At 37.4% G+C, this 142,989-nt stretch overlaps 5 protein-coding genes and 1 long non-coding RNA gene across 11 annotated transcripts in view; 4 read left to right on the top strand and 2 right to left on the bottom strand.

The window, feature by feature from the left end:
* LOC121369135 (RNA-binding protein 25-like) overlaps positions 1–573 on the top strand; it is a 5,603-nt gene extending 5,030 nt beyond the window's left edge. The window contains exon 3 of the mRNA XM_041494048.1: positions 7–573. Coding sequence (XP_041349982.1) covers positions 7–573 — 567 coding nt within the window. The remainder of the gene's footprint in view (positions 1–6) is intronic.
* Positions 574–2,519: 1,946 nt separating this feature from the next.
* LOC121390452 (centromere protein I-like) lies at positions 2,520–7,021 on the bottom strand. The gene is made up of 3 exons (XM_041522310.1): positions 6,884–7,021; positions 3,411–3,551; positions 2,520–2,916 (listed from the first exon to the last, which is right to left on the bottom strand). Exons 1-3 carry the CDS (start codon positions 6,945–6,947, stop codon positions 2,720–2,722), a joined length of 402 nt encoding a protein of 133 aa, XP_041378244.1. The 5' UTR covers positions 6,948–7,021; the 3' UTR covers positions 2,520–2,719.
* A 10,102-nt stretch (positions 7,022–17,123) lies between these two features.
* LOC121390398 lies at positions 17,124–23,432 on the top strand. Its single transcript, XR_005960209.1, has 4 exons — positions 17,124–17,228; positions 19,789–19,899; positions 22,373–22,539; positions 23,288–23,432. It is a non-coding gene; the product is annotated as an uncharacterized LOC121390398 (long non-coding RNA).
* A 3,606-nt stretch (positions 23,433–27,038) lies between these two features.
* LOC121369059 (amine oxidase [flavin-containing] B-like) lies at positions 27,039–49,490 on the top strand. The gene is made up of 13 exons (XM_041493926.1): positions 27,039–27,087; positions 31,087–31,181; positions 33,955–34,092; positions 34,847–34,951; positions 36,550–36,641; positions 37,854–37,995; positions 38,628–38,777; positions 40,037–40,196; positions 41,030–41,174; positions 43,277–43,334; positions 44,112–44,209; positions 45,211–45,322; positions 48,438–49,490. The coding sequence occupies exons 1-13, from the start codon at positions 27,039–27,041 to the stop codon at positions 48,621–48,623; spliced, it is 1,530 nt and encodes a 509-aa protein (XP_041349860.1). The 3' UTR covers positions 48,624–49,490.
* Positions 49,491–51,898: 2,408 nt separating this feature from the next.
* Positions 51,899–89,524, bottom strand: LOC121371105 (amine oxidase [flavin-containing] B-like). The gene is made up of 13 exons (XM_041496760.1): positions 89,414–89,524; positions 86,952–87,046; positions 84,271–84,408; positions 81,033–81,137; positions 73,965–74,056; positions 72,075–72,216; positions 68,429–68,578; positions 67,106–67,265; positions 62,125–62,269; positions 61,299–61,356; positions 58,122–58,219; positions 57,216–57,327; positions 51,899–55,780 (listed from the first exon to the last, which is right to left on the bottom strand). Exons 1-13 carry the CDS (start codon positions 89,460–89,462, stop codon positions 55,568–55,570), a joined length of 1,557 nt encoding a protein of 518 aa, XP_041352694.1. The 5' UTR covers positions 89,463–89,524; the 3' UTR covers positions 51,899–55,567.
* Positions 89,525–95,816: 6,292 nt separating this feature from the next.
* On the top strand, positions 95,817–132,370 carry LOC121371072 (ATP-dependent RNA helicase DDX3X-like). Of its 6 annotated transcripts, none has more exons than XM_041496739.1 (16): positions 95,817–95,935; positions 101,578–101,662; positions 102,105–102,215; positions 107,416–107,493; positions 109,384–109,525; positions 110,243–110,488; positions 110,829–110,928; positions 112,869–113,087; positions 114,037–114,141; positions 117,933–118,093; positions 119,726–119,870; positions 120,926–121,070; positions 122,173–122,354; positions 125,267–125,384; positions 129,372–129,528; positions 130,069–132,370. In XM_041496739.1, the coding sequence occupies exons 1-16, from the start codon at positions 95,888–95,890 to the stop codon at positions 130,256–130,258; spliced, it is 2,232 nt and encodes a 743-aa protein (XP_041352673.1). In that variant the 5' UTR covers positions 95,817–95,887; the 3' UTR covers positions 130,259–132,370. The 6 variants fall into 6 exon arrangements, with proteins under 6 accessions (XP_041352673.1, XP_041352648.1, XP_041352656.1 ...); XM_041496714.1 differs by having other exon boundaries at positions 102,105–102,290; XM_041496722.1 differs by having other exon boundaries at positions 102,090–102,215.
* Positions 132,371–142,989: the final 10,619 nt, after the last annotated feature.

The following is a 142,989-nucleotide window of genomic DNA, read 5'->3' as shown; positions in this document are numbered from 1 at the left end:
ACAAAGTCAAAAGAGCATCCAGTATCGGTGTCACGAAGTCAAAATCTTCCTGATAATGTGGATTACTGTGATGACTCTGATTCTGATATGATTGAGATAGTAGTTGACACTGTGAAGTCTGTTACCGATGACACTTCTGCTGTTGGTTCTGAATCTATTGGAAATGGGTCGGCTACACAAGAGGTTCAGGGTGACGACTCGGATGCTCTTGTGGTAGAGGATGAAGCTCCAGGTGGTGACGACCACGTGTCAGGACATTCAGATATGTCTGACACTGAGGTACATCCAATTCAAGTAGAAATGGTTGAATTGGGTCAACCGTCGGATGGAAGTCGTACTTCTAAGTCTGAAGATTTGTCACGTATAGAACCAAGACGTTCTACGAGAGTTGGAAAAAAACCTGCTTGGATGAAGTCGGATGAGTATGTTATGAGTCATGTCATTAATGATTCAGAGTTACGCCAGCGACTTAAATTTATTAAAGAGCTTGCTTCTCAAAATGTGTTCGATCAAGTTAACGGTTCAGTACTCGGGTGTATCCTTTCTCTGGTTGACGCGCCGCCATCTAAATGACGAGGACGTCATTTAAAGTTGGGGGGTAGTATGTGACAGTGTTTGTATATAGTTTTAATTGTTTTGACATGTAGTAAGTCTAGGTATTGTCATCTATAATAATTATTTTGACATGTAGTAACTCTAGATATTATTATCGATTACTCAGGTATTGAGATACAGATGTGCATTTCTTGCATGTGCGACTGTAGGCACATGCGTTGCGCCTTCTATTGTTCTCTTGGCTATATAAACTCTGGTTTGTAGGATGTTTGACTACGATATAATGCTCGGTTGGATTCGCTGCTGGAAGAGGGGAAATATTCGGTTCTTGTAAGTTTGCATTTAACTTTAATGTGATTTATGAAGTACTTGTAGAATATTGTAGAGGTCTTTACAGATGTCTTTATATTAAATTGTGAAGTTTATACTAATACATACGCTCAGGTAAGGGAGTGTGAATATATTGGACGGGTTGGAATGTCTATATGCTCATGTAGACATGTATTGAAGAATATTATATTTATTACATGTATTTGAAACTGTGGTCAGTTTATACCTGATTATTAATAGTTATAATTGCATAGTTGTACGATGAGTTATTTCTAATTCAGATTCGTCGTTTGTGCACGTGATGACGTGACGGATTACTTCGTTACTGGACCAGCTTGGTCCACATACTTGGTATGTTTATGAATAAATTGTATCTGCTATAATTAAGAAATGGTTTATGTGTAGATTATGAAGGTACAATAGTTCATATTATGTGGGTAGATATTTTGTATATTATGATTTTATATTTGACGTTTGTTACGAGGTTATTGTTGACTATTATATGTATTATATGTAATATTAGGATTATAATGATTTAATATTGTGTAATGTATGTTTTGGCATGTATATGAAGTAATTTGTATGTGTATTATATCATACCATTGGATGATTAACATTATATTTTATTATTGGTGTATTTACAGTGATGTTGGTCATAATAATTAATGAATGAAATTATTTGTAATATTTTCAGAGCTGTAAAGAAATAAAGAATGAGAAAATATGAATAAACCTGAGTAACATTCCACCTCGCTGTCATCTGTCGTCTATTTGAACCCATTATGATGCTGCTTAAATATTATGCACTGTACATTCTGTTGATTATATTATGCACTGTACATTCTGTTTATTTTATTATGCACTGTAAATTATCATTATTATATTATGCATGTACTGTATATATCCCTGTGTATTAGCCGATGTTTCAAGCCTCTAAATACCATCATGAGAAGAGGGGTTGGTCAATACACAAATTCAACAATAAATGTCTAACAAAATACAACAAAAGATCAGCGTGTACGGAAATATGATACTAACAAAAACGCATTGGTCAATCTCGGCTTCTAAACCTTACCATTCCGTTATTTAATCAGTATTTTTAACAACCTGTAATAAGTCCCATACAAGTGTCCATTTGATTGTTTGATACACACAATAAACAAAATATTTTATTTGAGAAATTAATTTTTTTTTTAAATTATTTATTGTCTCAACCATTTCTGGTAAAAGCCACTAACAAATAGCACCAGTATTTGATGCCAAATGTGTCACGTGATGACCACTGATATGTTGTCCTCAATTGCAGATTTAATTTGTCAGAACTGATGATTTTTACTTACCGTCATTGTTGCTTCTGCAATTCCTACTACATTATTAGAAACTATGTTTTATTAGAGATATTACAACTTATAAAAAGAATGGAATATGTTGTGCTCATCATTGCAATTATCTGTTATGGGTGTTAAATAATATTACACTGCTGTATAAAAGTGAAACTACATTTATCAGTTAGCGATGTCCATATGATTGATTCAATCGAGAAATAAAAATAACAGAACAAAGTTATCCCACATGAGGGGATTTTTTTTATAAACCTTTATTTTTTTCAGCTATTGTAAAATCTTTAAAATAAAATAGTTTTTGTACATTGTACTTTGATCGGTTCACCAAAACAAATTCCTGCGATTCACTGTTGTCCGAGATCGACAATATCTCAATCGGATATATCTATATTTTTGCCTGTTTTAACTGCATAAAAGTTGAGTCAGCTTATACATCATGCCAACCATTATGATTTTGTATCAGATATTCTGGGGAAATCTAAGTGGTCGGCTTATCCACAGAGTCGGCTAGTAAACAGGTGATATATGGTTTGTAAATGATTGAGGAACATTAACAAAATGAAACCAACCTGTACAGCAATTGGAGGTTTGTTTGTACACATCCATGAAACGGCCTTCATTACGGCACTCTCAGGAACCGTGGTCTTGGGAATCAAGGCCTTCACCAAGCGGAGACTCCATTTTTGAGCTTCATGTACAAACAATAAAAGATATACATAAATATAATTGTAAATCAACACATATTAACTATAGATGCTTCTATGTTGATGCCTGTTCTTGTCATGTATGCTAATTATGTATTTGAAAATGTCCTCTTGTTACACATTGTAATGTGTCTGAGTGTTGTTTAATAAATCGTGAAAAGATCTTGGTAACAACTAATCGTAAATTATAAAAACCAAGCTGATATCCCATTTTTGAGTTACATGTATATATACAATATACATATAAAATTCTAAATCAACACATGGGTAACAACAAATCTTAAGTTCTAACTTATTCACCCAGAAACCCCCCCCAAAAATAGAAAAAAACTGGATCAAAATTATCTCCATGACAATTTAAAGTTAAAAAAAATATATATAATAATAATAATAATAAAATTCACCCAGTACATGTAAAGTTTAGATTAGTAATTCTAATAAAAGTTTGAAAACCAATATATATATTTTGTTATCTCACCAAGATGTCCACAGGCTGCCACATCAACCAACGTTGGCAGGTAATCAGCCTCAAGTCCACAGCTAACGGATTTTTCTTCTATAGTCGCTAGATGTAATTGTACCTCAACCGTATTAGACAGCTTAGGCTTGCAATTAATGACTGAAATAAAAGCAATTAACCATCCGAATTATCTGATAACATCACTTTCGAACAAAATGCCGACTTATTCATGTGCGTTACGCTGCGACATTTGTTCATGATGGCAACACCACACCTGTAATACTGTTGAGTATATATTATTGATATTATTATTATTATTATTATATATTTATATATACTGATGTAACATTTGAAGCAACACCTGTATGTAATTTCTGTTCTTCCACTTTGCTTTTCATGAATTTTATTTGTTTTATATTGTAATTATTATCTTTAAATGTATTTTGTCTATGTATATTAGCTAGCCAACTCATCTTGTATATATATGTTATATTGCTTGCTATAAGTGATATTTGTAGTACTTTATGCCAATAAACTACTACAACACCTGAGGCAGGACAACACCACGAAGCAAGTTCCACTTGCCTTTGTGTTCATGTTGCGGCGAAAGAGTAGAGACTACAGTGCCGTAAGTTGTAATACGTAACTAATGCAATGCTGTACTTCTGCACTTCATGTATTTTGATGAAAAAACTTATGACTTGCATTTAATAATGATATATACACTCGGTGGTGATTCTCTATAATAATGTGTGTTGTGTTTCCAGGTCTTCCGTGCCATCTGTGTCTGTACTTGAATTTGTAGCAGACTTTGAGACAGGTATTTATATTTTAGGGGATTAAACATTTAAAATACATTTCTATTGTAATGTAGGTGTGAAATATTCTTGCTGCGACTTAAAGTATTCTATAGACACGTGACTATGCAAATATGTGGATCTTTAAACTTATGTTTATATTTGTGTTTGACAGGGATGAGTAAGGGGCTCCGTGAAGTGTATCAAGGGGTACTGCTTCCACTGGAACCAGGCTGTCTGGAGGAAGGTACAGGAGCTCGGTCTGGCGCAGCAATACATCAATGATGACGGCACCTGAAAGTTCGTCAAGAAGGTCTTCGCCCTCCCATTCCTTCCTTCAGAGCACGTGGAAGCAGCCTTCGACGGTCTCAGAAGAGGAACACAAGTGTCACAGCATGCCCCCGTCTATCAGTCTAATAACTCGGCCCAGAGTTGTCTGGGTCGAGTTGTCCCCCGGGCCGAGTTGTCTGGTCCTCACAGTCACAGTCGTGACAGTGCATAAATCTAATTGATAAAATAATATCCGTTTGTATTTTCTTTTGATGTTTCATAAACTCTAAAATCTGTTCTGGTCCGCATTTTACCAACACGGGGGAAACTGACAGATGCGCATGTTTAGGGCCCGACAACATTATTCATTGTTACGACTATATTTGTGCTTGGTTCAACTTGGTGTAAATCAGGGTCACCCGAAATATGCCAAAAACCAGTTTTTTGGCATATTTACAATCAAAAAACCATTTCGCAATCAAAAAACCTCACAAAATCCATAATTCTGCCAAAATCGTATCCAATAAGGTTTTTTTTATATACTTTATTGACAGTTTATCAGTATTATATGATTTACAATTTATATGAAGCACAAATATTGTTGTCAGTCCTAAACATATGCATACGTCCGTTTCAGCCTTGTTTGTAAAATGCGGAACAGGACTGATTTTAGGGTCCGACTATTTACCCCCAAGATACCCCCAAAATACACCCAAGACACGTATTGGATGAGCAGCTTTCGGGATTGTACTATACGAAATAATGAACAGGTGTGTTTCGAACAATAGCTATTGCTTTAGTGATGTTTTTTGGAGTGTAAATATACCAAAAACCCGCTTTACAATATTTACAATAAAAAACCCATTTCCCAATCAAAAAACCTCATAAAAGCAGGACAGAACAGATTTTAGAGTTTATGAAGCTCCAATCACAATTAACATGTGTGTTTCGAACAATAGGTATTGCTTTACTGACGTTTTTTATTTGGGAAAAAGTTTTTTGAGTGTAAATTAGCCCGAGTACTCTGACTGTAAGAGAGCTAGACGGACATTTGGACATAAACACGCTCTCATTACAGTCAGAGACCAGCCTATGTCTTTTTTTGGCAATTCCTGACTACCAAACGGTAGGCAACGAGTCCCGCTCTAATACCACAACAATCCTATGTTTGACGTCAAATACCTTTACATCAATCATTTTCGAGTTAAGTGATACAAAAAAATCCACATATTAATCACTAATACACTTACTACAGAAAGAAACCCGACAGCACCCACATTTAGCTACGCTTCGTGACACTCCGTAGCAACAATTGCAAAGCTCGGCGATCTATTTCGAGACGTAGACCACGTGATCGCGCACTGGGCGATTCCGCCTTGTGCAGCAGTTACAGGGGCCGTCTCATATCAAGCGAAGTTACAACATGGAAGAGTTGGCTAATGCCGTTTTGGATGAATTTGGATTTCATTACGTCATTAAACCAAAACAATTACACATTATTGATTCCATTTTGAATTTGAAGGATACATTTGGGGTGTTATCGACAGGATACGGCAAAAGTATGTGCTACGTACTGCCTCCTCTTATGAGACGACCCCTGTAACTGCTGCACAAGGCGGAATCGCCCAGTCTCGAAATAGATCGCAGAGCTTTGTAATTGTTGCGACGGAGTGTCACGAAGCGTAGCTGAATGTGGGTGCTGTCGGGTTTCTTTCTGTAGTATGTGTATTAGTGATTAATATGTGGATTTTTTTGTATCACTTAACTCGAAAATGATTGATGTAAAGGTATTTGACGTCAAACATAGGATTGCTGTGGTATTAGAGCGGGATTCGTTGCCTACCGTTTGGTAGTCAGGAATTGCCAAAAAAAGACATAGGCTGGTCTCTGACTGTAATGAGAGCGTGTTTATGTCCAAATGTCCGTCCTGCTCTCTTACAGTCAGAGTACTCGGGCTAAGTGTAAATATACCAAAAACCCGCTTTACAATATTTACAATAAAAAAAAACATTTCCCAATCAAAAAACCTCACAAAAGCAGGACAGAACAGATTTTAGAGTTTATGAAGCTCCAATCACAATTAACATGTGTGTTTCGAAGGAAAAATATCCGCCCGGTCCCCCCCTCCCCTAACCCCAACCTTAACCCCAACCCTTAACCCCTAAAACTAAAAATAATAATGGAGGGGACCGGGCGGATATTATACCCCCGCTTTACAATATTTACAATAAAAAACCCATTTCCCAATCAAAAAACTTCACAAATGCGGGACAGAACAGATTTTAGAGTTTATGAGATTTTTTGATTGGGAAAGTTTTTTTATTGTAAATATGCACAAAAAAACGGTTTTTGCCATATTTCGGGTGACCCTTTAAAAGTGAATTGTAGTCAGAAAACTTTGTTCTTTAACAAACTGCAACTTACATTTACTAAAAAAGTTTACTGCTTCTCCTAACTTATCTTTATGTCGGGATGAAATGGCTGACATGATTCATAAATAAAGTAAAATGCAACATTAATGATTAAACCATTGCAAACAGATTCAAAACAAAATTTCAAGACTTCCGCCAAAATATTATCTTAATGGCAATATTACTCATATGACTGGGTTTATATATCGAAAAGGTGAAAACGGTTTTAAGGACAGCTGACAGAATTGAAGTATTTTTCAATGAATTTCATATATATTTTACCCTTTTAATTTGATTATTATTGTTTTATGTTTGAAGGACGGATTAAAACATTATTCTTAAAAGCAAATAAGATGAATTAATATACAAGAATTGAAGAAACATGAACTTATTAGTACTAATTGAGCTGGTCTTATTTCAGGAACAATTCTCGGAACATTTAGGCCATTCATATTGAGTCTCGATCAATTTACATCACCTCTAGCCTCAAAGGCGTTGTACACAGTAAACGTTTGTTTTGTTTAGCGACACATTCATTTATTAATAATCGGCTTTTGGATGTCAAACATTTGGTGATTTTGACATATAGGCTAGTCTTAGCGAGGTACATTTTTTCATTAGTCTCAAAGGATCTTTTATTTACATCATTCCACAAACAAATGAATGGGTGGGACGTAGCCCAGTAGTAAAGCGCTCACTCGATGCGCGGTTGGTCTGGGATCGATCCCCGTCGGTGGGCCCATTGGGCTATTTCTCGTTCCAGCCAGTGCACGACTGGTATATCAAAGGCTGTGGTATGTACTACCCTGTCTGTGGGATGGTGCGAAGTGGCGACAGCGGGTTTTCTCTTTCAATATCTGTGTGGTCCTTAACCATATGTCTGATGCCATATAACTAAATAAAATATGTTGAGTGCATCATTAAATAAAACATTTTCTTTCATTCCATGAACAGGATAGCACATACCACGACCTTTGATATACTAGTCATGGTGATAATGCACTGATTGGAACAAGAAATAGCCCAATGGACCCACCATCGTGAATCAATGTATCAGTCGAGCACTTTACCACAGGGCTACATCCTGCCCATCTCAATAATTTATTCAAGGGTCTCTTGTTTTTTCCTTTTTGGATGGGGGTCTTCTGAAAAACTGTTATTTGGGTTGCAAGGCTCTTTTTAAAAGTTGGGCAATGTTTCTTTTGACAGATTATGTTATAGTATGGGGTGGGACGTAGCCCAGTGGTACAGCGCTCACTCGATGTGCAGTTGGTCTGGGATCGATCCCCATTGGTGGGCCCATTGGGCTATTTCTCGTTCCAGCCAGTGCACCACGACTGGTATATCAAAGGCCATGGTATGTACTACCCTGTCTGTGGGATGATGGTGCATATAAAAGATTCCTTGCTGCTAATTGAAAAGAGTAGCCCATGAAGTGGCGACAGTGGGTTTCCTCTCTCAATATCTGTGTGGTCCTTAACCATATGTCTGACGCTAAAACATTCCTTCCTTCCTTCCTTCTTTTGTTATGGTATGGAATTGTTCCTCCGTCAATACAACTGTCCATAAATCTTTTGTTTCTAGACCATATCTTTCTTATCAATTCATATAGGATCATCAAATATTGCATGCATGTACAACTTGGGATGGCTGTGTGTTGCGTACCATAACTGGGTCATTGCGACCTACTTTTCACTCATTACTGTACATTAAAGGAAGTCCTTGCCCGGGCTATATACATATGAATCGTATCAATTCATATAGGATCATCAAATATTGCATGCATGTACAACTTGAGATGGTTGTGTTGCATACCATAACTGGGTCACTGCAACCAACTTTTTATGTACCTCTTGTCCCATTTAGTCCATCCCCTCTTCCCCCACCCAAAAAAAAAGAAAGAAAAAAGTTCTGGATACATGTACCTTTGCTTATTATTAATATAGCTAAGTTTCTTTGATGACTATGTGTCAGAATGACTAAATGTTTGACATCCAATAGCTGATAATTAATTCGTCTAATGCTCTAATGTTGTCGATAAACAAAAAACACTTTAAACCTTATTTTATATTTCTAGGATGTAATGGTTTGGAATTGGTGAATGTTTTCATGTCTTGAATGCCTAGACACGTGCTAAAAGCTGATCCATGCCAGAAGCAGGCTTGTGACATACAGAAATGTTTACAAGGTCAGACACATATACATGTATAGTTAGGGGAGGGGTTGGGGGGGGGGATATATAGTTCACTGGTTAGAGTACTCACCTGGAGTGTTGTGGATCTGGCTTAGTTGGTAAGGTGCTTGCCTGAGGTTCTATGTTTGTAGGTTCAAACCCAAACAACAGACCTATTGGGATTTTCCCCACCGAAACCAGTGCTCCACAACTGGTATATTAAAGGTAATAATATGGAAGGTAATAAAAAATGGGTTACATGCGTAATCTGGTTTGCATGTCAACAATAATTATATGTTTAAGTCTGATGTGACGCTAGCACACCGGAAAACTTGGTGACTTTTGATATATGTTATTACTAATGATGTTCTGCATCTATCCTGAAAAAATCAGTTCTGTATACTATTTATTTCAAGGTTAAACACTAATGTGCCTGGGCTAAGTCATATTTTGTTTCACGAAAGCCCAATACAAGGCCAGCACACCCTATCTAAACATTCTGACTATAGTTCAGTTTATATGTACTTCTAAATATTCTGAAAAGCATGGATAATACACCAGTAATTTTTTTTATTTTGATATTAGTTTTCAATAGTTAAAGCTTGAAACATTAAACAAATTACTTAGTCAACATCTTAGCGTAACATTATAGTGGCAAAATGATTTTTAAACAAAGTTTATCTTGAAGAATAAAAAAAACATTAGTTTGTTCATTTCAAAATAACTTGCTTTGTTCCTCTACTGCATTGTTAGTGCTGCTCGTTCCAGCCACTGCACCACAACTGGTATATCAAAGGCTGTGGTATGTGCTATCCTGTCTGTTGGATGGTGCATATAATTATATGATATATAAAAGATCCTTTGCTACTAATGGACAAATGTAGCGGGTTTCCTCTCTAAGACTATGTCATAATAACCAAATGTTTGATATCAAATAGCTGATGATTAGTATATCAATGTGCTCTAGTGGTGTCATTAAACAAAACAAACTTTTTTTTGTTAATGCTGTTCAGTATATGTTATTTGACCTTTTAAAAACTTTTTTATTGTTATTATTTTTTAATATTCCAGTGTTTATATCTGTTGTCCTATTGGTAAGCTGCTACCCAGTATTATTTTTATCTTCCAAACTAGTCTTCTCAATTTTACCCACCAGTTTATTTGTTTATTCTCCTGATGATGTTAGTTTTACACACTGACAAAACATCAAATATTTTATATATTTTTTATGTACATATAATTTTAAGGTAGCTTCAGCAACCCGTGCAATTGCCCACGGCAATCGGCAATGCCGTGGAGATTGATGTGGGGCTTTTAGTTCTTCACAGCACTTTTTTCCTTTGGACTATATTCAGGTGGGTTTTTTTCAATGTCATGTTTTTCTTAATTGCAGTGCTTGACTTCAGCGTTCGTTGATGCGTGGTCGGTCTAAGATCAATCCCCGTTGGTGGACCCATTGGGCTATGTCTCATTCTAGCCAGTGCTCCACAACTGATGTAACAAAGGCCGTGGTATATACTGTCTGTGGGATGGTGCATATAAAAGATCCCTTGCTGCTAATCGAAAAGAGTAGCCCATGAAGTGGTGACAGCAGATTTTCTCTCTCAATATCTGTTAAAATGTTTTGAGTGCATCGTTAAATAAAACATTTCCTTCCTTCCTTTTCAGAAAATCACTACCAGGAATCTGCCTGTGAGTCTGTTATTGCTGTGATGAGAAAATGCTGTGATAGGTTCGGGCCGGAAGAATCCGTTTGCTGCTCCGGGTTTAGAAAAACTGATAAAAAAAAGTCAGGATCCTGAGCCTGTGTTCTGATGAATGATTTACATTTTGGGTAAGACGTTATACCAGTAAAATCAGTGTTAAAAACACTGTTCTAAGTTTGCTGTCATTCTAAAGCTGTTTCTGTCTACCAGAGCCCTTTAAACAACTAATATTATATATTAAATATATATGTAGGGGGTGGGGGATGTCACCTCTATAAACTCCTGTCTCTGGCATCTCTGCCCTTGAGGGGTGGGATGTAACGGTCACTAACCCCAGGGGTAAAACGCTTGCCATATGCACAGTCAGTTCAAGATCGATCCCTATCGGGCTATTACTCGCTCCAGCCTACATACCATGACTGGTATATCAAAGGCCGTGGTATGTGCTTTCCAGTCTGCTAGTGGAAAACATAGCAGATTTTCCTTTCTAAGATTGTATGTCAAAATTACCAAATCATCCAATAGCTGATGATTAATAAATCAGTGTGCTCTAGTGGTGTCGTTAAACAAAACAAACTTTAAATTTAGCATCTATGCCCACATATATAAAACTTTTTTACTTGCAGGAGAGAAGCTTCAATCAACAAGGCTGAACAAATGGCAATAGATTTTCATCAAATGGTGACTTCCACTTACATTTTGAAACTACGAGAGTGATCTTTTGTTATTTTGCTGTTACAGACATCCATGGCTTTTGATACCTTGTAAATATTTACTTATAATAAATTATTTTACTTTCAAAATAAAAGAGTCTTATTTCATGCACTTGTTTCATGCAAGAGTTTATAGCACAAGTAATGGCAACAACAGAAAAGCACTTGTTGTCACTGAAGACAAGGACTGGATGTAGAGGTAGATGGCAAAATAAACTGAAAGTGAAAGTAACAGAAAGATGGGCTGGTGTTAAAATCTGAAAATCAGGTCTTAATGAAAGAAAGAAAGAAATGTTTTATTTAACAACGCACTCAACACATTTTATTTACGGTTATATGGCATCAGACATATAGTTAAGGACCACACAGATATTGAGAGGAAACCCGCTGTCGCCATTACATGAGCTACTCTTCCGATTAGCAGCAAGGGATCTTTTATTTGTGCTTCCCACAGGATAGCACAAACCATGGCCTTTGTTGAACCAGTTATGGATCACTGGTCGGTGCAAGTGGTTTACACCTACCCATTGAGCCTTGCGGAGTACTCACTCAGGGTTTGGAGTCGGTATCTGGATTAAAAATCCCATGCCTCGACTGGGATCCGAACCCAGTACCTACCAGCCTGTAGACCGATGGCCTACCACGACGCCACCGAGGCCGGTCAGGTCTTAATGTGTCACTGCCTTTGTTAGTACATTTGACACAAACTAATGCCTACATATATACTGAAAATCACCGGTCTTGGTTGAAGACAAGGACTGAATGTAGAGGTAGATGGCAAAAAAGACTGAAACTGAAAGATAGTACCTATGTTACTAAAATCAAGGGATTAAATCACAAAGCTCTCTATAGTAGCTATGTTACTAAAATCAGGGGCTTAATTCACAAAGCTCTCTATAGTAGCTATGTTACTAAAATCAGGGGCTTAATTCACAAAGCTCTCTAGTTCATAAGATAAATGTCTCCGGCACGATATTTATTATTGTGATGTTTATCGGTGGTCCAATAGATGTCAAAATGGTTTTTAAAAAGCCCGGACCGTAGATGTTTACCTTGGTGAACAAAATGCTCTCATAAGCAATATCCACCGTCCTTACAAGTCTTTTCGGTGGCGTAGCGATGGGGGAGCGGGCCTTGGGGCAATACCGATTCGATTTTTTTGTTTTGTTTTAACACCACTAGAGCACATTGATTTATTAATCATCGTTAGTGGATGTCAAACATTTAGTAATTTTAAAACTTCATCCTTCCTGAACCCCTGCGCGTGCTGTAACCTCACCGTGGTGTGGGTGTAACATTTTCTTTGGGAATGGTCAATTTAGCACAAAATTGAAGTTTTGAGTAAAATTCAATATCTATCTGTGATATTTGTGTTTTTGCAGTTCTTTACACTTTTTGTTTATATCTTCAATTTTTATATTGATGTTGATCATCACTTTATTTATTTGCATTACCATAGTTTGACACCCAATAGCCGATGTATTTTTCGTGCTTGGGTGTCGTTAAACATTCATTCATTCATTCATTCATTCCTGAACCGCCTGTATCATACACGGTTCGTGTGCATCAACGTACACGCTCTCCACAGGAAATGTTTTGAAAGCACCAAGACAAAGCCTAGAAGTGTCTGGTTGTGTATAGGATCTAGCATCTGCAAGTAAGACTTACGTGCCGACCCATACACAATGCATCCATAGTCACGTTTTGATCTCATCAGAGATCTATATAAGCGGAGCATAACCTTTAATTCGATCTGCTCCCGATTCAGTCTTGCCAATAACTTTTAAAATACTAAGAGCTTTTAAACTCTTCTGTTTAACATATTGTAAACGAGGAAGAAATGATAGCCTATCAACAATAACCCCCAGAAATGTTGTCTCCATTCCACAACTGGAATAGGAATTTTGTCCAAAAACGGCTGAGGATCTTTTCTGGCAGATGTGCATACAAGACAGTCTTTAACTTTAAGTATTGAAATCCATTGTTAGTTGCCTATTGCTAAAAGTTTATTCAAACAAAGCTGCAACTGACGTTCAATGATATTCTTATTGGACGACCTGTAGCAAATCTCAAAAATCATATAACATATAACGAGTTATCAACACCATGTTGTGTTGTTAATTTTCACAGAAAATAAAGTTACTGACAGGATGCTACCTCGAGGCGGACTGATCTGTTGCAAGTCAGAATTGGATAACCTAGATCCCATTCGTACCTTGAAAGAGTTATTAAAAAAAAAAACAGAAAAAAAGAGAAATAAAGTCGGGCATACACATCTTAGGCCCATGCCATGCAGGTCTTTCAAAATTCCATACTTCCACGTGGTATCATAAGACTTCTCCAGGTAAAACAAAAGACCGATACCAAAGAAAGAAAAAAGAAAGAAATGTTTTATTTAACGACGCACTCTCAACACATTGTATTTACGGTTATATGGCGTCAGACATATGGTTAAGGACCACACAGATATTGAGAGAGGAAACCCGCTGTCGCCACTTCATGGGCTACTCTTTCCGATTAGCAGCAAGGGATCTTTTATATGCACCATCCCACAGACAGGGTAGTACATATCTCGGCCTTTGATATGCCAGTCGTCGTGCACTGGCTGTAACGAGAAATAGCCCAATGGGCTCACCGACGGGGATCGATCCCAGACCGACCGCGCATCGAGCGAGCGTTTTACCACTGGGCTACAAGACAGATACCAAATGCTGCTTATGGATGAAAGCATCCATAGGCTACAAATAAGATCGACCGTGCTACGTCTAGACCTGAACCCACATTGCATGTTAGTAAGCAATTTGTGGGATTCAAGATACCAGACAAGTCTACGGTTAATTATTCGTTCCATGGTTTTACAGATGCATCTGGTCAAAGCGATAGGGCGATAATTGGTAGGATTGTTGGATCCTTACCAGGCTTAGGAATAGGAATGATAAGTGCTTGACCCCAATCAGAAGGAAAGTCACCAGAAATCCAGATTTTGTTAAATAGAAGAGAATAGAATAGATGTTTAACGACATCCCAGCATGAAAAATACATCGGCTATTGGGTAATTTTGTTAAATATATTTAATAGAACCACCAAGGATGATTTTATTAGTTGATAGTGTATTTCATCTGTCTACTGAAGTATCATGGCCCCTACGAAGAGCATCCTGCAACTCCTCCAAAGAGAAGTGTCAGTTGTATACTTCAGCATTTTCAGATCAAAAGTCAATAGATTGTTTTTCAGCTTTATTTTTAATAAATGTAAAAGCATATGTACTGAAAGAAGAAGAGTTGTGATATAAATTATCTGCCAATGCATTGGCAATGTCACGGTGAGACGTCACATCCGTGTTATTGACAGAGAAATGACGAACTGTATTAATGGATTCTTTTTCCTTGATTTTATGTATCGGTATCCCATTCCAGACATAATTTCTCCAAGATGATTTCTTACTCTGATAGCTTTACGAGCCTTTGCCCAAGCAAAGCGATAAGTATTCAGGTTATCCCCCGTCTTGTGATGAGGCCAATTTTAAGTTAATGAACACACGCTACTTGTATTATTCAGTGTTGTTGGATAAGGGATATATATATATATATATATATATATATATACTACCGACAAAAAATAAGGGAACGACTGATGTGAATGTAACTATCGTTGACATGCACTGTTACAATACAGTGGCGTTGCATCTGAACGCTTCATCTGATCAAAATGAAATTGCACATCATGCATGAACAGCATGTGATGCACGTGCATACAGAAGATCACGTGTATGTGCTTATCGTGGAACTCACAATCACCGATGCAAGTGAGGTAATCATATGCGTGAAAATGGTCCCAAGAGAATACCTTAATGAAGAGACGAAATGGCGAATTGTCGGTATGATAGAGGGAGGTACGTCAATATGCCAAGTTGTCCGAATGTTTGGTAAATCAAAAAGTGTAATTTCTAGATTGTGGGATAAGTACCGTCAAACTGGCGGGGTTGCAACGAGACCTGGGCGTGGCAGGCCTAAAAAGACAGCACCTCGACAAAATCGTACGATAACATTAATTGCTCTACGCAATAGATTCAAATCAGCTGCTGCTAACAACAGTGAATTCTGTACAATAACAGGAAGGCGAATTTCAACATCAACCGTCAAGAATAGACTACAAAGCCCGCCTGAAAGCGAGGCGTCCTCTGAAGGGTGTGACCCTAACAGCTCACCATAGGCGGCAACGATTACGTTGGGCTAGGCAACACCAGGGACGGACTGTGCGACAATGGGGTTATACCATGTTTACAGACGAATCGAGGTTCTGCCTCAGATTCACAGATGGCAGAAAACGTTGTTGGTGACGTAGCGGCGAGAGATATGCCCAGGCTACAGTTCTAGACCATTATCGGTATGGGGGGTGGTAGTGTCATGGTGTGGGGAGGGATCACACATGACAGGCAAACAGATTTGATTATTGTCAATGGAAATTTGACTGGCCAGAGATATCTGAACCAAATTTTGCGTCCTGTCGTTGTTCCAGTGGCGATAAATATTGGCAGAAATTTTGAATTTCAAGACGACAATGCCAGACCACATCGCGCTCGGATAGTCACCGATTACCTACGACAAGGCATACCGACAATCGACTGGCCCGCTAAGTCCACCGATATGTCCCCTATAGATCACCTGTGGGACGTTCTCGGGCGGAGTGTACGCCAGGGACCCAGCACCCGTCAACGTGGCCCAGCTTGCGGTAGCCCTTCAGAATGAATGGCGGGCAATACCCAGGGCAAGCATACGTACATTAATCAACAGTATGCCATCAACGTGTCGAGCATGCATCACCCAAAATGGTGGACACACCAGATATTGATATACACGCCCCAAATTGGGTTTTCCAGACGTTAATCGAAATAAAACATTCACTATCATTTCACCCGTTCCCTTATTTTTTGTCGGTAGTATATATATATATATAGATAGATAGATAGATAGATAGATAGATAGATAGATAGATAGATAGACAGATAGATATAGATGGCCGTCAGTGATCAAACGTTGTCCATTTCACAATTTTTGTTTTTCATACACAGTCAAAAATGGACACACCAAACCCCAAGTCACTTGGCAAGTGAGGCCGAACAGCATTTTCTTTTGTAGGGGCGAACAGGCTTGGGGCGAAACTCAGGCATTTGGTCTCAGCGTTGTTTTTCAAATTAAATTGTAGTAAAAAAACCCCATAAAAAACCCACCCCTGATTCTTTAACAAACTGCAACTAAACAAGTTTACTGCTTCTCCTCATTTATCTTTATATTGGAAAGAAATGGCAGACATGATTCATAAATAAAGTAAAATGCAACAAATTCAAAACAAAATTCCCGCCAAAATATCTTGATGGCAATATCACTCAAATGACTGAGTTTATATGTCGAAAAGGTGGATACGGTTTTAAGGCCAGCTAAAAACAAATTAAGTCTTTTTCATATATTTTACCCTTTCAATTTGACTATTATTGTTTTAAATTTGAAGGACGGATTAAAACATTATTCTTAAAAGCAAATGATATGAATTAATATACAAGAATTAAACAAACATGAACTTATTAGTACTAATTGAGCTGGTCTTATGTCAGTAACAATTATAACATTTCGGTCATATCATATTGAGTCTCGATCAATTTACATAACCTCTAGCCTCAAAGGTGTTGAACACCATACACGTTTGTTTAACGACACCCCTAGAGCACACTGATTTATTAATCATTGGATTTTGGATGTCAAAGATTTGGTAATTTTGACATTTTATATAGTCTTAGTTAGGAAACAATTTTCCCATTAGTATTGGGCGCGGATACAGGATTTCTGAAAAGGTGGGTGGGTCCAAATGTGATGACTGATCTCTTCTTTTACACATTTAATTTAATCACGTTTCCCCTTAAAGGTTATGGTCGGTTTTCAAAAGGGGGGGGGGGGGGAGGGGTCCGGACCCCTGGAACCGCTACTGGGATGCCTTTTCCCCCATAATATGGAATTTACTACACATTATTTATTTCTGAGCCGATTGATTATTAAGGTTATTTCCAAAACACTTTTACTTTTCTTCTTACGTGAAACCAAACTGAAATTATTTGCAAAAACCCCCCAACATTTTTATAGAATGATGGGATGGACTATATGGATCTCATAACACCATCCCATAGACAGAATAGCACATACCATGGCCTTTTATATACCAATCAAGGTGCACTGGCTGGATCAAGAAAAAGCTCAATGGGCTCACAGATGGGCATAAATCCTATGAGGCGAGCATTTTACCACAGGGCTACACCTTGCCCGCTCATTCATTTATTCAAATGTCTCTCTTCTTTTCTGGGGCTGGGCGTAGTCTAGTGGTAAAGCGCCCGCTAGATGCGCGGTCGATCTGGGATCGATCCCCGTCGGTGGGTCCAGTGGGCTATTTCTCGTTCCAGCCAGTGCACCACGACTGGTATATCAAAGGCCGTGGTATATACTACCCTCTCTGTGGGATGGTGCATATAAAAGATATAAAAGATCCCTTGCTGCTAATCGAAAAGAGTAGCCAAATATCTGTGGTCTTTAACCATTTGTCTGACGCCATATAATCGTAAATAAAATGTACCGAGTGCGTCGTTAAATAAATCATTTCTTTCTTTCTCTTCTTTTTTTTTTTTTTTTTGCGAGGTAGGGGGTTGAAACATTTTCCATTGGGTTGCAATCCCCTTTTCACAAGTTGGTCAATGCGTCCTTTTATTGGTCGTATTATGGTATGATATTGTCCGTCCATTCGTATATCCTCGCGGTATGGGTTTTGGCGCGGATAAGCAACGATCTCGCGTAGTATAGAAATAACTATGTTTTTCTTGTTATGATAGACAGAGACATAACCTAATGTGTATATATCATTTAAATATAAACATTAAATTCAATATATAGTGAGAATTTTAGTTTTTGTTTTAGTTTACTTGTGTATACTGTAATATTCTAACCTTTTTGCTGCGGTACCGTATATATTTTGAAGCGGAACATCCAGATAACTTCTGAATGACCAATATATACGAAAAATAGCTCCAAACAACTGATAACGAAATGTGGTGGTCCATAAATTCCATATTAATAATACACGAGAAAAATAACACTATTAAAATACATTTTAACCCTATTATCACATGTAAACTATAGCCCAGTGCAAACATAGTCACTATTTGTACATTGATAGGGTGGGGGTAAATTTGACAGCCCTTTGAGGGCTTTTTTGTTTGTTTGTTTATTATTACTATTATTCAAAACAATGTCCACTACACATTTCATGTGAAATGTATATTATTTTAAGATGTAATATGCACTTGAACGTTATTTAAGTCTGACCCAATATATAATCATATGCAATACATGTAAAATAAGGACAGGGAACTCATTCGGACGTCCATAGAAGTAGATTGAGGTAGGGGTGGTCTAATTGTTTTGTGTTTATCCTAGAGTAGCAGACGACAATGTCTCGTGCAGCAGGTGAGTAAAATTCAGTGTTAAAATTTGGAGATACAGGGATGTTTATGTATGTTTAAAATTTTCCTTACGGAAAATAGTACTTTGATGACGCACAATTGCTATTTCAAGATACCGCGCCAAAATACATTCCGCGTCATAATATATACCGAGACGATACATGTCCGTCCATGCATCCACACGTAAATGTTTCATTTTCGGAGTATATACAATGGCGTAGCCATCATGAGGCAGACGAGGCGCTTGCCTTTTCTGGAATTTCCCCAGATTTATTTATTTTTCCCATGACACTGATATTTATTTTACAGGTCTGGGTTTTCCTCAGCGTTTTTTGCTCTCTGGCTACGTCCCATCAAATCTTGTATGCAAGTTATCTTGGAATGGCGGTGTGTCACGTACGGTACCATAACTAGGCCACTGCGACCTACTTTTCACGCATCACCACACATTAAAGGAAATACTTGTCCAGGCCGTATCAGTTCATATAGGATCATCAAATCTTACATGCAAGTACAATTTGGGATGATTGTGTGTTGCATACCATAACTATGTCACCATGACCTACATTTAACGGGCATACCATGTACACCCGTATTCTTGTTCCTTTGGTCCAACCCCTCCCCCGTAATTTTTTTTTTTTTTTAAATTAATTTTTTAAAACAAAATCCTGGATACATCCTTTGCTTGGCTTGCTATGAATATATAGTAAATTTTCTTTGATGACTATGTGTCAGAATGTCCAAATGTTTGAAATCCAACAGCTGATAATTAATTAATCAATGTATAATCGATAATTAATTAATTTATTTATTTTATATTTCCAGGATGTAATGGTTTGGAATTGGTGACTGTTTTCATGTCTTGAATGCCTAGATATGTGCTAAAAGCTGATCCGTGCCAGAAGCAGGCTTGTAACATAACGAAATGTTTACAAGGTCAGACACGTATACATGTGTAGTTAGGGGAGGGGTGGGGAGGGGGGATATATAGTTAACTGGTTAGAGTGTTCGCCTGAGGTATTGTGGATCTGGCTCAGTTGGTAATTAAGTGCTTGCCTGAGGTTCTTTGTTCGTAGGTTGGAACGAAAAAAACCCAAATCAGTTGAATGAATCCTCCGCGGTGGTTCGATCCTGCAATGCAAGCATCTCGAGTAAGCATTCAATCGACTGAGCTAAATCCTGCCCGAAAATGGGTTACATGACGATAATTATATGTTTACGTCTGATTTGATGTTAGCACACCAGGGAAACGTGGTGACTTTTGATATGTTATTACTAATGATGTTTTGCATCTATCCTGAAAGACCGGCCTCGGTGGCGTCGTGGCAGGCCATCGGTCTACAGGCTGGTAGGTACTGGGTTCGGATCCCAGTCGAGGCATGGGATTTTTAATCCAGATACCGACTCCAAACCCTGAGTGAGTGCTCCGCAAGGCTCAATGGGTAGGTGTAAACCACTTGCACCGACCAGTGATCCATAACTGGTTCAACAAATTCCATGGTTTGTGCTATCCTGCCTGTGGGAAGCGCAAATAAAAGATCCCTTGCTGCCTGTCGTAAAAAAAAGTAGCCTATGTGGCGACAGCGGGTTTCCTCTTAAAAACAGTGTCAGAATGACCATATGTTTGACGTCCAATAGCCGATGATAAGATAAAAAATCAATGTGCTCTAGTGGCGTCGTTAAATAAAACACACTTTACTATCCTGAAAAAACAAATCAGCTCTGTATACTATTTATTTCAGGTTTAAATACTACGGCCAAACAAATAAAATTCTTGTTAACTTTGTGGTCGGCGTGCGCGTCGATTTTGACCTCCCGCGGTATGATGTCGATTTTTGCAGTAGTAGCCTGTGGGTTGTACAGAACTCCCCATGCTACTGTTTAGAAAAAATATTTAAGGTACCAAGGCAAAGGAGGGGGCACCACATCTTCATAAATCAAGGCTAATATTCGTTCCTCGTATTCAGCCTTGATACATGTAGTCAAGATTACTGATATCCACTACTAGCGCCCTTTATTGGAAGAAAATTTGTAACACCGATTATGTCCCTTACACGATGACATCGCTGACCAATCACAGCATCGGTAACATGTGACAATCTTGAAAGCAATATCAAAAATTAACCGCCGAAACCTTTTTTTTTTAACATATCGTGACAAACACGATACGTTTCCACGAACGCTGACGCTGCCATCTTTGTTTACAATAACAAGGGAATCTATAAGGAGCGTTGCGATTTGTTGCAATCAGATCTCATCGCATCCAATGAAATTTAAGCATTTTGTGGCACGATTTCTTGACGACATGTATCAAGGCTGAATATGAGGAACGAATATTAGCCTTGATTTATGAAGATGGGGGTTTACCATGGCCATTGATGATGGACTAAGGCAGATGAGGAAGACGTAAAAAAAAACCCCTAAATATACCTTCCTTTTCTGTGCATTCCATGCTTTTCAATTCTGGAACTTAGGACTGACTAGAGACTGACTTTTTTTTTTCGGCCTAATGTGTCTGGACTAAATCATAAATGTTTTAGGAAAGCCCAATAACTAATCATATTTTTTTTAGGAAAGCCCAGGCAACTAAGGCCACCACACCCCGTCTAAACATTCTGACGATTGTTCAGTTTATATGTATTTGCAAATATTCTGAAAAGCGTTGTTGGGGGGGGGGGGGGGGGGGGGGGGACATCAGTAAAATGCTTCCCTTTTGATATTAGTTTTCAATAGCTAAAACTTGCTTCTACCCAGTATTGTTTTTAACTTCCAAGTTAGCCTTCTGTATTTTATCCACCATTTTATTCGTTTCTCATAAAAATGTTAGTTTTACACTAACGAAACGTGCCATATTTTAAATATCTTTGTTATCCTATTGGTCAGCTCCTGATTCTAACCCGTATAGGGGCGGGACGTAGCCCAGCTCGCTGTGCGGTCGGTCTGGGCTCGATCCCCGTCGGTGGGCCCATTGGGCTATTTCTCGTTCCAGCCAATGCACCACGACTGGCATATTAAAGGCCGTGGTATGTACTACCCTGTCTGTGGGATGGTGCATATAAAAGATCTCTTGCTGCTAATCGAAAAGAGTACCCCATGAAGTGGCGACAGCAGGTTCCCTCTCTCAATATCTGTGTTGTCCTTAACCATATGTCTGACGCCATATAACCGTAAATAAAATGTGTTGAGTGCGTCGTTAAATAAAAACATTTTCTTCCTTCCATCCTTCTACCCAGTATTGTTTTTAACTTCCAAGCTAGCCTTCTGTATTTTACCTACCATTTTATTTGATTCTTATAAAAATGTTAGTAAAAAAACGAGTAATATTTTAAATATTTGTTTATGTACATTTAATTTTAAGGTGACTTCATAATAACCATAAATTTAGAGTTTTGTTATTTGACTTTTTTAGAACATAACTACCAGGAAGCTGCCTGTGAGTCTGTTGTTGCTATGATGAGAAAATGCTGTGATAGGGTTGGGGCGGAAGAATCCGTTTGCTGCTCTGGATTTAGAAAAACTGATAAAAAGTCCGCATCCTGATGAGCACTGTGTTCTGATGAATGATTTAACTTTCGGGTAAGAAGCTTTACGAGTAAAATCAGTATGAAAGAGTCTGTTCTCTGAGTTTTCTGCTATTGTATTTGTAAAGATATTTCAGACTAACAGACCCTTTTAACAACTAAAATTACATATTAAATATATTTTCTTGTTTTGAATATGCATTTGAGCGTGTGTGTGTTTGTGTCTGTGTGTGTGTGTGTCTCTCTCTCTCTCTCTCTCTCTCTCTCTCTCTCTCTCTCTCTCTCTCTCTATATATATATATATATATATATATATATATATATATATATATATATATATCTGTGTGTGCGTGTGCGCGCGTGAGGCGCGGGTGGCTGTCACCTCCATATGCTCCCGTCTCTGACATCATCTGACCGGCCTCGGTGGCGTCGTGGCAGGCCATCGGTCTACATGCTGGTAGGTACTGGGTTCGGATCCCAGTCGAGGCATGGGTTTTTTAATCCAGATACCGACTCCAAACCCTGAGTGAGTGCTCCCCAAGGCTCAATGGGTAGGTGTAAACCACTTGCACCGACCAGTGATCCATAACTGGTTCAACAAAGGCCATGGTTTGTGCTATCCTGCCTGTGGGAAGCGCAAATAAAAGATCCCTTGCTGCCTGTCGTAAAAGAGTAGCCTGTGTGGCGACAGCGGCTTTCCTCTAAAAATTTGTGTTGAGTGCGTCGTTAAATAAAACATTTCTTTCTTTCTTTCTGACATCTGTGCCCATATGTCTAATATTCATTTATTTCCGTACTTGCAGGAGAGGCAGAAACTGACGAGGATGAACAAATGGAAGTTGATTTTCATCAAATGTTGACTTCTACTCACATTCTGAAACCATGGGAGTGATCGTAGTTTGTTACCTTTTACATATTTATTACTAATAAATTATTTTACTTCCGAAATAAGAGTTCAGTTCTGTATTTCATGCACTTCTTTTAAAGAGGAGTTTTGTTTTTAGCACGGATAATGACAGAAACAAAAAAGCATCCGTTGTGTTTGAAAACAAAGACTGAATGTAGAGGTAAATGGTAAAATAAACTGCACATGTTTATGAAGGCGAAAGAAAGCTACAAATACTGTACTTGAGACTTCGATTAGGAATAAGTGATATAAATGGCCACAAATTTACACGCTTCGTTGGAGAACAACCATATGGTACCTGTGGTCATCACGTTGAAGATTTAGAACATTTCCTGTTATTTTGCCCTCTATACAATAGAGAGCGCCAGACCTACATATCCAGGTTAAATCATTTAAATTTAAATATCAACACATTAATATATGGCGATCCCAAATTAACACTACACAAAAATAGTCTCATCTTCAAAGCAATACACAATTTCATTGCTGAAAGCAAACGTTTTGACTGATAAAACTGTCCGCCTTCTCCTTTATTCTTCTTCTTTCTTTCTTCTAATCTCTATACAAATATTTGTATTTTGACAGGTTAAAAATACAATAGTTTTACGTTCTTCATCACTAAACGCACATTTTGTATTTTTCTCAACATGTCCATGTTGGCCAGTTAATACTTCAATTGCATAATGTAGGCAAAGGTCTTTATATAGGCTATACCTGTTGACCAATCCCATCTGTTAATATATAACCAGAAATAAATATTGTTTCAAGGGACACTCCTGAGTTTGCTGCAAGTTTTAAGGTGTTATCGACTAACAGACATTTTAACGATTGTAATTACATATTAAATATATTTTTCTGTATAACATATTAGTGGCTGTATATTAAACGTGTTTCTGATCTTTCTAAAATTTGTACTAGGTTGAATTTAATTTTATTTCCCAAAATATAATGTTTTCGTACGTACGAAATTATTTTAAGACAAAATTCAGTTTGGGCTTCTGACAAATTGAATATACAGACGCTGATATTCTAAACAAGAAAATATATGTAATATGTAAGTTTAATCGTAGACCTATTTTATTAGTCGGGAACATCTTACAATGCAGCAAACTCGGGAATATCCCTTTAAACCATAATAAACAGAAAGTGAAAGTAACAGAAAGACAGGAGCAGTGTTATAATCCGAAATCAGATCTTACTGTGTGACTGCCTTTGTTAGTACGTTTGACACGAACCGATGCCTACTGAAAAGCATCCGTGTTGGTTCTGGACAAGGACTGGATGTAGAGTCTGATGTCAGAAGAAACTGAAAGATAGTAGTGCTACTTAATCAGAGGCTTGGTTCACAAAGCTGTCATAAGCAATAATCCATCAACCTTGAAAGTCTTTTTGCATTCATTCATTGGGTTGTGGAGGCGGGTCGTAGCCCAGTGGTAAAGCGTTTGCCTGATGCGCGGTCAGTCTGGGATCGATCTCTGTCGGTGGGCCCATTGGGCTATTTATTGTTCCAGTCTATACACCACGACTGGTTTATCAAAGGCCGTGGTAAGTGTTGTCCTATCTGTGGGATGGTGCATGTAAAAGATCCCTTGCTACTAATGGAAAAATGTAGCGGGTTTCTCTCTAAGACTATTTGTCATCCACTAGTCGATTATTAATAAAACAATGTGCTCTAATGGTGTCGTTAAACAATACAGACATTTTTTTTTTGTTGGGTTGTGGAGCAAAGGTGGTGTATTTTCATCCCATAGACCATCAAACTGTCGGTGACCCTCACACTTTAAAATACACTCTGCAGGCCCTGCTGCTAGATGGCAAAGTTGAGAGAATTTGACGAATTAGGTCCATGGATCTTAATGTGACCCTCTGCCTTGAATGTTTCGTACAGCTAGCACGAGCTAGTATCATTTATTGTGACCATTTGGGAGGCGATGATAAAATATATTGAACTCAGCTGAAAATGCCCGAATCTGGATAACAACATTTATTCATTCATATTAGCATTACTACCAAACAGTTAGCCTATATAGGGTTGAAAACGAATCACTACGCATTTTTACATGGACTACAACTAATTTTGTGGGTAAAATGATGGAAATATGGTGAACACGTCTTAGATTAGCACATTTTCCCCGAATATCTATATTTGTTTGTCCGAATTTGAGGTTTTGCTCTAGCGCTAGAGTTACCCATGCCCTTGCCCCCTTTCTAGTGCGCTTATGTGTACATCAAAGACCCAGGTATCTAGTATACAATCTATATAGGAAAGTGCATATAAAACATCCATTTTGCTTTATCGGTAGTACTTAGATGAAAATGCTTTTACCCCATAATTTTAGAGGGGGTGTGCCAGTATTTCTGCCAGAAAGAAATGTTTGGGTATGGCGGTATGGAATTGAATGCAACCATAGTCAACAGGGTGTGTGGGGGGAGCTCCCTCAAAAAGAAAATGGGTTAAGTTTAGGCTTAGGGTTAAAAAAATCATACTGTAATGATAAGAGTAATTAATTTTGTCAAAAGGTTAACTTAAAAAAAAAACAATCTGCCAAAAAATATGGGTGCGGCGCCATACCCGTGTTACCCTCTGGGAGAAACCCTCGGTGGGGACCTGCCCCTTGCCGCTTGCCCCTTGCTAGTCCCCAACCTAATATTTATCTCACCTATCCTTCTCCAGTTCAGAATATCACCTATGAATATGAATAATGTTATTTAAACAGCTTTCAAGAAATCTTTGTAATTTCAGTTTGTGTATCAGTATTATTCTGTACTGAAAATAGGGGGCGGGACGTAGCCCAGTGGTAAAGCGTCCACTCGATGCGCGGTCGTTCTGGGATCGATCCCCGTCAGTGGACCCATTAGGCTATTTCTCGATCCAGCCAGTGCACCATGATTGGTATATCAAAGGTCGTGGTATGTACTACCCTGTCTGGGATGGTGCATATAAAAGATCCTTTGCTGCTAATCAAAAAGAGTAGCCCATGAAGTGGCGACAGCGGGTTTCCTCTCAATATTTGTGTGGTCCTTAAAGGGACATACCCTAGTTTTAGCCCATGAAAATGCACACTAAGTTTAGTAAATATACAAACCTGCAACACATTTGGATAAAGTTACAACTGAGTGAAATATGAGTTTGTGACTTTAAAATGGTGAAACACCCTCTAAAAATAGACTAAAACTCGACTCCGTAATAGTTACTTCTCAGACGCACGTGCGTTTTTAAACATATGAGAAATGCATTTTGCGATATTAAAAACACCAGAATCACCAAAAACATTTCGAATGTATGGAAATGCATAATATAAACAATAAAATCTAAGTAAAGTATGATTTCAGTAACGGCTCTAATAGTCAAAAATATGCCTTAGTGTTTAAAAACTAGAGTATGTCCCTTTAACCATATGTCCGACGCCATATAACCGTAAATAAGTGCGAGTGAGTGCATCGTTAAATAAAACATTTCCTTCCCTGTACTGATAACGGTTACGCAACAATAACAAAACAATGATTATTCTCCGATAACAAATCATAGTTTTATCTTTTTATCATATCATTGCACCAAACTTTGACTTGTGTACCCGATCTTTCCATCTATAATTATGATTGTGTCTTAGTCAAACGAGGCGGATTTGTATTTTAGCAAAAGCAATATGGCATCATTATCCACCAAAGTTGTGGTCATCGGCGGAGGAATCAGTGGTAATGTACTAAACTAACTATAACAGTAAAATGGGACGGTGTGTGTGTGGGGGGGGGGGGGGGGGGGGGTATTCAGGCATATAAGCGTATGGGCTCCCATTTTTTACCGGGGGGGGGGGCGCGGGGAGGCAGGCTGACTTTTGCCCGAATTAAATAAAATGCCCGAATTTAGATAACATTTATTCATATTAGTATCACTGCTAAACAGCTACACAGGGTTAGAAACGAATAACTACTCATTTTTATATGAATCACAACTAATTTTGCAGGTAGAATGATGGAAATACATGGTAAAAGGGTTTAGGTAAGCACATTTTTCCCAAATAAATATTATCCTTTTTGCCCGAATTTGAGGATTTGCGCCCCCCCCCCCCGTCTCGTACGCTTGTGGTACTAAACTAAATATAACTGCAGGCCCGTACGCGGGGGGGGGGGGGGGTGCGAGGGGTGAGTACGCACCCCCACCCCCCCCCCCCATAGTCTGCCGAGGTCCGTCAAATTTACTTCCCAGAATGCGGGAAAATGCATCTCCTGCATTCTAGATTTTAAAAAAATTGGGGGGGGGGCATGCCCCCAGGCACCCCTAGCAACTAGGTCGATTACGCCCCGCCCCCCTCCCCCCCCCCTATAAATTTTTGCGTACGGGTCTGTAACTGTAAAATGGGCGAGACATGGGAGTATTCAGTTGTGGAAGGAAGATATTTTTTTTGAAGTAATAATTTAGGCTTATACTAGTTATAGGGTTAAGGACTGCACGTGGCCGCCACTCCTTGGGTTGCTATTACGGGATTTATTAGCAGTAACTCGACTTGTATATCAAAGTTCGTGGTATGTGCTATCCTGTCGGTGGGATGGTGCATATAAAAGATCCCTTGCTGCATTACAAAAAAATGTATCGGGTTAATTAATCAATGTGCTCCAGTGGTGTCGTTAAACAAAACAAACTTTATTAGCAGCAAGGGGTCTTTTAGAAGCACTATCCCACAGATGGGATAGTACATACTACGACCCCAATTACACCAGTTGCGGAGCAGTGGCTAGAACGAGAAATAGCCCAATGCTTTTTCCGATCCTAGATCGTTCGCCCATCAGGCTAGCGCGCTACCACTGGGTTAATTTACGCACCGTCTCCGCGTGGAAAGGAAACCTTTGTAGTAGGATTTTGCTTTAAGGACCTGCACGAAGCGATCTTAGTGCCAAAATCACTTTAAGTGCCTATATAACTTATTCTTTTAATACCCAGGGAATAAAACCCTATTTTGTTTTCGAAAAATGGACCCTACGTGCTCTAAAAGGTTTGCAAACCTATATATATATATATATATATATATATATATATATATATATATATATATATATATATATATATATATATGATCACAACATAGGTGGACAACCTTGCCACAAGCAACTGGGAATTTGTAGATCGCTGTTAAATATGATTAATTTCATTTGAACTTTGTCCAAGGAATCCGATGGTGCAAACCGAATATTTTTAAAATGTGCACAACATGACCTCCCCCCCACCCCACACACACACACACACACCGCCCCCGATTATTTGTTAGGGGGTCAGCATAGCACCTCACTTGTATTTAGATTTATACTTCTGATGGTCGATATTTATATTTTCTGTATCGATTTATATCAATTTAAGGATGGCCAAATTCATCAAATAATTTTCAATGAATTTAGAAAATGTTTTTGGTTTTTACCTTCACTTTTTTCTTTCAAACTTGGTAATGGAAAAAAAAGAAGGTTAAACAAGATATACGCTACCACTAGCAGTTGTTTAAGGAACTCCTAAGATCAACTTTACATGCAATGCCCCTAATCCAGCTCCTAATGAATACACACCTTCTTTTTCACCTTGACAACAGACTCGGATTGTTCTAGCAATATGGAAGGTGAGAATGTTTCTCTAGAAATTGTCTTTTAAAGTCTGAACTAGGAACAGGTAGGCGTCAGATAAACTTGATAAAGTAGTATAAACAATGAAGGACTAAAATTGACACCGGCACAGCCTGGAGGAATGGAGGACACATGGATGCACTCATCAATGAAATGAGGATCTCCCAAATATGGTCGGCTTGAAACAGGCAGGATTCCTTGAAACACTTTACCAGATCCTATTATGATTTTGTTTTCTGCCAAAACCTTGATCAAAACATGAGTTACTTTTATGTAGAGATGAGAAATATTCAAAAGCTCTGAATCCCTGCTGTTTATTAATTATTAATGACTTTTGATTCGTTTCAACTCATTTTTGTGCTTATATCCAATTAAGGTTCAAGCACGCTGTCATGGGCACACACCTCAGCTATCTGAGCACAGTGGGCTAGTTGTTAGTTGATTAGTGGTTAGTGAGAGAGAAGAGGATGTAGTAGCTTTACACCTACCTATTGAGCCCTTAAGAACTCGCTCTGGTTTGGAGCCGGTACCGAGCTGCGAACTCTGTACCTACCAGCCTGTAGTCCGATGGCTTAACCACTACGCCACCGATACCAGTATGACTTTTGAATGAAAGGTTCCAATGGGTCTCTGAGTGGTGAAAAGCACACTAAAGTACCAGTGGATCATATCATGGAAGTAGGCTACCCATCAACAGATTCTCCTAGAAGGCCGGTGGTATGTCGAGTTTATGTTACTGTGCTCGGAGAGTGTTAATTTCCAGAAATACTGTATTTCAACACCTGAAATTACAACTTTTTTTTCGTGTGAGCAAAGTTAAAGTTTGTTTTGCTTAACGTAACACTGATTAATTAATCATCGGCTATGGGATGTCAAACATTTGGTAATTCTGATACGTAGTCATCAGTGGAAATCCGCTATATTTTTCCAGTAGCAACAAGGGATCTTTTATAAGCACTTTTCCACAGACAGGATAGCACATACCTCGGCCTTTGACCAGTTGTGGTGTACTGGTTGGAACGGGAAAAAATCTAATCAGCTGATTGAGTCCACCGAGGTGGTTCGATCAAGCGACGCAAGGACCTCAACCTCGATCATTGAACTGACAGTGCACCCCCACCCCCCACCCCCACCCCCCCACGCCCACCCCCCATACACTCACACATACACTTTCAAATACACTCATTTGGGGTCATGTTGGTCAGTATGAAAGATTTATGGTCCTGGGAAGACTCAACGCCAGTGATTGGTGGGAGGATTCATGAGTTTGTTATAACCGTACTTTTGACTTGGATTGTGCAGATATACGGTTTTGAAAGGTTAATGGTTTCGTCTTCCAGATTCCTCTAAGCATTCGCTGCACCAAGTGTTTAAATAACCATGCGTAAGATACGAAATTACCATACTGTCATTTAAAACATTCCTCCGTGTTCCATTGACTGTACCTTCGCCCAGATGGTAAGTTGAGTTAGGTGCAATAGATGTGTATAATTCGACAATTTCCAGGTCTGTCTGTTGACTACACCTTCGCCCGGATGGTAAGTTGAGTCCAGTAGTTGTATATTTTTATAATTTCCAGGTTTGTCTGTTGACTATACCTTAGCCCAGATGGTAAGTTGAGTCCAGTAGTTGTGTATTTGTTAATATCCAGGTTTGTCTGTTGACTATACATTCGCCCGGATGGTAAGTTGAGTCCAGTAGTTGTGTATTTTTGTAATTTCCAGGTATGTCTGTTGACTATACCTTCGCCCGGATGGTAAGTTGAGTCCAATAGTTGTGTATTTGTTAATATCCAGGTTTATCTGTCGACTATACCTTCACCCGGATGGTAAGTTGAGTCCAATAGTTGTGTAGTTTTATAATTTCCAGGTTTGTCTGTTGACTATACCTTCGCCCGGATGGTAAGTCGAGTCCAATAGTTGTGTATTTTTGTCATTTCCAGGTTTGTCTGTTGACTATACCTTCGCCCGGATGGTAAGTCGAGTCCAATAGTTGTGTATTTTTGTCATTTCCAGGTTTGTCTGTTGACTATACCTTCGCCCGGATGGTAAGTTGAGTCCAATAGTTGTGTATTTTTACCATTTCCAGGTTTGTCTGCTGCTCGGGTTCTTCAGGACGCTGGTGTGGATGTTGTTGTTCTCGAGGCCCAGGACAGAGTCGGTGGTCGAACTCACACCATTCAGGTGAGTAATATGTTGAGTCATGGAACTCACACTATTCATGTGAGTAATATGTTGAGTAATGGAGCTCACACCATTCAGGTGAGTAATCTGTTGAGTCATGGAACTCACACCATTCAGATGAGCAATCAATTGAGTCATTGAACTTAAAGCATTCAGGTGAGCAATCTGTTGAGTAATCTAACTCACACCATGCAGGTGAACAATCTGCTGAGTAATAGAACTAACACCATTCGGGTGAGTAATCTGTTGAGTCATCGAACTCGCACCATTCAGGTGAGCAATCTGTAGTCATCGAACTCACATCATTCAGGTGAGTAATCTGTTTTTTCATCAAACTCACGCTATTCAGGTAATATTTGATAGGAATACAGTCGCAGACGATCTGCAAAAGATTTGTTAGCAGACCATCTGCATCCAAGTTCCCATAAAACAGAAAACGAAATTTGGTCTGCGTCTGTCGACGGAAAATTACAGATTTTATGGCACCCTGACTTAAGCTGGTGACCGAGCTAATGCGACGTAGAGTACAATATTTGTTTTATTTGATGAGCACTACGGAGGTTATAGTGTTTAAATGTGTGTGTGTGTGTGTGTGTGTGTGTGTGTGTGTGTGTGTGTGTGTGTGTGTGTGTGTGTGTGTGTATATATATATATATATATATATATATATATATATATATATATATACTTCCGCTAACTTTGCTTGAACATAACTTGATGAAAACAAACCGGGGGAATAATTGTTATATATGCGTTTAAAGAGTGTTCCATGATGCATCGTTTGGTGCAAAAATCATGGACATAGGTTAAGAGAAACTGGGAGAAATTTTGACCAAGTGTGGGAGGGGTTAAAAAGAAAACCACCCACTTAATAACGGGTATGACGACCTCTTGAATTGACGACCACTGCAGTGCATTGCAGGCGCATAGAATTGACTAAAGTGTTGCTTTCTGCCTGTGGAATATTGTTCCATTCCTGAATGAGCGCTTGACGAAGTTCGTTGACGTTAGCAGGTGGGTTGGGACGACGCCTCAGTCGTCTGTCCAGACTATCCCAGACATGCTCGATGGGGTTGAGATCAGGACTTTTAGCGGGCCAGTCATCAATGAAATCAATGTTATTTGTCCTAAGAAAATTTACAGCGTCTCTAGCTGTATGAGAGGTGGCATTATCATTCTGAAAAATCGAGATGTTGGCGTTGTTATGGAACAGAGGAATGACGTGATGAGCGAGAATGTCATCGCGGTAACGTTGAGCATTTAAATTGCCATCAATGACGACTAGTGGTGAACGATAACCATGGGCAATGGCTGCCCAGACCATGACACAACCCCCACCCCCGAAACGATCTCGTTCAAGAACACAAGAGTCAGCATAGCGTTCATTTCACCTACGGTAGACGCGCACCCTGCCATCACCACGTTATAAAGAAAATCTGGATTCATTCGAAAAAAGAACGGTATTCCAGCATCGCCGTATCCAACGAGTGTGTACACGTGCCCAATTAAGACGATTTAGACGAGGACGTTGCGTTAAAACGCATCCGACGGCAGGACGTCGTGCATGTAAACCGTTCTCCCGCAGACGATTACGAACAGTTTGCCCACTGATTCGGTTATTATGAAGCCCAGGTGTGTTAGCAGCAGTAGCAGTGGCAGTTTGGAATCGATTGCGCAAATGCGTGTTCATGATATAGCGGTCTTGACCACGCGTTGTAACACGCGGACGTCCACGACGTGGCAAGTCGTTGGTGCTTCCTGTCGTTCGAAATCTTACGCGAAGATTTCGTATCGCTCGATTAGAACTCCCAACATGCCTTGCAACGTCTTCTGTCGACATGCCAGCATCAAGCATGCCAATCGGCCGTTCGCGTACATTATTGGGTATTCTTGGCATACTAAAAATGCTACAATGTAAAAAAAAACGTTAATTTTTTTTACACATTTTGAAGCGTTTTCGTTCACTTGACAACAATGTCAGTAAGACAAGTAAAACAAATTGACCGAATACTACACGGGACATGTCAAACCATGCATGCACGTGGAAATTGAATTTAACGTTGTCGACGATTAACAGTGCAAAAATAATCGATAAAATTCATGAATCCTGATAATACAGCTCAAGGCTAATACTATCTATATAATTTCATTACACAATGAATTCTTTAACACAACAATACTATATGTACAAATAGGAAGTTTCTTTTTTTGTTCAATATATATATATATATATATATATAGTCTATAGTATAGACGTAGTCCATTATATATATATATATTTCAGAGCATCCACATTTTAGAGGCATTGGAAGATGCCGTCAATACGAGCGGCCACTATTAGTTCGCTTTTCAACTAATAATCAGTGTATGTGTGGGTAGGTTGGGGTGGGGGTGGGGCGATGTAAACCTTCAGGTATTGGGAGACAGTGACCCTGGCCTCCCCTCATCCAACGCGTGTGCATTTTCAGAGATAATCCCCCACCCTCATAATAGACCGACTTCAGAATGAGATCCCTTACGCCTTTATAGACGTAGTATTTTAGCTCGAGTCACCTCCAGCACTGCTCCTTATTGATATTGATCCACATGTCATTATCAGTAAGAGATAGGGCTGGAGGTGACTTGAGCTAGCAATAGGTCTGTGTTTGACATCAAACTGTCTGTAGATTAAACTGTGCGCTGGAATGTCCTGAAACAAATATATCTTTTCTGTCAAATAGTAATAAAGTGCATGTATGTTGTATAAAATTAATCTGTATTATGTTTAATTTAGGATGCATCGCATGGTTCAGTCGATCTTGGTGGGGCCTATTTCGGTTCCGGACAGAATCGCGTGTTTCGACTGGCCAAAGAGCTGGGGCTGGAATTCTACAATGTTAACGAGAAAGAGAAGACGGTGCTTAGTTTACAGGTATGTGGAGTACGTATACTTTAAACCACCCATCCATCCATTCATCCATCCATCCATCCATTATTCATATATCATCCATCCATCCATCCGTCCATCCATCCATCCATCCGTCCATTATTCATATATCATCCATCCATTCATTCATCCATTCATCCTTTATTCATATATCATCCATCCATCCATCCATCCCATCTCATCCCATCCAACCACCCAAAAATCCATCCATCCATTCATCCACCCATCCATCCATCCATCCATCCACCCATACATCCGTCTATCCATCCATCCATCCATCCACCCATACATCCATCTATCCATCCATCCATCCATCCATCCACCCATCCATCCATCCATCCATCCATCCATCCATCCATCCAATGCCAAGTGGGACGTAACACTTTTGACGTCACACGATGACGTCATCAATTTGCACACTACAACCGTACAGGGACGTCAACGAAACGAGATGAGTGATATAAATTAAGATCGATTATGGGTAATAAATAGGATATTAAACTCGCTACCATTCCATATCATGTTTATGTCCCTCGTGAAATAATTTTCATTGTGCTAAAGCTCGTGACAACTGAAAATTATTTCACTCGGGACATAAACATGATACGAAATGGAAGCTCGTTTAATATCCTATAAGTATCAACTGGACTGTACTGGACAATTTGTGATACTCGTACTGGACAATTTGTGATACTCATACTGGACAATCTGTGTCATTTTGTCATGTGTTTTGTTGTAGGGCTCATGGAGTTCCTACTCCGGGTCTGTTCCGCCACTGGGAAACCCTATAGCTCTTCTGGACCTAAACAATGTGATGCGCACATTGGACAAAATGGCATTGCAGGTTAGTGTGTTTCATTGTCTCTGGCGGCGGCGAGATTTAGGCGCCAGTCTGATTAAAATTAGCTCCACTGGTTAATAACTATATATTACCAGTAGACCTAGAGCTGATTTCAGTCAGATTGGAATTAGCGTTTGTCTGAGTGCTTCGGTAGTAGGATCGAATATTCTCGGAGGATCCGTTGGATTTTGCCCAGTTCCAAACAGTGCCCTGCGACTAGTATATCAACGGTTATGGTATGTGCTGTCCTGTCTGTGGGAAAGTGCATATAGATGACCCTTTGCTACTAATGGTATAAAAGTAGTAGGTTTTTTCCTTAAGATTAATGGACGGTTTGCTTTGAAGATTACCAAATGTTTGACATCCAGAAACCCATTGATTAATACATATGCTTTCGTGGTGTCATTAAACAAAACAAACATTAAATTCCTTATCTTTATTAGATACACTCTTGTACTATTATATACTTTATCAAACTAAATAATGTGTACTCTGTATATGAAAATATATTAGCTTGAGTTGCAAATGACGACTTTGACATGTCATTCCAAATGGTACCAAATACTACAAGCAATTGATTTTTAGTTATTAGTGATATTGATTGAATTTTTAAATTATGTAACAAAATCATCCAAGGGCCCGTGTTTATAAAGCTTAAGAGTCAAAACCTAAATATCTAGTGTCGTCACACGCATGGCTAATAATATTATAATACTATAACAGATAATATTATACGAGCGTGTGTGTCGTGCTGATATTACGAAACGAGTGTCAGAGTTTTTGTATTGCCCGAACGGGAGCGAGGGTAATACATAAATCCTGACACACGTTTAGTAAAATCAGTACAACACACACGCGAGTGTAATAATTTATTTATTTTCCATATTATTATTGTTATTTTTAAAAATAAATAACAAGGGCCGTCTCAAAATATTACAACCACAACTAGAAGGAAACTGCATCATAGTTCACCTGCACAGTCTGAGCTAGCATTGGGTAAGCAACGTCTTGTTATGTCATAACACTTGTTATTACACGTCGTGTGCTTCGTATGATGTTTTATTGACTCAGTTATGTTGAACCATGTGGATAATAAAATCTATTAGAGTCTTGAGTCTAGACTCAATGTTTTATAAGCACCAGGCCTGAGTATGAATTTTTTTTTAAATCTTGTACAGGGCAAGCGTCAAAATAACCATTATACATCAAAATAGCTATAGTTAAAAATGTTCTCAAGGCTTGTGCTTAAAAGACCTTAGACTGAAAATACTAATAAAATCTGAGACTGACACCATGGCAGCGCCACATAAATTGTATGCGCTTAGTTTGTTATGTTTTATAAGCACGTTCAGGGGCGTAGCGTGAGCTGGTCCTGGGGAGTGGGTGTTAGAATATGAACCAAGTGGACCTATTCTATTTTGTTTTTGTACCACCAGAAACTCCATATGTATAAACCTGTATGTTTTAGTTCTGAAAGCGGACCCCATTTGCTTCAGCGGGGGAGGGGGGGGGGGGGGTCGTTCGAACCCCCCCCCCCCCCCCCCCCCCCCCCAGCCTACGCCCCTGACGTTAAACAATATTGCTTTCCTTTCCTGTAACAGGTTCCTATAGATTCACCGTGGAAAGCGAAGCAGGCCTTACAGTGGGATTCCATGAGCGTCAAGGAATTTGTTCATTCAATAGCATGGACAAGGTTATAGTTTAACTTTTTAAAGAACAGTATTTTGGTCTTTATGTTATGTGGACTCAAGTTTAAAATTAGAAAATAATAGTATGGTACACGTTATCTCCTTTAATGGTTTTAATTCTAAAGGTTATAACAAATTCAATATACTTTTGATTTGAAGATTCAATATTTTTAATTTGAAGATTCAATGCTATTAATTTGAAGATTCAGTGTTATTGATTTCAAGATTTAATGCTTTAATTTGAAGATTGAATACATTGATTAGAAGATTTAGTATTTTGATTTGAGATACAATATTTTGATTTGAAGATTCAATACTTTGATTTGAAATTTCAATGCTTTTCATTTCAAGATTCGATACTTTGATTTGAAGATTTGATACTTTGATTTGAATATTCAATACTTTGATTTGAGAGAGAGAGAGAGAGAGAGAGAGAGAGAGAGAGAGAGAGAGAGAGAGAGAGAGAGAGAGAGAGAGAGAGAGAGAGAGAGAGAGAGACTTTAAAATGCCTCGATACCACTTTCGGGCATGTCCATCCCGGGCCCGGCCACTGGATAGCCAGTGGTCTGGTCCGGGACCGAGTTTGATTTGAAAATGCAATTGAATCAGGGCAAATTAGGGCTTTGGCCTAAGATCTATTTTCAAAGACTAATACTATGATCACATAAAATGTGACTAAAGCCACGTCTAAAGCCAGTTGTTTAACGTCATCTTAAAAGTAAATTGGTTTATCAGCAACTATTTTTATTTTTAGTTAATTATACTTATATTTTATGAAAAGAACAAAATTGTATTGCTATTATTATTATTATTATTATTATTAAGAGACATTCCTGAGTTTGCTGCAATTTTTAAGATGTCATCGACTAACAGATACTTTTTAACGATTGTAATTACATATCAAATATATTTTTCTGCATAAAATATTAGTGGCTGTATATTAAACGTGTTATTTTATTTCCTAAAATATAATTTCTTTCGTACGTACGAAATTATTTGAAGACAAAATCCAGATTGGGCTTCTTACAAATATTAAGACGACGAGAAACACATTGAATATACAGACACTGATATTCTAAACCAGAAAATATATTTAATATGTAAGTTTAATCGTAGAAATATGTTATTAGTCGGAAACATCTTACAATGCAGCAAACTCAGGAATGCCCCTTTATTATTATTATTATTATTATTATTATTACTATTATTATTATCAGAGAGACAGTGGAGTTGATTCAAGTATATGTGAGAGATATATTTGCAGCAGAAATGCACGAAGTTTCTTTATTGTGTTTTTTGTGGACTATCCATTCTGGTCATGGCATCACTCGACTAACCACAATTACTGATGGAGCTCAGGTACATTAATAGAGATTATTATACAAGCTTTTGTGTTGTACTGATTTTACGAAACGAGTGTCAGGATTTTTTTTATTGCCCGAGCGAGAGCGAGGGTAATACATGAATTCTGACACGAGTTTCGTAAAATCAGTACGACTCGCACGCGAGTGTAATAATTTCTTTATTATCCATATTATTATTGTTGTTTTCTTTATGAATAACATGACCCAACTCAAAATGTTTCAGCCACAACATGACGTCATATTTCAAATGCACAGTCTGAGCTATAGAACTGGGGAAGCAACATCATGTTATGAGGTCGCTTCCCAAAATTACGTCATTACACTTGTTATTACACGTGTGCTTCGTGTGATTATTATTAACTCGGTTATGTTGAACCATATGGATAATAAACATGTTTACACCACAGTCATGACGAATAAAAAACAGTATAATAGTAAGATCCAATCAAATAATCGCTTACAGCCAGGTGGATCATATTCCCTGAATAGTACCAGAAGGTACTGAAAGCCTTCTATGTAATAAATTGCAATCATTATGCGATCTCAATATTATGCTGAATATTTTGTTTGGTTCTTCAAGTTTAAATCTGTACGTATTGAACATTAATACAGTTTATAATGTTCTAGGAGAAGAAAATGTTTGGTGGAAGTCAGCAGATGTCTGAGGGAATGGCGCGTCTCCTTGGTGACGCTGTGCATCTGAACAGTGCCGTTGTGAACGTCACCGAGACAGACACTGGTGTTGTCGTCTCAGACTCTAATAACACAAACTACGAGGTATTACTATACAAAGGCCATTCACTGATAAACTGTCAGGGAATATCGCGCAACCCTAGGTTACACACCAGCAATAATTACTCCATTCCAGTTCAAAACAACTTCTATGTCAGAATACATTCTGTGAAAAATATAACAACACCAAGAGCGTAACGTGCTACTAGTTTTAGGGAGTTCTCTCACTTAAAGGGACATTCCTGAGTTTGCTGCAATTTTTAAGATGTTATCAACTAACAGAGATTTTTAACGACTGTAATTGCATATCAAATATATTTTCCTACATAAAATATTAGTGGCTGTATATTAAACGTATTTCTGATCGTTCTAATATCTGTACTAGTTTAAATTTCATTTTATTTTCTAATATATGTTGTTTTCGTACGTACGAAATTATTTCAAGACAAAATCCGGTTTGGGCTACTTACAAATATTAAGACGACCAGAACCACATTGAACATACAGACACTGATATTCTAAACAAGAAAATATGTTTAATATGTAATTTTAATCGTAGAACTATTTTATTAGTCGGAAACATCTTACAATGCAGTAAACTCAGGAATGTCCCTTTAACAACTACCGTGCAAAAACAAATCAACGTAGGTTGCCTACGAAAAGTTTCAGTTAGCCACCCTCATGCCAGAACACCCCATCATGTTGCTGTGATGCATTTGGCAGAATGCGTCTTGCACAGTTGGTATTAAATATTACAAGTGATTTCAAACCAGTAGAGTATTTAAATACTACTACAGGGGTCAAACTACTTGTAATCATCAAAGAAAGATTTCAAAAGGCTTTTCAGAATTTTGTGTTATTTTTATGAGGCATTATTAGATGGTATTGCGCCTTTGTCTTCCTCCTACATAGCCCCCCGTGTCTCTCTCTCTATCTCTCTCTCTGTTTATATTTCTCTCTCTCTCCCTCTCTCTCTCTCTCTCTCTCTCTCTCTCTCTCTCTCTCTCTCTGTTTATATTTCTCTCTCTCTCTCTCTGTTTATATTTCTCTCTCTCCCTCTCTCTCTTTCTCTCTCTGTTTCTCTCTCTCTCTCTCTCTCTCTCTCTCTCTCTCTCTCTCTGTTTATATTTCTCTCTCCCTCTCTCTCTCTCTGTGTTTATATTTCTCTGTCTCTCCCTCCCTCTCTCTCTCTCTGTTTATATCTTTTCTCTCTCTCTCTCTCTCTCTCTCTCTCTCTCTCTCTCTCTCTCTCTCTCTCTGCTTCTTTCTCTGATTCATCAGTTAATTTCTACAAACTGTTTCAGTGTGACTTCGTGGTGAGTGCTGTCCCGTTGGCTCTTCTCAACAGAATAAGCTTCAAACCTCCAATACCAGGCCTCAAACTACAACTAATTCAAAGAATACCTATGGGATCAGTAATCAAGGCTAACATATATTACGAAACAGCATTTTGGAAAGATCTAGGTAAGAGATATTCAATACACAATCATACACTAACATTAATACACATAAAGCTATACTGTACAGCAAAAGAAATGTGAATAGTTTGGTGTACATATTATATTATTTTTCATGATACAATTAAATTGGTATGTAGACTGTTAAAATGAGCCAAAAATGCTCAATAGATACTGAACATTTTAAAATACATGATACGCCATCAACAAATTTAATGGCCTGCAAATTCCATTCCAGTTCAACAAACAAACAAACAAACACTCCCCAAAACAAAATCCCCAAAACAACAACAAAACAAAACAATAAAAAAGACAAAAAAAAGACACAAAATTGATTGACTGATTGATTGATTGATTGATTGGTTGGTTGGTTGACGGGCAAGCTTGCTGGATAACTGGCTGGCTGGCTGGTTGCTTGGTAGGTTGGCTGGTTGGCTGGCTGACGGGCAAGCTTGCTGGATAACTGGTTGGCTGGCTGGCTGGTTGCTTGGTAGGTTGGCTGGTTGGTTGGTTGGTTGGCTGGCTGGCGGGTAAGCTTGCTGAATAACCGGCTGGCTGGCTGGCTGGCTGGTTGCTTGGTAGGTTGGCTGGTTGGTTGGTTGGTTGGTTGGTTGGCTGGCTGGCGTGCAAGCTTGCTGGATAACTGGCTGGTTGGCTGGTTGCTTGGTAGGTTGGCTGATTGGTTGGTTGGTTGGCTGGCTGGCGGGCAAGCTTGCTGGATAACTGGCTAGCTGGTTGTTTGGTAGGTTGGTTGGTTGGTTGGTTGGTTGATTGATTGATTGATTGATTGATTGATTGATTGATTAAAGTTGTAGGTGTAAACTCTCACCCTGCTTGCAGGTTTCTGTGGCAGTGTTATATCTGACAACGGGCCTGTGGGTTACTGCGTGGACGACACGAAACCGGACGGGTCACACCCATCACTGATGACTTTCATACTGGCAGACAAGAGTAGAGACATGGCGAGCCTCACACCTGAACAACGGTACGTGTGAGTTAACAGGGACATACCTACCGGTAGTCTGAAATAAGGGGCGGGGCAGTGAAAAACAACCTGGGTGTATAACAGTTCTATAAACTAATTAATTAATGGCAGACAAGAGTAAAGACATGGCTAACCTCACCTCTGAACAATGGTACGTGTGAGGGTCATTTTCCCGGTGTGAAATTGTTTACTTGTTATTGGGTTGGGGTTTTGGATTTTTTTTTTTTTTTTTTTGGGGGGGGGGGGGGGGGGTCTTCTTCTTTTTTTTAGGGGAGGGGGTGTTGTGTTTTGGATTTTTTTTTTTTTTTTTGATGGGTATTTTTTTTGGGGGGGGGGTTCCTTTGGTGGATTTTCACTCCAGTAATCCAGTAAGTAGACATTTGAAAAAAAAATCTATTCTATGATTATCAATAACTGTGTTTCCATATGATCGGTATGATGTGTGGTAACCGCGCAGTTAAAATCAGTCTGCTCTGCGCACACTGAAATGAGGTGATAGTGATAATGATGGCAAAGTATCAGGGCATAGTAATATATGATTTTCTCCAGCTAGACAAAAAGTAGCTCGAGTCACACACACATACACACACACACACACACACACAGAGAGAGAGAGAGAGAGAGAGAGAGAGAGAGAGAGAGAGAGAGAGAGAGAGAGAGAGAGAGAGAGAGAGAGAGACAGCTCTCCCCTTATTGATACTGATATTTAAAGGAAGACTAGAGATATCTTTATGTACTGCTTTGGCAGTCGTCAATAACCAAATGGTCGCAACCTACTGTGTCTAAAATACACAGTTTTCCCCTAAATCTGATGCCACAGACCTTTAGTTTGATTATTCTCGAGTCCAGTCATGACATTAAACCGAGTGTTTTATTAGAACTTCTTCTTTTTCTTCTTCTTCTTCTTCTTCGTCGTCGTCTTCTTCTTCTCTTTCCCAAACTGCACCAATAGTCCAGTCTGTAGTATGTAATGAGCTGTCTTTTCCAGTTATCCTCTGTCACCATAGAACTTGGTGTGTAAGGAAGTCTCTTTCCCAAACTACACCTGTAGTCCAGTCTGTAGGATGAAATGAGCTGTCTTTTCCAGTTCTTCTCTGTCACCATAGAACTTGGTAGGGAAGTCTCTTTCCCAAACTACACCTGTAGTCCAGTATATAGTATGAAATGAGCTGTCTTTTCCAGTTCTCTGTCACAATAGAGCTTGGTGTTTAACGATGTATCTTTCCCAAACTACACCTGTAGTCCAGTATGTAGTATGAAATGAGCTGTCTTTTCCAATTCTGTCACAATAGAGCTTGCTGTGTAGGGAAGTCTCTTTCCAAAAACTACACCAATAATCTAGTCTGTAGGATGAAATCAGCTATCTTTTCCAGTTCTCCTCTGTCACAATAGAGCTTGGTGTGTAGGGAAGTCTCTTTCCCAAACTACACCAATAGTCCAGTATGTAGTATGAAATGAGCTGTCTTTTCCAGTTCTCTGTCACAATAGAGATTGGTGTGTTAGGACGTCTCTTTCCCAAACTACACCTGTAGTCCAGTCTGTAGTATGAAATGAGCTGTCTTTTCCAGTTCTCTGTCACAATAGAGATTGGTGTGTTAGGACGTCTCTTTCCCAAACTACACCTGTAGTCCAGTCTGTAGTATGAAATGAGCTGTCTGTTCCAGTTCTCTGTCACAATAGAGCTTGCTGTGTAGGGAAGTCTCTTTCCCAACCTACACCAATAGTCCGGTCTGTCGTATGAAATGAGCCGTCTTTCCCAAACTGCACTACTTTTTATAAAGAAATGAAACACTATACAAATTAAACCCAGAGATGTGTATGCTATTTTTTGGAGCAAAAAAAAAAGTGAGATTCTCGGGGGTAGGAGGGGGCAACGGATTGTTCTTTTTAGCTTGAGCACCTCTGTAGGCTGTGCTCCGATGTTTGGTCTTTCAGACCTTAGCTGCAAATTGGTGAAAGTGTTAGATTGGACTTTATTTTAACATGTATTTGAGGGTTCCTGGGTTTTTTATTGTATGTTTGGCCGTGCAAAACTGAACTGAATATTACTGTACACGAAAATTGCTTATCATATGCACACATTTTTACTTACTTTCTTACAGAAAACAAGCATTGTGTCAACACTTTACTACACTTTTCAAGAGTGAGAAGTTTCTAGAGGTAACGTTCTTTATAGTTGAGCTACCCTAATGGTTTTGAAAAATTTTGTGATGTAGGTCTAAGAACAATGAAGTCACAGTAGCTCCTATTAAGAATTAATAAATGGATAAGTATTTCGATATTCTATCCAAGATCAGAAGCGATATCTTCTCCAGAATTTGTAACATTAATATGATATATCCCATCCAGGAAATTGATACTATATATCCTATTAACAAAGTCCAAAATTAAAGTAGCCCAATTCCTGTGTCTATACACAAACTTCAAAGTTCTATATCTGTGCGCCGTATGGTTTCTTGATAGTATATGTAATTCCGAATTTAACTACAGACTCCTTGTAATAGCTATTTCTCGCTCCAGCCAGTGCACCACTACTGGTATATCAAAGGTCGTGGTCAATGATATCCAGTCTATGGGATGGTGCATATAAAAGATCCCTTGCTGCTAATCGAAAAGAGTAGCCCATGAAGCGGTGGCAGCCGGTTTCCTCCCTCAATATCTGTGTGATCCTTAACCATATGTCCGACGCCATATAACCGTAAATAAAATGTGTTGAGTGCGTCATTAAATAAAACAGTTCCTTCCTTACAACAAGATGTACATAGAATATAAATATATACTGATAGCAGTGTTCACAGAGTAGCCTAGATTATTATGAGAAATAAATGCGCAGAGTCATCAATACATGTGTCCATTGTTGTTTAAATCTATAACCTTAGGAATAGTTTATATTTGTCTTTCGGATTTGTTTGTTTCCATTTTGCTTTTTTATTTCAGCCTATTGGTTACATTGAGAAGAACTGGATGAATGACGAATTTTCCGGTGGATGTTATGTCAGTAATTTCCCACCTGGAGTCTTGACCAAATATGGCAGGTCCGTCTTGTTACCGTCTACTTCAACTGACGCATGCATTGTGCCATTGTTTTTCTTGATCTGAACATTATATGTCGAAGTTTCAAAAAGTATACCTAAACTTACATATGGAGCTAATTTTTCGTACAGAAGCTCACGAACGTTAACACTCGAATTTGGCTTTCATCTTGCGTTCTCACATAGCTGTATCAGACGTAGATTAGGTGGGGAAAGGGAGGGCCAGGCGTGATATTAATGTTATGTAGATCAGGGGTGTTGATTAACAAGACTCCTCACTTTATACAAAGAAAAATGTATAATACCTGCCTTGGAGCCGGTGCTGTGATGCGAACCCAGAACTACTCCCTTAAGGCCAATATTGTAACTACAAAACTTCATTTTTTGTTTTTAAACAACATTTATTCAAATAAATGAAGTGGATCGGCAAACAGGCGATAAGCCTATATAAATGCCTCTCCACTACAATACTTGATAGCGAAGGACCTGCCTCAGGTATAACAGCCAGTACGACCAATCAGTAATTTGTTGGAACAATAATTATCTTTCAATCAAATACTGCAACTTCTTAATACGATGTCCTGCGTCTTTGTAGTATCAAAAATATAACGTCACACGGTCACATGACAATGTGTGCACATATTATATAACTATGTTCCTGATTAAATTTGTGTTTATCTAGATATTTTTATATGCACATGCACATAGTATACCACAACCGTTGATGTATCAAGCATGAGGTACTGGTTTGAAAGAAAAACAACCGAGGACGATGGATCCAGGTCAGGTCAGGTGAAAGGGTTTAACATGCACATTCAGAGCAAGCTGTTGTAGTGTATGCCTGCCATGGATGCAGGTGTCAAATTAGCCATCGGGCATGGCAATAGTAGTTATTTACTAGCCCAACATTGAATACCAGTAGCCATTGGAGTGGAGTTACCATAATCTAGAAGCCCTATGTACGGTAATATTTACACGGTTAACTGGAGATTTCGTTTATCCAGAGAGCTTCGTAAACCCGCTGGTCGGACACACTTCGCGGGAACCGAGACTGCTTCAGAGTGGATGGGGTACATGGAAGGAGCCATTCAAGCTGGGGAGAGAGCGGCAAGAGAAGTGAGACACATTTAACTTTTAATGTATTTTTTTAATCGGAGTTTTACACAAGCTGCCCTGGGCACAAACATTGGCTACCTGGTTTCTCTGTTCAGAACAGGATTTAATGACAGATCTCACTCCCGGCTGACGGCACGTTGGAGGGGAGTGGGGGTGGGGGTGAAGGTGGTGGTGGAGGTTGGGGGGGGGGGGGGAGACAATAAATGGTTACGTCGGGCCATACTTAATTAAAGCTACAGTGTCTGGAATATTTTTATTATTTAAGCATTTAGAATAGAAAGAAAGAAGTGTTTTATTTAACGACGCACTCAACACATTTTATTTACGGTTATATGGCGTTCAGACATATGGTTAAGGACCACACAGATTTTGAGAGGAAACCCGCTGTCGCCACTACATGGGCTACTCTTCCGATTGGCAGCAAGGGATCTTTTATTTGCGCTTCCCACAGGCAGGATAGCACAAACCATGGTCTTTGTTGAACCAGTTATGGATCACTGGTCGGTGTAAGTGGTTTACACCTACCCATTGAGCCTTGCGGAGCACTCACTCAGGGTTTGGAGTCGGTATCTGGATTAAAAAATCCCATGCCTCGACTGGGATCCGAACCCAGTACCTACCAGCCTGTAGACCGATGGCCTGCCACGACGCCACCGAGGCCGGCCATTTAGAATAGATGATCCAGTTCTATTTGGTACATAAAAGGCCCACCACATCGCTATAGTTTCGCAATGCTCGCTTATCTACATTATCTAGGTCAACTGCAAACCCAATGGCCAGCTTGTTTTTCTTCAATTAGCGGGACGCCAGTAGAACTGGGAATTTACGCGATTTGTGCAGGCGCTGAGCTTCTCACGTGATTTTGAACAAATTTAACTGTCTTGATTGAGGGGTCGTCTCACATCTCCAAAATATATTTATATCCATAGAGGTATGGTACAATACCTTTCCAGGGGTCGGTGGGGGATTTGCCTTGAAACGCTCTAGGGGTAGAGGAAGAGAGCGGTATGTTCGATATACGTAACATTTATGGAGACTATATGTTATTTCTATTCATTACTTAGACCTAAAAATGTGGTGTGTTTTTTTAATGCGCGGTCGGTCTAGGGTCGATCCCCATCTTCGGGATTGTTCCAGCCAGTGCGCCATGACTGGTATATAAAAGGCCATGGTATGTGATATCCTGTCTGTGGGATGGTGCATATAAATGATCCCTTGTTAAAAAAAATTAAAAAATTAAAATGTAGCGAGTTTCCAAGGCGCGTGTGCAGGGATTTCAGCGGGGTTGGGGATTTTAGACTGCGTTGAGCGAAGTTTATATGGGGCCATGTTTCCCCAGAAAATATATTTCAATTTTTTTTAATCTTGGTCAGGGAAGAGTTTCGACCCCCAATACCCTCCCCCCTGCACATGCGCCCGTTTCCTCTCTTAGCCTATATGTCAAAATTACCAAACATTTGACATCCAAAAGCAGATGATTATTAAATCAATATGCTCTAACACTGATGTCGTTAAACAAACCAAACTAACTTTACCCTTTCCAAACGAAATAATATTTATTTGAATTTGTCTATTTTACCACACGTAAAATTTAAAAGTGAAAACGGTCATTTTCTACTTTAGTATATTTTATTAAAAATATATACCAGGGCCGTACCCTGACCAAAATCCATGGGGGGGGGGGGGGGGGGGGGCACTAAATTTTATAAATAATTTTTAACATACTATAAAGATTAAACATTTCTATGCTATTACTGGAGATATATAAAAAAAAAAAAAGGACAAGATTCTCGGGGGGGGGGGCAGCTGCCCCCCTCCCCCCCCCCCCCCGAGGGTACGGCCCTGTATACATGATCAATGTGTTATACAAACTAAACTTTGAAAGTTCTACTAACACTTTATAAAATATTAATTCTTAAATAGGAAGGTACGATTGTCGATAGTACGTTGTCAAGATCAAAACCGGTTTTAACGAAAGAATAGTACGTATCCTCAACCAAACGTTCTTTGTACAGTGCAAGAATTCTCATTTCATTTTTTGAGACGAACCCTACAATTTCAAATCCGCAAACGCACCTGTTAACTGAAATTGACAACAGGCTGTCGTTTGTGATTTACCGAGCAATGGCCGCACAGGCGACGAATCGGGCGTATGCTTTTGACGTTCTCCGTTTATAGCGAACACACACGAATTTTTTTAAAGTGCAGTTGAACTTTTATTTCATATTTGTGCATGATATTATATGGTAACCAGACACTGTAACTTTAAGACACGCACACAATAATTAACGTCCTGCAGATTCTAAGCAAGGACTATCGCTTTTTAGTTGGCCAACACTCCCATCATGCCACTCCTTTGACTACGGGCCTGGTTAATGGTTTGTGAGTTTGGTTTATTTAACGACACCACTGGAGCACATTGATTAATTAATCATCGGCTAATGGATGTCAAACATTTGGCAATTCTGACTCGTAGTAATCAGAGGAAACCCGCTAAATGTTTTTCTAATGCAGCAAGGGATCTTTTATATGCACTTTCCCACACACAGGAAAGCACATACCACGGCCTTTTTCCAGTTGTGGTGCACTGGTTGGAATGAGAAAAAAAAACAATCAGCTGAATGGATCGACTGAGGTGGTTTGTATCCTGTGACGCAAGCACCTCGAGCGAGCACTCAACCCACTGAGCTAAATCCCGACCCTTGGCCCTGGTTTGCGAGATTGAGATGTTGGTCTAGTACGGTTTGCATTTCCTTGCTGAGCTGTTAAAATTTACTGAGAACCCAGTGCCTTCCAGTCTAGACGTACTATCAATCCACTGCTCCACGGAGGCTGGAGTGAGCGAGTACCTGAACAGAGTTAGCAATTATACGAAAAAAATGTATATCACGAATTAAAGTAAAAACTGAGTGCTACAAACATTAGTGTACGACCGCAAACACATTCAATATACAGACACTGGTATTCTAAACAAGAAAATGTATTTAGTATAAAATAGTAGTCGCCAACAAAGCTCTATTATCTCAAACATCTTACAATGGCTGCAAACTCGAGACAGTCCCTTTAAGAAAAACAGGCTTCGTAAATCCAGCCCTATATTTTACATACATTTCAGGTGTTGTACAGACTTGGTCTGATCGAAGAGACGGAGATTTGGCGGAGTGAACCAGACTGTGATGACTATCCAATGGTGAACAGCTGGATAGAAAACAGCCTGCCATCCGTAACCACGTTCTTCACCACTCTGGGCTTCGTGGCAGCTTCGGCAGCAGTGGGACTTCTTGTATACCAACATTTTTAATGAGGAACCAACACTTTTAATAAGGAAACAATATTTTTAATGAGGAAGCAATGGAGGTATTCAGGACGTTTTGTATATCAAATTTTTTTTAATGAGAAAACAATGGAGGTGTTCAGACTTCTTGTATACGAACATTTTTAATGAGGAAACAATGGAGGTGTTCTAAACCCACTGGTGTGGAGGCTACCAGGCTAAGATGGTTCGACAAAAAATATTCCAAGAATGCATACGACATGTCATTCCACCATCGGCTTACATTTTAGTCCCATACTGGTCGGTCCAACCGGATTTTAGGTATTGTCTCCGTCCTCCTGTCCGTCTGTCCCACATAAGTTTTTTTTAACTCTTGTTGGCACTGCCTCAAGATATTGCGATGAAATTTTGTATGTAGTTTTATGATGTAGAGTTACAGATCACGTTTGACTTTCATGGGGATTTACCCATTTTTGACAGAGTTAAGATCTGGGGTCTAATTCACAAAGGTCTCTTAGGCTCTGTTAGACAACAACGCATCCTCTTTTCAAGTATTTTTGCATTGCAATGCGAGATCGCAAAGTTGCGAGAGTTTAGTGAATTAGGCCCCAGATAAAATTTGACTTTCATAGGAATTTATTCAAGGGCAGTAACTCTGTCAAACGTGGAATGTATCTGACATAGTTATGGCCCTTGATCAATCGGAGATATGGACATGCTTGTTTTTAATACGATAGATGACGACACCATCTGCACATCGAATGAAGACCGTCTGCAATTTTTTCAACACTCTACAGCAATTTTAAATGATAAAATGCCCGCAGGAACCATATAAAGGAAGGAAATGATTTATTTAACGACGCACTCAACACATTTTATGTATGGTTATATGGCGTCGGACAAATGGTTAAGGACCACACAGATATTGAGACAGGAAACCCGCTGTCACCACTTCGTGGGCTACTCTTTTCGATTAACAGCAAGGGATCTTTTATATGCACAATCCCACAGACAGGATAACACATACCACGGCCTTTGATATACCAGTCGTGAACCAGGTAAAGGGGCATGTGTCCCCAACTGGAAAATCACATTTACTTGTTTGAAAACAAATGTAACAGTTCAAACTGGACATTTATTACCCAAAACATTGCTATTTTGTTTGTTTAATGGTTGTAAATTGTATTGAGCCAAACTTTATTTAACAATTTAGAATAAATCTCCATAGAACCGTATGAATGATGCTGAGAGGATGGGTCAAGGCAAATTTGGTTTACAGTATTTCCTCTAATAAGCGCCAGCCTCCAATAAGCGCAGGATCTGCGGGCGCTTATTTTAGAGGAAATACAGTAAACCAACTTTGCATTGACCCATCCTCTCAAAGAAAGAAAGAAATGTTTTATTTAACGACGCACTCAACACATTTTATTTACGGTTATATGGCGTCAGACATATGGTTAAGGACCACACAGATTTTGAGAGGAAACCCGCTGTCGCCACATAGGCTACTCTTTTACGACAGGCAGCAAGGGATCTTTTATTTGCGCTTCCCACAGGAAGGATAGCACAAACCATGGCCTTTGTTGAACCAGTTATGGATCACTGGTCGGTGCAAGTGGTTTACACCTACCCATTGAGCCTTGCGGAGCACTCACTCAGGGTTTGGAGTCGGTATCTGGATTAAAAATCCCATGCCTCGACTGGGATCCGAACCCAGTACCTACCAGCCTGTAGACCGATGGCCTGCCACGACGCCACCGAGGCCGGTCATCCTCTCAACATCATTCATACGGTTCTATGGATATTTATTCTAAATTGTTAAATAAAGAAATGATGCACCGAGTGCGAGAACCGACAATCCACATTGTTGCCATTTTGTGTAAATGACGAATTTGTTGTATGCTATCAGATATGCGATAATAAGCAAAAAACAACAACAATTAAAATTGATTAAAATTTTGCATTCAGTTTATTTTGTAGACGATTTTTAATTTGCAGGGCCCAATTTCACGAAACATCGTAAGCCTAGTTTTGCACGTAAACATAAATCTACGACTAAAAAACAATTCTTATTACTATCATAGTACAACAAATATAGTTTAAAGTACACATATTTCAGTTTCTTTTGTCACTAAAATGCTCCATCTTCCGTATGGTGTAATTTTCCGTGTGAAATGGATGCCAAACACATGTAAATGAATGTCCGGTATAACTGCTAGTTGCAGACGTAAACTTACGATGTTTAGTGAAATAGGTTCCTGGCAGTTCACTATTACCAATATTTTAAAGGCATATTGTCACAGACCACTGACCTATTTAATGGTCTAACAAAGTATTACCTGAACAAACATAATTTGATTTGTCCCTAAATGTACTTTATTCAACCATCTTCATAACCACTATACTCTAGTTATTAATGATAGTTTGTAAAATTCAAAAACTAAAATTGCCGAGAGGGTTGACATGGATTTTACTCCATCATGGTTCAGTTCAGGTGGTGCAATAGCTAGATTTGGTTTCCAACAATTAATGTAATTTTTAGTTATTATACATTTTTGGAAAAATAAGGTCTTTAAATCCGTGACAGTATGCCTTTAACCAGTGTACAAATCATACCGCTGATGTTTAGCATACCATAGGAGTGTGCGCTCCGCCAGTTTGCTGCAACTTATACAATACTGAACATAAAAAGGAACACTTGCACAGTCATGATTATGAAAAAAAAACCCCGGTTTTATTGTCTTGCATGATGTACATAATAATAATAAAATGTATATTAAATAAAACAGATTAAAAGTTTTCCATACCTGCTGATACGGGATTGTAAACTCGTTAATATATTTTCTTGAAAGTTGAAATATCGTAATAAACTTACTTTGATAATTTTCCCTTTAAAATGTGTCTGGCTACATCAACAGACTTTGGAATGGTATGGGTTTAGTTGTCAGTGGTCCTGCTAGTTTCGTGAAATTCTTCGTTGGGGGCTTACGAGTAAAGCAGGTAAAATATATTTCTTACACACCAGTTGGTGAGAACACCATGCGTTATTTTTGATAACACATAGTTGTTTACACATGTACGTCTGTTGACAATTTCAAGACATACGACTGGCTGCTCCTTGGTGATGACCAGATCACCACTGCCATACATCCAATGAAAAACTACACGATGGAAATCGATTAAATTGTGACGTATTGTTAACCTGACAATCACTGGTCTGTGACGCGTAAGTCAGCTACAAGTGCAACGGCTGTAAATAATTTTTAGTCCAAAAAGATGTTAAAATTTGCTTAAAACCTGGTTTTTGAGGATATGTAAAAAATAGAATAATACATTCATGTTCGTTTGATACCATTTATCTCACAACTCGTTGTTTAAAAAACATATCAAACTCGCTTTTGCTCGTTAGATACATTTTAAAACAATGGTATCTTACGGGCACGAATGTATTATCTCTATTTAACAAATTAGTTATACAAAATATCTCCCCCCCCCACCCCCACCCCCAACACACACATAAACAAATGTTTGACCCCATCATGGTTGATTACCTCAGCCCACCCTACTAAAGTCAAATGTCATAGAATGTTTATGAAAAAAGAAAATCGCCATCGCATGTAGAGGATGGAGGGGCAAGGGCGTAATGTCCACCACCTCTGAAGATTATGCATCTCCCAGACAGTTCACAGGTGAATAATAAGTACCTGCACACCTCATACCTCCAGACTATTTCTATTACCCCAGTGCTAACGGCAATTTAAGTGCACTGGAAATAACAGGGAGGGAAAAGAAGGAAATGTTTTATTTAATGACGCACTCAACACATTTTGTTTATGGTTATATGGCGTCAGACATATGGTTAGAGACCACACAGATATAGAGAGAGGAAACTCGCTGTCGCCACTTCATGGGCTACTCTTTTCGATTAGCAGCAACGGATCTTTTATATGCACCATCCCAGACAGGATAGTACATACCACGGCCTTTGTTACACCAGGAAATAACGGGGAAAACATTCTGAAAACATTATGCAGTAATACGTATTCTGATTACAAATATATCTCATTGCAAAAAAGAAGAAGTGTAATACACATGGGTCTTTAAAAAGCATACCCCCCCCCCCCCCCCCCACCACCACCACCACCACCCACCATGCATACATATATCACAGTAAGCTTTGATATGAATGAATTTCTATACAATATCAGCAGGTGCGTGTGTAGGAATTTATTTAGCGGGGGTCTGTAGTGTGATGAGCACAGTTTCTGGGGGAGTGGAGGCGGTTCATGCACTCCTACCATACAAAAAATATATGTAAAAAGTAAAAAATAAAATTTGGTTCCACCCCTACACGCGCACATCTGATCAAGAATATGTCACTTTGTGATCAGGGCCTCGTTCCACGAACCGCTTTTAGTTCTAAGAGCACCTTAAGTGAATAACTACCTTATGCAACTAAGATGATCTTAGCGCTAAAATCGGTTCGTGGAACGGGGCCCAGATCAACAATTTCATCCATATTCATATGCAGAATCGACCAATGATTGTCCAGCGTTTAATCAGTTGTTAAAGTCAATTAAATAAATTTAGCAAACATCTGTTTTTAAATTATCAACATTCCTAAAGATGCATATACCATTTGTAGTAAAAAATAATATACATTTAACTGTCTATGAGGGCCACCTTGGACTGAAGTTACACAAGCTGTTGATCCATCAGCCACATGTAACTATGGACGTTATGGCTGTAGACTGTGCTCATGACGGGTGTCACCGGTAGGACAGGATATGCTCACCTTTTGCAAACACCTGATATCATCACTGTTTTTACAGTAACTCATGAGTGTATGTTATCACAGTTGTATATATTCTATTGAGTCTATCCTGTGCAAGTCTTGGGAGTGGCAGTCCTCCTACATTGCGGTGCAGGAGGGGTGAAAGATCCTGTTACAGATCTCCTATAAGAGTGGCAGTCCTCCTACATGCGGTGCAGGAGGGATGAAACATCCTGTTACTGATCTATATCAGTGGCAGTCTTCCTACATGTGGTGCAGGAGGGGTGAAGCATCCTGTTACGGATCTCCTATAGGAGTGGCAGTCCTCCTACATGCAGTGCAGGAGGGGTTAAATATCCTGTTACTGATCTCCTACAAGAGTGGCAGTCCTACATGTGGTGCAGGAGGGATGAAACATCCTGTTACTGATCTCCTATAGGAGTGGCAGTCCTCTTCAGGAAGAACACCTGATAGTAGATTATGGAAGCAATCACCATTTTGCCTAACATCCTTTTGACTCTGCCTTGTGCAGAGATACAATTCTGATATGGGAATGTTTTGTCATTCAACCATATATATTTATTATTTTACAATAAACAAAGATATTTAGAATAAAATAAATGTCATATTTTGTCTACATTTAAAAACTTAATGCACCTAGAATAAATATATGCAATAAATCAAATAAACGTACACAATACAATAAATATATACAATGATTACCATTTTCCTAAATTTGGCTCACATTTTGCATCTATGCATCTACATGTATATAAAGGTTTACAGTGAGCCTATAATGTAAAAAATCATTGAGTTTTTTTTTATCCCTGCCCATCCCATTTAGCCTGCACTTATTTGGCTAAAAATGCTTATCCTTTAAACATATATCATACTCGATGTGCAGTAATTCCAATGACTGAAAATATTTAATACAAAATAAAAATTCACCCCTACATCCATTTTGAAAACCATTTGTAAGAAAATCTAGCATTTATTTTAATTATGACTTAAGCCAATTTAGCTTTTGACAATTCTAATTTCCAATCATCCAATTTTGTGCTTTTACAATCCTGAGTTACAGCAAGCAAATTTTGGCTTTCAACCACCCTGATTTACAATAGCTCAAGCAGGTCCGACAGGATATAAATTTAATTAAACAAAGTAAAAGTAATTTCTTGGGAAAAAAAAGCAAGAAATACAGGCCATTGCTGTCAACATTTCCAGGAAACCCAGAATCAAAAAATGTCCACCATTTTTGAGTTTGGAAACATCCATTTACAGTTGGCCAGTTTTTGGATTTGTCAGCTTCATTTATAGTGAACCAATTTTGAGTTTCGGCAATCCTGATTTACAGTGAGCCAATCTGTCTTTTAAGAACCTGTTTTACAGTTAGACAATCTGGCTTTTAAGAACCTGCTTTACAGTCTGACAATCTGGCTTTCAACAACCATGATTTACAGTAAAAAAAAACACAAGTCAGACTATTTGGTTTTTAACAACCCTGATTTATAGTCAGATTATTTGGTTTTTGACAACTCAGATTTACAGTCAGCCAATTTGGTTTTTGACAACCCAGATTTACAGTGAGCCAATTTGGTTTTCAACAACCCTGATTTAGTTGGCCAATTTGACTTTCAACAACCCTTATTTACAGTCATTCAGTTTGGTTTTCAGCAACCCTAATTTATAGTCATTCAATTTGGCTTTCAACATCCCTGATTAAGTCATCCAATTTTGCTTTCAACAACCCTGACTTACAGTCAGACTATTTGGTTTTCAACAACCTTGATTTACAGTCAGCCATTTTGGCTTTCAACAACACTGATTAACAATAAATCAATTTGACTATCAACAACACTGATTAACAATAAATCAATTTGACTATCAACAACCCTGAGTTACAGTCATTCAATTTGGCTTTCAACATCCCTGATTTGGAGTCACCCAATTTGTGTTTTGACAACCCTGATTTAGTCAGCCAATTTGTTTTTTGACAACTCTGCTTTATACAGCCCATTCGAATTTTGACAAACTTGATTTACAATCAGCCCAACTGGTTTCTGACAACTCTGATTTACACCCAGCCAATTTCTTTCAACAACTCTGATTTACACCCAGCCAATTTCTTTCAACAACTCTGATTTACAATCAATGATAACAAGTCTGGCTGGATACAAAGAAAACGAACAACTAACAACTAAAAGTAATGTTTTAAAGAAGACTGTTTGTACGACACGAAGGCCACTGCTGTCCCTGCAGCTAGAACTCCCAGCATGCACAACAGTCGGGTCACCGACGGCAGTTTGTCCTCCAGCCACTGTCTGGCTACCGGATGTGCTGGGTAGTCCATGGACTCCGGCTCACTCTGCCAGATATCAGACTCTCGAATCAAGCCAAGTTCGTATAACACCTTGAACATACAATACAAATAACCAATTTATGCTATAAACTGATATGCAATTAAGTGGATTTTATGATATTGAAAATATTCCATTAATAGATTGGGTTTTTTGGTGGGATGGGTGGGTGGGGAGTATTTATTAATTTATTTTATTGATAGTTCATTTCATTCCATTCATTTTAACTTTTATTTTTAATGTTTATTGCAGCTTATATCCACTTACGATTCAATAACAATGTCCTGGACAAACACCAATAGCTGCCTGTCCAGGACAGAGGGTTAACAGTTGTTAGTGGATAGTGAGATACTCTCGGCTTACTAAATTCCAAAACTATATATGTAGCTCCCTTCTTTACTATTTCGGCGGACCATTAAAACATTTGCCTAATTCCCTTCTCATAAAATGTACACCATTCCTCTTTGGACTCATCCTTCGGGACTCAAAATTCCATAGCACCAAACCACCCCTCCGCCTGTTACCGATCACGGTCGGACTGCAGGTGCTCCCTTACACCTGACAGTGCAGGCGGTCCCCCCTTCACCCTCCCCATCCCTTTCCTGTCCTGGACGGAGGAACCGGCTGAGGCCAACACCGACACCCAAGACAGACGTGTGCTACAACAACTTGCTCTGAATGTGCACATGAAACTCTCTGACCTGACCTGACCTGAGTGAGAGTAAAGATGTTGTAGTGGCCTTACATTTACCAATAGAGCCATTAAAACTTGCTTTGGGCTGGATACGGGTATCGGGGCACTTCTCAGTATCTAGCAGCTTTTCATCCTACAATTTACCCATAATATGCATGAAATAAACCCTTTTGATGTTTACTGTTATTAACTCTTGTGGATAACGTTTCACTGTCAATAGGTCATTTGTTTATAACCAACCAGACCTGTATACCTGAACATAAATTTTTTATAAGATTTAGTTAAAGTGCATGGTGTCAAACTACATTTGTGTCAATCGTAATAATGTCATTTTACCGATGAATATTTTTACTTTAGAAATGCTGATTTACTCAAAACAAATTTAAAATGTTATTTTGGAAGTGTTATAGGATAAACAGAATTTGCTTCTCATGTTTTTTAATATGTAAAGTAACAACCTCGTCTAGTTAATCGGTATTTGTCTTGATAGAGCCTCAATAAATACCGATTAACATAGACTCGGTTGATATTTTCCATATTAAACAACACTCGTGACGAATCCTCTGTATATCTGATAGCTGGTAAAGAAATTTTGTTTTGTCAGACCTTGTACTCACTTCTCTACTCACTTCTCTTCTCACGTCTCTATTCATTTCTCTACTCACTTCTCTACTAACTTCTCTAGATCCTGAACAGACAAACAGGTTATCTGATGTGTGTGTGCTCAGGGCAACAGGTTTGAAACTTAAATTGATAATATAGTGACAAATACATTAAAGTTAAATGTGTCTCACTTCTCTTGCCGCTCTCTCCCCAGCTTGAATGGCTCCTTCCATGTACCCCATCCACTCTGAAGCAGTCTCGGTTCCCGCGAAGTGTGTCCGACCAACGGGCTTACGAAGCTCTCTGGATAAACAAAATCTCCAGTTAACCATGTAAAGATTACCATACATGTTTTACTGTAAGCAGGTGCAATACATATCACTTGGTGCTCATAAACCTCATCTTCACTATATGCGTCAAATGGGTCTAGAAACATGTGGTACATTAACGATATGACGATTTTGTTACAGGATTTCAATATCTGAAACAGCCATATTTCCATGGATCAAGACCTTAAACGCCCAATTTCGAGGTTTACCTTGAACCTGGTTTAAGACGATTTTGATCCAAGATTCACGTTTGAGAATTTCAGTTTGAGTCCAGATTGAACAGAGTTTTAAACCACGAATCAGGTTTAAAGTGGCGACGAGAAATCGGCCCTTAGAGTCTAGACTCAATACTCTAATATTAAAGTCGGGTTGGTGGACCCATTGGGCTATTTCTCATTCCAGCCAGTGCTCCACAACCTGGAATAACAAAGGCAGTGGTATGTACTATCCTGTCTGTGGGATGGTGCACATAAAAGGTCCCTTGCTGCTAATCGAAAAGAGTAGCCCATGAAGTGGTGACAGCAGGTTTTCTCTCTCAATATCTGTGTGGTCCTTAACCATATGTCTGACGCCATATAACCGTAAATAAAATATGTTGAGTGCGTCATTAAATAAAATAATTCTTCTATTTTTTATATATGTCAAAATCAGTTAATTGCTGTGTTTGTTGGGTAAAATGTTTAGTGCGGATATACCAGACAAAGATAAAAAAAACTAGTTTTATATTTGTGTTATTTTTGAGAAAAGTAAGTTGGAAATAAGACTAACCTGCCATATTTGGTCAAGACTCCTGGAGGAAACGTACTGACGTAACATCCACCGGAAAATTCTTCTTTCATCCAATTCTTCTCAATGTAACCAATAGGCTGGGGAGAAAAGAAGTAATAAAAAGCAAAGTTTACATAATACACAGCACATACTAAGTACATGAAATGAATTTTACATTATGTAGCATTGATAGACATATGGTAATTTTATTTTTATTTTTTAAACTGAGTTGTAAGAAAAGGATCGTTTGTGCACCAACATTTCCCTAAATCTTATTTCTCCTACATCATATAAATCACACATTTAAATTGATTGTTAGGTATGTAGAACATGTTTATTGTGACATTTGGTCTTTTACAGTGAGAAGAAACAGACTGTTGCCACACAAGTTATTTCTACCACAGCAGCAAGGGATCTTTTAATATTTTAAACAGGACAGAATATACCAAAGCCTTTGATATAATTAAATGAAAACATTTCAATTGAATTGATATAGGGAATAACTGGTTACTGTCTTATTTAAGATATCGGCTGTATCCTGCAAAGGTTAGAATGGCGAATGCAGCCAGGCTCTGCAAATAGAGTATCATCAAACTAGCAAGGCTTTTGCCGCATGACTTCATACAAGATACATGACGTCATTTTTTGTAAGACGCTAGCTACATTCTGTCACATTCAAAAAGTGTTTCTAAACTCTAATTCATAAATAAATATATAAGTTTTTGTATTGTTATCGCAAAACTAAAAGTTATTTGTATTTACTGTATTTAAACAAATGATTTAAAGAGTATGTTTATTGAAAATCTAGTCTGAAATACTTGAGTCGAATCGCGCTTATGTCACGTGACCTATATTTTTGATCAGTGACCGAAAATATTGAAATTTATTTAGTCATCATATCTTGCCAATGCACACAGCGATTGTGCAATAAATACCAGTAATAGGGCACTGGCTGGGATGGGGAAACAAACTGACAGATCTGTTATGGAATGCATGAATGTTTTCACGACATCTCAGCACAAAAAAAAAACAAATACACAAAAAAACCCAACATTGGCTATTGGGTGGTGAATAAAAGGTTATTGACAATCAACATAAATTATACAAACATTATAAAATGACCAATAAAACACAGTTTATTCTACAAGCACCATTTCTAATGACAGAATATGACAGATAAAGCAAAGTCTTATCTTGTTACTAGCAGGATATGACTTTTGACGACACTCATTTGACATCACACGCATAGCCTACATTACAAAATCGCTCATTTGCCCTCTAGGTAATCGTACAATGTGGCTTAAATAACACAAATAATAGGGTTTTTTCCCTTAATTTTTATGGTCTGCAGGATAAAGATAATAACTAGTTCATGATGTCGGATACGGTATTTGCTTTATCCTGTTCAGACTGAATGAGAAATTACATTCAGCAGAGCCTCGCGGAATTTCCCATTCCTACCTTCACAGGGTAAAGCAGATATCCAACGTCATTAACTAGTTATTCTCTATGTAAACACAGGGATGTGAGAGGAGCTGGAACAAAAAAGCTTACTGCGGCCGGGGTTCAGGGGCCGCTTAAGGGCCCCTGAAGGAAAATTGTTGTTTGCAACCTCTGGAACTGCCAAAAATTGCATTCAATGCTAACAAATGTAAACTGTTTATACCAGTAATTTATAATATACGACACACACCATAAACTTGAAACTGTAAAAACATGCAAATCAACCTTGTGTGGTCAACAGTATTGAACATCATGTTTTGGGTTTTTTCTTTACACGAAATGGAAAAGGGCACTTATGCGTTTCTGCGTAGCTCTCACATCCCTATAAACAGCTATGAAAGTGTCACATTCATGAAGGCCAGAAATACCAAAAATAAAATCTGACCTCCCCCCCCCCCCCCCCCCCCCCCCAAATACAAATGATAAGTGGTCAGTCCACGGGAATAGTGTATGGTGCAATGGTAAACATAACACAACAATATAGTACTAAACAGTCAACACAATTTATCACAGGACATTTTGATAAGTGGTCAGTCGACAGGAATAGTGTATGGTGCAATGGTAAACATAACACAACAATAGAGTACTAAACAGTCAACACAATTTATCACAGGACATTTTGATAAGTGGTCAGTCGACGGGAATAGTGTATGGTGCAATGGTAAACATAACACAACAATAGAGTACTAAACAGTCAACACAATTTATCACAGGACATTTTGAAATGATAAACATATTAACATTTTCATCTTGAAACCACTGTTTCTATTGTCCAATTATACGTCTTACACATATACTGGCAGATTGTGACTTTTGACCTCATGTCATGTTATGTCAGATACATATATACATTACAAAATCGTTCATTTGACCTAAGTCATCATATAAGTTTTATGGATTACAGGATAAAAATAATAACAATAATTATAAGTTAATGATATAGGATATCGGCTTTATTCTCTTGAGGGATGTAGCTCAATGGTACAGCGCTCGCCTGATATGCGATCGATCTAGGATCGATTCCCATCGGTGGGCCCATTGGGCTATTTCTCATTCCAGCCAGTGCTCCACAACTGGTGTAACAAAGGCCATGGTATGTACTATCCTGTCTGTTGGATGGTGCATATAAAAAATCCCTTGCTGCTAATCGAAAAGAGTAACCCATGAAGTGGTGACAACGGGTTTCTTCTCTCAATATCTGTGTGGTCCTTAACCATATGTCTGATGCCATATAACCATAAATAAAATGTGTTGAGTGCATCTTTAAATAAAACATTTCTTTCGTTTCTTATCCTGTTGAGGCTGAATGGGAAGTTTTAATCAGCATTACGGAAATTCCCATTCTTACCTTCGCAGGATAAAGCTGATGCCCTACATCATTAACTAGATATTCTCTTTAAAACTATTATTTAAGTATTATCTGTTATTTCTTTTATGTTCATTGGTGTTTAGGAGCATGAGGTTAAACTAAGATATGAACTGCAATGCCCAACTTGTATCAGAAGATAGGTTTATTGGTTACCATAGCAATGAAAAACAATAACATTGAGCAGCTTGCAGAAGAACTCAACACTTGAAATATTTAGTAGAATATGGCCTGGTTGTTTTGTGGGGTTTTTTATTAAATGTCCTCCTGAGAAAAAATAAGGCCTGCTGGAAATAAGTCTAGATTACCTGTAGAAACTCGTCACTCTTAAACACCTTTGCAAAATGTTGACACAATGCTTGTTTTCTGTTTGGCAAAAATAAATAAGAGAGAATTAGTATACATATTTTTGGTGCTAATATCTCTTTTCATCATAGAGCAGTAATTAAACATCTTTGTCTTTCTTTTTAGTTAAAAAAAACAACAACTAGCCTTTATACAGTAAATTGAAGTTTAATATCTGAAAATACCGGGTACTTTGAAATTAATTGACAATGGTCCTAGCTTAATCATAATGCTGTGACCGCTTAAGACAGGTTTGACTGTATTTATAACAGATATGTAACATTTATAACAATATTTCAATATGTATTGCAGTGTTTATAACAGTTATACAATTTTATATCAATTATTTAACATTTATAGTTACTGTAGTATATTATATTTTTACAATATTTATACGTTATACAGTATTTATAGCACTGTTATACACCCTGATTCTTTTTCCCCGCCCCTTATTTCAGACTACCGGTAGGTATGTCCCTATTAACTCACACGTACCGTTGTTCAGGTGTGAGGCTGACCATGTCTCTACTCTTGTCTGCCATTAATTAATTTATAGAACTGTTATACACCCAGGTTGTTTTTCACTGCCCCGCCCCTTATTTCAGACTACCGGTAGGTATGTCCCTGTTAACTCACACGTACCGTTGTTCAGGTGTGAGGCTGGCCATGTCTCTACTCTTGTCTGCCATTAATTAATTTATAGAACTGTTATACACCCAGGTTATTTTTCACTGCGCCTCCCCTTATTTCAGACTACCAGTAGGTATGTCCCTGTTAACTCACACGTACCGTTGTTCAGGTGTGAGGCTCGCCATGTCTCTACTCTTGTCTGCCAGTATAAAAGCCATCAGTGATGGGTGTGACCCATCCGGTTTCGTGTCATCCACACAGTAACCCACAGGCCCGCTGTCAGAAATGGCACTGCCACAAAACCCTGATAAATAACATGATATAGTAAATATATATATATATATATAGTATATATTTAGCTGAGTCGGTTGAATGCTTGCTTGAGGTGCTTGCGTTGCAGGATCGAACCATCTTGGTGAATCCATTCAGCTGATTGGTGTTTTACTCATTCCAACAAGTGCACCACAACTGGTCAAAGGCTGTGGTATGTGCTTTCCTGTCTGTGGGAAAGTGCATATAAAAGATCTCTTGCTGCATTAGGAAATTTGCTGTCCTAGACGGAGGAGCCAACCAAGGCCAGCATCTGTGCCCATGACGACCGGCCTCAGTGGCGTCGTGGTTAGGCCATCGGTCTATAGACTGATAGGTACTGGGTTCGGATCCCAGTCGAGGCATGGGTTTTTTAATCCAGACACCAACTCCAAACCCTGAGTGAGTGCTCCGCAAGGCTCAATGGGTAGGTGTAAACCACTTGCACCGACCAGTGATCCATAACTGGTTCAACAAAGGCCATGGTTTGTGCTATCCTGCCTGTGGGAAGCGCAAATAAAAGATCCCTTGCTGCCTGTCGTAAAAGAGTAGCCTATGTGGCAACAGCGGGTTTCCTCTAAAACAGAGTGTCAGAATGACCATATGTTTGACGTCCAATAGCTGATGATAAGATAAAAAATCAATGTGCTCTAGTGGCGTCATTAAATAAAACAAACTTTACTGTGCCCATGACAGGCGTGCGCTACAACATCTTGCTCTGAATGTGCACATAAAACACTATGACCTTGACCATTAGAAAAAAAATGTAGCGGGTTTCCTCTGAATGTGGCAGAATTACTAAATAGTTGACATTCTTCAGCCGATGATTAATTAATCAATGTGCTCTAGTGGTGTTGTCAAACAAAATAAACTTTTAACTTTTAAATATTTTTCTGCATAATCAGGACTCACCCTGTAACAAATTTTGGTTTAGCCAATTTTTAGATATGTAGAGTTTTTTCCTTGAAAATTATTAAAATTTAGTTAATTTAAGGAATATTTTATCAGCCACAGACTAAATGTTGTAGCCACTTTGTATAAAAATTAGCAGTTGACTAATTTGGTAATGTACAGGGTGGATGGGGCAGAATATAGCGCAGTAGTAAAGAGCTTGCATGGTCAGTCTATGATCGATCCCCGTCGGTGGCCCATTGGGCTATTTCTTGTTGCAGCCGGTGCACCACCACTGGTATATCAAAGGCAATGGTATGTGCTATCCTGTCTGTGGGATGGTGCATATAAAAGATCCCTTTCTACTAATGAAAAAATGTAGCAAGTTTCCTCTCTAAGACTATATGCCAAAATTACCAAATGGTTGATATCCAATAGCCGATGATTAATAAATCAATATGCTCTAGTGGTGTCATTAAACAAAACAAACTAACTTTGGAATCCTGATAGTTAAAGCTCAAAGTACTGCTTATAAAAATATATCTTTTTATGTTTATGAAATAAATGAGCACCACGACTGGTATACCAAAGGCTGTGGTATGTGCTATCCTGTCTGTGGGATGGTGCATATAAAAGTTCCCTTCATATTAATGAAACAAATGTAGGGGGTTTCCTCTAAGACTATATATCAAAATTACCAAATGTTTGACATCCAATAGCCAATGATTAATATATCAATGTGCTCTAGTGGTGTAAAAACAAACTGTGTTTGAAACAAATGAGTCACAATTTTCCTGTAAATCTCTGTAGATCATGTAATATGACACATGAATGGAAACTTGAAATCAATGAAAGTGACGTTTTAGCCATAGTGAACGACCAATCAAACGTTGTCATTTTTAAGCCATCCAATCAGTGTATTAAGTAATCTGCACTGTACAATTAAAGCCGCACACCCTAGTTCCATCCAGCGAAAATAAATTATAATTTTGTTAATCTACAAACATGTAACACACTTAGATCACGTTTTTATCAAATGGAGTGAAAAAGCAGGTTTTATATCGATAAATACCATGGGAATCTCCATGTCCCAATTGCTTGAAATAATTTTGAAAGTTAGTATTCTGATGTCACCGGTAGATGTCGCTCGAAGCACAACAATGCCTATGTCACGACAAATTTCACAGATTTGGGGTGCGTTTCTTTCACCTCTCCTGGACATGTTCCAACTGTTCTGTCCTGGTTGTATCCCCTCTCCAGATATCATAAGACTTGGCAAAATTATTGGTTTTAAGGGTTTGTAACGTTTTGTATTGAGACACTTACTTGTCTGAACTTTATTGTTACTGAAAATGTTCCGAACTGTGAAGAAAAATCTCAAAAATGAATAACAACAAATCGGATGTTGATTGCACGAACCGTGCACTACATACAGGAACCTACTAACCTAGATCTTTCCAGAATGCAGTTTCATAATACATGTTAAACTGTAGGCCTACATACAGGAACCTACTAACCTAGATCTTTCCAGAATGCAGTTTCATAATACATGCTAAACTGTACATACAGGAACCTACTAACCTAGATCTTTCCAGAATGCAGTTTCATAATACATGTTAAACTGTAGTCCTACATACAGGAACCTACTAACCTAGATCTTTCCAGAATGCAGTTTCATAATACATGTTAAACAGGAACCTACTAACCTAGATCTTTCCAGAATGCAGTTTCATAATACATGTTAAACTGTAGGCCTACATACAGGAACCTACTAACCTAGATCTTTCCAGAATGCAGTTTCATAATACATGTTAAACTGTAGGCCTACATACAGGAACCTACTAACCTAGATCTTTCCAGAATGCAGTTTCATAATACATGTTAAACTGTACATACAGGAACCTACTAACCTAGATCTTTCCAGAATGCAGTTTCATAATACATGTTAAACTGTAGGCCTACATACAGGAACCTACTAACCTAGATCTTTCCAGAATGCAGTTTCATAATACATGTTAAACTGTAGGCCTACATACAGGAACCTACTAACCTAGATCTTTCCAGAATGCAGTTTCATAATACATGTTAAACTGTAGGCCTACATACAGGAACCTACTAACCTAGATCTTTCCAGAATGCAGTTTCATAATACATGTTAAACTGTAGTCCTACATACAGGAACCTACTAACCTAGATCTTTCCAGAATGCAGTTTCATAATACATGTTAAACTGTAGCAGTTTCCTACATACAGGAACCTACTAACCTAGGTCTTTCCAGAATGCAGTTTCATAATACATGTTAAACTGTAGGCCTACATACAGGAACCTACTAACCTAGATCTTTCCAGAATGCAGTTTCATAATACATGTTAAACTGTAGTCCTACATACAGGAACCTACTAACCTAGATCTTTCCAGAATGCAGTTTCATAATACATGTTAAACTGTAGTCCTACATACAGGAACCTACTAACCTAGGTCTTTCCAGAATGCAGTTTCATAATACATGTTAAACTGTAGGCCTACATACAGGAACCTACTAACCTAGATCTTTCCAGAATGCAGTTTCATAATACATGTTAAACTGTACATACAGGAACCTACTAACCTAGATCTTTCCAGAATGCAGTTTCATAATACATGTTAAACTGTAGTCCTACATACAGGAACCTACTAACTAGATCTTTCCAGAATGCAGTTTCATAATACATGTTAAATTTACATACAGGAACCTACTAACCTAGATCTTTCCAGAATGCAGTTTCATAATACATGTTAAACTGTAGGCCTACATACAGGTACCTACTAACCTAGATCTTTCCAGAATGCAGTTTCATAATACATGTTAAATTGTACATACAGGAACCTACTAACCTAGATCTTTCCAGAATGCAGTTTCATAATACATGTTAAACTGTAGGCCTACATACAGGTACCTACTAACCTAGATCTTTCCAGAATGCAGTTTCATAATACATGTTAAACTGTACATACAGGAACCTAGTAACCTAGATCTTTCCAGAATGCAGTTTCATAATACATGTTAAACTGTAGGCCTACATACAGGAACCTACTAACCTAGGTCTTTCCAGAATGCAGTTTCATAATACATGTTAAACTGTACATACAGGAACCTACTAACCTAGATCTTTCCAGAATGCAGTTTCATAATACATGCTAAACTGTACATACAGGAACCTACTAACCTAGATCTTTCCAGAATGCAGTTTCATAATACATGTTAAACTGTACATACAGGAACCTACTAACCTAGATCTTTCCAGAATGCAGTTTCATAATACATGTTAAACTGTAGGCCTACATACAGGAACCTACTAACCTAGGTCTTTCCAGAATGCAGTTTCATAATACATGTTAAACTGTACATACAGGAACCTACTAACCTAGATCTTTCCAGAATGCAGTTTCATAATACATGCTAAACTGTACATACAGGAACCTACTAACCTAGATCTTTCCAGAATGCAGTTTCATAATACATGTTAAACTGTAGGCCTACATACAGGAACCTACTAACCTAGATCTTTCCAGAATGCAGTTTCATAATACATGTTAAACTGTACATACAGGAACCTACTAACCTAGATCTTTCCAGAATGCAGTTTCATAATACATGTTAAACTGTAGGCCTACATACAGGAACCTACTAACCTAGATCTTTCCAGAATGCAGTTTCATAATACATGTTAAACTGTAGTCCTACATACAGGAACCTACTAACTTAGATCTTTCCAGAATGCAGTTTCATAATACATGTTAAATTTACATACAGGAACCTACTAACCTAGATCTTTCCAGAATGCAGTTTCATAATACATGTTAAACTGTAGGCCTACATACAGGAACCTACTAACCTAGGTCTTTCCAGAATGCAGTTTCATAATACATGTTAAACTGTACATATAGGAACCTACTAACCTAGATCTTTCCAGAATGCAGTTTCATAATACATGTTAGTCTTGATTATTGATCCCATGGGTATCCGTTGTATCAGCTGTAGCTTGGAGCCTGGTAATGGAGGCTTGAAGCTTATTCTGTTGAGAAGAGCCTGCGGGACAGCACTGATCACAAACTCACACTGAAACAATTTGTCAATAAATAAAAATATAATCTATCATTATTCAGGGGCGAATCCAGGAAATATTGGGGGGGGGGGGGGAAAAGAAAAAAGGGGGAAAAGGGCACGTGGACCAACTCGTGGAAAGGGCAACCCAATTTTTACATTTTGTTTAAAGCCAGAAAAAAAGAAACTCCTGAATATATTTGGGGAGGGGGGGCAGATCCCTTGGGCACCCCCCTGGATCTATCTCTGTTATTATTATAATAAATGTATTAAGAAAATGTCATCAAATGGGAAATAATTTGTCTGTATATAGAGATGTATGTAAATACAGTACATGAAACCCCTGAAAATGGGACCCTTTGTAAACTGGAATTCCCTCGAAATAGGATGTTTTTCATGGTCACTTTTTAAAATATCCTCCCCTCCAAAAAAAATTAACTCATGAATCAAATGTCAAGTTAAACTTTAACTTATACTCAACGACAGGACATTGTGTCACCATTATTTAGCTTTGTACTCAATCAGTGTTAGGTATTTTATTATAAATGCACTTCATATCAATTTTTTAAACAATTTTTAAATATGATCAGTCACATTGGTAATCATGAAAGTAAAAACAATGAAGCGACACTGATCTCAATAATTAAAACGTAACAATTTACAAGGGAGATAATTGAATCATCAACTTGTTCACAAAAAGCATATAAAAGATCCCTTGCTGCTAATCGAAAAGAGTAGCCCATGATGCAGCTCAGTGGTACAGTGCTCGCCTGATATGCGATCGATCTAGGATCGATTCTAGTCGGTGGGCCCATTGGGCTATTTCTCATTCCAGCCAGTGCTCCACAACTGGTGTAACAAAGGCCATGGTGTGTACTATCCTGTCTGTTGGATGGTGCATACAAAAGATCCCTTGCTGCTAATCGAAAAGAGTAGCCCATGAAGTGGCGACAGCGGGTTTCCTCTCTCAATATCTGTGTGGTCCTTAACCATATGTTTGATGCTATATAACTGTAAATACAATGTGTTAAATAAAACATTTCTTTCTTCTTCTTTTTTGTTCACAAAAATATCAATATGATTTGTATATTTTCACTGTAACCAAAATACTTTTACTAAAAATCACTTTTATGGTTCCTGTGGATCTATATATTTCATAGCTATGTATATAATACTACCTGGTATTTTGTGTTATTACAATCTGTTACAATGACTCCTGTTTCTGTCTCGGTGACGTTGACAACGGCACTGTTCAGATGCACAGTGTCACCAAGGAGACGCGCCATTCCCTCAGACATCTGCTGAGCTCCACCAAACATTTTCTTCTCCTGCAACATTTAAATACAGCAAATCAGAAATAAAAAAATAAAAACTTAGAATTAAAAACTTCAGGAAAGTCAACCCTCCAAGTTATGAAATATTATTTTGATGGATAAAATTTGACTTATAGACAAAAATATAGGGTAGTCGAATTTTAAAAACACGTCATTCCACCTGAATGAAAGTTAAAGTTTGTTTTGTTTAACAACATCCCTAGAGCAAATTGATTTATTAATCATTAGCTATTGGATGTCAAACATTTGGTAATTTCAACATAGTCTGAGAGGAAACCTGCTACATTGTCCCCATTAGTAGCAAGGGATTTTTATATGCACCATCCCACAGACAGGATAGAACATACCACGGCCTTTGATATACCAGTCGTGGTACTGGTAGGAGCGAGCAATATTCCAATGGGTCCACCAACAGGGATCAATTCCACTTGAATGAATATAATAATTGGTTAGGGTGATTAATATACACTTTAAACATATTTATTTAACATTTTGAAACAGAATCGGTGTAAATACACCAACGTTTAATGTTTACAGATTTCTGTTTTGCTCAAAACCAAAAACACCAAGATAGACCCCAACTAGCTCCTTTTTGCCAGTAGCACAGTTAGCCAACGTAAGTTAAAGTTAAAGTGTGTTTTGTTCAACGACACCACTAGAGCACATTGATTTATAAATCATTGCCTACTGGATGTCAAACATTTGGTAATTTCAACATATATAGTCTTAAAAAAAAAATCCTCAACATTTTTCCATTAGTAGCATGGGATCTTTTATATGCACCATCCCACAGACAGGATAGCACATACCACGGCCTTTGATATACCAGTCGTGGTGCACTGGTTGGAGAGAGCAATAGCGAAATGGGCCCACCAATGGGGATCAATTCCACTTGAATTAATATAATAATTGATGTGGGTAAGACTGATTAAAATACAATTTAAACATATTTATTTAACATTTTGAAGCAAAATCGGTGTAAACACACCAAAGTTTAATGTTTAAAGATTTCTATTTTGCTCAAAACCAAAACCACCAAAACACCAGCTCTGTTTTGCCTGTAGCACAGTTAGCCGGCTAAGAGTTAACACTCATTCCCTTCGCAGGATCGAACTACCTCAGTGAATCCATTCAACTGATTGTTTTTTCTTATTCCAACCAGTGAACCACAACTGGTGAAAGGCCATGGTATATGCTTTCCTGTCTGTGGAAAATTGCATATAAAAGATCCCTTGCTGCATTAGAAAAATGTAGCAGGTTTCCTCTGTTGACTATGAGTCAGACTTACCAAGTGTCTGACATCCAATAGCCGATGATTAATTAATCAATGTGCTCTAGTGGTGTCGTTAAACACAACAAACTTCGATTAGAATAGATCACATATAGAATATTCTATTGTTGTCAGTCGAGTGATGCCCTGACAGAAAAGGGTTAACGTGCCTGAGCTCCGTTTGTCATAGTCGTCAGTCGAGTGATGCCCTGACAGGAAAGGGTTAACGTACCTGAGCTCCATTTGTCATAGTTGTCAGTCGAGTGATGCCCTGACAGGAAAGTGTTAACGTTACTGAGCTCCGTTTGTCATAGTCGTCAGTCGAGTGATGCTCTGACAGGAAAGGGTTAACGTTACTGAGCTCCGTTTGTTATTGTTGTCAGTTGAGTGATGCCCTGACAGGAAAGGGTTAACGTACCTGAACTCCATTTGTCATAGTTGTCAGTCGAGTGATGCCCTGACAGGAAAGTGTTAACGTACCTGAGCTCCGTTTGTCATAGTCGTCAGTCTAGTGATGCCTTGACTGGAAAAGGTTAACGTACCTGAACTCCGTTTGTCATAGTCGTCAGTCGAGAGATGCCCTGACTGGAATGGCTCCGTTTGTTATTGTTGTCAGTTGAGTGATGCCCTGACTGGAATGGCTCCGTTTGTTATTGTTGTCAGTCGAGTGATGCCCTGACTGGAATGGCTCCGTTTGTTATTGTTGTCAGTTGAGTGATGCCCTGACTGGAATGGCTCCGTTTGTTATTGTTGTCAGTTGAGTGATGCCCTGACAGAAAAGGGTTAACGTGCCTGATCTCCGTTTGTCATAGTCGTCAGTCGAGTGATGCCCTGACTGGAAAGGATAAATGTGCCTGAGCTCCGTTTGTCATAGTCGTCAGTCGAGTGATGCCCTGACTGGAAAGGGTTAACATACCTGAGCTCCGTTTGTCATAGTCGTCAGTCGAGTGATGCCCTGACTGGAAAGGGTTAACATACCTGAGCTCCGTTCGTCATAGTCGTCAGTCGAGTGATGCCCTGACTGGAAAGGATAAATGTGCCTGAGCTCCGTTTGTCATAGTCGTCAGTCGAGTGATGCCCTGACTGGAAAGGGTTAACATACCTGAGCTCCGTTTGTCATAGTCGTCAGTCGAGTGATGCCCTGACTGGAAAGGGTTAACATACCTGAGCTCCGTTTGTCATAGTCGTCAGTCGAGTGATGCTCTGACAGGAAAGGGTTAACGTTACTGAGCTCCGTTTGTTATTGTTGTCAGTTGAGTGATGCCCTGACAGGAAAGGGTTAACATACCTGAACTCCATTTGTCATAGTTGTCAGTCGAGTGATGCCCTGACAGGAAAGTGTTAACGTACCTGAGCTCCGTTTGTCATAGTCGTCAGTCTAGTGATGCCTTGACTGGAAAAGGTTAATGTACCTGAACTCCGTTTGTCATAGTCGTCAGTCGAGAGATGCCCTGACTGGAATGGCTCCGTTTGTTATTGTTGTCAGTTGAGTGATGCCCTGACTGGAATGGCTCCGTTTGTTATTGTTGTCAGTTGAGTGATGCCCTGACTGGAATGGCTCCGTTTGTTATTGTTGTCAGTTGAGTGATGCCCTGACTGGAATGGCTCCGTTTGTTATTGTTGTCAGTTGAGTGATGCCCTGACAGAAAAGGGTTAACGTGCCTGAGCTCCGTTTGTCATAGTCATCAGTCGAGTGATGCCCTGACTGGAAAGGGTTAACGTTACTGAGCTCCGTTTGTCATAGTCGTCAGTCGAGTGATGCCCTGACTGGAAAGGGTTAACGTACCTGAGCTCCGTTTGTCATAGTCGTCAGTCGAGTGATGCCCTGACTGGAAAGGATAAATGTGCCTGAGCTCCGTTTGTCATAGTCGTCAGTCGAGTGATGCCCTGACTGGAAAGGGTTAACATACCTGAGCTCCGTTTGTCATAGTCGTCAGTCGAGTGATGCCCTGACTGGAAAGGGTTAACGTTACTGAGCTCCGTTTGTCATAGTCGTCAGTCGAGTGATGCCCTGACTGGAAAGGGTTAACGTACCTGAGCTCCGTTTGTCATAGTCGTCAGTCGAGTGATGCCCTGACTGGAAAGGGTTAACGTACCTGAGCTCCGTTTGTCATAGTCGTCAGTCGAGTGATGCCCTGACTGGAAAGGATAAATGTGCCTGAGCTCCGTTTGTCATTGTCGTCAGTCGAGTGATGCCCTGACTGGAAAGGGTTAACGTACCTGAGCTCCGTTTGTTATTGTTGTCAGTCGAGTGATGCCCTGACCAGAATGAATGTACCACAGGAAAAACAGCAGAGAGACTTCATGCATTTCTGATGTGAGAACTGCCTGGACTGTCAGTCGAATCAATTCCACAGTGGCGCTAAAAAAAAGAAGATAAAAAAAGAGGAACATTAAAGGGTTGTGCATGCGTGCGTAATGTTTTAACATGCTCATATACTACAGAGGTTTCAAGCATGTCCACCCCAGGGTTCGGCCTAGAGGCCGAGGGCCCCACCTGGGACAGATTAAAGGGTTGTTCTCAATTCTTAAGTACACATTTTTAATACCCACTCCTCCCTCAACACATTGTAGGTACTTGTACCTTACTTAAACATTTTGTGATTTTACAAGATCCATTATACTGATTTTTTAAAGTGTCTGCTAACAATAAAATCAATCCCCTAGCAAATAATTTGTTTGCTTGTGCAAATATAAATTTAATTGTGAACAGCACATCAATGATCTCCAAATTTAAATTATAAAAAAACATTTATAATAAATAATTCAGCAAGAGGTCATAATAAATTACAGGTTAGATTTTAATCCAATTAAAAAAAAATTCAAAATGGAGATAGGAGTAAATTTTATTTGTTAATTTTACATTTTTAGGACACTGGAAATACTGCATATTGAGCATCATATTTGCTTAAAGGATAACAATAAAATTTCCATTACATTCATTTCAATATTATGTCATCCCATTGGTTCAGATGTAGCATTGTGAGTTTGTTAATTTCTTGATGAATGTAAAAATTACGTCAGGGAACATCATATCTGATGATGTCACTTTATATGGGCAAGTTGTCTTACCGAGTGTTATTGTTTATGGACCAAAAATAATTCAAAATATAGTATGAAGCTTTACTGTTATTGTTAGCCTGTATGATTCAAATTTAATTATAAGTATTGTCTGTTATTTCTTTTACATTAATCTGTGTATGAACAAAAAACATCATCCACAAACTTATGTGAGAATGGCTTCACTAATTCACACAGTTTGCTGATGATTGTTTTTGTTCATACCCTGATGAACATAAAAGAAATAACAGACATTTCTTTTTGAAAAATGGCCAATAAAAAAAACTGGGGATGGACCTTTATCATTGGTGAAGGCAAGCAGGTAAAGGTCAAAATCTAAGATTTATTTTATTATGACTATAGAATAACAATTTAATGACTTCCAATTGGCTTTTACGGATTAATGAATCCAACGTTTTCAGGATAATGCTTTCTTTGACTTTTTAGAGTAGCCTACTTTGGGGAAAGGTTATACATGTACTTTGGAATACCCGATACTATATAACTTTTGGGGGAATCAAGAAAAACATACCAGTTCATTTGTAAAAGTCACTGTTCTTAAAGAAGACAATTCAGACATCAAAACCCTGCATTGGTCTGGTCTAAGGGTTTAACGTGCACATTCAGAGCATGCCGGCTCGTCCATCCAGGACAGGAAAGGGGAATGTGGTGGGTGGGAGGAGGGAGCGCCTGCACTGGAAAGTGCAAGAGAGCACAATCAGCCCGACCAGGGTAGGTAGTGTGATGGGGAACCCTTCACTGGTTCATCCCTCTTTAATAAATACCTTTATGAGACTCAAAACCAGAGGGGGGTGGGTGTATCTGAATTTATATAGATATAATTTTAATACTTAATTTTGTTTTTCAGGTCAAAATATGTTTTTAGTTTTAAATTAATTTTACATTTGCATTGCATTGCATTGCATGTTGCATTGCATTTTGCATTGCATTGCATTTTGTATTGCATTGTGTTGCATTGCATTGCATTGAATTGCATTGCTTTGCATTACATTAGGACTAAATATTCTTCTAAAATTAGCTACATGTAACCTTGTCCATGCTATTGAATGAACAAATTCCTTGACGCTCATGGAATCCCACTGTAAGGCCTGCTTCGCTTTCCATGGTGAATCCACAGGAACCTGTAACACAGAAAATGACACAACACAGTACAGGACACAACAATGAAATCAACCATAGTTGATTTTTATACAGTACAGGACACAGCAATAGAATCAACCAACAATCCATAGTTGATTTTTATACAGTACATGACACAGCAATAGAACCAACCAACAACCCATAGTTGGTTTCTTGAGAGAAAAAAAGGAAAGGAATATTTGTTTGACACCTCAGCACATTTTAAAGTATGAATAATTTATTTGATTGAAACATATTACCTTGCTTTTAAAAAACAAATGGATTAGGCAACTGTTTTTCAATTTACTAGGCCTTTTTCATAATACATACATATGATGACAGTAAACTATTTATGCAATTTAACTATGAACAAATTCTGTATACATATGAAAGAAAGAAATGTTTTATTTAACAACGCACTCAACACATTTTATTTATGGTTATATGGCGTCAGACATATGGTTAAGGACCACACAGATTTTGAGAGGAAACCCGCTGTCGCCACTACATGGGCTCTCTTCCGATTAGCAGCAAGGGATCTTTTATTTGCTCTTCCCACAGGCAGGATAGCACAAACCATGGCCTTTGTTGAACCAGTTATGGATCACTGGTCAGTGCAAGTGGTTTACACCTACCCATTGAGCCTTGCGGAGCACTCACTCAGGGTTTGGAGTCGGTATCTGGATTAAAAATCCCATGCCTCGACTGGGATCCGAACCCAGTACCTACCAGCCTGTAGACTGATGGCCTACCACGACACCACCGAGGCCAGTCCTATACATATGATGACGGTAAACTATTTATGCAGTTTAAATAGGAACAGATTCTGTATACATATGATGACGGTAAACTATTTCTGCAGTTCAAATAGAAACAGATTCTGTAGACATATGATGACGGTAAACTATGCAGTTTTAATATGAACAGATTCTGTCTACATATGATGATGGTAAACTATTTATGCAGTTTAAATAGGAACAGATTCTGTACACATATGATGATGGTAAACTATGCAGTTTAAACATGAACAGATTCTGTCTACATATGATGATGGTAAACTATTTATGCAGTTTAAATAGGAACAGATTCTGTATACATATGATGAAAGTAAACTATGCAGTTTAAATAGGAACAGATTCTGTATACATATGATGACAGTAAACTATTTATGCAGTTTAAATATGAACAGATTCTGTATACATATGATGACAGTAAACTATTTATGCAGTTCAAATAGGAAAAGATTCTGTATACATATGATGACAGTAAACTATTTATGCAATTTAAATATGAACAGATTCTGTGTAGTCCAAGAGCCGAAGTATGTACAGTAACCGAGATTCACCATGGTGACCGATTAGACACCAAATACTGAGTGGGCCCACTGGGCTATTTCTTGTTCCAGCCAGTGCTCCACAGCTGGTATATCAAAGTCTGTGGTATGTGCTATACTGCCTGTGGGATGGTGCATATAAAAGATCCCTTGCTGCTAATCGAAAAGAGTATCCTGTGAAGTGGTGACAGCGGGTTTTCTCTCTCGATATCTGTGTGGCCTTTAACCATATGTCAGATGCTATATAACCGTAAATAAATGTGTTGAGTGCGTCTTTAAATAAAACATTTCCTTTCCAAATACTGATCGAAAGAAATAAAGGATCATACCAACACTAAACAGAGAGGGTGACTGCAACTAAAACACTCATCTATAGTGTCAGGAAATTAACCGTTTTACTTACATTCCATCTCACATTACTGACATCTAATGTAGCTTACTATATACAGGCATTAGGATGATAATAGTTAAGTTTGTTTTGTTTAATGACACCACTAGAACATATTGATTAATTAATCATTGGCTACTGGATATCAAACATTTGGTAATTGTGATTTGTATGATGAAAACTGCTATATTTTTCCTAATGCAGTAAGGGATCTTTTATATGCACTTTCCCACAGACAGGACAGCACATACCATGACCTTTGAACAGTTGTGCATAGGTTGGAACAAGAAAACCCTCAATCAGTTGAATGGATCCACCGTGGTGGTTCGATCATCCAACACAACCTCAGGCTAGTGTACAATACGAAGCATTCCCTCATTTCGTTCTCTCAGTATGTGGCTTACTGTTATAGAAAACAAGAGTAGGAAACCAGCTGCCACTACTTAAAGACTGAACCACATTGTTAACAACTACAACAAATTACTCTCTTACCTTTAATTACTATTAGATTTTCCCAACATTTTTTCCAGACAGATCTCGTGAAAAAAAGATTACAGTGACATGGATTCCACATTCTAGATGGTAATCATGTCATTCATACCGACTTCGCTGAAATCTCCCAGGACAAAAAACAAGTGGGCTGCTATTTTGCTTTTTTATGAATACTATTCAAGAGGGGTGGGAGGAAGTGACGTAATCTAACAACATCATGATGTTGTGGTATAGGCAATCCTCCTGACATCATATTAACTATGTCACATTCTTTGGAGGCTTTCATCCCTCTTGAAGAGTATTCCATAAAAAGAGCAAAATGGCAGACACCAAAAAATTACCAGTTTCTTGTTCTAGGAGATCTCAGAGAAGTCGATATAGGTGACATGGGTACATTCTAGTACTAGTGTGTGGAATCTGTCAATGTAATGGCATTTTTTTTGTCTGTATGGACAAAATGTGGGGGAAATCTAACAGTAATTAAATTTAGGAGAGTAATTTATTGAAGTTGTTAATAATATGGTTCAGACTTTAGTCTACCCCTAACGAAAATCAACAATGGACAATGATCTTTTCAACAGACATGGAGCACTGGTTGGAATGGGAAAAACCTGAGTCCATTAGGGTAATTGATTAAGCGACCCATCACACATCATGAGCTACATCGTGTCCGTGAGTTTTCAAAGTCAGTATTAAATTACCCTGAAGAAGCCGTATATCACTAACCTCTAGCAACTTTGCGAGTTTTGCATTGCTTAGATAGTTTAAGAGAGCTTTGTGAATTATCTCCCCTGTGCAGCAGTAATCGCCCAGCAACTGATAGAAGAACCCTTAAAGCCACAGACTCTAGTTTTAACCCAGTGAAAATTAACACTAAGTTTTATTCATCTACAAATCTGTAACACAATCTGGATAAAGATACAACAGAGTGAAATGAGAGTCTGTGATGTTAAAATGGAAAAATACCCTCTAAAAATAGACTGGAACTCATATCCATAACTGTTACTTCTCAGAGGTACATGTATTTTTAGAATTTGAAAACAATTAAGCATTTTATGGTATTAAAAATACCAGGATGACCAGAAAAACTTGGATGTACATGGCCATAGAAAAAAAAATTCGGATAGCATTATAGAAACTTAAAGAAAATTCTCTTCTTAACTGTTTAAGGAGTTTTAGACTATTAACTACTAAGTTGCCCCCCCCCCCCCCCCCCAAAAAAAAAAAACGTGATGTCCCTGGATATTACACATCTACAGTACATGATACAATAAAATCAACCACCCACCCATAGTTGGTTTCTTAATTACATCAAAGTTTAAAGTTTGTTTTGTTTAACGACACCACTAGGGCATCATTGGTTTTTGGATGTCAAATATTTAATAATTTTTAAATATAGTCTTAGAGAGAAAACCTGTTACATGTTGTTACATGTTTATATTAGTAGCAAGTGATCTTTTATATGCACCATCAAATTGTCAGGATAACACATGACACAGCCTTTGATATACTAGTGTCATGGTGCACTGGCTGGAACGAGAAATAGCCCAATGGGCCCAGTGATGGGGATCGATTCTAAACACATTAGGCAAGTGCTTCACCACTGTGCTATGTCCCAACACCCTGTATTACATCAGAAATGACCCAGTACATACCTGTAAGCATATACAGCAGAGCAACACATACCATGAAGTTTAGTGGAAATGGGGCAAAAATACCAAGAAAAAGAAACACCCACCTGCAAAGCCATACTGTCCAGAGTGCGCATCACATGGTTCAAGTCTAGAAGGGCAATCAAAAATACCAAGAAAAAGAAACACCAACCTGCAAAGCCATACTGTCCAGAGTGCGCATCACATGGTTCAAGTCTAGAAGGGCAATCAAAAATACCAGGAAAAAGAAACACCAACCTGTAAAGCCATACTGTCTATAGGGTGTATACTACCAAATCAAATCCCATAGACAACAATAGTAACATATGCGGCTAAAACTCCTACCTGCAACGTATCAACCGACATAAACGCCACGGATATAAATACTACCACCCTTTACACTTAAAGTGAATCATAAAAAAATGGGGGTCAAGCTGCTCGTTTCTGAGATAATGGGTAGCATCTATGACTACCCTAGTTTCGCACAAAATTTGAGTACTTTTTTTTACAGGTACCCCATACATGTTTCAAGCACAAGGCTACTTGACACATTGGTACTAGATGAAATAAAATTGAACATTTATTTTACCCAGATGAAACTATTATTTTTTACAACCAACACACTCACATTTATAACCAATCACAGGACTTGTGGTGTTCACTTCTCTATCAAAAGTTCGGTGCACCTCGAACTTTGACCCAGCCGGAAGTTATTTGGTATAGTACTACCTATACTGATAACATACATTTTTCAAAAAGTGTCCAGCTATGTGTCTTTATGACAACCAGGATCTGGTGTATTCTGACATAAACTGACAACCTCACTGAAACTGTTGTTTGTACAGTGCAACCTAATATAATGTACACCTCATAAAGCATATATATTGCACATAGTTTTGTACAAATGCAATATGTCATATTAAACAACAAAATGTTTTAAAATAAAACTCCTGAAGATATTTACTTTCAGTTGGGTGTGTGTACTCAGGTATATATGTAGAGACAACAAAGATAGTCAGATTACCTCTACCCCTTTAAAGAATGCCATTAAAAGACATGCACTTGATTGACCCCTAGATTATGAAGACCTTAACAGGCACATCAAAGAAATATCAGTATTAAAAAAATACACTGTCTGAGGAAGGAAACACAAACATGACTGTACCTGTATGAAGTAATGACTTAATGTCCTGAACATTAGTGTTGGGAGGAAATCCTGTATGCTGGGTGTGGGTGTCTTCAAGTTACCAGGTGTGGGAATTTCAAATCCATCGGCCATGCTGATTTTCATAATGAACCATCAAAACCATTGGTATTCCTGACTATATTTTATTTATAGCCTACTGTAGTTGGAGGTTTTAATAGTTGTGATATCTCGAATAATCATGCAGCTTTAACACATTTATTTTTGATTAATTACTGAAAAAAACTATTTTTAAATGACAAAATTACCCGAACATCTATTTTCTTGCATTATTTTCTAATCCGGATGAATACAATATGTACATTAGATGTATTCCTACAATCTGTAATCCAGCATTTTATTTAGCTAGAAACATTAGGTAATACAGCTTTAACAATAAAATAAATTATCAACTTAATCCAAGGCAGATAATCAAATCTGAAAAAATTGGTTCTGAATCTAGTATAAACTCAAAATGCTTTTCATGAGAGCTAACTAAGTGATTATTAAGAAACAAAAATGATTTGGAGATCTAAGTATATGTTTAACAACCTTATTGTTATGTACAAATAAGAACAGAAGGCACAATAGTGACAACAAATTTAATTATGTTTTTGGTAAAGTTTTTCTTCAAATTTACTTTAAATTTTGCATAAAACTACAAATTTGTCTAAAATATAACTTAGTACCCTATAAATATGTCAAAATGACAATAAAAATCAACTTCTTTACAAATTTGCGTTTTCAGAATTTCATACATAAAAAATTAACAATGTTAATGGAAACTAAAGACATTAACCCACTATTGGCACATGCTATTTTTAATATAAAAATAAATTGCTATTAAAATCTTAGTTCAGGTTGCCTATATATAATATCATATTTAAGAGCAGTTGTATATGGCAAGTCAAATACCATGTAAAAAGAAATTATTGAAATCTTTACAGTATGAATTATAGGCCAAAACCAACTTTTCTTCAGTGCTAACTTTGATTCAAACTCCATTCAGAGCCATGTACAGAGATTATTGTCAAGGTCAAGGTCATTGTGAACTTGCATGATCGAGTGATGGCTAATTAATCAACCAGTATAGTTTAATTAAATAAAATGACAAAATCATAATATTTTTTATTATGCACTGAATATGTGCTATAGGGTGTATACTACCAAATCAAATCCCATAGACGACCATAGTAACATATGCGGCTAAAACTCCTACCTGCAACGTATCAATCGACATAAACGCCACGGATATAAATACTACCACCCCTTACACTTAAAGTGAATCATAAAAAAATGGGGGTCAAGCTGCTCGTTTCTGAGATAACGGGTAGCGTCTATGACTACCCTAGTTTCGCACAAAATTTGAGTACTTTTTTTTACAGGTACCCCATACATGTTTCAAGCACAAGGCTACTTGACACATTGGTACTAGATGAAATAAAATTGAACATTTATTTTACCCAGATGAAACTATTATTTTTTACAACCAACACACTCACATTTATAACCAATCACAGGACTTGTGGTGTTCACTTCTCTATCAAAAGTTCGGTGCACCTCGAACTTTGACCCAGCCGGAAGTTATTTGGTATAGTACTACCTAGACTGCGCATTACATGGTTCAAGTCTAGAAGGGCAATCAAAAATACCAAGAAAAAGAAACACCAACCTGCAAAGCCATACTGTCCAGAGTGCACATCACATGGTTCAAGTCTAGAAGGGCAATCAAAAATACCAAGAAAAAGAAACACCAACCTGCAAAGCCATACTGTCTAGAGTACGCATCACATGGTTCAAGTCTAGAAGGGCAATCAAAAATACCAAGAAAAAGAAACACCAACCTGCAAAGCCATACTGTCTAGAGTGCGCATCACATGGTTCAAGTCTAGAAGGGCAATCAAAAATACCAAGAAAAAGAAACACCAACCTGTAAAGCCATACTGTCTAGAGTGCGCATCACATGGTTCAAGTCTAGAAGGGCAATCGGATTCTTCAGAGGGGGAACAGCCCCTAAAAAGGTGCTCCAGGATCCCTGAAACAAAACCCTTAAAATATATTGGCTGTAGCCTAGCACAGCATTTTATCACTAAATCGGCTGGGTAAAAGGAACTAATACAGTGAAAACTCTCAATACTGGACCCTCTGTAAACCGGAATTCCATCAAAACCGGACATTTTTCACAGTGCTTTTTTAAAAATCAGTAAAGAACTTAACCTCAATAAACCGGATACCTCTTAAAACCGGATATTTTACCTTGTCCCGAGGGTGTCCGGTTTAGAGGGGTTTCACTGTACATGGTTTCTAAACATTTGGCCTTTGCTACAATAAAGTTAAAATACGTAGATTAAAGAAGAATTCTGCAGAATTCTAAGTCTCATCTACCACAACTTGATATGTTGTAATAAAGGAAGGAAGGAAGGAAATGATTTATTTAACGATGCACTCAACACGTTTTAATTATGGTTATATGGTGTAAGACATATGGTTTAGGACCACACAGATATTGAGGGAGGAAACCTGCTGTCGCCACTTCGTGGGCTACTCTTTTCCACAACCTTTGATATACCAGTCGTGGTGCACTGGCTGGAGTGAGAAATAGTCCTATGGGCTCACTGACTGGGATCGATCCCAAACCGACCACACATCAAGCGAGTGCTTTACCACTAGGCTACGTCTCGCCCCCATGTTGTAATAAAAGACCATTTTAAAATTTCTCTTATAATATTCACAGGGGCGGAATTTAGCTCAGACGGTTGAGTGCTCGCTTGAGGTGCTTGCATCACAGGATTGGAGAAGCCGGCAAAAGTCGACAGATGTGTTCAGAACAACAGCTTGTTCTGAATGTGCACAACATTAAAACCTATGACCTGACCTGACCTGACCTGACCTGACCTGACCTGACCTGATCTGATCTGACCTGACCTTAAGTAGTGGTAGAATGATTCGTATTGTACACTACTTTAATTTCAGTCTCTATTATTATACTGTGCGGGATTTAGCTCAGTCAGTTGAGCGCTCACCTGAGGTGCTTGCGTCGGTGGTTCCATTCAACTAACTGGGGGGTTTTCTTGTTCCAACCAATGCACCACAACTGGTCATATGCCGTGGTAAGTGCTTTCCTGTTTGTGGGAAAGTGCATATAAAAGATCCCTTTCTGCATTAGGAAGAATGTAGCGGGTTTCATCTGATGGCTACGTGTCAGAATTACCAAAAGTTTGACATCCAAGAGCCAATATCACTTGATCAATGTGCTCTAGTGGTGTCATTAAACAAAACAATTTTTTTTTTAATATTCACAATTCATATACTAGGTAAACTGATTCACGAGTCATTGATCTAGGATACAGTCGGTCTGGGATCAATCCCCATCGGTGGGCCCACTGGGCTATTTCTTGTTCCAGCCAGTGCACCACGACTGGCATATCAAAGGCTGTGGTATGTATTATCCTGTCTGTGTGATGGTGCATATAAAAGATCCCTTACTGCTAATCAAAAAGAGTAGCCCATGAAGTGGCGACAGCATGTTTCCTCTCTCAATATCTGTGTGGTCCTCAACCATATGTCTGACGCCATATAACCGTAAATAAAATGTTGAGTGCATCGTTAAATAAAAATGTCCTTGATCTAGGATACATACTTTTGACACATAGACCTAAACTTAACAGAGCTAAAGATTGTTTGGTTTTGTTATGTTTAACGACACCACTAGAGCACATTGATACATACTTTTGACACATAGACCTAAACTTAACAGAGCTAAAGATTGTTTGGTTTTGTTATGTTTAACGACACCACTAGAGCACATTGATACATACTTTTGACACATAGACCTAAATTTAACAGAGCTCAAGATTGTTTGGTTTTGTTATGTTTAACGACACCACTAGAGCACATTGATACATACTTTTGACACATAGACCTAAACTTAATAGAGCTAAAGATTGTTTGGTTTTGTTATGTTTAACGACACCACTAGAGCACATTGATATATTAAACACTGGCTATTGGATGTCAAACATTTGGTAATTTTGAACTACAGTCTTGAAGAGGAAACCTGCTACATTTTTCATTAGTAATGAAGGATCATTTATATGCACTCATATCTCACAGACAGGATGCACTGGTTGGAGCGAGAAATAGCCCAATGGGCCCACTGAAGGGGATTGATCCCAAACCAAGCACGCATCAAGCAAGCACTTTACCACTGGGCTATGTCTCACACCCTGTTATAAGAGAGACTGACCGAGTGATCCAAGATACCGGTAATCCCCAGTCATATAAGTGTTCTACTACTCAGTTAATTTGTGATCCTCGCCAAGTCATATAAGTGTAATATTTCACAACATAGTTATATTTATTACAGGTACAGATGAATCCCGTTGGTGCTCGAGAAAGTGTTCGACCCATCGGGTAGTTCAACCAAACCATTCGGTTAACATCGGACATTTACGTTAACATTAGTTAGAAAGTTGAATTAGATACAAATTATGTAATATAGGTAATTGCACTGAAATAAAATAAATAAATGGCAAATTTGTAATCTGTATTTAAATGAATTTATTACAAAAGAATTTGAAAATTTCAACAACAAAACCCCCCAGCAATGTCCACTTTCCAGAAATGAGGTTGTGTGTTAAGTAACGCTTTATGCTGAGGCCCGTTTGTGCACTAATTGTTTGATTGGTATTAGGGTTCATCTCACAGGTACCTTAACACGAGCTGTACTTGAAAGATCATTACCGATAGCCGCGTAACAAACAATATGACAAGTGTGGTAACAAAAGGATGGCATGGCTATTGTTGTGATTCCCTGATTCATCTATAGTTCGTTCCACCTAAATAATTAATCTCAAGGTTGTAATAACCAACTGCTCAAGCGCAGCAATTGTTGGTCCTGTTTGGTGGTTTACCATTTGATATTTGATAGATCACCAGTTCGAGGGAAATATAGCTATTAACACAGATGGGACGGATAATTTAGTTCGAGTGAAGGCTTATAGTTGACCCTGGACATGTTCGACCCATCGGCAGTTAATACAAGAGTTTACCAAACAAAAAACTTGGGACTTTGTTTTTGGTTCAAGCGTTGCCGTGTGTTCGACCCTTCCGAGGTCAAGCCAACGAGATTCTACTGTATTTTTCTTCTTTTTAAATGATCTACGTACCTGTAAACTGAGAACAGTTTTTTCTTTCTCGTTAACATTGTAGAATTCAAGACCTAGATTTTTGGCCAATCGGAACACACGATTCTGTCCAGGGCCGATATATGCCCCACCAACATCAACAACGCCATGAGATGGATCCTGTTTTAAAACATAAGACAGTCACACAATTTACATAATTAAAACATGGCTTACATCATAAACAAATAAAAACAAACAATAAACAAATAAGTATGATGAATGAATCACTTGATGGATGCATGGATGGATAGATGGATGGATGGTATGGGTGGGTATGGGTGGGTGAATGCTTGGATGGATGGATTGATGGATGGATGGATGGATGGATGGATGGATGGATGCTGGATGGGTGGATGGATGGATGTATGGATGGATGGATGGATGGATGCTGGATGGGTGGGTATGGGTGGGTAGGTGCTTGGATGGATGGATGGATTGATGGATGGATAGATGGATGCTGGATGGGTGGATGGATGGATGGATGTATGGATGGATGGATGGATGGGAGGGTGGATGGGTGGATGGATGGATGGATGGATGGATGGATGGATGGATGGATGGATGGATGGATGGATGGATGGGTGGATGGGTGGGTGGATGGATGGAAAGAGAACTGTGGGTGGGTTAGTGGGTTTTGGGTGGGTTGGTCGATGGGTATGGGTGGATGGTAAAGGGTGGGTGGGTATGGGTTTGATAGATGGATGAATAGGTGGGTTTAGGATGGGTGTGGGATGGATGGCTTGTGCTTGGATAAATGAATGGATAGATGGTGGCATGGATAAATGGATGGAAGGATGGATGACTGAGTGGATGGATGGATGACTGAGTGGGTTGATGGATGGATGAATCGATTTGAGTGGATGGATGGATGGATGGATGGATGGATGGACAGATATGATATAAGCATGGGTATGGATGTCTGTATTAGTAGAAAAAAGTGGATAGATAAATCATTGGATGGATGGATGGATGGATGGATGGATGGATGGATGGATGGACAGACGGACAGACGGACGGACGGACGGACGGACGGATGGATGGATGGATGGATGGATGGATGGATGGATGGATGGATGGATGGACGGATGGATGAACGGATTAATGGATAAATGAATGAATTGATGGATGAAAGAATAGATGAATTGATTGAATGAATGAATGAATGGATGGATAGATGAATAGATGGATGGATGAATGGATGAATGGATGAATGGATGGATGTTTGGATATGGATATGGATGGATGGACGGACGGATGGACAGATGGACAGATATGATATAAGCATGGGTATGGATGTCTGTATTAATAGAAAAAACTTTTAAAGTGGATGGATTTATGAATGACTGAATAAGTGAATTTATACATAAAAAGTAACACAAATGGATAGACAGTTGAATTGTTAGATAAATCAATGAATGGATGGATGGATGGATGGATGGATGTACAGATGGACAGACAGATGGACAGATATGATATAAGCATGGGTATGGATGTCTGTATTAATAGAAAAAAGTGGATGGATTGATGAATGGCTGAATATGTGAATTTATACATAGAAAGTAACACAAATGGATAGACAGTTGAATTGTTAGATAAATTGATGGATGGATGGATGGATGGATGGATGGATGGATGGAAGGAAGAATGGAAGGATGGATTGATGGACAGATGGATGGATGAATGGATATATGGATAAATGAATAAATTGATGGATGAAAGGATAGATGTGTTGGTTGATGAATGAATGGATGGACAGATGGATGGATGGATGAATGGATGGTTGGATGGGTGGGTGGATGGACCACTTTGACCACTGACTCAATAGATTACTCACCTCAATGGTGTGAGTTCAACCACTGACTCATCAGATTACTCACATGAATGATGTGAGTTTGACCACTAACTCAACATATTACTCACCTGAATGGTGTGAGTTCCATGACTCAACATATTACTCACCTGAATGGTGTCAGTTCCATAACTCAACATATTACTCACCTGAATGGTGTCAGTTCAATGACTCAACATATTACTCACCTGAATGGTGTGAGTTCCAAGACTCAACATACTACTCACCTGAATGATGTGAATTCCAAGACTCAACATACTACTCACCTGAATGGTGTTAGTTCCATGACTCAACATATTACTCACATGAATGGTGTGAGTTTAACAACCGACTCAACATATTACTCACCTGAATGGTGTGAGTTCCAAGACTCAACATACTACTCACCTGAATGATGTGAATTCCAAGACTCAACATACTACTCACCTGAATGGTGTTAATTCCATGACTCAACATATTACTCACATGAATGGTGTGAGTTTGACAACCGACTCAACATATTACTCACCTGCATGGTGTGAGTTCCAAGACTCAACATATTACTCAGATGAATGCTGTGTTCCATGATTCAACATATTACTCACCTGAATGGTGAGTTTGAAGACTCAACATATTATTCAGATGAATGGTGTGAGTTCCATGACTCAACATATTACTCACCTGAATGGTGTGAGTTCCATGACTCAACATATTACTCACCTGAATGGTGAGTTTGAAGACTCAACATATTATTCAGATGAATGGTGTGAGTTCCATGACTCAACATATTACTCACCTGAATGGTGTGAGTTCCATGATTCAACATATTACTCACCTGAATGGTGTGAGTTCGACCACCGACTCTGTCCTGGGCCTCGAGAACAACAACATCCACATCAGCGTCCTGAAGAACCCGAGCAGCAGACAAACCTGGAAATTATAAAAATACACAACTATTGGACTCAACTTACCATCCGGTCGAAGGTATAGTCAACAGACAAACCTGGAAATGATAAAAATACACAACTATTGGACTCAACTTACCATCCGGGCGAAGATATAGTCAACAGACAAACCTGGAAATGATAAAAATACACAACTATTGGACTCAACTTACCATCCGGGCGAAGGTATAGTCAACAGACAAACCTGGAAATGATAAAAATACACAACTATTGGACTCAACTTACCATCAGGGCGAAGGTATAGTCAACAGACAAACCTGGAAATGATAAAAATACACAACTATTCGACTCAACTTACCATCCGGGCAAAGGTATAGTCAACAGACAAACCTGGAAATGATAAAAATACAAAACTATTGGACTCAACTTACCATCCGGGCAAAGGTATAGAGAACAGACAAACCTGGAAATGATAAAAATACAAAACTATTGGACTCAACTTACCATCCGGGCAAAGGTATAGTTAACAGACAAACCTGGAAATGATAAAAATACAAAACTATTGGACTCAACTTACCATCCGGGCAAAGGTATAGAGAACAGACAAACCTGGAAATTATAAAAATACAAAACTATTGGGACTCAACTTACAAACCTGGATATTAACAAATACACAACTATTGGACTCAACTTACCATCTGGGCGAATGTATAGTTAACAGACAAACCTGGAAATTACAAAAATACAGTGACACCTGTCTAAAACCCATGGGACTCAGTAAAAAGTCTGATTATTAAGGTTATCTGGTTTAGAGAGGTTCTCATTGTACTGATATTTAAAAACGAGCCTTAAAAGATTTCCCATTAGGAGGGAATTCCAGTTTACTGAGGGTCTGGTTATGAGGGGTTTTATTGTAAAAGAGAGAATAATACATGAGTGGCCGTTAGATACCATTTATCTCACGAGTTGTTTTAAAATGTATCTAATGAGAGAAAGTGAGTTTGATATGTTTTTAAACAACAAGTTGTAAAATAAATAGTATTGGTATCTAACAGACACAAATGTATTATTCTATTTCTTACATATCCTCAAAAAAAAAGGTTTTAAGCAAATTTTAACATCTTTTTATATAAACGTTATTTTCAGCCCTTGCACTTAAGCATCACTGACAAATGATTGTCAGGTTAACTATACATCACAGTGTAATCAATTTCGATTGTGCTGGTTTTTCATTGGATGTATGGCATTGGTGACTTGGGGACTAATTCAATAAACCCTCGCAACTTTGCGATCTTGCAGTGCAATGCTAAAAGACTTGCAAAGAGGATGCTTTGTTGTCTAGCAGAGCCAAAGAGACATTTGTGAATTAGGCCCCTGGTCATCAGCTAGGAGCAGCCAGTTGTATGCCTTGAAATTGTTAACACGTACATGTTTAAACAAGTATGTGTTTTCAAAAATAACAAATGATGTTCTCACCAACGGGTGTGTAAGAATATATATTAATAATAACTTTGATCAAAACAGCTGAATCAGTCCAGGTATCTGGTAGCCTATGTATTACACAGGACCATACCCAGCCTAAAATTAGTAGGGGTTGGTGGGTGGATATAGGTGTGTGTGTGTTTGTGTGTGTGCGTGTTTGTGTGTGTGTGTGTGTGTGTGTATATGTGTGTGTGCGTGTGTGTGTGTGTTGTGTCAACCCTTCTTGATCAAAGCAATTTTTTGTGTAAATATTATTTCTGGGGAAGCATGACCCGAACCTCCAAGATATTTTGCTCACTGAAGTTCAGACCCCCCCACCCCCCTCCCCCACCCCCGAATAATATCCTGCACAGGCACCTGTGTCAGTACAAAAAAAAATTAAGGCACAGCAATAGAAGGCCTTTTTCGGGTAGACAAAAAGGGATCCTTTTTCTTATTTTTTTGGGGGGTGCAAATGCGACCTCCCCCACTACCTGTGTTCAAGGTATGGCCCTGTTTTATATGATGTACCACAACTGGTACAGTACATCAAAGGCTGCATTATGTGCTATCCTTTCTGTGGGATGGCAGGGCACTACTTTTTATAAACAAATGAAACACTATACAAATTAAACCTGGAGATGTGTATGCTATTTTCTGGAGTAAAAAAAAAAGTGAGATTCTCAGGGGGGCAACTGCCCCCACCCCCCTCGGAGGGTATGGCTCTGGATGGTGCATATAAAAGATCCCTTACTACTAAAGGAAAAATTTTGCTGGTTTCTCTCTAAGACTATTTGTCAAAATTATCAAATGTTTGATATTAAATAGCAGATGATTAATAAAACAGTGTGCTCTAGTGGTGTCGTTAAACAACGCAAACTTTAATATAATGTACTGTATTGCACTGGTACGGATACATTCGGCAGCTTACCACTAATGCCGCCACCGATGACAACAACTTTAGTCGATGTTTGGGTCATTGGTGTTTACTTTAAACGGATTTAGGTTGCACTCCTGACATGGATAGACAGCTCACATCCTAAGACAGCACAAGGCCAAAGGTTAATGCAATCGACAATAAAATGTAGGCTAGATATCGGAAGTATCAAGGGAATTAACTCTTGTAACCGTAACACATCGGCTGATTTCGTAAATGGATTCGGTATCTGCCGAAGTGTTTCTGTAGAAATGCGGGTCGCGTTGTATACTAGTAATTTTGTTCAGTTATGAATAAACTAAAATTAATTTGAATAAAGTGCCGCCTTTTATCAATATCGATACCATATCAATTTATCAAATGCACATGTTACGATTTAGCCTACTTATACTGTTTCTGTTAAATACGTGTAGGCCTATTGGCCTACATATTAGTAACTAATTATAAGTGAAATAGTTGTTAAAATGTTCAAAGTAAAGGTATTTAACTTCAAACCGTCAGAATGTCCGTCTATCTTTCCAGATAGAAAAATTTAAAGACAGACAGCGAGAGAGAGAGAGAGAGAGAGACAGAGAGAGAGAGAGAGAGAGAGAGAGAGAGAGAGAGAGAGAGAGAGAGAGAGAGAGAGAGAGAGAGAGAGAGAGAGAGAGAGAGAACTGCCCCTGACACCCCCTCCCCCATCCCATACGCTTATGGGGCAGGGTTTAAGGACATTTGAGTTAAAATTAATTTCATGTCACCCTTTATTTACGAAAAAAAGGAGAAGTGTGAAGTGTTTTTCCCATCCTAAACACTGTCTGAAGAATTGGAAGATACATATAAAAATACTGCTTTATCAGTAGGAGTTTCCCTTTATTTTTTCAGTAACGTGGAATTTTGACTCCCGTAGAATACTGACTCCCCGGTCACTTTTCTATACAGAATAATGACTCCGCGGTAATTTTTCTACACAGAATAATGACTCCGCGGTCATTTTTCTACGTAGAATAATGACTTTTTGTCGTAGAAAAATTACTTTTACTGTAAAAGTGTGACCGAGGGGTCAGAATACCACGGCATCCCAGCAACGTGGTATTTTGACCCCCGTAGAATATATATCCCCGGTCACTATGGACGTTTTTGCAGAATAAAAATACCTTTACTTTAGAATTGGGACCGCTGCAGGGAATTAGCTCAGTGGTTTGAGCGCTCGACTGAGGTGCTTGAGTCATAGGATCGAATGTCCTCGGTGGACTCATTGGATTTTTCCAGTCCCAACCAGTGCCCCACGACTGGTATAATAAAGATCGTGGTGTGTACTGTCCTTTCTATGGGAAAGTGCATACAAAAGATCCCTTGCTGGTTTTTCGGTAGGAGTAGCCCATGAAATAGCAACAGCTGGGTTTCCTCTCTCATTATCTTTGAGGTCCTTAACCATGCCTGACGCTATATAACCGTAAATAAAATGTGTTGAATGCATCGTTAAACAAATCACTTCTTTTTCGACGGCGTTGACGACGGCGACGGCATCAGTTGCAACGACGACATCAACGTTTATGTTTATGTTGCGAATTAATTTCTAACTGAATTGTTAAAATTTAGTATAAATTATTATTATTTTATAATTAAAGCCAGATAAGTTATGAATTCGTCTCAATCGTCTATTTTTTTGTTTTAGTTACTTTGTTGTTGTTTTCCAAACGAAACAAATTTATAGTAGGAGAGGTATTTAATTCCGCTCGTTTTTAAAGTTCTTCAAATGTTCTTCATAGTTGATTAGTGTATTTAATGATAAGTGTTCATAATTAGGAAAATAATTTACGTCTGAATGGGGTGCCGCTATTAATGAAATTATAATAACAGGATACATCAAAAGGTTTTTATTATTTGAAAATCATGATCAAAGTATTCCAGATTTCAACGCAGTGAGATCAAAGCTGCGTTGAGACACCTCCAGCGCATACAGGAATTGTTCATTGTATTTTAGTAGAGGGTCGTTCCACATTCCAATAACCCTATCACACCCAAACCACACTATCGATCCACCGATTTTGAAAATAAAAATTTCAAAAACATGTACTTGGACTCATTTCAGCTATTTTATGTTATTTGTACCTACCTCCGCATCATTTAAACCAAAATTTTTAGTTCCTTTGGAATTATGTTATATGTTCCAGTTAAAAGCTTAGAAGAGGAATGTTTTGTGTTGGGGGGGGGGGGGGGGAGGGGTATTAAATTAATTAAGGAAAATGTTGAGCGGGTTTGATTTGTAGACCACTGATTAAACAAAGTGCTTGATTTGTGGTTTCTTTTAATACTCGCATCCCGAGGGGAGAGTGGTCTTAGTGTTACAAAACGTGACATTGGACGGGGGAGGGGTAAACATGCCAAAGTTTGCGTTACATAATTATTGTTGAACCGCCTCTAAGTAGTAGGCCAGTGGAACTAGGTTTATGGTTGCACCTATCAATGTTCATCTCAATGGAGGTAATTTTTTTTTTTTTTTTTTTTTTTTTAGGTTTTAATTTTTTTTAATTTAATTTTTAATTAAAATAGTCAAGCTTTTAAGTTAATATTAAGTTTTCGTCTTTTGGTCAATTTATCACGAACTGTAGGTTAGATAGATAGATAGATAGATAGATAGATAGATAGATAGATAGATAGATAGATAGATATAGATATATAGATATTCATACATAAAATACATACATACTTACATACATAGAACATACATACATGGGTCATTCTACACTAGGAGGTCTAATTATGTAAACAATGTGCAACAACGGAAAGATAATCTAATCTTTCTAACTCGCATGTTGGGATTCCCGTATTGACAAAACATGAGGTGAATGCAGAGAATGGGCATAACAACCACTTTCATATAAATGAACAGCTCAGTTCATATTATATTTGCATCTATTTAAAATGTCACTTGATGATAGAGGCCACTTTTAAGGTCCCTGTGGGATGTTTTATAGAGGATTGACCGTAAACTTAAGATATTATAGCAAAATAACTTACATAGAAACTTGTTGAAATCCCATTAAGAAGATTTTCTATGATTTCAAGAGGAGTCATTATTCTATGGGGGTCAGTTTTCAACGTGTGAGTGGTCGTAGTACTACGGGTTTTTCAGCTGGGAGTCATTTTTCTCCTGTAGAAAACTGACTCCTTTAGCCGTAGAAATGTGACCGGGGAGTCAGTATTCTACGGGAGTCAAAATACCATGCGCTGACACTTTCACAAATCTTAAAAAGCCTGTTTTCCCGTTTAAGATAAAACATTTATTAAAAGACAAAAGCGGTTGTAAACATATGTATGATATGTTAAATTCACAAACTGTCATTCCAAAAGCACAATTGAAATATGCAAATGAAGGATACATGTATGATACAAAGAAATGGGAAAAGTATTATGTTATTCCTTTTCGATGTGTAAAAGACACAACATTATCATGGTTTCAGTATAGAATAGTACACAGAATCTTAACTACTAATACATTTTTGTATATGATACATTACGTGGATTCTAATGCTTGCGACTTCTGCAAAGCTTCAGGTGAAACGTTACAACATCTTTTCTTTGACTGTAACAAAGTTAACCACATTTGGGAATCAATACGAGAATGGATATTGACTGAAACAGGAATTGCCATTATTTTTAGTCAAGATATTGTTATGTTTGGTATGATCAATAACGAAAATAGTAACTTTGTAAATTGGTTGATTATCAACATTAAATATTATATCTACTGTATGAAAGTATAGAAACAAATATGAAATATCAATGGAGTTAAAAACATTTTGCGAAACAAGTTTGAAATAGAAAGAATTATTTTATATAAGAATTGCAATTACGAAATTTTTAATCAACAATGGACACCATGGCTTAATCTCTTTTACTGAAACGTATTTCCTAACAATAGCTTGTTTCGAATTCCAGGTCTTTTTCGTTTCGCGCTAGTATAGATTTACACACACACACACACACACACACACACACACACACACACCCATGTATTTATTTATTTATTTATTTTATTTGTTTATTTATTTATTTATTTATTTATTTTGTTTTGTTTTGTTTGTTTGTTTGCTTATTTATTTATTTATCAATTTATTATTATGTGTTTTAACCATTTATATCTTCTTTCTTCTTCTCCTATATTTCCCAGTCCTTTCCATTATATGCGTCATAGCAATTTGTGTTGTTTTTTTACCAATCTTTAATTTATACAGAAACATTACAAATGCATTTATGTATCAAATTGTTATAGATGTAATGTAACATTATTATACAACAAATTAGATATATGTACTTGTATATAAATTATATTACTTTGATGTAAGGCCATGAATTCAAGGCTCCACAACCTTGACATGGTCAGAACTCTCTGACTTGACCTGACCAGTAGGAGTAAGCTTGTTTTGTTTTGTTTAACGACACCTCTAGAGCACATTGATTTAATAATCATCGGCTATTGGATGTGAAACATTTGGTAATGTTGACATGTAAGCTTAGAGAGGAAACCCGCTACATTTTCCCATTAGTATCAATGGATCTTTTATATGCACCATCCCACAAACAGGATAGCACATACCACGGCTGGCTGGAACCTGAAATAGCCCAAACCGACCGCGCATCAAGCGAGCACTTTACCACTGGGCTAAGTCCGGCAGTGGGTTTCTTATCTGTTTTTCCTGTCGAGCAAATATCGAAGTATTAACCAATATTGACCCCCCGGTCACTTTTCTACGGTAAAAGAGTTAGTTTTCTTTAGTAAAAAAAATGACCCCCTGCTGAAAAACCGGCCGTAGTACTACAACTCCCCACACGTTGCAAACTGACCCTCGTAGAATAATGATTCCCTCTTAAAATACCACGTTACTAGAGTAACTTGGTATTTTGAACCCAGGTCATAATTCTACGGTAAAAGTAATTTTTCTACGGCAAAGGAGTCAGTACTCTACGTAGAAAAGTGACCGTGTGTACAGCTTGTTTATTTTCAATTTACACTAAATATATGTTAACACACACACACACACACACACGTACGTACGTACGCACGCGCGCTCGCACGCACACACACATATGATTACGAATGTATCTGACATTGTTTTAAAACACTGCATGTAGGCCTAAAACGAAAATTAAAAATTAAAAACAAACATAAAAAAACATTAAAAAGAAGCAAAAATACAAAACAATAACAACAACAAAACAAACAAAACAAAACCACAAAAAAAAACCCCAACAACCATACATTAAAATGAAATAAAATATATACAGTTGAATAGTATCAATATATAGACCTATAATATATATATAACTGCGTTCATTTTATTCATTTATTTCTTTCACAGGCTACACCAGTAGTCCATAGTGTAAAATAAAATGAGCTGGAATTTCCAGTTCTCCTCTGTCACCATAGAGTTTGGTTTGTATAGTTGTTTCAATAGGCCACTCAGATTGTCTCAAACCTCGATAGGTGGGGCACTGCTGTAGGATGTGCTCCGTTGTTTGGTGTTTGAGTCCACAGCCGCAAGTTGGTGAAGGTGCTAGCTTGAACGGTGTGAACATGTGTGCATTTAGTCTGTTGTGGCCTGTACAGAGTCTTAACAAAGTTACTTGATCCACTCGGCTGAGCAATCTGATTAAAATGAGCTCTCCTGGTCTATAGTAATTAACCAGTGAAGCTAATTTTAATTAGATTGTCGGCTGAGCTGCGTTCAAGACAGTTTTAAAACTGCAATAACGCGTATTATATAAACATATTTACGTATGTATAATTATACGCTACCAACGCATATTATTAATATGCTGCGTACAGATTACAAATTGTGTCATGCAACGAAAGGTACTTGCCCAAACAGTTACAATTGCAAATATATGAAAGATAAAATACGATTTCCGTAACGAACAAAATCGTATTTCTGCACAAGGCAGAGTCAAAAGGACGTTAAACAAAGTCGTGATTGCTTCTATATTTTGAGAATAAAGCATCTGATGTGGGACGCTACTTGTAACTCATGTATTCGAATGTGACCAAAAAGAATGACGTAGGCTTATTGTCGCAGGGAGAAAATAAAAAGTTATGATTTGTAGTAAGACTGTATCCAGTATTTCAACTTTAAGAAAGTGTCATTTGACCAATTTAAATGGAGCCAAAGCACAAAGCAGTCTGAGCCTAGGTATTTTAACAACGTCGTGCTTAGTAGGATTATATTTTTGTTGGACGCTATACAGAGTCAGGTGACATTATTGCAGCTGTAAAGAGCTCTAAATTATATTTTAAAAATTATGTTATGATTATTAGGTTTAGGTAAAATTAACTGGTATGCGAGACGATATATATTATATCTATATATCAACCGGTAGGTGGCGTTATTAACAGCATTCTATAAATAGATCCTTTGTCGACTGCCTGCCTACCACCATCTTTAATCAACAGTTAACTTCAGTCAGTGAAAGAATCAAGGCTTCCGTATGAGTTCTCATGATCTACATCAAAATGGAAAGGGTCTAGAGCAGCAGGTGATAATAGTTATACCAATGTATGAATGATGTAGAAAATATTACATTAGTTAAGCTAATTTTGTGAGGAATATTTCGCCGGGTTTAGCCATCCATGATCCAAGATGGCGACGAAGAAAAAAGAAAAAAAGAACACGTGAGACCGACAAATGCCACCAGTTAGTCCTGAGGTGTAAAAGGGCTAGCAATAACAGACTTGTTACTTTTTACTTGCATCTCACCGTTAACTTTTGACAAAATATATTTAAATAGCAGTGTTGCGAGTTGAAAATGTACAAAATTTATCAACCTTTTTTTTTTTCCAGCTCCTTTACCCTGCACACTTTTTTTTTGTGTGATCTGGAAAGTGTTGATAATATAGGAGAAGCCATGTGTTTAGGGAAGTGACGTCACGTATCAGCATGCGCGCGCATCTGGTAGGCAGAAGTCTATCATAATGGCCATTAGTAACAAAGCGAACTAGCGTAGCGTGAATAGCAAAGAATGGCCAACACGTGCTTAAATTACCGCTTGTAGCACGGGAACGCTATTCTACATAGCTACATGTACTCTTTCCACCCATACAATTTGACGATTGACCGAGTTCAAAACTATAGCAAACTTCCTTTTTTTTCTTTTTTCTTTTCACCTGAATAAATATTTTTAGTCCATGTATTTTTAAAGCGTCTGGTCCATATTTCAAGTAAAGCATTACAAACGAGCGCGCGCACACACAAATAAAAATAATAAAATAAAACGAGTAGGCCTATATTTTTTATTTAAAACTGTTTAAAAGAAATAATTGGCCTACACTTTGTTAAAGGAAATTATTTCTTTTAACAATTTTAAATAACCCATATATATATATATATATATATATATATATATATATATATATATATATATATATATATATATATATATATATATATATATATATATATGCATATATGCATATATGTATATATACATATACATATATATGTACATATAGATACACATACATATATATATATATATATATATATATATATGAACATTTGTTACAAATGAACAACCAGTAGACAATATATAGACAGTAGTTATATATATATATAACACATCAGACTTGTCTACTGGTTCATTTGTAAGGCTTTTCATCAACAATAAATTTAAGCAAGTATCTTATTAGAAAACTTTACAAAAACTTTAAAACTATTAATTTTATCAAGTCCTTTTTTATTCCTTAAACTTGCTGATATCGGATACATATTAACACATTGTATTAAAATGGAGGAACCTAAATTTAGTTTCCATACATGTTCCATGACCACACATACATTGCTCCCTCTAGCTACAGCATCCCTTTTTAAATATTAGTACAGAACTTAGCCTTTTAAACCGGATACATCTCAAAGTTACTTGGTCCCTCACCTTTGTGGTTCCATCTTCAGAACATTTTGTAGCATTATTTTTTTATATATATATACATAAAAATTGCCATTAATATTTTAATCACCTAATCCCATGCAGGCCAGGACATAGTTTAATATGCAGTCGATCTAGGATTGATTCCTGTTGGTGGTCCTATAGGGCTATTTCTCATTCCAGCCAGTGCTCTACAACTGGTGTAACAAATGCTACACTATTTATTATCCTGTCTGTGGGCTGATGCATATAAAAGATCCCTTATTGTTAATCGGAAAGAGTAATCCATTATGTGACAGCAGCAGGTTTCCTCCCTAATATTATCTGTGTGATCCCTAAACATGTCCGACTCTATATATCCGTAATTAAAATGACTTGAGTGCATTGTTAAATAAAAGATTCCTTCCTTTCAAATCTAAAACAGTGTCAGTTACCTTTGACAAGAGGCACAGTTTCAAAGGCTATCACTTTCAACCTGATTAATAAACCAGTTAAAACAACAAATTACTGTAAATGGTAACAATACAATGTTTTAATGTAAGACACACATTAACACAATGCAAATATCATTTGATCATTGGTTTATAATGATAATAGAAAAAGAAAATAATAAATATGTGTTGTCTACTGTTTCTCGATATAATTTTATTGATTTTGTAAAGTCTGTTTTTATTAGAAAATCGAGATCCTGGTAAAAAAAGATTAAATCCAAGTGTTATCAATGTCATCATCACATACTGAATAGCCCCAATCATATTGCATATGGTAGTTTGGAAAGTCAGTGTGTTATCAATGTCATCATCACATACTGAATAGCCCCAATAATATTGCATATGGTAGTTTGGAAAGTCAGTGTGTTATCAATGTCATCATCACATACTGAATAGCCCCAATAATATTGCACATGGTAGTTTGGAAAGTCAGTGAAAAAAGTTCTGGTATCCCTCTTATGCACAGAAACATGAGATACTGTAGAAAAGAATCGCTGAATCTGATACCAGTGTTCTCCTTAGCATCCCTTAATTCACCCTAAAACTTAAACGCCCTTAATTCATCGTGAAAGGCCCATTTTTCATCCAAGAGTTGCCAGTTCTCTTTTTGTCCATAAACAGGGATCACTGATACCTAGGAAAAAAATAAGAAAATTGGTAAATTTCTATGATATATAAGTATGAAAGTTTTATATTGTGTATATTGAATATTATTGAAATATTTGAATACACATAAATGTATTTGTGAAGACATATTGACATCTGTCACTGATGACAATAATACTTATAAATACAATCAGCTCCCCTTTTCTTTCTTTATTTCCTGCAAACAAATTCAGATAACTTATATAATAAATGCATGTAACATAATTTATGTTTTTAATAAAATATAATGGCTATCACCAACTTGTGGATCAATATCCAGTTTTATTATTAGTATTTATTTATTTTTAATCCCAAACAAATGATTTCATACACCTGATATCCCACCCTGAAATGTTTATACCTTTTATTTTATTATTAAAAAATCAACTTACACATTACAAATACACCTGTGGATCACTTCTTCAATAAAAAAAGTAAAACATTATAATTAACATATAATATAATTAATAAATGGAAATATTTCACAACCATTTTCATATGAAACAATATATATATGCTTGATTGCACACACACACACACGTACACACACACAGCTCCCTGTTATTTAATTAAAAATATAAATACTCCAGCCACCTACATATTTTATGGCATAATACAATATAAAATATATTCAGATTTTTGTTTTACCCACTATAATGGATCTGTCAATACAAACAAAAAGTTACATAAAACGTTGTTTGTCGATTGACTGGGTAGGCCTACTGTTCACAGGGTAACTTTGTTTCCATGTCAGTTTGGTGGGGGCTTTTATTATTATTATTTTTTATTTTATTATCTTTTCAATTTTCATTTCAATAAATACTGACGTGTATTAGTATTACGAATGAATAACATACAACAAACCTTGTATAAAATGACGATCTCCGTTGTGGGATGGGCAAAGTTGATTGTTGTCAGCTTTAACTGTTCAACGTTTCGCTTCCACTGTATTTGATGAAACTAATTTCATAATCCTTACTACAGTGACTTGTGCATCTAACAACAACGTATGAAATTACCATGACAAAATACCATTCATCAAAACTAGTCTACACTGATTTAATTGACGGAAAAACATTCGATTGTTCATTACTACTAATGCCAGTATTGTCAACTGGTTTCTTGCCTACCAGCGCTCACGCGGTACCACGTGATCAAAACATGTGACGTCACCGTGGCTTCTCCTATACCATTATGGCTTGTATAAAAACAAATTTAGGTAGACCATTATTTTTTAAACCCATCATGACTGGAAATGATGTTCTATAGTATAAAGTATGTGCCATCATTCTGTAAAAATATTTTTTTTGTAAATAATTTCAGTTTGGTTTGACAAGAAAAAAGTAAGTGTTTTTGAAAGTAACAGAAAAATACTATTTTGTGTACAATTTACAAATAATTCGACTCAGAAATAAATAGCTTGTAGTAAATTCCATAGTATGAAAAAAGGCGTTCCCTGTGGGACGGACATGTAAATTTAAGTTTGTGAGTGAAAAATTGGTTGTGCAAACACTGATTTGTGTGACAAACACGCAAGCGGTACTAAAGGGGTCTGGCCATCTGGTTTTCAGTAAGATTTTCACCCTTTTCGTTTTAGTAGTTCACCAAATATTTTTTTCCATTATAAATTTTCCCTATTTTACTCTTTTCTTTGGGTTTTTTCCATTGACACATGCACAAACATCACATACATTTATAAATTGAATGTTTTAATGGGGATCCCCATTTTGCAGGTCAGCTTTTTAAAACTAGCCGAAAGAGGGAATTCTCTCATTATTTCATATATTAAAAAAAAAAATTCCTGGCTAGTAAATGACTACATTCACTAGCCACATCTCTTCATCCACTCGCCACAGTTTTACCTAATATACAATTTTATAAAATAAATGTATGGCAATGCCCCCAATATCTGACCACTTAAGAAAGAAAAATGGATCCAAATTTAATTTTTGGGTTATACTATTTTGTACTCGCCAGTTGGCTGCCTGTAAACATAAGTTACTTGCAAATGCAAGTGTTTTACTCGCTGTGTAGAGCACTGCTGTATGACGTCATGACACAAAGTTCATTGCTTCTCGGGTTTTGGTGAAGCTATCTGGAAGTTCAATGACCTAGTTTGAACTTGTTGCTGATAATTTACATGCATTTTCGATTATGGCCAATGGCTCTGAGATTAGATAATTATAAAAGTGGAGTTTGTTTTAATATTTACTTTTAATCTGTTTTCAGTTCACAAAGTATATTTTATTTTTAACAGTAAGGAAAAAATACATCTGGGGTGGGGGGAATTGCTGCTGAGAACAAAAAACGTCATGGCAATCTCCGTGTGATTATCACGGGCAATTGCAGAGGTTGTGCTTATTAAACCTGAAGCTTAACGCAAAGATATGTGTCGTGGCTATTAATGGTCAATGTCAGTGTTGACAATATCACAGCCTTCAAAATAACTTCTGAAATTGATGAAAATCCAATTTTTATTTAATTACACTATTTCCAGGTAGATGTTTTTAGAAAAATTCTAGAATTCTGTTTCAGATAGGTGTTTCCATGAGTCCACAATTGCATAAAATCATTGTAAATTCTAGACTTAAGGAATGACGTATCTAAAACAAATGCCTCCAAAAATTTAGTTTAAAATTATAATTGTATAAATGCAAATTAACTTTTTTTTTAATAGGCAGGGATTTGAACCCATAGTCTGTTAAGTAATATACTAAAGTCCGAACCAGATTATTAACAACTAAGATAAATTAATCCTGTCAATTATCATTAGATTTTGTTAGACACATTGTGAAAACATTAAATAATAGAGATTCTTCATAAAAGATTGTAATCCTGTCACCCATATCAACTTCACACAAGATCGGACACAAAAGCAAGCAAAAATTTGGACGGCTACCATTTTTCTTTTTATGGAGGGATGAAAGCTGATTGTGACAAAAATAATAAGTTATTTAAATTAAAATTTCAATTGCATTCATTTTTTTAACATCCATGGAGATGAGCATCTTATGGATGCAACTTTCAGTGAAACTGAATAATATAACAGGTTTATGGTAGGTTTGATGTTTAATTCTGCGGAATTCTTGTTTTTGATATGCATATACAATTTGTTTTCAGTTTGCTGGTCTGGACTTGAATGGAGCCCGTGGTCGCGGTAGGGGCGACTGGAGTTCCCAGTCGTATCCAACTCAACCTCCAAACAGTAAGTTTTAACATGTTATCAGGGCTACAGTTCAGCCCTGACAATAAGTTGTCATTTCTTATTAGGGCCTTGTTTCCAAGGTTATTGAAAAGTCCTACCATGTAATCAGTTAAGATGCTGAAACGCCCTCAGTGATGCCATTTTGAAATGCTAATGTTGAATGGTAAGATGTTCAGTGGTAATGTAATTTATTGTGGTAATTGAGAGGATTTTTTTGTTTGTCCTCCTTTGCAATGCATGGAACTGGACATTGGTGATAACTTAATACATTATTTGATTTTTAAAAAACCACCCATCCACAACCCATTAGGATGAGGAAGAAGAAATGTTCTGTGTTTTAAGTGTTTAACCAGCAACATGTATTGCATAGTTTACTTTGAATAAAGCAGCAACATGTTTGGACACAGGTGGAACAAGTTAATTGTAGATCTTTATTATGCAGGTGTTCTGAACACTGGCTCACGTTATGTACCACCACATATGAGAGGGCCTGGGGCTGCCCCGCCACCGCCGATTCCATCTGGACCTCCTCCTCCTCTGCCACCGGCACAAGGTAATTGGGGAGGTGCCGACTTTAATCTTGGTGATAACCGACCTGGTGCAGACACTGGAAATTGGGGACACCATGGTAATACTTTAGTCATTAGATTGTCACTGTAGACCAAATTAGTAGTTGTAGTCATTTTGCAGGGGTAGAAATTAAGAAATATTTCCATTGCTTTGGGGTACTTGTAACCTAGAACAGTTGCTAGTCCCTAAGAAAAATCACTAGTCCTCCTTTTGGAACATCTTGAGAAGATACGATTTCTAGCAAACTGTTAAAAAACACATTAAATATGTAGTGTGTCTTGGCAAAATAGTGGACAGTCTGCTTAAAATATTTGGGTCGCATCTGCTGGTCCGAGGTCTATTTGAATTGTACTTGTCCCCAGCAATTTTTACTCGACTAGGGTAAGGGGACACCTGTTCAACCCTTGCAAATAAGAAAATGTCCACAGCAATAAAAAATAAAATAAAAAAACACGCCAAAAAAAGTCAAATATAAACCACAGCAGAAAAGGTGCTGTGGATAATGCAAAACTCCACATCATTGCCGATTGCCGTGGGCAGTTGCATGGGTTACACATTAGTTTGTATCCCTGTATTATTTGAATCAAATTTCCGGTCATTGGTACAGAGATGTGCTTTTTCAGGGCTTTTTTAACCTTTAGACTACTGGATTAGTTTTTGACAAAAATCAAGTTTATAATTTTTACTCGTATATTCACTTAAAGGGAAATCCTGAGTTTGCTGCATTGTAAGACGTTTCCGACTAATAAAATATTTGTACGATTAAACTTATTTAAATATATTTTCTTGTTTAGAATATCAGTGTCTGTATATTCAATGTGTTTCTGGTCATCTTAATGTTTGTAAGAAGCCCAAACTGGATTTTGTCTTTAAATAGTTTTGTTGTACGTACGAAAAAATATATTTTAGGAAATAAATAGAAATTTAACCTAGTACAAATATTAGAACGATCAGAAACACGTTTAATATTAAGCCACTAATATTTTATGCAGAAAAATATATTTGATATGTAATTACAATCGTAAAAAAAAGTCTGTTAGTCGATAACATCTTACAAATTGCAGCAAACTCGGGAATGTCCCTTTAAATGTTTAAAATAAATAAAATAGAGCTCATATTTGAATCTGTAAGGTGAAAATAAAAATTAATTTTGTTTGTCCTAACCTGACTGACCCACAAAACTTTGGCCTGTGTCAGTCTTTTGGAGAAGAATTTTTTTTTTTTTTTACTACTATTGTCATAGTATCTGTTGAACAGACATTTAAAAAAAAAATCCCTTTCTACTTTCCCACATTTGAAATTACAGGTCGGAAATGGACCAACAAAAATATTTTTAAGGATGGCCCAAGTTCATTTGATTAAAATTACGCAAAAAGTCGAAAGTCACATTTACTTACGAGCATTTGTGGCCAGCTGCCTGGTATTTATGTCCATTATTCCCAGTATCTGGTTTTCTGGACAGGATTTAAAAAAAATGCGATTCATATCCCGATATTTTGTGATTTTCATTGTTGGTAAAACTATCAAATTTATTATTAGATTAGCTGTTCTGATCGGCTATCTATCCATGAAAACTACTGTGACATACCGCCACTGTTGTCAAGCGAAAATACTTAACCGAAACCAAAATTCCACGGTATTTTCCATTGAAAAACTAACTAAAGATAACGGAAATTGAGTTGTCTTCTGTTTCCTGTTATATAATTGTTTCTGTTGAGATATCTTGCCTGCAGTAGTCATAAAACATTTTCTTTCAAACCCATGGTTCAAAATTTCATTGTTTATGAATCATTGATAACACCTGTGATATTGATTTAAAGACATACACTTGTCTACTCCTAGGTGATGACTCTGTCGTCACATCTATTGAAAAAAGCATGCTTCAAATTGGACCGGAGTCGTGGTAGGTCATCGGTGTACAGGCTGGTAGGTACTGGGTTCGGATCCCAGTCGAGGCATGGGATTTCAGTGTTCGAGATTAAAATGTTTGGCCAGTATCCATGTTGGATACTAACATTTCAAAATCTGGTATCCCACCTGAGAATTTAGTATTATATGGCATCCCGGTGAGATACTGGGTTCTTGAAGTCTGGTATTCAAAATTAAATTCTGGTATCCCCGGGATATCTGGATACCGTTAATCTCGAACACTGGATTTTTAATCCAGATACCGACTCCAAACCCCGAGTGAGTGCTCCGCAAGGCTCATTGGGTAGGTGTAAACCACTTGCACCGACCAGTGATCCATAACTGGTTCAACAAAGGCCATGGTTTGTGCTATCCTGCCTGTGGGAAGCACAAATAAAAGATCCCTTGCTGCTAATCGGAAGAGTAGCCCATGTAGTGGCGGCAGCAGGTTTCCTCTCAAAATCTGTGTGGTCCTTAACCATATGTCTGACGCCATATAACCATAAATAAAATAGGTTGAGTGTGTCGTTAAATAAAACATTTCTTTCTTGCTTCAGATTGGTTGTTGTTATGTGGTAAAGTTTGACATATTCTGCTGTAGAACGATTGGAACATCTCGCCACAATCCATTGCGCTTTTATCTTTCGAGGATTTCCCATTCAAAGACAGAAACTAAAGACTCTTTCCAAACACAGGTTACGCAGACTAGTAACTATGAGGCGGTGATGGTATAGCCATAAAATCTGTTTATACCAGTATACAATTACTGCGCTTTTCCCCCTGTTTTTTCAATGTTGAAACAGACCAACAAGTTCACCTATTGCATAAATAGTCTCTCCCGATATTTTTAAAATTTGTATGCTCCTGAATAACGCTATAAAAGGCGAAGTGTAATTGGTCGATATTAAATTTTTTATTGATAGATGAAATGTCACCTGGACATGGGAGTTCACGCAATGTTGTTAGATCTACTGGTAGACACAGTAGAGCTAATTTTAATCAGATTGTGACACTAACCAAGTCATGGTCATGACATGTATTGCTTGGTTCTTTATCTAAAATTGGATTAGGCTTAAAATATTTGTTGACTATAACTTATCCCTACTACTGATAACTCTTGACTTGGAACATACTTTCAGTGGGGGAAAACGAGTCAATTTTGTTCGCTAGTATCTAGGGCCTGCTGTCAGTTAAGCTGGCCTTGGAGTGCTTCAGACTTCGAAATGTGGCATTATTTTGGGGAAAGGTGGTGAGGATCAGTAATGTTTTAAGGCTAGCTTAAACCATGATCAAATGTTTTTCATTAAACTGCAATAGTAATTGATAATTACTGTTTTTGTTACAGTGGAAATAATAAGTATTTTCTGGCATTACTATTACTGAAATATGTCGTGCTGCACGTGTTGACAAGTTTCTAATGATGCACTATCCAGAAAATGAGTAAAAACTATTTCTTTCTCCGTATTATAATTTCCTGATGGTATTTTGAGAACAGTAGTCGTTTCATGTTTTTTATGTCCTGCAAAAAAAAATTTCATTCGAACATCAGTCGCATATTGGATTGTTAACCGAATGAGTCTTGGCTGCAGACAATGAATATATTCACGGTGGTTTGGAACATTAGGCTTTCTGCCAGAGTAAGATTATGTACCCTAAAATCTTGTAAATTACTGAGGTAATGGATATATTTTCACAATTTTCAGATACATAATAGTAAATGCAGCAGTGTTCAAGCTTAATGATATCCAGGGGATACCAGATGTCAATAACCCAGTATCCCACCAGGATACCATATGTTTTTTTGGTGTTTTCTTTTAATCCTGCGTTTTTATTTTTCACTGAAACGATGAAAGTCATTATTTACTGGTGAAGTTAAGTAACTCTGTTTTGGAGCTCGTACCTAGTCTAATGCGATTTTGATTGCGACGTTGCAATAGACTGGGAATGAGAACAGTGTCATCCAAGTTTGTAACAATGTTATGTATGAATTTCATTTTTAAGTGGGATATTAAATTCTCAGGTGGGATACCAGATTTTGAAGTGTTAGTATCCAACTGGGATATTGCCCAAAATTTTAAATCTCTGACACTGTGCAGTGGTCAATTTCATAACCATTTATGGTCTGTTTTTATTTTCTAACCTCAAATTATTTTCTGTCAGAAAGCTTGGACATGGTTTAATTGTTCTCCAATCACTTGTGACTAGTGATTCATTTCATGGTTTGTGTTCACATCTATTAATTCCAGTTGTAATCTGTCAGGAAAGCAAAGTGATCTCTCACACTCCCGTCTATTCGCCTGGAAAGTTTTAGGGGTTGGAAATGATCGCCTTGAAATAAATGTTTTAATGAATTTCCTTTAAAACTTCATGTGTTTGCTGGCCTGGCAAGAAGAGTGATCTTAGCTCACCTTGATTTTGCTCATGGCAAAGAGTTGAAAAATGATTGTCTTTACCACTGCTGTGGTGTTTTTTTAATACCCATTTGTCTGGCGTGCTTCTGTTAAATAAAATTTTAATAGAAATTTAATATTGAACATTTAAAAGTCTCCTAGATTTTTGATTGAATAGTTCTTCACAAACTAATGGTGAGAGATTTTGGACTCTCTTAAGGAATTATAAACATTTAACATTCAAAATGTTTTAAAAGATTTCAATAGAAATTTTACTTCTGGTGTCTATCCGTTAATTTTTCTATCATCTTAAGTTTCGATAGGATTGTTTAATACTTGATAAAAACTTTTTTTTATTATTAAATAGATTTTTTAAAATTTGAGTTTTGATGGCATAGTTCTCAACTTGGTACTATGATTCTCTGGGAAAGTTCACAAACTAATAAAGATATTTAGGAATTTTAAAGTTTTTATTAAATAAAAAAAACCCCAAAAAAATTGTATTCTTCAAAGTCTGTTGACTGCTATAGTTTTAAATTTCTAGGTTCTGATCATTTCATTTATTAATCTTCAAAAACTATCAAAGATATGAAAAATTTCATAACATTTATAATAAAAAGTAAATTTTACAACATTCAAAATGTCTCGTACAGTTTTAATTCCATGATTATTAAACTGGACACATTCTTAGGCGGTCTTTTCAAATTAGTGAATTGTATCTACTACTGACAAGGTTGGAAATTAAAATAGTGGAGCTCTACTGATAGTACTCTTCATTTGTAAGAGTTGCGCCAATTGGTTTTTTTAATGAGCTCTGATATTTCCATGATATAGCTGTATAATTTTAATGCTTGGTGGATTTTTAACAATGATCCTCTCTTGCAGATGGTTACATTGGAGGTTATTCGTCCAACACTAGCTACCGAGGCGGGTACAATGCTCCTCCCCCACCAGGTCCACACAGTGAGTTGTTCATATGTGGTTTCATTGATCAGTCTGGACAAAAGTGATCATTAATAAACTAAATGTACATTGTACTTTGAATAGAATGTGACCGTTTATTAGTCCCCTACTGGTCCAACCGGAGGGGACTATAGGTTTCATGTCCATCGCCTGTCCTACTTATGACACATTGGGCTATTTCTCATTCCAGTCAATGCACCAAGACTGGTTTATCAAAAGGCCATGGTATGTGTTATGTCTATTGGATGGTTCATAAAAACGATCCCTTGCTGCTAATAAAAAAAAAATGTAGCAGGTTTCCTCTCTAAGACTATGTCAAAATTAACAAATGGTTGATATCCAAAACCCTATGATTAATAAATCAATGTTCTCTAGTAGTGTCAATAAATAAAACAGTTATTGTTTTTCCAGATGTTTTTTGCACAATGCCTCGATATATTGAGCTGAACATTTGTATATAGGTTTATCAAGTACTGTTGCAGATAAGTTTGACTTTCATGACGATTTTCTGGTTTTTCTCGGTTATTGCCTTGAACTTGGGTGATACAAAAATGTGTTGAGCCCGGTAGGGGACATGTATTGTTTTAGTAGTACTCTCAAAATGCTTGTTAATTTTTACAGTCAAATGTTCAACATGTCAGTTTTTATTAACACTAAAATTTGATTATCCAATAGTAAATAAAAACACAGTATTGAACAGACACCTTCTCCAAAAATGTTCAGTGTTATTTTTTGCATGACTGTTTTCGGTTTCATGTTGATCTCTGTGAAACTTGTTACATTGTTGAATGTTGAGAAATTTAATTTTTTAATTTGTCTATGGAATTAATTCTGAATATTAAAATTTTAAATTGAACAAACATTCCTTACTAGTAATGTTGAATTAAACATATCAAAAATTAAATAAATAAATGTTTTCACTCTTCTTTAGCTAGAATCTAAACTTTCATATACAGTGAGACCTCGTTACAACTACCACGTTCGTCCCTGGGTCACTTTATTGTTATATCGAAATTGTTTTATCGATTTATTAATCGTCGTCTATTGGGTGTCAATAGTAGCAAGTGATCATTTATATGCACCATCCTACAGACAGGATAACACATACCAAAGCATTTAATATATCAGTCGTGGTGCACTGGCTGGAATGAGAAATAGCCCAATGGTTCCACCAACGGGGATGGATCACAGACTATCATTAAATACTAAGTATATTATTAATCAAAGCGCATTCACAGTCAACCTAATCGATTGGTACCTACTTCGTTCACAAAATGTCATAAAACTAGTAGACTTTATTGTACGAAGTTAATCCTTTAATTGAATGACGAAAGGCTTGTGTTCAAAAGCAATACATGTAGCCGACATTGGTAACTCTGACATCATGTGACTGTCGGCTCGCAACGAGATCAAGGATGCCAAATGGCGCATGTACCGCCAACGTGCTACAGTATCTGTGATTATGTAATATTGTTGTAAAGATGTGTTTTTAAACGTTAGATGCAGGTTTGTTCCTAATTTGCTCTGTCGGTGTCGGAAGGTGTGAATTCCGGTGTAATGAACAGAATAACATTGGTGTACGTTCGTTTCCGACATTTTGTGGTCGGATGGTATAAATGTCGTAACGAGGTCTGACTGTACATCCTTTGTGAAGATGCCAAAAACTACAATAATTTCAACTATTCAAATTCAGGATTTGATAGTTTCTTAAAAATACCTACTTTGGGACATTATTCTGTATTGTTGCAATTCTCTGTACATACAAGTTTCAGAGATGGCTACAATATTCTTAAACATTGACATTGATTTGTAATGGTCGCTAATAATAATTTTAAAGAAAAAAAATCTCCCATGACCACCACTGGTTCATTAATTTATTTTCTGTTTTAGACATGGGTGACCGAGGATACAACCAGTACAACCGTGGTGGCGACCAGTACGGTCGCGGCGATCAGGGTGGGCGTGGTGTATCCCAGGGTTACAAGAGCTTCAACCAGAGACGCGGCAGTGGAGGCTTCCAGAGAGACGACAGGTAAGCTGTTCTCCTCATTCAACAGTTCTTAAGTGAGCAGTTGATTTTGCTCATACATGCTTGCATAGGTGAAAAACTGCTGACCTCATCACACACTGATATTGCTGAATAATTTTTTTCAATATTACTGTAATAATTTCGCCCAACTAAAATAAAATTTGCAGTTGGTGAATTTGACGAGTGTCAGAGCTAGCCCTGCCCCTGTATAGTTTCAGGAGCGTAGTTCATTGGTCGCCATCAGTTCTCAAACCATAAGCACTGCCTTTAACCTGGCGGTTGATGTAGTTTGTAGCTGCTTACTCTTAAAAATATGTAGAAATATATTTCCATATGGTGTTTTATTAAATGTCGCGGGGGTGGGTGGGTGTAATGACTCTGAATGATTTTCGTATTTGACCCCAGGGTTTGGAAGTTATCATTTAGAATGTGATTTTTCTGATGACATACTCCAAATTGCATAGTGTTCATCAGTAGGCAGCGTCTGACAATTATCACTTTTACTGCAACCACCACCACCGTTGTTTCATGCTTTATGATTATACACCTCACTGCTTTCAGTAGATGTAGCTGCCACCTTTTCTGAAATAGCTGCCTACTTTCTAACACATTAACATCTGGTGTTACCACCACCATTTGTTGAGAAGCCTATTGGCTCCCAATCGAACAATTTGTTGGGACTATCTGTCGTTCATAATTTTCTTCCTTTTTGTGAATCAGAATGGAAAATCGCTGGCAGCAGGGTGGCCGCAATGACCGCCAAGGCAGTTTACCACCGCAGCCTCCACAGTCAAGTCGCTGGGACGTGCTGATAGAGGACAGCCGCGATGGGCGCAGGCGAGAGTGGGGTCACAACAGGTGGGATAACCGCTCAGACAATGAGGCCTACGGTCAGCGCAACGGAAATCAGGACATGCGAACCGAGGATTGGTCTATACCTCTACCAAGGAATGAGCGCTTAGAATTGTAAGTACCTAGTTAGAGAAAATATATCTTGGTAAAAGTTTACCTACAATGGTGGTTAATCTGAAGTATGCGTTTGAACGGACAGTATCACATGGTTGTGGGATTTGCAAATGTTCTTTTTCATGGGTCACTGACAGTTGAGGAAAATGAAAGCTGGTTGATCATTTTTTCTCATTTAAAGTGACACAAGAAAGATCAGTACTTTGTATTATGTTGATAATCACAGAAATATCAATGAATTTTTTTTTAGTAGATACTATAGCTGGCCATTTTGGTGTCTGATGAGAAAATGTAATATTGGCTTCATCATTTTGTAATTACTCAATTTTATATTTTTCAGAGAATTATTTGGTAATGGCAATACCGGTATCAACTTTGACAAGTATGAAGACATACCAGTTGAAGCAAGTGGGGAGAATGCTCCAAACAATATAGAGAGTGTAAGTTGCTCTTCAGAAGTGTGTTTCTGATGCACTTCCTTCAGTGACGTTCTTTATCCCAGTAGATTTGAGTAGATGCCATGGCTCATGGTGTACTGTGTATTAGCCGTGTATTAGCCAACTCCTTGGATAAGCCGACCTCTTAGTTTGACCCTAAATATCTAGTACAAAATCATCGGCCTTGTGTATAAGCCGAGGTCATCTTTTGTCCAGTTGTATGTTGTATCGATTTCAATAATACTGTCAACAAATAGGCTTGTGCTTTTCTTGTTCATTATATTTGTTTTCCCTTTAATTGTTACAAAAACGGCGATCGCAATCAATGCGGAAATGCTAACATCTACCATGCCGTGGAAAATAATTTAGAACTCATAAAGCATAACAGAAAAATAAATAATTCAAGCTGTAACAACATATCACTGCACACAAGTAATTAATTTATTCACTGGACAGCAAAAAGTAAAATCATGAGGCATGTTTAATCCCCCACCATGCACACAGAAACAAAAGATCATGCAGTCCGTGACTAGCTGTTCACTGTATATGGTATGGTCATGTGACAATTGTGGGAGTAATTATCGTCCTGAAATTCACGTTATGTTTTTTCAATTGGTAATGTTAATAATGAGCATTACTTTACAGTTTAATGCACCCTCTCAACAAAACAATAATATTAGAAATATAATACTTGTTCGAAGAAAAAACACTGTTTTGTATCTTAAATTTGCCATATGAAAGACTAGTCCCAGCACGGGTCAAACAAAGATGGCGGACAGTTGGAAAGAATACGTTTTTACCATTGAAATGACAATAATATTGCATGATGGGGTGTTTTATTTATACTGTGCACAAATTATTGTTACTTAGTCTGTGAAAGGCTAAGGGTCTAATCAAAATTCATGTCCCGGTCTAGCGTATTTTCGATCGGAATTTTATACTCCAATTTGTTGCCTCTGTATAAGTCGACTCTCTTCTTTTAGAAACTGTTTCTAGGCTTCAAAAGTCTGCTAATACACAATATACGGTATATCTTTTCTTTAATGCCTTTTGCAATGGATGTTTGGAATAAGTAAATGCAGTAATAATAGTTGATAGAAACAAGGGCCAGGACGTAGTCCAGTGGTATAGCGTTCACTAGACGTGCGGTCAGTCTGGAATCGATTATCAACGGTGGGCCCATTGGGCTATTTCTCGCTCCAGCCAGTGCACCATGACTGTTATATCAAAGGCCGTGGTATGTACTACCCTGTCTGGGATGGTGCATATAAAAGATCCCTTGCTGCTAATCGAAAAGAGTAGCCCATGATGTGGTGACAGCGGGTTTCCTCTCAATATCTGTGTGGTCATTAACCATATGTCTGACACCATATAACAGTAAATAAAATGTGTTGAGTGTGTCGTTAAAACATTTCCTTCCTTCTTGAAAGGTTGTAGTTTTATTTCCCACTGGTCATATTGTACATTTTACTTGCTCTTATATTTCATACAGCATATCATTTGAAAAAAGATGATGTGGTTCACGTTTTTGTTTTATCAATAATTAGTAATCATTATTTCTTATACAGAATGAGGGGAATTGTATCTGACAATTTAGATGATAATGGTGTTTTTTATTTCAAATATCCATTATACGGTATATGCTCGTCACCAAGAAAACTGTAAAAGCCTGCATCAGCTCCTGCAAGTGATAAAAACACAACAGCCTGAAGTATCGGTTTAATTATAAAATCTTTTATACCGAGCACACACCTACCAATAAAACTTTTGCAATGATCGCATCTATACTGCAGTTTTGCTCTGTTTATATTATAAAGTAGACAAGTCATATAGTCTTTCAGCTGGTTAATGCCAGCACATATTTTAGACTACTATGTCGGTGATAATCAGTAAATGTGCATGTCTTATTATGTGTAGCTTTAAAGTAAATGATTTCATTCCAGTTTGACGATGCCTGCCTAGGAGAAATCATACAGAACAATATCGCTTTGTGCAAGTATGCCAAGCCAACACCGGTTCAGAAGTATGCCATCCCCATTGTGTGTACGAAGCGAGATCTTATGGCGTGTGCCCAAACTGGGTCTGGGAAAACTGCGGCTTTCCTCGTGCCGATTCTCAACCAGATGTATGAACATGGCCCAGGCGAGATCCCCCTTTCACAGGTAACGAAGTCTGTGATAAATACAAAGTAAAAACAAATCTAAATTGACATGTAATGTAATTAGGTTGAAATACACGAGAATGCATCAAGATCTTAAATATTTTGGGTTTTGGGGGGGGGGGGGGGGGGGGGGGGGGGGGGGGGGGGGAGGTTGTTTATGAGATGCTAACATGATCGGGGTGGGATATAGTCCAATTGTAAAGCGCACACTTGGTGCGTGTTGGTCTAGCATCGATCCCAGTTTGTGGGACCATTGGGCTATTTCTTGTTCTAGCCAGTGCACCACTACTGGTATATCAAAGGGCTGTGTTGTGTGCTATCGTGGCTAGGATGGTGCATATAAACAATCCCTTAGTACAAATGGGGAAAAATGTACCGGTTTTCCTCTTAGACGACAAAATTTCCAAATGGTTGACATCCAATAGCTGATGATTAATAAATCAATATTCTCTAGTAGTGGTGCTATACTAAACAATCTTTAACTTTTGATCAGCTTTGACAGCCGTTTTAAGTAACAATTTCTTTGATTTGGATTCATGAACTCTGTAATTTCAAAAATATTTACCCACTTTCCTCCTCAAATTACATATCTATTATTTAACCGATGTTGAGAACTAATTGATGTGATAAATATATCTTACAAGAATAAAGTTGTGAATTTTGTATGGGTCATAATACAGAAAAAATTAGCTTGTTTAGCGTGAGCGTATCTAAACTTGGCAATAAAGATGATTTTACCACACTTTTTGTGAAGTTGCAGGTCGAAAACATTTGCGCTTATTCACATTGCCTTGCAGAATTTCCCATTCTTACCGTCACTTGATAAATCTGATAACCTGTGTCATTAACCTGTTGTTCTCTTAATTTAAACCATTCTTAATGTCACTTGATAAAGCCGATAACCTCTGTCATTAATCTGTTCTTTAAATTTAAACCATTTGATATTGTAGGCGACCTCAGGCAGTCGGGCAGGCCGGCGGAAGCAGTTTCCACTTGCTCTGGTTCTTGCTCCAACCAGGGAGCTGGCTTCTCAGATCTATGATGAAGCTAGAAAGGTAAGCCACTTCAGGCCTCTATTGTCTGAACAGTCTTTGACCACTGTGCTGTATCAAAGACCATAATAGTATATACTGTCCTGCATGTGAGAATGTACATATAAAAGATCGCTTGCTGCTTAAGATAGAAATGTTTCTTCTGGAGATGTTTGACGTCCAAAAGTCTGTAATTAATGTCTATATGCAACAAAATATTTGTCTTATTTGTTTGCTGCAAAAATTATCTTTTAAAAAATCACCATAGGCAGGCTCAAAATTGTTACCTTTTTTTTTTTCTTTTTTTTTTTAAGAAGTTTTATTGCCAGCCCCTTGTTTACAATTAGAACATGCCAAGGGACAAACATGGGTTGTGTACATGAAAATAATAAAACAACATAATATAATACTTTAGGATACTGGCTTACAAACCCCACCTCTCTTTCTCTCTCTCTCTCTCACTCCCTCCCTCCCTCCCTCCCTCCCTCCCTCCCTCCCTCCCTCCCTCTCTCTCTCTCTCTCTCTCCCTCTCTCTCTCCCTCTCTCTCTCCCTATCTCTCTCTCCCTCTCTCTCTCTCCCTCTCTCTCCCTCTCTCTCTCTCTCTCTCTCTCTCTCTCTCTCTCTCTCTCTAATCAATGTAGCTATCCATTTATCTTTCTCTCACGCATAAAAAACAACACACTTTCATCCTTTTCCATTCTATGAACGACGTACATAAATATTTAAAATATGCACATGAGATATATATATATATATATATATATATATATATATATATATATATATATATATATATATATATATATATATATATATATATATATACACACACACACACATTATTAATGCGTGGACCGCTGGGAACAAGACGATGCACAAGGAAAGTTACAAAAATTAGGTCTGTTCAAAGAGCATAATACATTGACCACTTGGTAAAGAATTATTAAGATTGTTCTTACTAAGATAAATACATTTTTCTACTTTATATCTTTGTTTAACTCTTTCACCACGACAGGCTGGTATACCGGCTAGCGATACCAGTGCCTCTCACCACGACGGGCCGGTTTAGCGGCTTGTAACACCTGTTCATATTTGGCGCCGAGTGACGCGTCAATATTATAATTGGACAAAATCTCGCGCGACCGTAGCTGCCATGTGACACACTGTAATGGCTGCGCCCATGTTCTAGCGAATTTTGAATGAGTTTTTCCAAGTTTATACTGATATTCTGACTCTAATTAAACATGAACCGAGGTGACGAAATTTCGTCTGTTGAAAACAATGCTTGCGATTCAGATGACGGGTACTCCGATGATGAAATGTGGGATAATATGGACTTTGGTGCATTTGATTTAATCGAGATTGGCGATCGTGAACGAAATGTCATTCAACATGGCAATTTAGAAGAAAATGATACCGATGACGAGTTACAAGATGACTTACCACTGTTTTACCACACGCCTGAGTTTACCTGGACACATGAGCCATATTCGGTTACCTGCAGATCAACGTTTACTAAAAATCCGGGGCCCGTAAAAGTGTTTGACGTCAACACAAACGCCATAGAGTACTTTTCGCTATTTTATTCCAATACAGTGTATGGGAAAATTGTGTAATTTACCAAAATGAATGCCAAAAAAAAGCGTGATACAGATCCTGCTAACAACAAAGGTGTGTGGTATGATATTTCTGTTGATGAAATGAAAGCTTAATTTTGCAAAAGCATTGTAAATATATTTTTAAAATTATAACTGGAATGTTAATTAATTAATTATCCAACAAGAAAAACATTTGTACTGGGGGTTTTTTAAATTGCCAGTCCTACCTACTCAAATAGGTGAGTAATATGCATACTTTACCTGTAATTACCAGATTTATACCTGTTGAATCTAACATTTTTAAAGTATTATTTTTTTATCTAGACAGCCGTCCGTCCATTCACCTTTCTGGAAATGTATAGCCTATAACTAAAATTAATGATAAAACAAGTAGTTTTATCCTTTAACAAACATGATCACAAATCTGCTATTTAAACTCGTGTGCAGGGAAGGTCAAGACTGTAAAACTTAGTGGTGAAAGAGTTAACTTCGTTTTGGAAATGTATAATAATTAATTGGACCCTTTGCACTTTACATTTATATATAAAATATTTAGCTAATAATAGTAGCAGGTCAAAAACATTATCTGTTTTAATATTATCTTTACATCCAAATATCACTAGCTCAAGAGAAAGCTTTAAATTACATATATGCTTACATGAGTTTGATAACCAATTTAAATAATCATTCCTAAAGTTTGAACAATTTACATTTCCAAAATAAATGCACTATAGATTCTTTTCCTTCATGACAAAACGTACACGTTTCACTGTCAATTCATTTTAATTTATATGCGAAACTATTAGTAGTTAATATTCTATGAAGTATTCTATATTGGAACCATCTAAGTTTTAATTAAAGACATCTTTTCTCTTTTTAACTCCCGCAAGTCCCCAGCAGTTATTGAACAAACTGTAAACGATCTATCCATACTTAAGTATGCACACAGAATATAATAAAATACATAGCTTATATATGACAGTATACATCATTCTGCGTACATCACAATACAGTTGATCATTCCAACACAAGTACGTCAAACAAACGGATTATAAATACATGTACATACTTCAAAAGAACAAACTTCCTTAAAACGGCATTTACACAAAACCGTTCACTCTCAAACACGCTATCTTGCTCATGCACACCACAACACATAAACCTAATATATAGAGGTGTGAGATTCTGACCCCAAGCCACCGGAGTTACATAATTATTTCTAGTACAGGTTCGATCAAGATCCAAATGTAACAGGGTAGTAGTAATAATATTAATAGTTGTAGTAGTTATAATAGTGGTGATGATTACGACAGAGGTAATGGTGATGAATGAACTTAATATTTTATTAATTACACCAACAGAAAGAAGCAATGAAACACGAAAATAGTTGTAGCATATATTGACTGTAGCCTAAACCCCCCATTCACAGTATCACAAATTTAAGTATGTTGCCGATATTCAATTGTATACCCTGCGCTCAATTACAGTGATTTAAATTTGATCTCAAATACCAGATGTTCTTTTATTTCTTTCCATCAATATATGCTCATATTTGTTATTAATATTTACTACTACCCAGTAATAATTTTTAAAACAATTGAATTAAGATATATCGATCTATTTCGAAGAAAGAAATATATGGAATAATAATTTAAAAAAATAAATAATATAATATTAAATAAATAAATTTTTAAAAAAGGGAGTTATGCTCATTTAATACTAGCCAAGAGAAATATAAATAAATAAATATTTGACTAAAGAATGACTAAATAAATAAATTAGTCAATCAAGGCACCAGCCAATCGATCAATCGATTATACCATAGTATTGAATATGAGCTAGCAGGAACACACTCCCGTCAGGACAAATTATGTTCTCTGTTTTAATGGTTATTGCCAAAAGTGGTCTAGATTCTGAGAAAGAAATACGCATTCCAGAAATAAGATGGTGTAGCCATCTTGTTTTTTTTTGGCCTTGCCATCCACAAGAACTGCCCCATCCCGTATTCGTACTGGTTATTCCATTAGTGTTCAATTGCATAAAAACCTAGAAGGCATTTTAGTAAATGTGATTACTAGATTAACCCAAATAAAATGTATGAACCAAATGTAATGGTTATTATAATTGGTTATTAAGCTTCACAATTTGTTACATTTGAACTAGATAAGTTATTTTTAAAGTGCAATGATCATCAAAGTAAATGATCTGTTTTCCAGTTTGCCTACCGGTCCCGTGTGCGACCATGCGTGGTGTATGGCGGTGCCGACATTGGAGCACAGATGCGAGACCTCGATCGGGGAACTCATCTCCTCGTGGCAACGCCCGGACGTCTTGTTGATATGATGGAGCGAGGGAAGATTGGCATGGATTACTGCAGGTAACTTTGTAATTGATGAAAATTATTGTACTATTGTTATCTCACCTTTTACCATGTAAAATTTTTTGATATAGGTATTACTTTTCCATGACAGAGACGGCATCAACTTCTGCGTGAAAAGTTTAGGCCTTTAGATATGTTTGCAAACGGTATTAGTCCTGTATCTGTGCACCAAAACATTTATGGTAGGAGAAATATTTAATACTGTGAATTAGGTTTTGGGGGGGGGGTTGGGTTATGAATTAATTTTTTATTCCCATTATTGCATTTTTAAGTGTTTTTCAAATAGCTAAACATAGCAGCATTGGATAGAATAAGTATAACATTTAGCAGATTATTGTGGGAAAAGTTGTTGATAAAATCCCAAGTCTATGATTTGATTGAAGAAGATTGCTAGCTTTTCCCCAATGTGAAATGGGGTAGTGCTTGTTAGGTTTAAGTGGGTTGTAGGATTAATTGCCATTTGTTGTGAGGGGATTTTCTATGCATTCTGTGCACCAGAAGACATTTCTTACTTTTGGTTCCCAATGCCAAAAATGTCCATGTTTAGAAGACAATTTAAGATGTAGGACTCTAGCAGACATTTAGCTTGAACCAGATGATGCTTGAATTCCTCGAATTGAAAATCCTTTTGGATGTTGAAAATATTACTTCTACTACTGATGGTTCTATTATGTTCAGGAAATTTGTATATGAACACACATTGTTCAAATAGAATTGTTTTTCAAACAGCTAAACACATTTTAGGCAGAGCATTGGTGGAAAGTTTGTTAGTCTTATCACTTAATTTAGGAAGATAGTCAGTTGGTCCCCAACTAGTGTAAAATGTGTGTGAGTGGGTTTTAGGGATAATTTTCAAAGTACTTATTAATCCCCCACCGGTCCAACCAGAGAGAACTCTTTATGTTTCGTGTCGGTCTGTCCCACAAATTTTTCCGAACCTTTTTTCCCCACAATGTCTTAAACTATTGAGCTGAAATGTTTGTATGGCTTTTAATAAGTTTTATAATGTACCGTTACAGATCAGACTTTTATTGTGATTTTCCATTATTTTATTTTAATGGCCCTTGAACTTGGGGAATATGAAAATAAAAATCCAGACTTTTCACAATGCCTCAAGATTTTGTGTATAGTTTTATTATGTACAGTTACAGATCAAGGTTGACTTTCATTGCAATTTACCCATTTTTGACAGTCATGGCCCTTGGGAGATACAAAAATATGTTGGCCCCACAGTAGTGGACATGTATTGCTTTATCACTTCACTCAGAATAATTGTTCTTTTTGTGCATCCATTGCATTTCTTATGTTAGGTCCCCAGAAAGAAAAAGGGTTTATAAACTGTATGCAGTTGATAGAAGATTTTTTAAGATATAGGACAATATCAGAAAATTCTAATTTCAAATGAACCAGATGATGCTTGAATTCCTCGAATTGACAGTCCTTTGGATTTTGAAAATACTATTTTTACTACTGATGGTTCTATTATATTCAGAAACTTTGTATTGAACACGTATTGTTGTTCAAGTAGTTAGTCGTGCATTTGTTACTTCAGGAGAGATGCAGATGTGGCATACGTTAATTTGGCATTAATTGTGTGTGTGGTGTTAAAAAAGAAGTGTGGTTTTGCAGATTCTTGGTTCTGGATGAGGCTGATCGTATGTTGGACATGGGTTTTGAACCACAGATCCGCCGAATTGTCGAGAAAGATACCATGCCACCATCTGGAAAACGCCAAACACTTATGTTCAGTGCAACCTTCCCCAAGGAAATTCAGGTTGGTTTATAGTTCTCAATGAGAAATCTACATGTAGATTGTAGTTTAAATATTTGTGTAATGCATTTTGTTTCAATTAGTTGTAAATGTTGGGATGTTATTTTGTGGATTTTTATCAGCTTATTTTTGTGTATAAACCAATTTCACAATATAGACTTATTGAATCTGGAATGCAGATAAATGAACTTTGATTATGTTGTATAGTTTTCATCTTTTTATAGTTCATTTCAATCTTTTTTAAACATGGGCGTGGCATCAGATTTTTAGGTGGTTAGATTTATATGAACTTATATGGAAATTGAATTTGAACCATGCACCTATTGTTATCGGGATTAGACACTACAAGTCAATAATTCTAGCTTAATCTTTAGGTAAACAAACACAAACCCCAGCTGTTTATAGCAATTCCTAAACTGTAGGAACAGCTCGTTAACTAGTGAAATTCGATTCTAAATTTTTATAATCTATAATCGATCGATCGGTAGAGCTCAACCAGTTTTTGATTATCATTATAATCGATCATTGAAACATCTCTACCACAGAGTGATTAAAGGGACATACCCTAGTTTTTAAACACTAAGACATATTTTTCACCATTTTGAGATAACTGAAACCAAACATTACTTATATTTTATTGTTTAGATTATCCATTTCCATACAAGCGAAGTGTTTGTGGTCATCTTGGTGTTTCTAATACCACAAAATGCAGTTTTCATAATTTTAAAAACATGTGCGTTTGAGAAGTAACTCACGGTTTAGTTTATTTTAAAGGGTATTTTGACGTCACAGACTCTTGTTTCACTCTGTTGTATCCAAATTTGTTAATAGGTTTGTAAATGAACCAAACTTATGGGTTGAAACTAGTCTAGGTCAAAATTATGCCTTTGTGTTTAAAAACTAGGGTATGTCCCAGATTGGTGGCAGCAAGTTTTCACATGATATATATGGTATAGAAGCTTCAGTTATATTGTATTTTCCACAGGTTTTGGCAAGTGTTTTATGCTGGGTGTCTTGAACTGATATATATATATATATATATTTGTTGATCTGTTTAGGTGTTAGCCCGAGATTTTCTTGAGAACTACATTTTCCTGGCGGTTGGTCGAGTGGGTAGCACGAGCGAGAACATCACACAGAAGGTCGTGTGGGTGGAGGAGAATGAGAAGAGATCATTCCTGCTGGATCTGATCAATGCGTCTGGTTAGTACTAGAACTTCTGTTTTTAGGGTTTATAATTTGATGTCTGATTTGGGGGGGGGATTTGGAATACGAATTTAGTTGTTAGGTCAAAGACCTAAAGCCAAAATGAGCTAATTTCATACTACTCATGTTTGGACAAATAATTAAGTCCAAATAATAAGTGCTCGACCGAAAGGGTTTTAAGGTGATTTGAGCATTTTAGACGGGCTGCCAAAATAAAGTGCGTCGGACTGTTTACAAATAAATAAATTAAAAAATAAAATGGAATAAAATTTTGAATGCCGGCCAAAAAAATTTAAAGTCCGACTAAGCCCTTGGAACGGTTGGCAACTACGGGGACGAGATGAAGTGTCCAATTCCAAACGTCCCATCCCCTAGCTCCATGTTGTGGATCCCGACCTCAGTGCCGTCTTGGAAGCGCTTGAAGGATCCTTCGATGACGCCTCCCGGCAGTGAGGCCGTGTGTGGTGTGTCCCCGACTAAGTACTTCGAGTACTGGCCCTTTATCTTCGACACTGCGAGACTCCAGGCGGAGAAGTCCCTGCCTCGGGCGGAGGCGGAAGGCCGGGCCTTGGCTGGCTGGTCACTCGGAGAAGTGACGGCCTTCCGTTTTGCAACACCAACATCTGGGGTGGGGGTCTCGACGCGGACACAAGCGGAGGGGTTGGAACGGAAGACGCTGGCCGTGGAGTCTCGCACATGGCGGTGTTCAATCCTGGCGTCGAGCTGGTCAGTCTGCGTTGAAACAGCTGGCTTGTGGGGGTGGGGGCGGCGTCGCAGGCGGGACCGCCGCTGGCGGTTGAGCCGCCAGCTTTGTTCCCCCCTGTGCACGTTTCCTCCTCCTCGTCCCACTTCCCTTCCTCTTCTGAGTGACCGCGTCGCCATACACCAAAGTCACAGTTGCCGTGATCCGGTGTAAGCGACGCGGTACTCTTAACAGCTTCCCGTAACTAACAAGCAGTCCCCCCAGGTGGGGGGGGGGCAACTCGAGAGCACATCATTGGTAGTGGCAGCAGGTTTCCTCATTCTCTATACAGGGTCAAAATGCCACATAAACATAATTTAAAATTTTGATTTGAGGGTTGAGATGAATTACTTTCAGGCCCCAAGTCGCTGACCTTGACTTTTGTGGAGACCAAGAAGGGTGCAGATGCCCTGGAGGACTTCTTGCTGAAGGAGGGTTTCCCGGCAACCAGTATCCATGGTGACCGATCACAGCGGGAGCGAGAAGACGCTCTGAGGATTTTCAGAAATGGAGAGCGCCCAATTCTGGTTGCCACAGCGGTATGTTTTAGATAACCCTGCCAGTAATTGGTTTAAGTTTTAACTTTTTATCTAATGGCTGTGAATCTTTAATCAAAAGTAGGAATGTGGCAACAGCAAGTTTTTTTTCTGGAGCAGTGGATTGTAGGATCAGTTGCCTTTGATGGACTTTTTTTTTACCCCAGTGTCCTAATCATTGCTCCACAACTGGTACATCAGAGGCTGTGGTATGTGCTGACCTGCCTCAAATGCACATTCATGATTCCTTTCTGGTTGCTCAGTAAAATTAGCCTATATGCTACAGCAGTTTTCCTATCGCTGTCTTTTCGACATTTTGAAATAACTGAATAGCCAGAGTTAAAAATAAGCTTAGGTATCGTTAAATAAATTACTTTGTAATAATGGCCGATTAAATAAAATTGTTAAAATATGTTAAAAATTTCTTCACCTTTACTCCGCAATACATTAGGACGAAATGTAACAGCATAATTAAAATAAATCCATGTTAATTTGTCAGTTTTACAAACTATAATTTGTGAATATTTAACCTGAGATGAACCACATGATGCTAGAATTCCTCGAATTGAATGTCCTTAAGGGATATTGAAAAGAATATATTAATATCTGATGGTTCAAGTGTTTCTCAGGTTGTCTTTTTATACGCCCATCTATGGGTCGTATTACAGGGCACAATATTTCATGAGAACCGCCAATCTGTTCTGTTCGCGTGTTGGTTACGCAACTTTAAAATCACGAGAACCGCCAATCAGTTATGTAGTGAACAATTACATTCTAAAATTAAAATTACCATATATCAGTAATGAAAGTGAATATTTGTTTATGTTTTTAAATACATTTGAACCACCAATGTAACACTGAACCGTAGTTCACGTGTTTTAGGATTAGGTAGGCCCAACTCGTCAGTTATACAACAACTATATTAGCGTACCTGAACAAACGGTTACCTAAGTAAAACACGCGTGAACTGACGTTTGGTTACCTAAGATTTTGAAATGTCCCCTGTATTATGTTGTCAGTATGTCTGTTAACTTTTTGTTGTCGAACCTTGCATACAGATGTATACAGGACCATCAAATCTCACATGTAGGCAGTGTTTGAGATTAACGGTATCCCGATATCGCGGGGATACCAGAATTTAATTTTGGATACCAGACTTTAAGAACCCAGTATCCCACCGGGATGCCATATAATACTAAATTCTCAGGTGGGATACCAGATTTTGAATACTGGGATACTGGCCAAAAAATGTAATCTCGAACACTGGTAGGAACAACTTGGGATGACTGTGTCACATGCTACTAGGTCACTTTGACCTACTTTTCACGGTCTACTGTACATAACAGTAAATCTTTGTCCGGACCATATCTTGCATAAAGGACCATCAAACGGGAACAACAACTGTTCATCCATCCAGTTGCAAAAATTTCACCTAATTAGAAATGACATTCATTAATATAGATATGGTTTTCCATCACTCCTGATGGGCGTATCATGCACCTCACCCAAACTCTTGTTGTATTTGGAATTTCTGGTCAAATCTCCTCTGTAGATGTAGATCTACCTTAAGGGTGTATACTATCAAGCCAAATCCCATAGACAATAATAAAGTGTGGCTAAAACTCCTACCTGAAGCATCAATTGACATAAAACACCACAGATATAAATACTACCACCCCTCGCCCTTAAAATGAATCGGGGGAAAAAATGTGAGGTGAAGCTGCTCATTTCAGAGATGACGGGTAGTTCCGCACAAAATTTGAATACTTTTTTTTTTTTTACAGGTACCCCAAACATGTTTCAAGCACAAAGCTACTTGACACAGTGGTACTAGATGAAATAAAAGTGCATAAATGTTTTTGCTCAGATAAACTAATTTTTTTTACAACCAACACACTCATATTTATCATCAATCACAGGACTTGTGGTGTTAACATCTCTATCAAAGGTTCGGTGCACCTTGAACTTTGGCCCAGCCGGAAGTTATTTGGTTTAGTACTACCTTAATGGAACAAGTAGTAATAAGATTATTCGTAGATGTAACAGAAAATATTGTTTTCAGTTATATAACCAACTCTAAATGTTATTCTGTTAAACCTAATCCTGTCGGGTTTTTTAAAAGGTTAAACAGTTTCCTGGTCTTTTCTAATCATTTATTTGGTTTGGATAAAACATTTTATTTAAAAAAAATTCTTATCAATTAGCAACTACTCCTCAACATTTTAAAATGGTGTTTAAGCTGAAACTACTAGCATAGCCAATCATGATGCGATAGTCACAAAATTGTCCTTATAGTAGCTCATGGGATAGATATTCCCAATGTGCAACGTGTTCTTTGTTTCTTTCCCTAATTGTAGGGGCGGGACATAGGCCATTGGTAAAGCACATTCACTTTGAAATCGATCCCCGTCAGTGGGCCATTGGGCCATTGGGCTATTCCTTGTTCCAGCCAGTGGCACCACGACTGGTATTATCAATGGACGTGGTATGTGCTATCGTGTCCGTGGGATGGTGCATACAAAAGATCCCTTGCTACTAATGGAAAAATGTAGCGGGTTTCCTCTCTAAGACTACACAGTGTTCGTAGCGGTCTTTAAATTCCTTGAAAAGTCTTTGAATTGTAATAAGTCGTTAAATTCACACAAATCATAGCCAAAGCAATGATATCTTTTACAGTGCAGGCATTTTATATTTTCCAGTTGCATGGTTTAATCTGTCATGATGCGTGTTAAAGCTAAAAAAAAATTACCATGGACAAAAATGTAAAAAAAAACTAATTTGGTATTTTTATCGCATTCTAGTCTTTGAAAGTCTTTGAATTTGTTTCGTCTTTAAAGGCTATGAACCCTGCTGAATGTCGAAATTACCATACATTTGACATCCAATCTAATTGTTTATATGGTTTTGATGTTTAGGTAGCAGCACGAGGTCTGGATATACCCAATGTGCGACATGTCATCAACTTTGACCTACCCAGCGACATAGAGGAATACGTCCACAGAATCGGACGAACTGGGAGAGTGGGAAACCTGGGTGAGTACTGATGTGATGGATGTTACTTAACTGTAGTTGTATCATTGTCTTTCAACTTCCAACTCGTGACCCCTGACAAAACGGAACTGTAACAATATTGTCTTGCTGGGGTGGGGCAGGACATAGCACATTGGTAAAGCACTTGCTTGATGTGCGGTCAGTTTAGGATCGATCCCTGTCGGTGGCCCCATTGGGCTATTTCTCATTCCAGCCAGTGCACCCTGACTGGTGGGATGGTGCATATAAAAGATCCTTGCTGCTAATTGAAGAGAGTAGCCTATGAAGTGGCGACAGCAGGTTTGCTCTCTATATCTGTGTGGTCCTTAACCATATGTCTGACGCCATATAACCGTAAATAAAATGTGTTGAGTGTGTCGTTAAATCAAACATTTCTTTCCTTCTCTTGCTGAGGCAGTGTTGGAGTTGCAGTGGATTGCATGCTTGATTGCCGTCAATAATGACTGGTATATAAAGGCTGTGTTATGTGCTTGATTGCCGTCAATAATGACTGGTATATAAAGGCTGTGTTATGTGCTTGATTGCCGTCCTTAATGACTGGTATATAAAGGCTGTGTTATGTGCTTGATTGCCGTCCTTAATGACTGGTATATAAAGGCTGTGTTATGTGCTTGATTGCCGTCAATAATGACTGGTATATAAAGGCTGTGTTATGTGCTTGATTGCCGTCAATAATGACTGGTATATAAAGGCTGTGTTATGTGCTTGATTGCCGTCAATAATGACTGGTATATAAAGGCTGTGTTATGTGCTTGATTGCCGTCAATAATGACTGGTATATAAAGGCTGTGTTATGTGCTTGATTGCCGTCAATAATGACTGGTATATAAAGGCTGTGTTATGTGCTTGATTGCCGTCAATAATGACTGGTATATAAAGGCTGTGTTATGTGCTTGATTGCCGTCAATAATGACTGGTATATAAAGGCTGTGTTATGTGCTTGATTGCCGTCAATAATGACTGGTATATAAAGGCTGTGTTATGTGCTTGATTGCCGTCAATAATGACTGGTATATAAAGGCTGTGTTATGTGCTTGATTGCCGTCAATAATGACTGGTATATAAAGGCTGTGTTATGTGCTTGATTGCCGTCAATAATGACTGGTATATAAAGGCTGTGTTATGTGCTTGATTGCCGTCCTTAATGACTGGTATATAAAGGCTGTGTTATGTGCTTGATTGCCGTCAATAATGACTGGTATATAAAGGCTGTGTTATGTGCTTGATTGCCGTCCTTAATGACTGGTATATAAAGGCTGTGTTATGTGCTTGATTGCCGTCAATAATGACTGGTATATAAAGGCTGTGTTATGTGCTTGATTGCCGTCAATAATGACTGGTATATAAAGGCTGTGTTATGTGCTTGATTGCCGTCAATAATGACTGGTATATAAAGGCTGTGTTATGTGCTTGATTGCCGTCAATAATGACTGGTATATAAAGGCTGTGTTATGTGCTTGATTGCCGTCAATAATGACTGGTATATAAAGGCTGTGTTATGTGCTTGATTGCCGTCAATAATGACTGGTATATAAAGGCTGTGTTATGTGCTTGATTGCCGTCAATAATGACTGGTATATAAAGGCTGTGTTATGTGCTTGATTGCCGTCAATAATGACTGGTATATAAAGGCTGTGTTATGTGCTTGATTGCCGTCAATAATGACTGGTATATAAAGGCTGTGTTATGTGCTTGATTGCCGTCAATAATGACTGGTATATAAAGGCTGTGTTATGTGCTTGATTGCCGTCAATAATGACTGGTATATAAAGGCTGTGTTATGTGCTTGATTGCCGTCAATAATGACTGGTATATAAAGGCTGTGTTATGTGCTTGATTGCCGTCAATAATGACTGGTATATAAAGGCTGTGTTATGTGCTTGATTGCCGTCAATAATGACTGGTATATAAAGGCTGTGTTATGTGCTTGATTGCCGTCAATAATGACTGGTATATAAAGGCTGTGTTATGTGCTTGATTGCCGTCAATAATGACTGGTATATAAAGGCTGTGTTATGTGCTTGATTGCCGTCAATAATGACTGGTATATAAAGGCTGTGTTATGTGCTTGATTGCCGTCAATAATGACTGGTATATAAAGGCTGTGTTATGTGCTTGATTGCCGTCAATAATGACTGGTATATAAAGGCTGTGTTATGTGCTTGATTGCCGTCAATAATGACTGGTATATAAAGGCTGTGTTATGTGCTTGATTGCCGTCAATAATGACTGGTATATAAAGGCTGTGTTACGTGCTGTCCCTTCTGTGGGAAAGTGACTATAAAAGAGCCCTTCGAAAAAATGTATCGTGTGTTTCTTCTGAAGACTTTTCAAGATTTTTTACATGATTACTTAGTGTTCAAGTGATTGTCATCAAATAAACTATCTTCCATACAATGTAGTATTCATAAAAGACCACATGATGATACAAAGCCTCGCACTGATCTACAGACATTGAGGATATACTTGATATTTTCTGATGGTCGGATGTTTTTATATCATGGAAAATATCAACCGAGTGTTAATTTGTATTTATTGAAGCTCTGTATAATAATAAAAACAAGCGTAGCAAATTCTATTTATCCTATACCCCGTCTGTAATTTCCAACAGTTTCCAGCCACCCCAGTTAATGCTAAAGCAATAATTAGATTATAAATAACATTGATAATCAATCAAGTATATTAATGTTTCAGACAATTTCGTATTACAAACATTTGAAGTTTAAAACTCGTTTGTATCAATGGAACTATTTTTCGTCACTGGCAAGTGGTTTCATTCAGGTCCGCATGGTACGGCTCCGTTAATAAATTGTTACGTTATTGTCTGGCGTTATTTTGATTATTTGGCTATATGGTTTAACATGTCAGCAAGGTAAATTCGTTGTAGAACTATCTCTCGGGGTATATGGCTTTTTATGTACCCTCTTTGTGCACACACAAGGTACATAAAAAGCCATATACCCCTCGTGATGCTTCTGCAACTTCTATTGTTCCTAATGAAACAAAACTGTTAGGATCATCAAATGTCTGACATAAAATAGCTGATGATTAATTCATCTGTGTTCTAGTGGTACCATTCAGCAAAACAATCTTTCATCTAATATGGTATTCCTGAATGAGTATCGTAAAAGACCACATGATGATACAAAGCCTCGCACTGATAATACAGCAATGAGGATATTCTTAATATTTTCTGATGGTCAGATTGTTTTCATAGCAGGAATTCATTCATGATGGGATGTTACTCGGTGAACAAATTGCAGTGCTCAGCTGAGATGCTTGGGTCGAAGACATCAGATCCCCTCTGGACATATTGTTTCCCCCACCCCCATCCCTTGTCGGTGACCTGCAACTAGTATATCAGATTGGTATGGACTATCCTGTGAGAAAGTGTACATAAAAAATTACTTGATGCTAATGGGAAAATGTAGTGGGTTTCCTCTAATTGTCAGTGACCAAATATTTGACATTCAGAAGCCAATGATAATAAATCAAAGTGCTTTAGTGGTGTTGATAGACAAAACAAACCTATAACCCAGTTCCTATGCATTTTTCACAGATTGCTACATAATTGTAAAATATTACAAGTTCCACAGGAAAGCATTTTACTTAATTCTATTTTTTAAGCCACACCATACTTGAATTTTAAATACCAGGGCTTGCTCTGGGTGATCAGAACATTTCGCTAAATTATCTCAAATGCAAATAAATAAAAGTCAATTATCATACAATTTTTTTTCCGCCAGATTAAAATAAAATTTGCTAACTGTTCTTAAAATTCGCCTTTAGCGAATTTGGCGAGTGGCAGAGCTAGCCCTGATTACATTACACCAGATTAGGTGACATGCTTTTGAACATCCATGGAGTAGCCAATCGGATGTCTTTAAATCATTCTGTTTGCACATATGGTACGAAAAGTCTCTGTGTTCCTCTCCAACAGATGTGTAAAAACTATTTTTACTGTTTCAGGTTTGGCGACATCGTTCTTCAACGAAAAGAACAAGAACATAGTGCGTGACCTGCTTGATTTACTGGTGGAGTCGAACCAGGAGGTTCCTCCCTGGCTTGAGTCGATGTCATGCGAGGCCCGACCCGCTGGGGGAATCACTCGCCGCGGACGTGGAAGGTTCGTGTCTGCACACTTGATTTTTTAGTGATAACCATGAAGCCATTATTAGTCCCATACCGGTCCAACCAGAGGGGTTTATAGGTTTTGTCTCTGTCCCACATATAGCTTTCCATATTTTTGGGGGTTTTTAGAATTTTTTTGAGATATGCAGCTGTGTTGCAAATATCTTTAACAGTGGTAATCCAACTTGGAATAGGGCTGGACGTAGCCCAGTGTGAAAACGCTCACTTGATACGTGGTCTGTCTAGGATGACATGACTGGTATAGCAAAGGCCGTGGTATGTAGTATCCTGTCTGTGTGATGGTGCATGTAAAAGATTCCTTGCTACTAATGGAACAAATGTAGCGGGTTTCATCTCTGTGACTGTCAAAATGACCATATGTTTGACATCCAATAGCCGATGATTAATAAATCAATGTGTTCTAGTGGTGTCGTTAAACAAAACACTTTTTTTCCCCCAACTTGGGACCTTTTTCTAAAAAGAATGTACATTAATTTCCTTTAAAAAAAACCCACATTTGTTTTATTTTGTTTAGGTATGGTGGTTCTGGTTTTGGTGCGAGAGATTACCGTCAGACGAAGAACCCGAAACCCGGCTTTCAGCAGAGTGGAAACTACCAGCAGTCGGGCTTCAACCACTTCAGTCAGTACCCCAACTATGGAGGCTCATACGGTGGCTCCTACCAACAGCCTCAGCAGCAAGGCAACGACTGGTGGGGAAACTAAAAGTGGGGTGCGGAGTCTTATCCCATCCTGTTACGAAGCTTGGTTGTTCGGCTACGCTGCCACGGTCGGGTAGGCTGGCTGGGTGTTTGTGAATGGACAATTTGGCTCCTGTCGTCGGGACTTTTCATCCACGTCATCTATTTGGCTTGGTTGCATGTTTGTTTGTTTTAAATGTTCTTCACCATTTTTTTGCTTAAATTCCTAACACTGATGTGTATTGTTGGGCAACAGCTGGAGATACCAGAGAAATTTGAATACATGACGCAGATTTTATTAATTATCGCTAGTGCTGTGTGTGCGCCGAAACTTGAATCGATGGCTTCGTGGGGTTTTTTCAATCGTGTAACGTTCCTGGCAATTTCGGTTTAAAAAAACAGGTGTAATATGTAGGTAATTTGCCATGTAAGGACATTAAAGAAAAATGTAGCTGCAGGCCTCTGAAAATGCAAAATGTGTGTAAACCATACAGGGTATCCCTTTAATTTTTGCATAACCCATTATGACGATGCAAATGATCTTATAAATTTAATGTGCAAAAGAAAAAATGGGTTAACACAAAGCTATACTTGAGCAATCACCCTGCAAACGAAACTTATCATTCTGTAAATTTTCAGAGGCGTGCTCGTCCCAAGTAATACTCATATGCCATTAAACCATGATATTAGCTTTTTAGTGCCATATGCTAGTTGTGTGTGGTAGCTAAATTGTGGATTTGCTGTGATTGTATACACACGCCCATTGTTAGGTTACATTCTACAGCATGTAAATCTGAAATTTCATTCCCGAAGTGAGTATTTTTTATCACCACATTTTAATTCTCATTTTGTTTACATGATTACACAATACTGAAGTCCATTGTTCACATTTTAAACTAAGACATTCATTTACTACTACGTGTGTATGTACGTACATATATTTCAATATACTTGCGTACACATACAGTTCATTTGTTAGCTTTTAAACATCATCAAAGACTATTACCCTATTCAAACCGATAGTCGTGTTTATGCATCAAGTTTCTGATTGTAGTTTCGGTATACACACAAAGCATTATGTTACGTTTGCACGAGTGCACGTCTTAACTTACTTTGAGGAGGCAATGAGCGCAAAGTTGGAGAATTTTGTTCTATCATTACTATAACATGTGCGTATTGAGACGGTTATAGTCAACATACTTTTAATTTAAAAACGTGTGCATGTGCATTTTATACCGGTTTTGACTTTAAAATAGTCAATTGTGCAATTAGAATTTTTTTTTTTTTTGTACTGGACCGGTGATTGAAGACATTGGTAATTTAAACATCAAAAGGAAACCATTGTTTAATAAATCAAAAGTTATCATATCTTTGCAATTTTCACGTCCAAGAGACCTGGTTTATATTTGTTTAGTACAATGAGTAAATATAAATTGTTTACAAACTGGGTTTCCTTTCCATTAAAAAATATACGCACAACTAAGATTGAAATAATTCGACATGCACTTTTTTTTTTGATGTGTGTACTGATATTTTATTTTCATATTTAGATAAATTAATTTTTATTTGTTTGAATGGCCCTGCACACTGACATATGTTACCAAGGTGTGTAGGGCCCGAGGTATATCTACGGTGAATAATGGGGGAACAACTCGCCAAAATGATAAATTTATTTCAGTATTGTCCTCACAAAGTGACTAGTGTGGAGTTGCAGCACCAGTTCTATACTCGTTATTTTAGCAGTAATGTATTGTTAATTTTCCAGCAGTTCGTTGGATTCAAGCAGTTCATTGGTGAAGTGAGAATGTAAAAAAAAAAAAAATTTAAAATGTTTTTATGTTTAAAATATTTAACTGCATTTAAAAGAAATATTTGTTGCATTTCTTTCTAAGTTAAATTTTCGTTTTTTTTAAAAATAAGTAACAATAAAAAATTAAATACACATCTTGTTTTGTTTCTTTAAACTAATTTTTAATGTCAACTCAAATGATTGGTCAAGGCACCTGTGATTTTTTTTTACTATTGACAGAACTAAAAAATAATAATTTAGGTTTCATTTGTTAGTCATTCTTATCCAAGAACTTCTCACCAATGTAATATAATCTTTTTCTTCTTTCCCCCCCCCCCCCCCCCCCCCCCCCCCGATATGTCATGAATAAGATGCTTATGTGTTTAGTATTTGAACTGGTGATGCAACTTTTAATATAAAAGATTTTATTACGAGAAGTGCGCTTTCCATGTATGACCTCAATGTACGTGTCGTGTCCTGTCTGCTATAATCCTTGGGAGTTGAGGCTTGTGAGTGGGTGCTAGTGTGACTGTGAGTGAAATGGTTCATGGGATATTGACATGCATTATACTCGTCGAAATGCCGACATCAGTGTAACTAACTGTTGGCACATTTTATATTGTTTTTTTTTCGTTTTTCCTCCCCCTTAGGAGATATAGTACACTTCAATTTTCTAGTGTATAAAAATATCGCTGTTTATGGCCAAGACATATGCTGTACACACTACTTAACAAAACCAGCGTATAATAACATCTTTGTGACGTTCAAAATTTGAATGCCTTCGTTATTGTTGGTAAACTGGTTTTTTTTTTTTTGCTTTTATGAATTGGTGGAAACCAAATGGAGAAGTTTTACGAGAGAATAAAATAGTAACTGACAACTTTTAATGTGACATCTCGAATCGTAAAGCATGCATCAAACTAAGTAGAGTGGTTACTATGATAAACATTCTTCAGAAAGGTTTTTATTCAATTAAAAATCTTATCTTCCTGTAAGAATGCATTTCATCTGAAGAGTGGCAAAATCGTCAAATGTTTTAAGGTGCTCTAATGGTATCGTTAAACAAAACAGATTTAAACTTGAGCTTTTTTTGATGCATGTTTTATCGGTGGGTGTTCGTGTTGATCTTTCTTGGTTGTATAGTCGTGTGTAATTTATTGAAGGTCTTGAAAAACCACATAATGAATGCTGTAGCCATGTCAATTGCGATTGAACCATTTTAGGTTGCACTGTGATCTGTCATGTATTAAATCTGGTTCTTCATCTGTTACTCGTGCCAGACTTGTGTAAAATTTTACTATTATGTCTGTACATGTGTTAGATTAGTTTGGGTTTTTAATTATTATTATTATTTTTTTGTTTTTGTCCTTAAGATGCCGTCCTGTGATAAGAATGTTGCTGGTGTATTTGCAATTGAATCTTTGTCGGCTGGACTAGTTGCCGATTACAATTTATTCACTGCCCAATAATGCCAGTGGTGATAACGAAACACAAATAATTTTACCTCGTATCATATGAATTGCGATGTACAATATTAAATTTTCATCAGTAACTGGCGAAGTGAAATACTTAACTGGTGCACAGGGTTTTTAAATAACAGCTGTAATTTTTGTGTGTGTAAATGTTGACGAAATGTGTGCAAAGTGAGTACTTTTATATTAAAATGTATTTCAAATTTGAGAGAACTTTTAAACCCCCAAAATAGCCTCTGTGATAAATGAGCTTTCCTTAACTCGAGGCGAGTGTAATGAAATGGAAATACAAAAGAGTATTTATTTCATAAGATGAAGAGGTTGATGTAGTTGGTAGTGCAATAAAAAATATAAGAAATGTATACTGTTAAGAAAGCATCTTTCCATTCTAGACTGGTTTTAATGGTGCATTTAGAAATATAATTGCATTATAGTCATTTAAATTGGTGAGTAGGTGTGTTGCATTTAGAAATTATATTAAAAAGTCATTTAAATTGGAGGGAAGGTGTGTGTTAGAGGTTTTCTACGTATTGGAACAATAAGTAATTTTGATTTTAGCATCTAGTTTTGAAAGATGGAACCAAAAAACCCAGTGTAATGGTGATTGCAGCACCCAAATCCCATTTTCGTCTACCTCTGAATTGTAGAAAAATGTGTGCTTTGAACAGTGATCTGAGCATTTCAATATTTTGTATTTATTCTCAACTTGGTCGAGTGCTTAACTAGCAGTACCCAGTAAATATCAACTGCTGACATGCCTTTAGTTCATGCTTAGGTCAGCTTTCTGCCAGAAAAGAATTTGAGGGTATGTAATAAAAACAACAAATTTTAAGTGCCACCATCAGGTTATAGGTTTTGAATTTGGACACTGCATTTCATATACTGCTACAAATTTTAATCAGACGTCCTCTTACTGTAAAAATTAAGTAATGTCTCCATTAACTTACAAGATATTAGTGCGTATTATAATGTCCATACCCTCTGGCAGAAACCCGAGGTGAAGTGATAGAATTTTTTTTTTTTTTTTTTTTAAACCAAAGATTCTTTCGAACTAATGCAGCAGTTTCCTGGGCTTTTAAAATATCAATATATTATTGTTTTTTAATGAATAAGATCCACTGGAAATAAATGACAATCTGCCACTTTTGGCATCCGGTTTGAAGTAATGTGCATTTACTGTTTTTCGTTAGTCGTGTCACGATACATTTTGATACTCCTGCGATAATCGTTGGACAAGATTTTGTATCGTATATCTAGTCTGTAGATGAGCAGTCAAACTAAGTCTTGTTTGCCAACTGGTGCTTTCTTCGATACCAGGTAATTTGAGTATTCGGATTGGGGCATTTGCTTTTGTTTATTTTTAAAACATTTCACATATTAATATTTACATATATAACGTCTTCCGATTGTAGTAGTATTGATGTAATTTGTTTTAAATTCGAAAACCAGCTGTTCCACTTGATGAATGATGTTAAAGTGATAGTGCACAAATGAGCAACAAGATATTAGAGCTTGTAACTTGTTACGAAATGGAGATCAAGTGAAATATATTCCCATTTATTGCAGTATTAGTAAGCATAAAGAATTTTTGTTTACTGCAGTGAATAGAAATGTAAAGTTTGTTTCCATTGGCTGTGAAAAACGTAATCGTTAAATGAAATTGAACAGTTTAAATTTGTTAAAAGAAAAAGTGGAATATCCAATTGTGGGAACAATGAACCGAACATTTAAAAAAACAAAAAACTTTTATCCTTGTGGAAGTTTTTTCAGTACCTACCATTCCAAGGGTTAGACCCCATTATTAGCCCTACATGTATTCTTGGGTTTCATAGAAATCCTGTTTTATTAAGCTTGTTTTTGTAATCAACAAAATATATATGTACTGTTATTAAGTGTACACCTTTCGATTAACACATAAACACTAGCCTGAATGACAATGTTCAGGCCTCGAAGGATTTAAACTTGGTGTAAACCTTTTATGGGTTATGCAAAAACAAATTTCAGGTAACCATTTTTTTTTTATTGCGTAATCTGTCATGACCATTTAAATTATGTCCTAAATTTAGTGTGTGAACAAAAAAATAGATTGCACAAAACTAGACTTGGGCGATCGAAACTGAAGTTCTCGTAGTTTTTAAAAGTCCTTGTCTTGTCGGCGTTACACGTTAAAGCTAGATGCAGCCATGCAGTCTTAACACAGCACACATGCCTAATGATGGTATGTGTGTGTGTGTGCGCAACATTAATGTGTTAACGTCTCATTCTGATTATGGTTAGAAATTTTATTTTTTTAAAATTTAAAATGGATCACCTTTCCTCAGAATTTGAGTTCATTCAGAATAATGCACTTAATTCAGAGAAGCAAGTTGAACTTACTTTGCATATTGATTAGTTAGAATTATGTTTTTAAATGAGTTGTTTGGATATATCTACATTTGCACACATTTTATGCACTATTGCTAGTGCTGTAGGTTTGAACCCTGTGCAGCAACCATAATCGACTGTTTCTAGTTCATAAAATTTGTAACCGTGCAACAAATTTATTTTTTAACCCAGTATATTCATACAGTTCTGTGAAGCTAATCATTTCATGTATGGTATTCCTGTTCATTTGCAAGCACTGTTTTATATGTTGTTTTTTCACGCACCGTTTAGCATTGTTACATTTTCAACACAAGTTGCTCTAGTTTACAAATTTTGCATCATTTGAATGGTAGGCTTTGAACGACATAATGTAGCTGCTGTGTTTGTAGCTATTAACTAAGTGCATTACGTTGCTTACATGTACATCGCTGTTAAATACATGCATTTTAATCGGTAAGTGCGTGCATTAAGCTACAAGAATACATGTGTAACGGTGCGTGCACTTTTCACGTTCATATTTGAATGATATTTCACAGAACTGTTCACTCTGCCTTTACGATTGTCATTAAATTTCAACTTTTGTAAGGCAGTTGTAGATTGTTGTGCTTTTAGAGTGTTGCTGGGCCCATAGTTGCAGAGAAACCCCTCCCCCCAAAAAAAAAACCCCACAAATATCTTAGTGCTACATAGTGTTTGTATATTATTATATAACCACTAAGGTGTAATTCTACTTAATGTGACCACTAAGGTGCGATACATTACAAAATCTTGCCATATTAAAACATTCCATGTCACGTTGATCATCCCAAATTAAGTGTGAGGGTCTTTTTGGTGGGGTTTTCCCGTGTTTAGCCTTTCATCATTTAATAGATGATTCATTAGGTCTTGATTTTATTTTTAAGCACAAGTATTGTTGGATTAATTTGATCAACTTTTAAATAAAATTTCAAACGGGTACTAAAAGTCATATTGTTGCATTTCTGTTATATATTTTTTGTCAATAGAAATGTCAAAAAGAAAAAAAAATGTCTGGTTTAAAAAATCTCTTCTAGTGGTGGTGCTAATTATTATGGACAGCATAGAAACTTGTTTTTTTAAAGGTGCATTGTCCACTGTAAGAGGTTGGAAGACAAGTACGTATGAATGAAGCAAGAATTCTAATTACAACGGCAATTTCGTAAGGCATTTCCATTAACATTGACGACTTTGTTCTGATTGTAGCTATTTCAACTTTTGAATAAGGCTTTTTTAACAATGGCATTGTGTACTAATCATATATATATATATATATATATATATGAATAACAAAGGCGATTGCATTTTTTTTTTTAATTCTAATTATTGAATGATTGATCTGAAGAAAACCTTTTATAATTTTATAACCGTTGGCATCATAGTTCATTTACCTAGCCCACTTTATAAAAATATCAGAATGCCATACATAGTATGTAGTTCCATTGTTTTATAAAGATGGGTGCATTTTACCTTCATTATTGTATTCCCATAACCAAACAAACCTTTTTTTTTTTCATTTTATAAATGTATTGAGCTGTGATTGGAGTCCATATTTAAATGGCAGTTACAAAGTATTTATCACGTCCAGATTTGTTTTGGCCAAGCCCTGATTTAAAAAATATAATGACCAGTCTCCATTTTGCACAAATGTTAATCACAGTACCGATTTCCTTTAATTAACACTCGTTTACCCATTCCAGAACTAAGCGCAAATTTTTGCCTGCCAGATCTAAAGATTTTTATTATTATTATTTATTTATTTTTGTCAAGTTTTCTATGGGATTCTCTGCACAAACAAATGGGTTTTTTCCCCCCCCCCGACTGAAAACAGCAATACTCGGGTCTTGTACACTTTCTGCCTTTGTAGAAATGAAACTATTCCATGGTTATATTATGTCATGTAATCTGTCCGAAAGACATTGTGTGATGTCGTAATACTCAAAATTATCGTGAGGTGTTGTAAGATTCTCATCATTATTGTGATGTGTCGCAAGGCGCTCATAATTGTGATGTGTCGCAAGGCGCTCATAATTGTGATGTGTGGCAAGGCGCTCATAATTGTGATGTGTCGCAAGGCGCTCATAATTATTGTGATGTGTCGCAAGGCGCTCATAATTATTGTGATGTGTCACAAGACACTTATATTTATTGTGGCGCGTCACAAGACACTCTTAATTATTGTAATGTGTCGGAAACGCAAATAGTTGTGCGTCAGAATGGTGTTTGACATCATGCAACATGTCTTTTTAAAAGAGATTTGTTTTTATATGGGACGGCATTTGTATTTATTCATATGAAACATATTTTAGTTGTGACCTACGTCTGGCTAAAGAGAAATGCCGAGATGTAGATATGTGGTCTTTTTGTTTTTAATTCCAAATATGATGGCACTAATCACTGACCACCTGTTTTGTATTTTACTTGACGGTATGGTGACATAACGGAAGTCATTCTTGACAGGATCAAATGAACCTTTAATTTTTGTTTTTATCCAGTAAAAGCTAATCAAGGATTTTAAAAATAGCTAATATTTTTTTGGCGTTACCCAGCAGCTCTTGCAGTTGAGAAAACTGCGTTTTTAATGTTTATACTAGCAATAATGTGCCGCCTTTAAAAAAAATAAAAAGCTGACGTTGATTTGACTGAAGTTTTTTTTATTTATTGGCATTATGGAATGCAAGGGCTGCTCAGAAGAATTTTATTAAGAAAGTAATCTATATTGAGAAAGGTTTTATGTGATTTGTACACATAATTTTCTTTCAACAAACATGTAAATTTCTTGACATCAGTGCTGCTGGGTAATAGATGAACCTTTTGTTTTTGTTTATTCATTATTAAACTTTTGAAAATACTTTGTGGCACTCGTTTCATTGAAATTGCAAGTAAATTACTTTATGGCACCATACTGTAGCTGATGTTGCCATGTCAACGCGGTGTTCAGGTGAATCGATGTTGATAAATGAACGAGTTGGTGCTCGTTGTCAATCTGTTAGGTTACTGTGACATTTAGTGACTGCTGATGAATGTCGTGGTTACATCATATGACATGCTGAAAATTATGTATGTCACGATAATAATTTAATAAGTATTTTATTTGTCATATGTATTATATATATATAAAGATGGCATCTTTGTTGCCCATAGGTGCTATAGATGAATGATTAATTTTTTTCTAATAGACAATGTTTTTGTTGCTTTGTTCAAATACTGACCACGACACATAACTTACAGATTGTTTTACATTTAGACTCTTGTTAATTAAGCCTGTTTGTGAACAGAAAGTGCATGGTTGGGGTTTTCAGTGGGTTTTTTTAGTGTCTTGCAGTAAAAAAAAAAAAAAAAAATGAAGTGTCGTAAAGATGGGATAAGTAAAAGTTTTTTGGGTTTTTTGGGTTTTTTTTCTTAAAGTAAAATAATTAAGGATAATATTTCAAGTTACCCAGGAAATGGGTCAGACAAAAATGTTTTATTATTATTCAGAAATGATAGAATCATCGAAATGGATACAGTCTTCATTGGTTTATGGGGATCTGTTCCGATCATTATAAGTGTCTTTTATTGGTACATAATGATACAAATTTTATTGAAGACGACTTGGTTTTTCATCATTTGTGTCCATTTTAAAAGGTACCTGTGATCATTTCATATATAAAATCAGTCGGTCGCGACCCCTAAATTATATTTAAGTATTTTTTATCTATATATTTTTAATGTTTTTTTACACAGAATCTCATTAGATTAGTGGTGTAAGTACAGTACACAACAGTTTGAGGTGGTGAGAGGGTGCCAGTGTATAAGTGTTATACAATATTCGAAAGGGCTGAAAATGATCGAACTCGGACTGGCTATTTCATTCAGTAGAGTCTGAATTTGCATATTATAGTGAAACGAGTAAAGTCTGTGATAATGTAAGTGGTCAGTATTTTTTATTTCATTTTTTGGTCACACAAGCAGCAACATAAAAAGAGAAAAAAAGAAGTGACTAAAAATTGAAAGTTCATTTCCATCATGAAACAAATGGTAAAGAAATTGGGGGAAGAGGGTTGTGTGGAGCCAAAAGGCTTTTGTTGCTTTTTCAGTCCATACGATAATTCAGTGAGTGCAATACTAAATGTTGATATATATGGATGAAACTTAATTTAAAAAAAACATTCACCCGATTACATGTGGAAACATTTCAAAATTTTAATTTTTAATAATCACCTTTGATAATTTGTAACTTAAACACTGTTGCGTACAGTTGAAAATGGCTTCAATGTAATGAATATTTTACATTTTGCTGCAAGAATATTAATCTGATATCTAATATCAATAGACTGTTTCTGACCTATTTTTTTAACCAGATAAAGAATACATTCTGTCAGTTTAAATGTGAACATACCTTTGTTTTATTTTGGAAATGAACTCTTTAATAGGTTTCTCCTGCATCACCTTGGTGCTATGGCCTGTGCCTTTGTAAACCAAGATTTCCAATCAGCACTAAAGTCTTCATTGTTCTAGCCTGGCGCTAGGCTAACTGATTACTTGTTAGGACCAAATTAAGTGCATTCTTGGTGAACATTTGCAAGCCGTGGTCACAAAGTGACGTGAGATTGAAGTAGGTTGGTGTTAAGAGAATGCCGACTGAATTTGGACTGCAATAAGTGCATGTATCAGTTCAGGTATATTTGTTTCAAGAATAAATAGTTACAGCATAGATGTAATAATGCACCTTGGACCAAATTCACAAAACGGTTGTAAGAAATATCACATATTGCAAATCTTTTTGTATTGCGAAATCACAAACGTTCAGCAAATTTGGGCCCATGACCAGTCCTTATAAAATATTAAAGCTTAAGGCTTGGGACTTTAGCAGTCTCCAGACTTGATTTGTATGATTGAGGCTACTAGAACCTAGTCTAGATTCTAAAATTTTATAATTATGGGGCCAGGTTCATCTAGATGTTCAGAAACGGATAATACCTGTAACATGCGATGTTTCATTGAGTCTTAAACAGTCCAAACTAAATTTGTATTCTCCTTAAAGAGCTGCTGTTGAATACTTAGTAGTATTTTGATTTCTGAAGAAGAAAAACAATGGCCAAACAAGGCACTAACAAAATGTTGAAAATAATATTGGGTTCAAAATTGGGTATAAGCATGTAATTAGTCCACTGGTATAGGTATACAATGTGGAGTTGAAATTGCAAACCACACAATTAATATACCACAAGTAATTGTATTTGGATTACAGTTTGAATTTCTGCAATTTTATACTAAAGTTGAAAAATGCATTCCGGCATAGAGAGCTAATTTAATTGTGATTGCAGACGTTTATTTTTGAATTGGGCAATATCCTAAATGATCTTTCAAGTTAAAAATTCCAGATAGGATCCATTTCTTGGACAGTTTTGTTACCATGACATCTGTGGTCATTAATGTGCCATTGTTAGTGGACCAATTTCTACATCTGAGCATTGTATACATTTAGAGTTGAATGCAATAAAAAAATTTGAAAAAGATTGAAAAAAAAGTTTTATTTTCTTGATGGAGATGTTGTTTATCTCACCTTTACCAAGTAAAAAAAAAAAAAAGCATTACGTATTAATTTTCCTGTGGAAACTTTCACGTGTATGTTTTTATTTGGAAGTGGCTGGAAAAAAAGAATTGGTTTTGGAATGTAATACGGCTATATATCTATATCGAACAAACCACGCTCAAAATGGTTGCCAAAATACAAATGGCAGTATCCTCTGACAAAATGTATTGAACCTAAGAGTTGGATCCCGCCCTGGCTTTGATTGAAAGTTGGTTTGTTTTGCTTAACGCCATGACTAGAGCAATTTTATTAATTGTTAATCTTCAGCATTTGATTTACCAGTAGTGGGGAACCTAATTGTAGAGTACCCAGACCAGTCATCTCTTGCTTTTTTGCCGTAACTCTTTACACCCCCCCCCCCTTTCAAAATGATGCTCGCACATAAAAGATTGTCAAATCTTGTGGTCCTGAAAAGTTAATTTCTCCAGAAACAATTTAATATGAAATGTCGAGGTCTTTGTACATATGAACATAATTGTCGAAATGGTATCGGGATAGGATTGTCTGAATAGTGTTAAACTGAAATTAATGCTCATGGATGCCCGTGTCAAACATACCGGCATCGTGGTTAGGCCATTGGTCTACAGGCTGGTAGGTACTGGGTTCGGATCCCAGTCGAGGCATAGGATTTTTAATCCAGATACCAACTCCAAACCCTGGAGCACAATGGGTAGGTAGGTGTAAACCACTTGCACCGACCAGTGATCCATAACTGGTTCAACAAGGGCCATGGTTTGTTCTATCCTGCCTGTGGTTTGATCCAATAACCTAAGTATCGTGGGCAAAAAAAAAGAAAAATGTTTTATTTACGGTTATACGGTGTCGGACAAATGGTTGAGGACCACACACATTGAGAGGAAACCCGCTGTTGCCACTTCATGGGCTACTTTCTTTTTTTTGATTAGTAGCAAGGGATCTTTTATATGCACCATCCCACAGACAGGGTAGTACATACCACGGCTGTTGATATACCAGTCGTGGTGCACTGGCTGGAGCGAGAAATAGCACAATGGGCCCACTGACTGGGATCGATCCCAAACCAACCGCACATCAAGAGAGCGCTGTACCACTGGGCTACACCTCGCCCTATCTCTGGCAAGTACCAACAGTAACTAGATCCTGCCTTGGCAGTATACTAATAATTAAGGTAAAAATTATAAAGTTTATTTTGTTTAACGACACCATTAGAGCACAATGATTTATTAATTGGATATTTGGCAATTTTTACATGTAGTTTAAACTTTTAGTAGCAAGGGATCTTTTTATATGCATCATCCCACAGATAGGATTGCACATAACATGGCCTTCGACATACCAGTTGTGGTGCACTGGCTGGAAATAACTGTAAATTCACAAGTTCATTTAAATCTTAGTTATGTTTGTACTCTGCATTAGTAAATGTTAAAATATGGGAAGAAGAAATTGTGGGTTTGTAACAACTAAATGTATTTTACATCGGGAAATGATTTTAAAATATGGAGACATGAGATTGTAAGTTTATAGAAAATTGTAATTTGTATTTTACATTAGAAAATGAT

The sequence above is a fragment of the Gigantopelta aegis genome, chromosome 1 (assembly GCF_016097555.1).
Source record: "Gigantopelta aegis isolate Gae_Host chromosome 1, Gae_host_genome, whole genome shotgun sequence".
Classification (NCBI taxonomy): Eukaryota; Metazoa; Mollusca; class Gastropoda; order Neomphalida; family Peltospiridae; genus Gigantopelta; species Gigantopelta aegis.
This window is presented reverse-complemented; position numbering and strand designations above follow the sequence as displayed.

What these genes read in the sequence shown, in the direction of transcription:
- LOC121369059 (XM_041493926.1), top strand. Translation starts at nt 27,039, where the DNA reads ATGGCATCATTATCCACCAAAGTTGTGGTCATCGGCGGAGGAATCAGT. An exon ending in GTCGAACTCACACCATTCAG is followed by an intron (nt 31,182 to 33,954) that starts GTGAGTAATATG and finishes TGTTTAATTTAG; the next exon opens with GATGCATCGCATGGTTCAGT. An exon ending in CTAATAACACAAACTACGAG is followed by an intron (nt 38,778 to 40,036) that starts GTATTACTATAC and finishes AAACTGTTTCAG; the next exon opens with TGTGACTTCGTGGTGAGTGC.
- LOC121390452 (XM_041522310.1), bottom strand. Translation starts at nt 6,947, where the DNA reads ATGTCAGCCATTTCATCCCGACATAAAGATAAGTTAGGAGAAGCAGTA. An exon ending in AGTAAACTTTTTTAGTAAAT is followed by an intron (nt 3,552 to 6,883) that starts GTAAGTTGCAGT and finishes CTTTTATTTCAG; the next exon opens with TCATTAATTGCAAGCCTAAG. An exon ending in GGCAGCCTGTGGACATCTTG is followed by an intron (nt 2,917 to 3,410) that starts GTGAGATAACAA and finishes TTGTACATGAAG; the next exon opens with CTCAAAAATGGAGTCTCCGC.
- LOC121371072 (XM_041496706.1), top strand. Translation starts at nt 95,888, where the DNA reads ATGAGTTCTCATGATCTACATCAAAATGGAAAGGGTCTAGAGCAGCAG. An exon ending in TCCCCCACCAGGTCCACACA is followed by an intron (nt 107,494 to 109,383) that starts GTGAGTTGTTCA and finishes TTTCTGTTTTAG; the next exon opens with ACATGGGTGACCGAGGATAC. An exon ending in ATTGGCATGGATTACTGCAG is followed by an intron (nt 118,094 to 119,725) that starts GTAACTTTGTAA and finishes GTGGTTTTGCAG; the next exon opens with ATTCTTGGTTCTGGATGAGG.
- LOC121371105 (XM_041496760.1), bottom strand. Translation starts at nt 89,462, where the DNA reads ATGACCCAAACATCGACTAAAGTTGTTGTCATCGGTGGCGGCATTAGT. An exon ending in AGCCTCACACCTGAACAACG is followed by an intron (nt 61,357 to 62,124) that starts GTACGTGTGAGT and finishes TTTGCCAAACAG; the next exon opens with AAAACAAGCATTGTGTCAAC. An exon ending in GTCTTGACCAAATATGGCAG is followed by an intron (nt 57,328 to 58,121) that starts GTTAGTCTTATT and finishes TTGTTTATCCAG; the next exon opens with AGAGCTTCGTAAGCCCGTTG.